General features: G+C 43.6%; 1 protein-coding gene across 1 annotated transcript; it reads left to right on the top strand.

Moving 5' to 3' along the window:
* Positions 1–47416: 47416 nt before the first annotated feature.
* On the top strand, positions 47417–115334 carry LOC141084891 (B-cell receptor CD22-like). The gene is made up of 9 exons (XM_073569845.1): positions 47417–47479; positions 47890–47998; positions 48984–49343; positions 51194–51484; positions 77182–77269; positions 80285–80321; positions 87648–87692; positions 113137–113193; positions 114478–115334. The coding sequence occupies exons 2-9, from the start codon at positions 47956–47958 to the stop codon at positions 114577–114579; spliced, it is 1023 nt and encodes a 340-aa protein (XP_073425946.1). The 5' UTR covers positions 47417–47479; positions 47890–47955; the 3' UTR covers positions 114580–115334.
* Positions 115335–144179: the final 28845 nt, after the last annotated feature.

Below are 144179 nucleotides of genomic sequence, written 5' to 3'. Positions count from 1 at the left end.
CACCTGCCAAAATCCAGTAGGCCCCAGCCTGCTCCTCGCCTAATCCTGGGCTCCAACAGGGTCAGTTGGTGTTCAGAAGTGTCGTCTCCACAGAGCCAAACACCTTCGTTAGAGTGTTAGTGGGGTTCAGCACTGCCAGCTGTTCCCCTGCTGTGGAGATGGCAAGTCTCCTGCTGCCTTCACCTGCCAAAATCCAGTAGGCCCCAGCCTGCTCCTCGCCTAATCCTGGGCTCCAACAGCGTCAGTTGGTGTTCAGAAGTGTCGTCTCCACAGAGCCAAACACATTCGTTAGAGTGTTAGTGGGGTTCAGCACTGCCAGCTGTTCCCCTGCTGTGGAGATAGCAAGTCTCCTGCTGCCTTCACCTGCCAAAATCCAGTAGGCCACAGCCTGCTCCTCGCCTAATCCTGGGCTCCAACAGCGTCAGTTGGTGTTCAGAAGTGTCGTCTCCACAGATCCATACACATTCGTTAGAGTGTTAGTGGGGTTCAGCACTGCCAGCTGTTCCCCTGCTGTGGAGATGACAAGTCTCCTGCTGCCTTCACCTGCCAAAATCCAGTAGGCCCCAGCCTGCTCCTCGCCTAATCCTGGGCTCCAACAGCGTCAGTTGGTGTTCAGAAGTGTCGTCTCCACAGAGCCAAACACATTCGTTCGAGTGTTAGTGGTGTTCAGCACTGCCAGCTGTTCCCCTGCTGTGGAGATGGCAAGTCTCCTGCTGCCTTCACCTGCCAAAATCCAGTAGGCCACAGCCTGCTCCTCGACTAATCCTGGGCTCCAACAGCGTCAGTTGGTGTTCAGAAGTGTCGTCTCCACAGAGCCAAACACATTCGTTAGAGTGTTAGTGGGGTTCAGCACTGCCAGCTGTTCCCCTGCTGTGGAGATGGCAAGTCTCCTGCTGCCTTCACCTGACAAAATCCAGTAGGCCCCAGCCTGCTCCTCGCCTAATCCTGGGCTCCAACAGCGTCAGTTGGTGTTCAGAAGTGTCGTCTCCACAGAGCCAAACACATTCGTTCGAGTGTTAGTGGGGTTCAGCACTGCCAGCTGTTCCCCTGCTGTGGAGATGGCAAGTCTCCTGCTGCCTTCACCTGCCAAAATCCAGTAGGCCCCAGCCTGCTCCTCGCCTAATCCTGGGCTCCAACAGCGTCAGTTGGTGTTCAGAAGTGTCGTCTCCACAGAGCCAAACACCTTCGTTAGAGTGTTAGTGGGGTTCAGCACTGCCAGCTGTTCCCCTGCTGTGGAGATGGCAAGTCTCCTGCTGCCTTCACCTGCCAAAATCCAGTAGGCCCCAGCCTGCTCCTCGCCTAATCCTGGGCTCCAACAGCGTCAGTTGGTGTTCAGAAGTGTCGTCTCCACAGAGCCAAACACATTCGTTCGAGTGTTAGTGGGGTTCAGCACTGCCAGCTGTTCCCCTGCTGTGGAGATGGCAAGTCTCCTGCTGCCTTCACCTGCCAAAATCCAGTAGGCCACAGCCTGCTCCTCGACTAATCCTGGGCTCCAACAGCGTCAGTTGGTGTTCAGAAGTGTCGTCTCCACAGAGCCAAACACATTCGTTAGAGTGTTAGTGGGGTTCAGCACTGCCAGCTGTTCCCCTGCTGTGGAGATGGCAAGTCTACTGCTGCCTTCACCTGCCAAAATCCAGTAGGCCACAGCCTGCTCCTCGCCTAATCCTGGGCTCCAACAGCGTCAGTTGGTGTTCAGAAGTGTCGTCTCCACAGAGCCAAACACATTCGTTCAAGTGTTAGTGGGGTTCATCATTGCCAGCTGATCCCCTGCTGTGGAGATGGCAGTCTCTCCTGCTGTCTCCGCATTACAAAGACAGTAGGCCTCTGCCTACACCCTCCTATTTCCTGGGCTTCAACACAGCCAGTTGTAGTTCGGAAGTGCCGTCCACACGGAAAGAGATACTTGCTCCCGTGTCTCAGTGGGGTTCAGTAACGTCAGCTGGTCCCCTGCTGTGTGGATGGCAGTCTCTCCTGCTGTCACCTCATTCAAAATACAGTAGGCCTCTGCCTACACCCTCCTATTTCCTGGGCTTCAACACAGCCAGTTGTAGTTCGGAAGTGCCGTCCACACGGAAAGAGATACTTGCTCCCGTGTCTCAGTGGGGTTCAGTAATGTCAGCTGATCCCCTGCTGTGTGGATGGCAGTCTCTTCTGCTGTCACCTCATTCAAAATACAGTAGGCCTCTGCCTATACCCTCCTATTTCCTGGGCTTCAACACAGCCAGTTGTAGTTCGGAAGTGCCATCCACACGGAAAGAGATACTTGCTCCCGTGTCTCAGTGGGGTTCAGTAACGTCAGCTGATCCCCTGCTGTGTGGATGGCAGTCTCTCCTGCTGTCACCTCATTCAAAATACAGTAGGCCTCTGCCTACACCCTCCTATTTCCTGGGCTTCAACACAGCCAGTTGTAGTTCGGAAGTGCCGTCCACACGGAAAGAGATACTTGCTCCCGTGTCTCAGTGGGGTTCAGTAACGTCAGCTGATCCCCTGCTGTGTGGATGGCAGTCTCTCCTGCTGTAACCTCATTCAAAATACAGTAGGCCTCTGCCTACACCCTCCTATTTCCTGGGCTTCAACACAGCCAGTTGTAGTTCGGAAGTGCCGTCCACACGGAAAGAGATACTTGCTCCCGTGTCTCAGTGGGGTTCAGTAATGTCAGCTGATCCCCTGCTGTGTGGATGGCAGTCTCTCCTGCTGTCGCCTCATTCAAAATACAGTAGGCCTCTGCCTACACCCTCCTATTTCCTGGGCTTCAACACAGCCAGTTGTAGTTCGGAAGTGCCGTCCACACGGAAAGAGATACTTGCTCCCGTGTCTCAGTGGGGTTCAGTAACGTCAGCTGATCCCCTGCTGTGTGGATGGCAGTCTCTCCTGCTGTAACCTCATTCAAAATACAGTAGGCCTCTGCCTACACCCTCCTATTTCCTGGGCTTCAACACAGCCAGTTGTAGTTCGGAAGTGCCGTCCACACGGAAAGAGATACTTGCTCCCGTGTCTCAGTGGGGTTCAGTAACGTCAGCTGATCCCCTGCTGTGTGGATGGCAGTCTCTCCTGCTGTAACCTCATTCAAAATACAGTAGGCCTCTGCCTACACCCTCCTATTTCCTGGGCTTCAACACAGCCAGTTGTAGTTCGGAAGTGCTGTCCACACGGAAAGAGATACTTGCTCCCGTGTCTCAGTGGGGTTCAGTAATGTCAGCTGATCCCCTGCTGTGTGGATGGCAAAGTCTCCTGCTGCCTACACAGTCGTACCACTACTGATTTTTAACCGTGCTCCAATTAGGCCTGTGGCTCCACTGTCTCTCGTATTTCCCCTGTCCTCCAACCCTGCCAGTTACAGCTCCGAAGTGGCGTCTGCACAATCCACACTTGTTCCTGTGTTACAGGTGTTCAGTCCGGTCAGTTAATCCCCTGATGTGTGTCCGGCAATGTCGCCTGCTCTGTCCACATTCCCATAATGGGAATGTGGACAGAGCAGGCGACATTCCCGGACACACATCAGGGGATTAACTGACCGGACTGAACACCTGTAACACAGGAACAAGTGTGGATTGTGCAGACGCCACTTCGGAGCTGTAACTGGCGGGGTTGGAGGACAGGGGGAATACGAAAATCAGTGAAGCCACAGGCCTAAGTGGAGCTTGGTTCAAATTAGTAGTCTACAACCGATCTTAAAATTTCTTCAATGCAGCCTCAGCCTGCTCCGTGCTTGTCCCTGGGCTTCAACACAGCCAGTTGTTGCTCGGAAGTGCCGTCTTCACAGAGTAAAACACTAGCTCCTGTGTTTGTGGGGTTCAGTAACATCAGCTGTTCCCCTGCTGTTTTGATGGCAATCTGTCCTGCTGCCTCCCAATTGACAGCACATCAGGCCTCAGCCTGCTAAGTGCTTGTCCTGGGCTCCAACATCGCCAGTTGCTGCTCATAACTGACTTTGGCACGGGTACTCCCTCCTGCCCAGCTTGGTTCCAGCCCTGCCTGCTGTTTCCGGGAAGTGTCAATGTCAGTTTGCCACCCCAAGTTGCCATGTCGTGTTGCGGTTGGGTTAGCCGAGGCTAGGGTGCCAGCAGTTTAGGTGCTTCCTATGTGGACTGCGGGTTCTGGTAAGAAAGGCTTGTTCCATAGTGCCAGTAGGACAAGCACCCCCTGTAGGACTGTGTGATTCGGTAACTGCGGCCAGCTTGCCGCATGCCAACTTTGCTTTTCAGGGGTAACTTCTGATACCCCTCCGGGTTCCAGCACCGTCAGCTGGTTCTCGTCAGAGCCTTTGGCCTAGGTGCCTCCATCTCGGTATCCGAGTTCCGGCAACGTCTGCTGGTCCTTGGTAGTGCTTTGTAGCACAGGTACCTCCTGCTTAGTAACCGGGTTCCAGCACCGTCAGCTGGTCCTCGGTTGTGCCATTGGCTCTTATTCCTTCTGCTGCCCCTCCGGGTGCCAGCACTGTCAGCTGGTCCTCGCTATTTCCATTTGCTCTTGCAGCTTATGCTACCCCTCCGGGTTCCAGCACCGTCAGCTGGTTCTCGTCAGAGCCTTTGGCCTAGGTGCCTCCATCTCGGTATCCGAGTTCCGGCAACGTCTGCTGGTCCTTGGTAGTGCTTTGTAGCACAGGTACCTCCTGCTTAGTAACCGGGTTCCAGCACCGTCAGCTGGTCCTCGGTAGTGCCATTGGCTCTTGTTCCTTCTGCTGCCCCTCCGGGTGCCAGTACCGTCAGCTGGTTCAAGAGGACAAAGAACAGGAAGACAACCACCAAGATGCAGAACAACAAGAGAGAGAAGACAAAGAAGCATAAAAAAAACAAAGCAGAAGAACATTAAGCATAAGACTAATACTCTGAGCAAATGATATTATCTTATTTATAAGCAGAAGAAGACTAAGCAGTGTATGGGGGTGAGTCCGTTCCTCCTCGTGGTGCCCCTGGAAAAGGCCTGCTGCTGCAGGCCAAACTGAACGCGGACAAATCCTGTTGTAAATCTTTTGTGACAGGCAGAACGGAAGGTGTAAACTTCTAACTTTTCTAGATAACAACTACAGGAATGCCTGACACAAACAAGAATATGATGAAGAAGAATAGGAAGAAGATGAAGAAGCTGAATATGTAGAATAATAATTGTTGAATAAGAATATGAAGAATGTAAGAAAAGGAAGAAGAAGAAGAAGAAGAAGAAGAAGAATGTAAAAAAAGGAAGTAGAAGAATTTAAAAAAGGAAGAAGAAGAATGTAAAAAAAGGAATAAGAAGAAGAATGTAAAAAAAGGAAGAAGAAGAAGAATGTAAAAAAAGGAAGTAGAAGAATGTAAAAAAAGGAAGAAGAAGAAGAAGAATGTAAAAAAAGGAATAAGAAGAAGAAGAAGGTAAAAAAAGGAAGAAGAATAAGAAAGAAGAAGAAAGAAGAAAGAAGAAGACATACATGTCTGGCAAAATATAAATGAGGCTAACATAGTCAATATCTTTGTAACTCCTAACATCTTTAAAAAAAAAGTTTAATTCCTGCTATTCCATTTGATTGGGCTAAACCTCTATGGCTTTAATGTCTCCTCCACCTCCCACAATACATTCTACATTATTCTTAGTTGTTTTTCTTCATGTAGAATTAACCTACAAGGAAAGAAAGGGTTTTTTTTTAATTCCGATATTTTGGCCCCATTGACTTGCATTGGTTCCCGGTATCGGAATCGGCGATACCGATACTTTTTTTTAAGATCGGCCGATCCATTCCGATCCGATATTTTCAAGTATCGGCTGGTATCGCTCAACTCTACTCATCAGAATTAAGCAAAGTGGATTCCACAGAAAAAGAAAGGGATGCCGCTGTGCAAGACGCCAAAGATAAAGTGGAGCTCCGTATCGCTTATGTGCAAGAAGCTGGATCTTACAGGTCAGGCTCATCCAGGCATTCTGCTCAGTCATACAAATCATCCTGCTCAAGAACTTCAGCCCTCAACGACAGAATCCTAGAGGCCCGTTTAAACGCAGAGCGATCCAAACTAAGACGTTCCTACACAGTAAAGAAAGCGGAGGCAGAAGCCAAGATAGCTGAAGCGGAGGCAGAAGTCAAGAAAGCTGAAGCGGAGGCAGAAGTCAAGAAAGCTGAAGCACAGGCAGAAGCCAAGAAAACCGAAGCACAGGCAGAAGCCAAGAAGGCAGAGGCTCAAGCAAAGATTCTTCAAACACAAATGGAGGAAGAAATCGTGCTAGCCGAAGTGAAAATACTCGAGCAAGCAATGTATCAAAACCTTGACCCGATTTGCCTACCACCACTTTAAGAAGAGGACCCAGCTGTCCGTACCAGTGATTACGTGCAGAAACAGATCTCTGCAGCACACACCTCCAGCGACGTTCAACCCAACAATGTGGATGCGTCCAAGTTAGCCCAACTTACGGTGCCAGTGTTACCCACAGCATCTGCAGAGACCCAAGACCAACACCATTATGTGTCCCCTCAGGTGCAGCAATCATCACAAGACAATCACAAGACGCATTCCAGTCCATCTCCACAGTTCAAGCCGCAGTCCTCAAAATCTCCAGAGGTTAAACCGCAGCTCAACCCTGCAGCAACATTATTCTACCAGGGAACAATTCACCCTTCCACGCAACACAGCTTATACACCCGACAGGTAACACAAGCTAACATGGTAACAAGGAGTGAAGGATTGGATATGCCCAAGTTAGCGAGGTTTATGGTGAGTAAAGATCTAATCAGCACCAGCCTCTCAAAGTTTGATGACTGTGCAGAGAGCTACAGAGCCTGGAAAGCAACCTTCAAGGCCACCATTGCTGACCTCAACCTATCTGCAGAAAGGGAGCTTATTATGCTACCTGGACACTGCCCATGGGGTGAACCCAATCGTCTCAAAGCTGCGCATAGTCTGCAAGAGAAGTGGGCAGTATGTGTTTCCAGGTACAAAAGGTCACATGATGTCACCTTTCCTCCGTTCAATCAGTTCTGCAAGTTTGTCGACGAACAGGCCCAAATGAGGAACGGCCCTAGCCTAGACTTCCTGGAGTCTAACACTACAGCTCCAGCAACACCGTCATCAAGGTATGAAAGCGTCTCATAGACGCAAGGACTTTAGGAGCAGTATAAGTGTCAGAAAGACTAACCTGCCACCACCTGCAGTAACTGCCAATAAACAGTACACTATTCCATCGAGAGATAAATCTTTTAATCGTGAGTGTCCCATTCACAAAAAACACACATTGAACAAATGTAGAGGCTTCAGGTCCAAAACCATGCAAGAGCGCAAGAAAATCTTCAGTGAACTTGGGGTGTGTTTCAAGTGCTGCACCTCATTAGGACACATGTCCAAGGACTGTAAATCTGCCATTAAGTGTGAAGAGTGTCATAGTGACAAACACCCATCAGCTTTGCATCCAACTTCAGCCACCAGTGATCCAGCAGTCGCAGTTACTTCTAGTCCGGCTACAAACCATGGTGGGGAGCCAGAGAATAACGCCAATTCTACCACGGCTGTCTCCTGCTCATGCTCAGAAGTATGTGGGGAGAGCCAAAGTGATAAATGCTGTGCCAGGATATGCCTAATCAGAGTTTATCCAGAAGGGCAACCAGAGAAGGCAGTAAAAATATATGCCATCATTGACGATTAGAGCAATTGATGCCTAGCTGGACCTAAGTTCTTTGAAGCCTTTGGAATCAAGGGACCAGCAACGCCCTATACTATGAACACTTGCTCAGGCCGCATAGAGACTAGTGGCAAAGGGCACAAGGTTTCATTGCTTCTCCTGTCAACGGAGGCGTAGAAATACCCTTACCTACGCTAATCAAATGCGATCAAATACCCAGGAAAAGGAATGAGATTCCTACCCCAGAAGCTGCGTTCCACCAACCACACCTAAGGCACCTAGTCAGCGTTATCCCACCTATGGACTCAGATGCTGAAATCCTACTTCTGCTCAGCAGAGACAATTTAAGGATACATAAGGTCTGCCAACAGTGCAATGGTCCTGACTATGCCCCCTACGCACAGAGACTCGACTTGGGGTGGGTAATCATAGGAAATGTGTGCTTGGACCGAACAAGAGTCGATGCCTTTAAGACTTATGTACGCAGAGACGGACGAGCTACTTTCTGCAAACCATGCCCTCATCACTATAATGTGAAAGAGAAGCCTCCAGATCCAGTCCAGCTACCTGATGTCATTCCTTCTCCCTATGCAGATGACTTGGGAAGATCGGTGTTTCATACAACTAAGGATGACAACAAAGTAGCCCTGTCAATGGAAGACAAGGAATTTGTCAGGATAATGGACAATGAGTTCCTTAAGGACGAGACCAATCACTGGGTTTTTCCCCTACCCTTCCGAGCTACCTGGGTAAGACTCCCGAACAATCGTGAACAAGCCTTGTCCAGATTCAACTGTCTCCAGCGCACACTTAGCAACAAACCAGAGATGAAAGAACACATTGTCACCTTTATGAGCAAGATATTCCGGAATAACCATGCTGAGCCAGCGCCTCCCTTAAAGGAAAACGAGGAGTGCTGGTACCTACCCTCATTCGGAGTATACCACCCATGGAAACCTAAGCAAATTAGAGTTGTCTTTGATTCAAACACCAAACATCAAGGTGTATCTCTCAACGATGTCCTCCTCACGGGTCCTAATCTTACAAACAACCTAGTAGGAGTGTTGATGAGGTTCCGGAAAGAGCCCATTGCCATCACCGCTGACATTGAACGGATGTTCCACTGTTTCATAGTCAGAGAGGACCATAGGAATTTCCTCAGGTTCCTGTGGTACAAGGACAATGACCCCAGCAAAGAGATGGTGGAGTATCGCATGAGGGTGCACGTATTCGGGAACAGCCCTTCCCCAGCAGTGGCAACCTATGGCCTGCGGAGAACCGCACAAGAAGGAGAGGCCGAATATGGAACAGACACCAGAGACTTTGTAGAGAAAGACTTCTATGTAAATGATGGACTATAATCTCTACCCACAGAAGAAGCGGCTATCGATCTACTCAAGAGGACCCAATGTATGCTGAACCAAGCTAAGCTTAGATTGCACAAAATTGCTTCAAACAGCCTGGCTGTCATGAGAGCCTTTGATTCTAGTGACCACGCACTGGGATTCAAGGACATAGACCTGGGACCAGACTGTCCGCCTGTGCAGAGAAGCTTAGGCTTGAGGTAGAACCTGTCAGTCGACACCTTCAGTTTCCAAATAAACTGTGCAGACAAACCATTCGCTAAACGTGGTGTCCTGTCAGTGGTGAATAGCTTATATGACCCACTGGGGTTCGAAGCACCAATTACCATACAAGGTAAATCCCTTCTGAGACAGCTTTCTGAAACCGTCAAGGACTGGGAAGCCCCACTCTTCCTGAGAAGGAATCAAAATGGGAAGCAGTCTTTGTGTGCCTTGGACAAGATCCACATACCGAGATGCTACACCAGAACCTCACTTGCTGCTAGCACTAGGAAGGAACTCCATGTGTTCTCGGACGCATCCACAGAAGCCATTGCAGCTGTCGCCTACTTGAAGGTGGCGAGTCCCGACGATCAAGATCACGTCGGGTTCGTTTTCGGCAAGGCTAAGTTGGCTCCCAAGCCCGATCACACTATTCCCAGGCTTGAACTCTTTGTAACCATGCTTGCAGTAGAACTCAGAGACTTTATACAGCACGAGATGGACACCAAGATAGATGATGTGCAATACTACAGTGACAGTAAGGTTGTCTTAGGTTACATGTACAACCAAACAAGGCGCTTCTACGTGTACGTCGGTAACTGCATCGAGAGAATAAGGAGGTCTTCCAAGCCTGAACAATGGCACTATATCCCATCTGAACTTAATCCAGCTGACCATGCCACTAGACCTATGTCTATAAGGTCCTTTGCTAACTCTTCCTGGCTTTCAGATCCTAAGTTTCTGTTGGAACAGAAGGGAAGTGAACGTGTCCAGGAAGTCTTCAGCATCCATGATCCTGATGGAGATCCAGAAGTCCGCTCCGAGGTCAGTGCTTTGGCGATGAACACTAAATCAACCTCCAGCCTTGGTTGCCAGCCCTTCAAATACTTCTCCAATGGGATGCAACTTCTTAAGACTGTAGCAAGGTAAGTCCACATTGCGAGATCTTATCTCAACTCACGTGGAGACAAAGACTGTCACGGTTGGCACGTTTGCCATAAATCACTACCAATTGAGGACCTTCCTGTAGGATGAACCACGAACAGAACATTGCCCTACTGCTTCATCCATTGGATTACCGTTGGGTCGGAGACAGTTTTGCCTAGTACGGCTTCTCCGATCCGAAGATGGGTACCTGTTATGAATGAGTCACCGTAGGAGGCAAAAGCAGAAATACAAGCTAAGTCCAGAAAACCAGAGAAGTTGGCAACTATCAGATTGCAGACCCCTGAACCTATCAACACAACTAGCAGTAGCCGTGGGGGGTTCCTACGATGCCCTAGACCCCTCGATCACAGCCGGAGAAATACATAGGCCTAAAGAAAGAAAGGGGAAATCTAAACTGCCCCAGAGCAGACCCCAAAGCAATAGGCAGCCCCCAACATATAATGACAGTGAAGCAAGATGAAAATACAAACACAGACAGAAAGATAGACTGAGCAAAGACGGGGCCCCAAAACTACCTAGATAGGAAAGGACAGGAAGGCTGCTGTCTGCAATCTGCCAAAACCCTATCAAAGACATAAGCCAACCAGCTGATATGAAAAAAGGCCCTGAAGCAGCTAGGCTTCAAAAACTGAATCAGCACTCAGGTATTTTCAGAAGACAGAGCTAAATGAATTCAGCACACCCCAGCAGGGAATGGCAGAAATCCAGAAAAACAAAGCAAAAACAAAGTCAAAGCACAAAAGCAAAAGGCCGAGCAGCAAACTTAGCTTTGGAGGAGCAGGAATTCAGACTGGTCTCCAAGGATCCCACAGAGAAATCACCCGCAGGGCAGAAGGGCGTCGGCAACCTTATATCCAGTCCGTAACTCCACTCAGCCAGTCCTCATCATCAGCCTCAGGTGTTTGACAATCAGGCTCACTACCTTTCTTAACCAGAAGAGGGAGTTCCTCGGGCCTCAGTAATGAAGGGCCTCAGAAAATGAACTCACAACAGTACCTCCCCCTTGAGGAGGGGTCACCGAACCCTCAACTACGCCACCAGGGCGATCAGGGTGAGCCCGATGAAAGGCATGCACCAATCGTTTGGCATGAATATCAGAGGCAGAGACCCAGGAATTATCCTCCTGACCATAACCCTTCCACTTAACCAAATACTGGAGTCTCCGTCTAGCCAGACCAATGGTCCTATGTCTGTTGGAAAACCGCTGGGCCTTCTCCTGGGAGAGAGATAACTTATCCACCACTTGGTCCCAGATCTGGTGCATTCTCTCCACCACAGTGTCAACACCTGGGCAGGCAGAGGGTTCCACGTGCCCTGAAGAAAATCGAGGATGAAACCCAAAGTTACAAAAAAAAGGTGACATCAAAGTGGCAGAACTAGCTCTATTATTCAAAGCAAATTCGGCCAAGGGCAAAAATGAAACCCAATCATCATGATCAGCAGAAATAAAACATCTTAAATATGACTCCAAGGTCTGGTTTGTTCTCTCTGTCTGCCCATTGGTATGAGGGTGAAAAGCAGAGGAGAAGGACAACTGAATTCCCAGTCTGGAACAGAAAGTTCTCCAAAATCTAGACACAAACTGGACTCCTCTGTCAGATACAATGCTCTCAGGAATCCCGTGCAAACGAACCACCTGTTGTAAAAACAGGGGCACCAACTCAGAGGAAGACGGCAACTTAGGGAGTGGTACAAGATGAACCATCTTAGAGAACCTATCACAAATCACCCAAATAACAGTCATCCTCTGAGAGACAGGCATATCAGAGATGAAATCCATTGAAATATCGGTCCATGGCCTCTTGGGGACAGGCAAAGGCATCAACAACCCACTAGAGCGAGAACACGATTTAGACCGGGAGCACGTCCCACAGGACTGCACAAAATTCCTGACATCACGAGACAAGGAGGGCCACCAAAAAAACCGACTCACCAGATCTCTAGTACCAAAAATACCTGGATGACCAGCCAAAGCAGAGCAATGAAGTTCAGACATCACTCTCTTCTTCCACTGGTCAGGAACATACAACTTTCCACTGGGACAACGCTCAGGTTTGTCCTCCTGGAACTCTTCCAAAGCACGTCTCAAATCGGACGAGATGGCAGAAAGAACTACCCCTTCGCCTAAGATGGTAGCAGGCTTGGTCACCACAGGAGAATCAGCAAGGAAGCTCCTAGAGAAGGCGTCTGCCTTGACATTCTTTGTTCCAGGAAGAAAAGAAACCACAAAATCAAAACGTGTAAAAAACAAGGCCCACCTAGCCTGTCTAGGGTTCAAGCGCTTAGCCGACTCTAGGTAAATCAAATTCTTGTGGTCAGTGAGGACCACGACTTGATGCTTAGCTCCCTCCAACCAATGTCTCCACTCCTCAAATGCCCATTTCATGGCCAACAGTTCCCTATTCCCCACATCATAGTTACGTTCAGATGGAGAGAACTTTCGGGAAAAGAAAGCACAGGGATTCATTTTAGATGTTACAGGATCCTTTTGGGACAAAACAGCTCCTGCACCAATCTCAGAAGCATCCACCTCTACCTGGAATGGAAGTGAGACATCAGGTTGCCGCAAAACCGGGGCGGAGGTGAATCTTCGCTTCAGCTCCTGAAAGGAAGAAACAGCCTCCGGAGACCAATTTAACACATCAGCACCCTTTTTAGTCAAATCAGTCAATGGCTTGGCAATACTAGAAAATTTTGCTATAAATTTCCGATAAAAATTAGCAAAACCCAAAAACTTCTGGAGGGCCTTCAAAGAAGTGGGCTGAACCCAATCGTGAATGGCCTGTACCTTGGCCGGGTCCATTTCAATAGTTGACGGTGACAAAATAAATCCCAAAAAAGAAATCCTCTGTACTCTGTAAGAAAAAGTTCTACTGAGAGCTGGAAGAGTCGGGAAGAAGTTCCACAGACGATCTCTTATCAAGCTGAGGTTGAAGGTTTATTCGGAGATACACGGCAAAACAGATACAGAATAACAGAGGAGTTGGAATATGCGGGCAAAAACAGGAATTCAGACAGCAGAGATTCGCTAGGAGGTCTAGCGGTGATAAGGCTCTGTGCCCTGGCCATGGTGAGGCACAGTGGCATGATGGTGATGGAATGGCCACGATCGACAGTAACAGGGGCTTCTTATACATTATCAGAACAAAGAAAGCTGCATTTTGCCGCAGAGGGCGTTAACATTATAATTCTAAGGAGTTTTCATGGTAATCTACAGAAACGTGGTTTAGAACAGAGAATATAATGACATAATACGAAGATATTAATTAACATTTCTCCAAGCAACACTAAAACCCATAAGTCATTGGTATCTATGGCTACTGTCTTAAAATCTTATCATTGTCTCCAGTCTAAGTCCCTAAATTCTTACATCCTGACATTTTAACTACTCTACACTTCGCTACCACACTATCACGTATAAGCATACTGTCCATATATTTGGTAACCTGTGACCCTATTGATCGATCCAATCTTCCTCTACGCACATCGGCTGAGGTTGCTAGGAGACATGATCTCATTTTGCCATCCTCCATCTATTAGTTCTTTTGTAGAAGTAGATTCCTTTACAACTTGTGTAATTCTGACAAAATGGCTGCCTCGCTCTATCATGGCTGTTCAGTACATCATGGCTAACCATTCTCTTACAAGTCCCCCTCTTGTACTCTGTCTAGAGTACAACATACAGTACTGTAATATTCATGGGTGAATTACTGAAAATAAGAATATTGAGGTAATTCAGCACTTTATGCACGTGTGTGTAAGGCAAAAGTCCCTAAAAATAGCACAAACACATAATAAAAAAAATTCAAATAGTCGCGAAAAAAATAAGTTGCACAATAGTCAAGTCTTTTGGTCTTTTTCTTCTCATTCTTTGTCTTCTGGATTTTCCTGATCTTCTCCCCCTCTCACACTATCAGAGTCCCACTGTATAGTGTGAAACAACTTCTCCTGATCATCCAATAGGTTCATGGTCCCAGGAGTCAAATATGAAAATCTTCAGCGGACCTGGAGGAAATAGAAAAAAAGAGTGGAGTATCAGTCCTTACCAGAAATCTCAGTAAAATAATTAAGAAGTCTACACTGATTGATATGAACCATTTTAATCACCTTTTTAGCGTGAAAATTTGAGCAAAGACTTAATCATTGTTGTTGGGATGTAAGGCACAAGTTTGTCATTAACCCGTTTGTAATACAAGCACTCCCCCTCAATGGACAGGGACTCAAGGGAATTGAACAGGGATGGGTCTCCATCCTTCTCCTGTGCCTTTACGAGATCTTGCAGAGGAGAAAAGACAAGGGGGGGCTCTCGGGGTTTCTCAGTGACTGCAGCGATGACTTCTTGAGGATATTTGTCATCGCCTGTGAGTGCAGCCTCCTTGGCCGCATGATCTACATATGCATTGCCAAGGATGTGGGGGTCAGGAATCAACCTCTGGTGTCCCTTGATTTTACAGAAGGACCATAATTTTGGGAATTCTTTACCCCATTGCTCAATTTGTTTAAGAATTTCTGCAGCAGAGTTTTTAAAGTGACATGCGTGGTTTGTAAACTTAAAGGAGCAAATCCCACTATATGTCTCACTTGATTCATAGTCCAGTGCACGCCCAGTAGGTGCTTCATGCACTGAGTGAATCCTTTTTCCACGGGAGTAAGCAACCTAGAGTAATAGGTGTCAGGCATACAACTGACTAGACACTTCTGGGCTTTCTTTGGGCCATTTTTGTAGGAGCACAGAAGAAATAGAGATATCACCGGTGTGAGTCTGAATGTAGAAAGGCTGGGAAGGGTCAGGGTTAACCAATGCAGTAGCTGCCGTAAGGGCGCGCTTCAATCCCTCAAAAGCCTGTATGGCGGTTCCCTCCACATTAACAGGGTCAAAGTCATTATCAACATTTTTCAATAAATCATACAGTGGTTTAGCCAAATAAGCAAAATCTTCAATAAATTCTCTGGAAAAATTGATAAGACCCAAAAATTTTCTGAGTTCAGTAATGTTAGTTGGTATAGGGACAGCCTGAATAGCTTTAACCCTATCATGCATGAGCTTCTTTCCTTCTGCTGAGACAGACACACCCAGAAATTTAACCTCTGATTTCATCAATTGTACTTTATCTAGACTCATTTTGAGTCCTGCATTTTGTAAAGCCTGACAAACATTTTCAAGGGTTTCTCTGTGTTCACATTCATCGACAGTTTGAATCAATAAATAATCCACATACTGTAAGACTTTGTCTCCATACCCGAGGGGTTCTAACATCTGAGCCAATGCCTGATGGAAATACACAGGAGAACTGTGAAATCCCATGGGCAGCCGCGTGAACAAGTATTGCACATTTTCAAAAGTGAATGCGAAGCGGAGGGCAGATTCAGGTGTTAGGGGTACTGAGAAAAAGCCATTTGCAATATCCAAACAAGAAAATACTTTACAATCACTCCTCAGCTGCGACATAACTTCAGGGACAGATACAACAAGGTGAGCAGCTGAGGGGGTGTACTTATTTACAAGTCTCAGGTCTACTACCATTCGAAAACTGCCATCTTCCTTTTTTACCATTCGAAAACTGCCATCTTCCTTTTTTACAGGTAGAATAGGACTGTTACATGGGGAATTACCTTTCACAACAACACCTTGCTTTTCTAATTCACTGACAGCAACCCTTATGTAAGGGATCGCGTCTTCAGGAATACGGTACTGACACTGGAAAGGTGGCAGTTTTTCACCATCAATTTTAACCTGAGTTTGCATTAACCCACAATCAGTTTTCTTTGAGATCCACAATTCAGGGAACTTTTGCTTCAATTCATTCTTTAAAGCATCATTGTCAGCATTTTCAACATTTTCACCAGTACATGCTCTGAAACTAGCAATGGGTAATTTATGACTCTCCTCTTCCTCCTCCACAGGAACAATTTCAGAACAGATAGTGGCTTCTTTGTTCCGCCACAAGACTTTGTTACATAAATCAACAACAATTCCCATTGCTCCCAAAACATCAGTTCCCAAAATAGTGTACCGTAACTGTGGGTTTACCCAAAAAGCGCATCGAAGACCCCTTTGCTTCGATCCCCCTGTGTCCTGAAATCTCAGGTTTACTGGACGACTTTTTACTGCGTGAATACAGGAGCCCCCAAATTCTACCAAAATTGGTAGTCTCAGGCAGTCCAGGGGGTGACTGCAATTTGTGTCTTGTTACTAAAACTGAGGCTCCTGTATCGATGAGGATGTCTTCCCAAGGCAGCCCCTCTATTCTCCCTCTGACATAAGGTCTACCGTCCTTGCCCAGGGAAAGGGGGGCAAGGAGGGTAAGGGGAACGGGGAGCACTCCATCAATCAGTGTTACCTGCCGTGGGAAGCCCGAAAAATCCATCATCCCCATCTGGACATGGCTTCCGTCCAACAGCTGCCACCTCCGCCCCAAAGAGATCCTTAGTCAGGGTCCGGTCCTCATGTTCCTGTAGCTCCTTGATCAGGGGAGAACAGGGACGAGGAGGAGTGACCCCTCCCTTAATAGCATGGACCTCCGGGTGCGGATGAGTGAAAGCCATTGGGGAAGGAGCAGGAGCAGAAGGCTCCTGTGAGACTGGGTTAACCATTTGAAGACCATTGTACTGCTGATACTGCCTAAGGTCATTCACTGCTGGATACGGAGGTCTAACTCCGAAAGGTAGTCTAGAGAACACCCGGGGCTGTTGGGGATTAAATGGTGCCCGGGGTTCTAGGGGTACAATCCCTGGCACAAGGTTGGGACAAAAACGTCTAACATGTCCCAGATGTCCACAAAAATAACACAAGAGAGGACCCCTCATGGGATCCCTTGGGGGCTCTGCCGAACGGGACCTGACCATTCTCGGTACCTGGCCGTACCCCCCCGGAACCCCTGGCCTCCCCGAATCAGCAGATACACCCCGAGGTGAATGGTATGCAAAAACATTAGACTCATCACCCCTCACCTCGGATTGCATCGTCCTAACAAAACACTCACTTACTTTCCTCCCAATTAGGCAAATTTTTAATAAATTTAAGATGGATCAGGAACATTTGGTCAGGGATATTTTTCTCGGGGTCGAAGCAGCATCACACCTAACCTAGGGTCTGCATGTGCTGGAGCTGTTGGGACAATATATCTTTCCTCAACTGTATCTGCATAAGCTGGAGCTGTTGGGACACTATATCTTGTTATGTACTACTTCATTCATTCTCCTAACTCTCTTCTCCAGTCTACAACTGTATTTACATCAGCACTGTGTCTTGAAGCTGCAGTGTCCATCTGTGACATAACTGCTCTCAGCTGCTGCTGCTGCTGCTCGCACCCCTCCTCTCTGTGCTTCCGTGCTAGCTCCAGCATCTCACTCAGCTTTTCTAATCTCTCCCTATACGCTGCCCCTCCCCGGGTGATCATGTTAGCATATTGTGGTGTAGACTATTTATCAAGAGCCTGATCAAAGGTTATGACTGTCTTACACAAAGCCACTACTTGGCTATTAGCTTAACCTAGCGAATTTTTCTATCTAGTTCCCTGTTCTCTGTGGTAAACCAACGCATACAATTTAACCACGTGGTTTCCACATTAACCCCCTCCAGCTGGGGTGTGCCAGCATATTTCTCTGCCTGCTTCCGTAACCACTCCATATTTACAGTGGTCTACAAGGACGAGTTTTACTCTGTTCTAGTATCAACAAATGCAATTTAAGCAAAGTTAGATACTCACACCTCTCTCAGATGGAAGACCTCGCTGCAGGCTGTTTGGGGGTCGACCAGATATCAAAAGAGGTGCAGCCGTGATTCCAGCCTCACTCGTTAGCTTGCCAGGCGTCTCCCCACGCCCTTTTAAAGCTTCTTGCTACCGGGCACACAAAAAAATTCTCACGTCCTTGTAGATAGCTTCTTCTTAGTTACTCATCTTTTTATAGTCTTTTTTTTGTCCGTGGTTTTCTTATAAAAAAATCGGGCAGGCGGTCTCGGAGCGATCATGAGAGGTTATCCTTCAGGCTGGCTTACTTTGATCGGTTTCACGTGTGGCCACACGCGTTTCTTTTATTTTTTCTCTTCTTCTTCCCACCTCCAAGCCCTCATCTGCAGCTTCTTCCGGTGGTTCTTCTAGAGGCAGCTCTCCGGAGCTGCTCCTCCTGGCTGGCAATCGCCACTTGTAAGAAAAAGTTCCATTGAGAGCTGGAAGAGTCGGGAAGAAGTTCCACAGACGATCTCTTATCAAGCTGAGGTTGAAGGTTTATTCGGAGATACACGGCAAAACAGATACAGAATAACAGAGGAGTTGGAATATGCGGGCAAAAACAGGAATACAGACAGGCAGAGATTTGCTAGGAAGTCTGGCGATGATAAGGCTCTGTGCCCTGGCCATGGTGAGGCACAGTGGCATGATGGCGATGGAATAGCCCCGATCGACAGTAACAGGGGCTTCTTATACATTATCAGAACAAAGAAAGCTGCATTTTGCCGCAGAGGGCGTTAACATTATAATTCTAAGGAGTTTTCATGGTAATCTACAGAAACGTGGTTTAGAACAGAGAATATAATGACATAATACGAAGATATTAATTAACATTTCTCCAAGCAACACTAAAACCCATAAGTCATTGGTATCTATGGCTACTGTCTTAAAATCTTATCATTGTCTCCAGTCTAAGTCCCTAAATTCTTACATCCTGACATTTTAACTACTCTACACTTCGCTACCACACTATCACGTATAAGCATACTGTCCATATATTTGGTAACCTGTGACCCTATTGATCGATCCAATCTTCCTCTACGCACATTGGCTGAGGTTGCTAGGAGACATGATCTCATTTTGCCATCCTCCATCTATTAGTTCTTTTGTAGAAGTAGATTCCTTTACAACTTGTGTAATTCTGACAAAATGGCTGCCTCGCTCTATCATGGCTGTTCAGTACATCATGGCTAACCATTCTCTTACAAGTCCCCCTCTTGTACTCTGTCTAGAGTACAACATACAGTACTGTAATATTCATGGGTGAATTACTGAAAATAAGAATATTGAGGTAATTCAGCACTTTATGCACGTGTGTGTAAGGCAAAAGTCCCTAAAAATAGCACAAACACATAATAAAAAAAATTCAAATAGTCGCGAAAAAAATAAGTTGCACAATAGTCAAGTCTTTTGGTCTTTTTCTTCTCATTCTTTGTCTTCTGGATTTTCCTGATCTTCTCCCCCTCTCACACTATTAGAGTCCCACTGTATAGTGTGAAACAACATCTCCTGATCATCCAATAGGTTCATGGTCCCAGGAGTCAAATATGAAAATCTTCAGCGGACCTGGAGGAAATAGAAAAAAAGAGTGCAGTATCAGTCCTTACCAGAAATCTCAGTAAAATAATTAAGAAGTCTACACTGATTGATATGAACCATTTTAATCACCTTTTTAGCGTGAAAATTTGAGCAAAGACTTAATCATTGTTGTTGGGATGTAAGGCACAAGTTTGTCATTAACCCGTTTGTAATACAAGCACTCCCCCTCAATGGACAGGGACTCAAGGGAATTGAACAGGGATGGGTCTCCATCCTTCTCCTGTGCCTTTACGAGATCTTGCAGAGGAGAAAAGACAAGGGGGGGCTCTCGGGGTTTCTCAGTGACTGCAGCGATGACTTCTTGAGGATATTTGTAATCGCCTGTGAGTGCAGCCTCCTTGGCCGCATGATCTACATATGCATTGCCAAGGATGTGGGGGTCAGGAATCAACCTCTGGTGTCCCTTGATTTTACAGAAGGACCATAATTTTGGGAATTCTTTACCCCATTGCTCAATTTGTTTAAGAATTTCTGCAGCAGAGTTTTTAAAGTGACATGCGTGGTTTGTAAACTTAAAGGAGCAAATCCCACTATATGTCTCACTTGATTCATAGTCCAGTGCACGCCCAGTAGGTGCTTCATGCACTGAGTGAATCCTTTTTCCACGGGAGTAAGCAACCTAGAGTAATAGGTGTCAGGCATACAACTGACTAGACACTTCTGGGCTTTCTTTGGGCCATTTTTGTAGGAGCACAGAAGAAATAGAGATATCACCGGTGTGAGTCTGAATGTAGAAAGGCTGGGAAGGGTCAGGGTTAACCAATGCAGTAGCTGCCGTAAGGGCGCGCTTCAATCCCTCAAAAGCCTGTATGGCGGTTCCCTCCACATTAACAGGGTCAAAGTCATTATCAACATTTTTCAATAAATCATACAGTGGTTTAGCCAAATAAGCAAAATCTTCAATAAATTCTCTGGAAAAATTGATAAGACCCAAAAATTTTCTGAGTTCAGTAATGTTAGTTGGTATAGGGACAGCCTGAATAGCTTTAACCCTATCATGCATGAGCTTCTTTCCTTCTGCTGAGACAGACACACCCAGAAATTTAACCTCTGATTTCATCAATTGTACTTTATCTAGACTCATTTTGAGTCCTGCATTTTGTAAAGCCTGACAAACATTTTCAAGGGTTTCTCTGTGTTCACATTCATCGACAGTTTGAATCAATAAATAATCCACATACTGTAAGACTTTGTCTCCATACCCGAGGGGTTCTAACATCTGAGCCAATGCCTGATGGAAATACACAGGAGAACTGTGAAATCCCATGGGCAGCCGCGTGAACAAGTATTGCACATTTTCAAAAGTGAATGCGAAGCGGAGGGCAGATTCAGGTGTTAGGGGTACTGAGAAAAAGCCATTTGCAATATCCAAACAAGAAAATACTTTACAATCACTCCTCAGCTGCGACATAACTTCAGGGACAGATACAACAAGGTGAGTAGCTGAGGGGGTGTACTTATTTACAAGTCTCAGGTCTACTACCATTCGAAAACTGCCATCTTCCTTTTTTACCATTCGAAAACTGCCATCTTCCTTTTTTACAGGTAGAATAGGACTGTTACATGGGGAATTACCTTTCACAACAACACCTTGCTTTTCTAATTCACTGACAGCAACCCTTATGTAAGGGATCGCGTCTTCAGGAATACGGTACTGACACTGGAAAGGTGGCAGTTTTTCACCATCAATTTTAACCTGAGTTTGCATTAACCCACAATCAGTTTTCTTTGAGATCCACAATTCAGGGAACTTTTGCTTCAATTCATTCTTTAAAGCATCATTGTCAGCATTTTCAACATTTTCACCAGTACATGCTCTGAAACTAGCAATGGGTAATTTATGACTCTCCTCTTCCTCCTCCACAGGAACAATTTCAGAACAGATAGTGGCTTCTTTGTTCCGCCACAAGACTTTGTTACATAAATCAACAACAATTCCCATTGCTCCCAAAACATCAGTTCCCAAAATAGTGTACCGTAACTGTGGGTTTACCCAAAAAGCGCATCGAAGACCCCTTTGCTTCGATCCCCCTGTGTCCTGAAATCTCAGGTTTACTGGACGACTTTTTACTGCGTGAATACAGGAGCCCCCAAATTCTACCAAAATTGGTAGTCTCAGGCAGTCCAGGGGGTGACTGCAATTTGTGTCTTGTTACTAAAACTGAGGCTCCTGTATCGATGAGGATGTCTTCCCAAGGCAGCCCCTCTATTCTCCCTCTGACATAAGGTCTACCGTCCTTGCCCAGGGAAAGGGGGGCAAGGAGGGTAAGGGGAACGGGGAGCACTCCATCAATCAGTGTTACCTGCCGTGGGAAGCCCGAAAAATCCATCATCCCCATCTGGACATGGCTTCCGTCCAACAGCTGCCACCTCCGCCCCAAAGAGATCCTTAGTCAGGGTCCGGTCCTCATGTTCCTGTAGCTCCTTGATCAGGGGAGCACAGGGACGAGGAGGAGTGACCCCTCCCTTAATAGCATGGACCTCCGGGTGCGGATGAGTGAAAGCCATTGGGGAAGGAGCAGGAGCAGAAGGCTCCTGTGAGACTGGGTTAACCATTTGAAGACCATTGTACTGCTGATACTGCCTAAGGTCATTCACTGCTGGATACGGAGGTCTAACTCCGAAAGGTAGTCTAGAGAACACCCGGGGCTGTTGGGGATTAAATGGTGCCCGGGGTTCTAGGGGTACAATCCCTGGCACAAGGTTGGGACAAAAACGTTTAACATGTCCCAGATGTCCACAAAAATAACACAAGAGAGGACCCCTCATGGGATCCCTTGGGGGCTCTGCCGAACGGGACCTGACCATTCTCGGTACCTGGCCGTACCCCCCCGGAACCCCTGGCCTCCCCGAATCAGCAGATACACCCCGAGGTGAATGGTATGCAAAAACATTAGACTCATCACCCCTCACCTCGGATTGCATCGTCCTAACAAAACACTCACTTACTTTCCTCCCAATTAGGCAAATTTTTAATAAATTTAAGATGGATCAGGAACATTTGGTCAGGGATATTTTTCTCGGGGTCGAAGCAGCATCACACCTAACCTAGGGTCTGCATGTGCTGGAGCTGTTGGGACAATATATCTTTCCTCAACTGTATCTGCATAAGCTGGAGCTGTTGGGACACTATATCTTGTTATGTACTACTTCATTCATTCTCCTAACTCTCTTCTCCAGTCTACAACTGTATTTACATCAGCACTGTGTCTTGAAGCTGCAGTGTCCATCTGTGACATAACTGCTCTCAGCTGCTGCTGCTGCTGCTCGCACCCCTCCTCTCTGTGCTTCCGTGCTAGCTCCAGCATCTCACTCAGCTTTTCTAATCTCTCCCTATACGCTGCCCCTCCCCGGGTGATCATGTTAGCATATTGTGGTGTAGACTATTTATCAAGAGCCTGATCAAAGGTTATGACTGTCTTACACAAAGCCACTACTTGGCTATTAGCTTAACCTAGCGAATTTTTCTATCTAGTTCCCTGTTCTCTGTGGTAAACCAACGCATACAATTTAACCACGTGGTTTCCACATTAACCCCCTCCAGCTGGGGTGTGCCAGCATATTTCTCTGCCTGCTTCCGTAACCACTCCATATTTACAGTGGTCTACAAGGACGAGTTTTACTCTGTTCTAGTATCAACAAATGCAATTTAAGCAAAGTTAGATACTCACACCTCTCTCAGATGGAAGACCTCGCTGCAGGCTGTTTGGGGGTCGACCAGATATCAAAAGAGGTGCAGCCGTGATTCCAGCCTCACTCGTTAGCTTGCCAGGCGTCTCCCCACGCCCTTTTAAAGCTTCTTGCTACCGGGCACACAAAAAAATTCTCACGTCCTTGTAGATAGCTTCTTCTTAGTTACTCATCTTTTTATAGTCTTTTTTTTGTCCGTGGTTTTCTTATAAAAAAATCGGGCAGGCGGTCTCGGAGCGATCATGAGAGGTTATCCTTCAGGCTGGCTTACTTTGATCGGTTTCACGTGTGGCCACACGCGTTTCTTTTATTTTTTCTCTTCTTCTTCCCACCTCCAAGCCCTCATCTGCAGCTTCTTCCGGTGGTTCTTCTAGAGGCAGCTCTCCGGAGCTGCTCCTCCTGGCTGGCAATCGCCACTTGTAAGAAAAAGTTCCATTGAGAGCTGGAAGAGTCGGGAAGAAGTTCCACAGACGATCTCTTATCAAGCTGAGGTTGAAGGTTTATTCGGAGATACACGGCAAAACAGATACAGAATAACAGAGGAGTTGGAATATGCGGGCAAAAACAGGAATACAGACAGGCAGAGATTTGCTAGGAAGTCTGGCGATGATAAGGCTCTGTGCCCTGGCCATGGTGAGGCACAGTGGCATGATGGCGATGGAATAGCCCCGATCGACAGTAACAGGGGCTTCTTATACATTATCAGAACAAAGAAAGCTGCATTTTGCCGCAGAGGGCGTTAACATTATAATTCTAAGGAGTTTTCATGGTAATCTACAGAAACGTGGTTTAGAACAGAGAATATAATGACATAATACGAAGATATTAATTAACATTTCTCCAAGCAACACTAAAACCCATAAGTCATTGGTATCTATGGCTACTGTCTTAAAATCTTATCATTGTCTCCAGTCTAAGTCCCTAAATTCTTACATCCTGACATTTTAACTACTCTACACTTCGCTACCACACTATCACGTATAAGCATACTGTCCATATATTTGGTAACCTGTGACCCTATTGATCGATCCAATCTTCCTCTACGCACATTGGCTGAGGTTGCTAGGAGACATGATCTCATTTTGCCATCCTCCATCTATTAGTTCTTTTGTAGAAGTAGATTCCTTTACAACTTGTGTAATTCTGACAAAATGGCTGCCTCGCTCTATCATGGCTGTTCAGTACATCATGGCTAACCATTCTCTTACATACTCCAAAAAGGCATTTAGATCCCTTGACATACAGGGAATTCTCCCTCAAGATCCGGAACACAGTCCGAATATGTTCCACATGAGAATCCCAATCCTTGGAGAAGATCAAAATATCATCCAGATAGATAATCAAAAATTTATCGACAAAATCTCAGAAAATATCGTTCATGAAGCACTGGAAGACAGAAGGGGCATTAGTGAGCCCAAAAGGCATCACCAGGTACTCAAAATGTCCCTCCGGAGTATTAAACGCCGTCTTCCATTCATCCCCATGCTTAATGCGAATAAGATTATACGCCCCCCTGAGGTCAAGCTTGGTAAACCAGCAAGCACCTTTAACTCTGGAGAATAGATCAGAAATCAGGGGTAACGGATACTGATATTTAACAGTAATTTTGTTGAGGGCACGATAATCAATACAAGGTCTTAATAATCCATCCTTTTTGGCTACAAAAAAAACCCGGCACCTAAGGGTGACGAGGATGGTCTAATATGACCCTTCTCCAACGCCTCCTTAATATAGGATCGCATAGCCTCGTGCTCGGGTACAGATAAATTGAAGAGCCGACCCTTGGGAAATTTACACCCCGGGCTCAGTTCAATTGCACAGTCATAACTCCTATGAGGAGGCAGAGACGCAGACTCATTCTCACTAAATACATCATAAAAGTCCGCCAAATAATCAGGAACATCATGCGACTGAGGAGAGGTGGAAAACACCGGAGCCTCACTAAGGGCACACCGACAACCCCAACTCACCACAGACAGATTTCCAATCCAAAACTGGATTATGAATCTGTAACCAGGGAAACCCCAGAACAATAGTATCATGCAGATTATGCAACACCAGAAATCTGCAATTTTCTTGATGGTCTGGGGCGACCCGCATTACCACCTGGGTCCAAAACTGGGGTCTATTTTTAGCCAAAGGAGTAGCATCAATTCCCCTCAAAGGGATAGGCGTCTGCAGAGGTGTCATCGGAAATCCACAACGTTTAGCAAAATCCAAGTCCATTAGGTTTAGGGCTGCTCCCGAATCCACAAAAGCCTTGGCGGAAAATGTGGACAGGGAGCAGATCAGAGTAATAGCCAGAAGAAACAGGTTGAACACCCCCAACAGAAAACGTGTGTGCAAAGCGTTTCTCTCATTTGGGACAGACAGAAATAATATGCGAGACATCTCCACAGAAAAAACATAACTTATTATGCCTTCTGAACTCCTGACGCTGCTCTCTGGAAAAAACTCTATCACATTGCATAGGTTCAGACATTTGTTCAACAGGTGGCAACACCTCTCGTGCAGCTTTGCGTTCGCGCAAACGCCGATCAACCTGAATGGCTAATGACATAGAATCGTCAAGACCAGAGGGAACAGGAAATCCCACCATAGTATCTTTTACGGCTTCTGACAACCCCTTCCGAAAGAGAGCAGCCAAGGCATTATCATTCCAGGTAGTAAGTACTGCCCACTTTCGGAATTTTTGACAGTACAATTCTGCAGAATCATGACCCTGGCTCAATGCCAGCAGGGTCTTTTCTGCCTGATCAATGGCATTAGGTTCGTCATACAACAACCCCAAAGCTTGAAAGAATGCGTTCACACTAGTCAGAATAGGATCATCAGGTTTCAAAGAAAACGCCCAATCCTGGGGATCGCCACGCAGCAAAGAGATGACAATTTTAACCTGCTGCGCGGAGCTCCCTGACGAGTTAGGCTTCAAGGCAAAAAATAATTTACAATTATTTTTGAAATTCAAAAATTTAGACAGATCCCCAAAAAATACATCAGGTGTAGGAATCTTTGGTTCAGCAGCATGTGAATGAGCAAGGTAGGCGGAAATTCCCCGCACTTCTGCAGCGAGCTGCTCCACACGATCAGACAATTGCTTTATCTCCATTGAGAGAAAAAAAAAAATTCCCCCTATGGCCTCAGAGATATAGAGGAAAAAATATACACTTTTTTTTTTTTTTACAATTCTTTCCTGCTATTGAGTACCCTAGAATCTGCGGTGAGGCGGGTGATTCTGTTATGAATGTGTCACCGTAGGAGGCAAAAGCAGAAATACAAGCTAAGTCCAGAAAACCAGAGAAGTTGGCAACTATCAGATTTCAGACCCCTGAACCTATCAACACAACTAGCAGTAGCCGTGAGGGGTTCCTACGATGCCCTAGACCCCTCGATCACAGCCGGAGAAATACATAGGCCTAAAGAAAGAAAGGGGAAATCTAAACTGCCCCAGAGCAGACCCCAAAGCAATAGGCAGCCCCCAACATATAATGACGGTGAAGCAAGATGAAAATACAAACACAGACAGAAAGATAGACTGAGCAAAGACGAGGCCCCAAAACTACCTAGATAGGAAAGGACAGGAAGGCTGCTGTCTGCAATCTGCCAAAACCCTATCAAAGACATAAGCCAACCAGCTGATATGAAAAAAGGCCCTGAAGCAGCTAGGCTTCAAAAACTGAATCAGCACTCAGGTATTTTCAGAAGACAGAGCTAAATGAATTCAGCACACCCCAGCAGGGAATGGCAGAAATCCAGAAAAACAAAGCAAAAACAAAGTCAAAGCACAAAAGCAAAAGGCCGAGCAGCAAACTTAGCTTTGGAGGAGCAGGAATTCAGACTGGTCTCCAAGGATCCCACAGAGAAATCACCCGCAGGGTAGAAGGGCATCGGCAACCTTATATCCAGTCCGTAACTCCACTCAGCCAGTCCTCATCATCAGCCTCAGGTGTTTGACAATCAGGCTCACTACCTTTCTTAACCAGAAGAGGGAGTTCCTCGGGCCTCTGTAATGAAGGGGAAAATGAACTCACAACAGGTACCACTGGATTGTCTCAGTAGCTGACTGTCATCTACCTCATTTTAAGTTGTTATTATTGCATGCATATTTGTGTTTCCTTTCTAGGCGATTGAACTTTATTTAAACAAAAACAATATAGTGAAATCCCTTACGGAATTTCAGACGGGGAGTGTGCTGTTCCATCTAAGGTTATGTTTGTATGCTTATATACACTCACTGGCCACTTTATTAGGTACACCTGTCCAACTGTGTGTTAAGACTTAATTTCTAATCAGCCAATCACATGGCGGCAACTCAGTGCATTTAGGCATGTAGACATGGTCAAGACAATCTCCTGCAGTTCAAACCGAGCATCAGTATGGGGAAGAAAGGTGATTTGAGTGCCTTTGAACGTGGCATGATTGTTGGTGCCAGAAGGGCTGGTCTGAGAATTTCAGAAACTGCTGATCTACTGGGATTTTCACGCACAACCATCTCTAGGGTTTACAGAGAATGGTCCGAAAAAGAAAAAAAATCCAGTGAGCGGCAGTTCTGTGGCCGGAAATGCCATGTTGATGCCAGAGGTCAGAGGAGAATGGGCAGACTGGTTCGAGCTGATAGAAAGGCAACAGTGACTCAAATTGCCACCCGTTACAACATAGGTAGGCAGAAGAGCATCTCTGAACGCACAGTGCGTCGAACTTTGAGGCAGATGGGCTACAGCAGCAGAAGACCACACTGGGTACCACTCCTCTCAGCTAAGAACAGGAAACTGAGGCTACAATTTGCACAAGCTCATCGAAATTGGACAGTAGAAGATTGGAAAAACGTTGCCTGGTCTGATGAGTCTCGATTTCTGCTGCGACATTCGGATGGTAGGGTCAGAATTTGGCGTAAACAACATGAAAGCATGGATCCATCCTGCCTTGTATCAACGGTTCAGGCTGGTGGTGGTGGTGTCATGGTGTGGGGAATTTTTTCTGGGCACTCTTTGGGCCCCTTGGTACCAATTGAGCATCGTTGCAACGCCACAGCCTACCTGAGTATTGTTGCTGACCATGTCCATCCCTTTATGACCACAATGTACCCAACATCTGATGGCTACTTTCAGCAGGATAATGCGCCATGTCATAAAGCTCGAATCATCTCAGATTGGTTTCTTGAACATGACAATGAGTTCACTGTACTCAAATGGCCTCCTCAGTCACCAGATCTCAATCCAATAGAGCATCTTTGGGATGTGGTGGAACGGGAGATTCGCATCAGGGATGTGCAGCCGACAAATCTGCGCCAACTGTGTGATGCCATCATGTCAATATGGTCCAAAATCTCTGAGGAATGCTTCCAGCACCTTGTTGAATCTCTGCCACGAAGAATTGAGGCAGTTCTGAAGGCAAAAGGGGGTCCAACCCCTTACTAGCATGGTGTACCTAATAAAGTGGCCAGTGAGTGTAATTGTGTTATGTTACCATTCTTTATGTTCAGTTTTGCGTTTGGTCTGCTGCCATCTGATGTTCTTTTTCTGTATAGCAGACTGCAGCTAATTATTTTTAGTACATGCCTTCAACTTCCTGGTCAGTGACTCCTTCTCTTCCTGCCGGTGGCCATTATTAGTTTCACTTTCTCCTGGGAGAGACAGGCTTACCGGGCTGTGTAAGGCATCAGTTTTTTGACCACTCATAATTTGCTGAATTCTTCTGAATCATCTTGCTATCAACTTGCTGCACACACATCGCTGTATCACTTGGGTTGTTACACCTGCATTTCAGGAGAAGTACTTCATTACCAATCATACGCTGTATGTCCAGATTTCCAATAAACAAGTCTGGACTTCACAATATCTGGTTTGTATTATCTCTCTCCGGACGCATGAACAGCAAAACAGCAACAATGGTCCTGTCCAGCGTCGGACTGGCCCACCGGGGAACTGGAGGATTCTCCGGTGGGCCCTGGCATCTGGTGGGCCCTGGCACCTGCTGGCATACAGGGCCAGCAGTTGCCTAGGGCCCCCGCTGCTCCAGGGGCCCCCAGCCAGTGGTGTGTCGCACACCATGCAGCTGCTATGGGGGCCCCTGCCAGCGGAGCAGCAGCGGGTGTCAGGAGGCAGGAGCCCCTGTCCCCGCTGCTAAAGAGAAATGAATATTCACTGCGAAGCAGTGAATATCATTTCAGGTCTCCACCCCCCAGAGGCCCCGCCCCCAGCCCAGTAAGCTGCTCTGCATCAGGGCCGGCGCCGCCCTCAGTCCTCTCTGCTCCTGGCTCACAGCCAGTGCGCGATGACGTCACTACATCGTGCACCCGCTGTGTGTCTGGCAGAGGGGGCAGCTCCTGACCCTGAAGCCGCCAGCCGGGATCAGCGTGGGAGCGAGGAGGAGAGGTGAGTATTGTGGTTTGTTTTTTTTTTTTTATATCTCTCTCGCTCTCTCTATCTGTCTCTCTCTATCTATCTATCTCTATTTCTCAATATATCTCTATATATCTCTCTATCTCTCTTATATCTATCTTTCTATCTCTATCTATTATCTATATCTATCTATCTCTATATCTATCTCTATTATCTATCTCTATCGCTCTATCTTTATATCTATCTTTCTATCTCTACATCTATCTCTATATCTATCTATCTATCTATCTATCTATCTATCTCTATATCTTTCTATATATATATATATCTCTATATCTATCTATTATGTCTATCTATCTATCTCTATGTCTATCTATCTTACTCTATCTATCTCTAGATCTATTATCTCTATATTTATTATCTATCTAGCTACCATCTATATTTATCTATCTTTATCTATATATATATCTCTATCTAATATCTATATCTATCTATCTCTATACCTATCTATTTATCTATCCGTTATCTATCTCTATATCTTTTCTCTGTATCTATCTATCTCTATATCTATATCTCTCGCTATCTATCGCTCTATCTCTATATCTATATCTATATCTATCTTTATATCTATATCTATATATCTATCTATCTCTATATCTATCTCTATTTCTCTCTATATCTATCTCTATATCTCTATAGCTATCTATCTATATATCTCTATCTATCTCTATATCTCTATATCTATCTTTCTATCTCTATATATCTATCTTTATCTATTTATCTCTATATCTTTTCTCTGTATCTATCTCTTTATATCTATATCTATTTCTCTCCATATCTCTCTCTATATCTATCTATCTATTTATCTCTATCTCTATATCTATCTCTCTGTATATCTATCTATCTTTCTATCTCTATATCTATCTCTATATCTATCTATCTTTCTCTATCTATCTATCTATCTATCTATCTCTATCTATTATCTATATCTATCTCTATCTATCGCTCTATCTCTATATCTATCTTTCTATCTCTACATATATCTCTATATCTATCTTTCTATCTATATCTATCTATATCTATATCTATCTATTATGTCTATCTAGCTATCTCTATTATCTATATCTACCTATCTCTATATCTTACTCTATCTCTATATCTATCTGTTATCTCTATATTTATTATCTATCTTTATCTATCTATCTCTATCTATTATCTATATCTATATCTATCTATCTATTTATCGATCTCTGTATTTATCTCTCTCTATCTATCTTTATATCAATATCTATCTATCTCTATATCTATTATCTCTATATCTATCTACCTATCTATCTCTATATCTATCTATATATATATCTGTTTCTCTCTATTCTATCTCTATATCTCTCTCTCTATAGCTATCTATATATTATCTCTATATCTATCTATCTATATATTATCTCTATATCAATTTATCTCTATATCTATCTATCTATCTCTATATCTATCTATCTATCTCTATATCTGTTATCTCTATATCCATATCTATCTCTATATCCATATCTATCTCTATATCTATCTATCTCTATATCTATCTTTCTATCTAACACTATATCTCTATATCTATCTCTATATCTCATTATCTATCAATCTCTATCTCTCTCTCTTTATCTATCTATCTATTGATCTATCCATCTATCTCTATATCTATCTATTATATCTATCTATTATCTCTATTATCTATATCTATCCATCTATCTAGCTATCTCTATCTATCTCTATATCTCTCTATATCTATCTTTCTAACTCTATATCTATCTATCTCTATACATATCTCTATATCTAGCTATTATCTCTATATCTATCTCTATATCTATCTTTCTATATCTATCTGTCTCTATATCTATCTCTATATCTATCTATCTATCTCTATATCTATCTATCTCTATATATCTCTATATCTATTTTTATTTATAGCCATCTATCTATATATATCTCTATATCTATCTATATATGTCTATATTATTATTATTATATCTGTATATCTCTATCTATTATCTATCTCTATCTATATATCTATCTATCTCTATATCTTTCTATCTATTGCTATCTATCTCTATATCTATCTATCTATCTATCTATCTATTTTCTATCTATCTCTATATCTATCTACCTATCGATCTGTCTATCTATCTATCTATCTATATTTCTTTCTATATCTATCTTTATATCTATCTATCTATCTCTATGAATCTTTCTATCTATATCTATCCATTATCTACTTTCTATCCATTATCTACTATCTATCTCTATATCTATCTATTTCTACATCTATCTTTCTATCTATTTCTATCTAACTCTATATCTATATATCTATATAGCATTATACCCTCTGAGGGGGTGCATTATTCCCTATGAGGGGGCAGCATTATACCCTATGAGGAGGGCAGCATTATTCCCTATGAGGGGATGCATTATTCCCTATGAGGGGGGCAGTATTATACCCTATGAGGGGGGCAGCATTATACCCTATGAGGGGGGCAGCATTATACCCTATGAGGGGGCAGCATTATTCCCTATGAGGGGATGCATTACACCCTATGAGGGGGTGCATTATTCCCTATGAGGGGGGCAGTATTATACCCTATGAGGGGGGCAGTATTATACCCTATGAGGGGGTGCATTATACCCTATGAGGGGGTGCATTATTCCCTATGAGGGGGGCAGTATTATACCCTATGAGGGGGGCAGTATTATATTCTATGAGATGGCTGCATTATATTCTATGAGATGGCTGCATTATACTATGTGAGGGGGCTGCTTTATATTCTATGAGGGGGCTACCCCAACTCCTGCTACATATTTAAGAAATGTACAACCTTATATTATACCCGGATATTAGTGTGTTTTATCGCATAATTGGTGGTCTGGTATTTAACTCTATGCAGCTACATAGTGGGCCCCAAGAATGATTTTCTCTGGTGGGCCCAAGGTGTTCCAGTCCGACGCTGGTCCTGTCTGCTCTGCATTGAGGAATTGGAAGGTAGGAATCTCTCCCAGCCCCAATCAACTACACCTCCATTTGCCTCACGTGGTGACAGAGCAAAGAGGTCCACTAGTACACCCCACATATTGTACGTTACATGATATACAGGTGATAAGATATACCAGACTACTGGTATTGCGTTTTATAAAACTATCAATATCATATTTTTTATTTGTTACAGATGACATAAAGGATTTTGAATTTACCATAAATTTACAGCAAGTGCAGACTGTATGGCCACATTTATATGATCCTTTCACTGAAAGCCAATTCTTTTCCCCACTACCCGTATCACTCAGAAATAAGCTTGGGGACAAAATATCGCCCAGAGTAGGGGCTCTTTTGGCTGTGAATCTAATGGGGTCCTTCAAGGCCACACTCAATTCTACTTTGAATAGTGGCTATAAAGAGGAAAAAAAGCCATTAGAAGTAGACTATCAAAACGAAAGTACAAAAAATGGATGCTTGATCGAGCGGAGGCGATTGCGGATGAGAAGGATAGAGATGACATGCTACATACAACGAAAAATGGTAGCAGTCAAGAAAATAATATAATTACTTTTGTCACCACTCGTAGTTCAGAAGTACAAAAGGTTAATCAGATCATTAAAAATAGACTACCAATGTTACAACAGCATAAAACATTGAGTGTGGCCTTGAAAGACACCATTAGATTCACAGCCAAGAGAGCCCCTACTCTGGGCAATATTTTGTCCCCAAGCTTATTTCTGAGTGATACGGGTAGTGGGGAAGAGAATTGGCTTTCAGTGAAAGGATCATATAAATGTGGCCATACAGTCTGCACTTGCTGTAAATTTATGGTAAACTCAAAATCCTTTATGTCATCTGTAACAAATAAAAGATATGATATTGATAGTTTTATAAACTGCAATACCTGTAATCTGGTATATCTTATCACCTGTATATCATGTAACGTACAATATGTGGGGTGTACTAGTGGACCTCTTAAAGTTAGAGTAATAAGACATTTATCTGATGCCACTAGTAAAATAATATCTAAAAGTTCTGCTATTAGCAAGCACTTTATACATACACATAATGGCGATACTAAGGATTTTAGAGTGGTTGGAATTGAAAGAGTTAAAAATTGGTTAGAGGTGGTAATATGAAACATAAACTGATGAACCATGAAACCTGGTGGATGTATGTCCTTAAGACAAGATTCCCTCTAGGGGTTAACATCCCTCAGGACCTCATTTATCATTATTGACTTTAAACCTTTTGAAGTTCCTTGGTATATTTCTACTATATAATGCGTTTCTCCCCTCCCTCTCTCCTTTATCCACTATTTTCTTAACCATAATGTGAACACTCATGTCTTTACACCCTTTAGTAGCTGAAACTTAAATAAGCTGTGCATGTGTATATTGTCTGCAGCTGCTTGCTTTGTAGGGGGATGTCAGATCTGGACTATATGAGACGCTCAGATTTTAAATGTATGTGTTCAATGACTAAGGCTGCTTGTTAGCTGAAACGCGTCTGAAGACGTTTTTAATGATTTTTCTCAAATAGCTGCAACTATCTAGATGTTTTTTATCCTGCTCTACTCACTGTGATCCAATAAAGATATTTCCTTGAAGGTTATGCGCTGGATTTTCTAGCTTATTTCAGTATTATAGTAGTTATATTCTTGTACACAGGAGCAGTATTATAGTAGTTATATTCTTGTATATAGGGGCAGTATTATAGCAGTTATATTCTTGTACAAAGCGAGCAGTATTATAGCAGTTATATTCTTGTACACAGGAGCAGTATTATAGTAGTCATATTCTTGTATATACAGGCAGTATTATAGTAGTTTTATTCTTGTACAAAGGATCAGTATTATAGTAGTTGTATTCTTGTACATAGGGGGCAGTATTATTGTAGTTATATAGAGATGGGCGAACCCGAACAGTAAAGTTCGACGTCTGTAGCAAACACATACTTTTCGGGCACAGCCACTGAACATGGACTTCACCAGGAAGTCTGTGTTACTGTTCGGGTTTGGCTGTCCGAACACCAGGTGTTCATTGCTTCTCATCAGTGGTGAAATCATCCCCGCCGCTCAGACAGCCGCAGTTCCTATGCTGTGAAAAGACAGCGAGAGCGCTCAGCTGTGATCAGCGGTATAAACTTTACATCCGGTCACGGGTGTTAGCGGATAGGACTACTGATCCCATTATCCGACACCTGCTGCCGTTAATAACAGTGAGAGCAGAAGCAGCATATGGGAGTATTTATTAGCCGCTCCTGCGCTGAAAAATAAATATTTTTAAAAAACCCACTTGGGTTCCCCTTATTTTTGCTAACCAACCAGACATAACTCACAGCTGGGGGCTGTAACCTTCAGCTGTCAGCATCAGCAAGACTCGCTATCAAAAATAGTGGCGTCCCCACGCTGTTGTTTTAATTATTTAAGTAAATAATTTAAAAAAACTGCGTGGGGTCCCCCCATTTTTGACAACCAGCCTTGCTAAAGCAGACAGCTGGGGGCTGATATTCTTAGGCTAGTAAGGGGCCATGGACATTGCCCCCCAGCCTAAAAATAGCAGCCCGCAGCTGCCCAGAAAAGGCATATCTATTAGATGCGCCAATTCTGGCACTTTGCCCGTCTCTCCCCACTTGCCCTGTAGCGGTGACAAGTGGGTTTCATATTTGTGGGATATTGTCTGGTGACATCAAGCCCACGGCTTAGTAATGGAGAGGGGTCTATAAGACACCCATCCATTACATAAAAAGGTAAAAAGGAATATATTAGGAAATATATTAGATTAGAAAATAGGAAAAAAGCTAATATATTAAACATCTTCTTCTCCACGGTATTCAAGGTGGAAAATGAAATGCTAGGTGAAATGCCAAGAGAAAAAGAAAACCCTATATTGAGGGTCACCAATCTAATCCAAGAAGAGGTGCGAAACTGGTCAAATAAGATTAAAATAGATAAATCTCCGGATCCGGGTGGCATACACCCACGAGTACTAAGAGAACTAAGTAATGTAATAGACAAGTCATTATTTCTTATATTTAGGGACTCTATAGCGACGGGGTCTGTTCCACAGGACTGGCGCATAGCAAATGTGGTACCAATGTTCAAAAAGGGCTCTAAAAGTGAACCTAGAAATTATAGGCAAGTAAGTCTAACCTCTATTGTTGGTCAAATATTTGAAGGGTTTCTGAGGGATGTTATTCTGGATTACATCAATGAGAATAACTGTTTAACTCCATATCAGCATGAGTTTATGAGGCATTGCTCCTGTCAAACCAATCAAATTAGTTTTTATGTGATTGGATGTGATATATCTTGATTTTTCCAAAGTGTTCGATACCGTGCCACACAAGATGTTGGAACACAAAATGAGAATGCTGGGTCAGGGGGAAAATGTGTATAAATGGGTAAGTAACTGGCTTAGTGATAGAAAGAAGAGGGTGGTTATAAATGGTATATTCTCTAACTGGGTCACTGTGACCAGTGGGGTACCGCAGGGTCGGTGTTGGGACCTATTCTCTTTAACATAGTTATTAACAAAATTTGTAGGTTTGCACAGTAAAATATCGGTATTTGCAGATGATACAAAACTATGTAAAGCAGTCAATACAAGAGAAGATAGTATTCTGCTACAGATGGATAAGTTGGAAGCTTGGGCCAAAAGGAGGCAGATGCAGTTTAACAATGATAAATGTAAGGTTATACACATGGGGAGAAGGAATCAATATCACCATTACACACTGAACTAGAAACCACTGGGTAAATCTGACATGGAGAAGGACTTGGGGATCCTAGTTAATGATAAACTTACCTGGAGCAGCCAGCGCCAGGCAGCAGCTGCCAAGGCAAACAGGATCATGGGGTGCATTAAAAGAGGTCGGGATACACATGATGAGAGCATTATACTGCCTCTGTACAAATCTCTGTGTTCTGTCTCCAACATAAGAAATGACTTTTAATCATCTGTTCTGATAACATATAACCATATTGCTGTATGTGCAGGATATTCAGTTTTTCCTTAGATAATGTTTCTTGTTTCCTTAGTTCCATCTAGTGGCCAAAAGATATTACTGCATAATGTTATGTATTGTACTTCCTGTATTATTTCCCTCCAATATCTAATGTATTCTGGGTAACTTTGCAAGGGATCATGGTCTATCCCGTCCCCCATCTTTCCTTAAGTCGGCCATTTCTTTCAAGCCTGCAGATTGGAAGCACCTCATTGCTTTCTTTCCCCTTGCGTTAGCATCGGTGGTATGTAATTATTCTCCCTGTATATTCTGTCTTATATTAGCTAGCTTAGTTACCAACCCTGCTCAGCTAGTAGCTCAAATTGTATGCTATGTATAATGTATATTTCCATGAATCCTATACTGATTCTATGTATCTGTTTCTAGTTGTAGTTTTACCATACACATCTACAGTATATCTACGTTCAATAAATCACAGATTCAACTACAGTCTCCCTTATTGGACCCCGGTATAGCGGTTTAGCTGCTTGTTAAGCTATATGAATCCCGTTCATTTAGTGAGGACATGACAGTAAAACACCAGCTCTCCAGCTAATGGGAATACAGAAAGAACAGCTTTCCATCCTGCAGAGGCCAGTTACACAGTGCTATTCAGCTAGTGCAATTCAGGGAAAGGTCACCCCTTCATCCAGCTTGCAGAAACTGGTGATGCTGCAGAAATCCATCTAGTGAGATTCAAGTCACTGGCTACACAGGGGCTAACACAGCTACAGCAATCTCTGCACAGCCAAGCGTCCTCCCAAGACACCATGTCCCACAAACCACACAGGACAAAATCTGCTACATCCGTCTCCTCAAAGACTGTATCCATCAGCAGCGCGGTCGCCATTGCCCGCGCAAATGCGGAAGCTGCCAAAATGCAAGCACGTTATGCTGAAGAAGAGATGCAACTTAAATTAAAGAAGCCACGTGTGGATGCAGCCTTAGAGAGCCTAGCAGTAAAAAGAGAGGCTGCTGCAGCATTGGCCGAGGCGGAAACACTGGAAGCAGCACACAACCCTGAGCTGCATAGTCTCAGCAGTTCATCAAGTCTGAAGTTGCCACTGCAAGATTCACCACAATGCACATCTCAATGTGTTAATGAACTCCCTGATTCAAACTATAACCAAAGGCAATAAACAACTTGGCACTCAAAATTGTGAAAAAAATTGATCCATTTTTATTGGCATCCAGATAAAATGTACTCTAAACGTTTTTGGTCCCACCATAGGACCTTCATCAGAGATTAAATCATGATCTGGATATTAGTAGAAGAAAAGCGCTATGGTATGGCGACTTATCGCTGTTGTGTAGCGTTGTGGTGCGGCCTCGGTTGGCATCCTCTGCTCTCAGCGAGTTATCTCGCATGCCGAACGAGGCCTCACCACAGCGCTACACAACAGCGATAAGTCGCCATACCATAGCGCTTTTCTTCTACAAATATCCAGATCACAATTTAATCTCTGATGAAGGTCCTATGGTGGGACCGAAAACATTTAGAGTACATGTTATCTGGATGCCAATAAAAATTTGAACAATTTTTTTCACAATTTTGAGTGCCAAGTTGTTTAATGCTTATGATATGGGCTGAAAACCCTACTTGTGCACCTTCTAAAGAAACCACTGACTTTTGAGTGCCTTGTTGTTTTTCTATAATCCAAACTATAACCAAGATCACGACACATCCAGTGAAACGAGTGAGAGTCATCGTGAGGCTCAGCTCCAGGAAAACGTGAAGCAAAGCAACTCTCCTGCCTTCTTTGCCCCTCACCAGGTAACCAACGTGAATCACCTTGCTGACACACCGCATGTCAGACCGAAGCAATATGACACTGGCTGGCGCCACCCTGAGCATACTAACAGGTATGAACGCACCTCACATCACTCTCAGGGTGACACATCACCAGTATACTCTGCTGACAACCGGTTCACATCAGAACTTGCTAGGATCTTCACACGATGTGATCTAGTTGCCAAGGGACTCATGAAGTTCACTGACCATGCTGAAGGTTACAGAGCTTGGAAAGCTTCCTTCCAAAATGTTACCAGAGACTTGGGGTTTAAAAACAGGGAAGAGATAGACCTCTTAGTCAAATACCTGGGAGAAGAGTCAGTCAAACACGCAGTAAGGATCAGAGACATTAATATAAACTACCCTCAAATAGGCCTTAAAGAGATCTGGAAGAGGCTAGATGAGTGTTACGGCTCTGCAGAGGTAATAGGGAGAGCCTTGTTCAAAAGAATCGATGAATTTTCTTAAAATATCTAACAAAGGTCTTCCAAAACTTAGAGAGCTAGGTGACCTGCTACAAGAAGTCCTAGTTGCCAAATGTGAAGGTGACCTACCAGGACTTGCATACCTCAACACAACCAAAGGTGTTAACCCTATAGTCCAAAAGTTGCCCTACAATCTACAGGAGAGGTGGCTCACACGTGGCTCCACGTACAAAGACATACACAGTGTTTCATTGCCTCCCTTCTCTGTTTTTGTAGACTTTATACACGAACAAGTGGCAATCAGAAATGATCCCAGCTTTGACTTTACAATGTCATATGCCACACCACCACCAGCTGCAAACCCATGCAGAACATCTGTGGCAGTGCACAAGACTAATGTTTCTTCTCCAAGTTCCAATTACAGGTCTGCTGGCTGCTCTCAATCAGAGACAAAGGTACGAGAACCTGACAAGCAGTGCCCGCTTCATCAGAGGCCTCATCCTCTCCTGAAATGCAGAGCCTTCAGAGGAAAATCTATGCCGGATTGCAGAAGCTTCATGAAAGACAACGGTATCTGCTACAAATGCTGCTCATCCACCACTCATCTCGCCAAGGATTGTAAGGTCAGTGTAAAATGCACAGAATGTTGTACCACGGATCATAACACTGCACTACACCCTGGCCCAGCTCCATGGGGTGCACAAAACACGCCAGCTGACAGTGAGCATGGCGGGGAGGAAAAGAGCACTGATACAGCTACGCCAGAGATCACTTCACAATGTACTGAAGTCTGTAAAGGGGCAATAGACAGTAGGTCTTGTTCAAAAATATGCCTTGTCAGAGTGTACCCAAAGGGCCATAGAGACAAAGCTGTGAGACTGTATGCTATCTTGGATGATCAAAGTAATCAATCCCTGGCTAGATCAACATTCTTCGACCTATTCAACATTAAAGGACCAAGCACTCCTTACTCATTAAAGACATGTGCAGGTACTGTGACAACAGCGGGTAGGAAAGCCACTGACTACCAAATTGAGTCCTTAGATGGACAATTCTGCCTGCCACTACCTACAATCATTGAGTGTAATCAGATCCCAGACAACAGGTCTGAAATCCCTACACCAGATGTGGCAATCCATCATACTCACTTAAAACGCATAGCACACCTCATACCGGAACTCGACCATCAGGCACAGATAATACTGCTGTTGGGAAGAGACATCCTGCAGGTTCATAAAGTGAGAAGTCATATCAATGGACTCAACAATGCTCCCTATGCGAAAAGGCTAGACCTAGGATGTGTCATAATAGGAAACATATGCTTGGGACACATGCACGCCCCATCTTCTGTGACAAGCATGCTAACAAATACACTGGAGAAAGGGCACCCATCTCTGTTTCAACCTTGCAACGAGTTCCATGTCAATGAACTACCATACAGCATCCAACTTCCCTATCACTTAATAGACTTTACTCATGACAGCAGTATGGTATCAGAAAGCTTAGAGGATCAGCTGGGGTGCACAGTCTTCCAGAGAACTAAGCGAGACAACCAAGTAGCAATGTCTGTAGAAGATAAGCTGTTCTTAGAGGTAATGGACAAAGGGCTCGTAAAAGATGAGACCAACAGCTGGGTCGCACCTCTTCCCTTCAGAACCCACAGACCACATCTACCAAACAACAGAGATCAGGCATTCAAACGTTTCTCCTCTCTCAAGCGCAATCTGCAAAAGAAGCCAGAGATGAGCGATCACTTCTTCTCTTTCATGTCAAAGATATTTGAGAACTGCCATACAAAACTAGCTCCCACTCTCAAAGACTCTGAAGAATGCTGGTTCCTACCCATGTTTGGAGTATACCATCCTAAGAAACCAGGCCAGATTAGAGTGTTGTTCGACTCCAGTGCTAAGTTTGATGATGTCTCCCTGAATGATGTTCTACTGACAGGACCAGATCTCAATAACAAACTGCTGGGAGTACGTACAGTATACGCTTCCGTAAGGATTCCATTGCCTTCATCGCTGACATCCAGCAAATGTTCCATTGCTTCCTTGTGAGAGAGACAGGAACTTCCTAAGATTCTTCTGGTACAGAGACAATGATGCTACTAAAGAAGTCACAGAGTACCGCATGAGAGTGCACATCTTTGGCAATAGCCCTTCTCCTGCAGTCGCCATCTACAGACTCAAAAGGTCAGCTCTAGAAGGAGAATCAGAATACGGGTCAGATGTCAGACAATTTATAGAAAAAGACTTTTATGTTGATGACTGTCTGAAAGCCATGACTTCAAATGAGACTGCCATCAGTCTTCTCAAAAGAGCCCAAGAGATGCTTGCTTGCTCTAACCTCAGGCTTCACAAAATAGCCTCAAGCAGCCAAGAACTCATGAAAGCATTCCCTTCACAAGACTTGTGTAATGGTCTCAGAGACCTGGACCTAGGGTCAGACCCCACACCAATGCAACGCAGCCTTGGGCTTCTCTGGAATCTACAGTCAGACACCTTTACCTTTCAGGTCAACCAGGAAGAAAAGCCTTTCACATGCAGAGGTGTCCTGTCTACCATCAACAGCCTGTACGATCCCTTAGGTTTCGCAGCTCCTGTTACTATACAAGGCAAAGCCATACTAAGAGACTTAACCAAGGAGACTTCTGACTGGGATGCATCTCTGCCACCTGAAAATAGAATCCAGTGGGAAGCATGGAAGAACTCTTTAGCAGCTCTCTCCAACCTAAATGTGCCAAGGCCATACACCCCTGTGCCGTCTACAGAGATACAGAGTCAAAGACTGTATGTATTTGCAGATGCTTCTGTCAAAGCAATTGCTGCTGTTGCCTATCTCAAAACTGTGGACTCCAAATGTCAGAGCCACATTGGATTCGTCATGGGGAAAGCCAAACTTGCTCCACAACCAGAGCACACCACACCAAGGTTAGAACTTTGTGCTGCAGTCTTAGCCATCGAGTTAGCAGAGTTCGTCACATCTGAGATGGATATCGACCTGATACAAGCCAAGTTCTACTCAGACAGCAAGGTAGTCCTGGGATACATTCACAATGAAACCAGGTGATTCTACGTTTATGTCAACAACAGTGTGCTACGAATTAGGAGATTAGTTCATCCAAAGCAGTGGCACTACATCCCCACGGATCAAAACCCTGCAGATCATGCAACTAGAGCAGTTGACGCAAGTCGACTAGAGAGCACAATATGGCTCTCAGGACCAAAACTATTGTACACGGAGGAGCGTTGTCCAGACACCTTTGAACTGATAGGAGAGGACTCAGATGCTGAAATCCGCCCTCAGGTGTCCACACTCCATACAATGACTTCTGGTTTTCACCTTGGATCCCACAGATTCAATAAATTTTCAAGTTGGAAGTCACTTACTCGAGCCATTACCTGCCTGACTCATATAACTCTCTCATTCAAGACCACCAGAGCTCGTGACACAGGAAAATGTAAAGGTTGGCATTTCTGTGAAGACACCTATGTTACCTCTGACTTGGAATCTTCCAGAAACCACATCATCTCTACAGTTCAGAGAGAAACCTACTCTGTGGAAATTCAATGTCTCATTAACACAGCTTCATTGCCTGCGGGCAGCTCATTGAGAAAACTCGACCCATTCATTGACAACAACAGCCTGCTGAGATAAGGAGGTCGACTTAAAGAAGCTAAAATAGAGTTTGAAGAGAAATTCCCTCTTATCATTTCTGGAAAATGTCATGTTGCTCACCTAATCATGCAACACTATCACAATCTGGTCAAACACCAAGGAGGACTATTTACAGAAGGAGCCATCAGAACTGCTGGCCTCTGGATTGTCGGTGCAAAGAAACTCATCTGTAGTGTCATCTACAAATGTATTACCTGCCGTATGCTTCGTGGTTCCACTCAAACCCGAAAGATGGCTAACCTACCAGCAGACAGACTCAGCCCAGACCCTCCTTTTACCAACGTTGGTCTTGATGTGTTTGGACCTTGGTCAGTTGTTACTCGTCACACGAGAGGCGGACAAGCCAATAGTAAACGTTGGGCCGTCATGTTTACCTGTCTGTCAATGAGAGCCGTCCACATAGAACTCATTGAGTCACTTGACACCTAAAGCTTCATCAATGCTTTAAGACATTTTATTGCCATCTGTGGTCCTATCAAACATATACATTCAGACAGAGGTACCAACTTCATTGGTGCACCCTCAAATCTACACCATAAGACTCTCGAGAAGTTCCTCAGTGACCAAAGTTGCACATGGTCATTCAACCCACCTCACTCCTCGCATATGGGTGGATCTTGGGAACGAATGATTGGTCTGGTACGAAAAATTCTTGACTCTACTCTTCTTCAGGAAGGAGCAGCGAGACTTACCAACGAAAGTCTAACCACCTTCATGGCAGAAGCCGCAGCTATAATCAAAGCAAGGCCCTTGGTTCCAGTTCCTAATGACCCTGAGGAGCCATTGTTAATGACTCCAGCTACTCTTCTAACCCAGAAAACAGGACTATCCAGTGTCCCTCCAGGAAGATTCGACGCTAAGGACCTCTACAAGTGCCAATGGAGGCAGGTACAAAGTATTGCCAATACATTCTGGGACCGGTGGCGCAAACAATATTTGTCTACCATGCAGCCATGGACAAAGTGGCATTCTACCAGGCCTAATCTTCGGATTGGTGACCTCGTCCTTGTTAAAGACTGCCAGGCCCATCGGAACCAGTGGCCACTTGGACTAGTGACTACTACATTTCCCAGTAAAGATGGCCATGTCCGCAAAGTTGAACTCAGGATGGCCAAAGGAGATGGACCTAAGACATTCTCCAGACCAGTGACTGAGCTGGTCCTATTGTTGTCTTCAGAGGATAGTAATGGTGGCATCCGTTCAATGCCAGATGGGGAGTGTTCTGTCTCCAACATAAGAAATGACTCTTAATCATCTGTTCTGATAACATATAACCATATATACAGGATATTCAGTTTTTCCTTAGATAATGTTTCTTGTTTCCTTAGTTCCATCTAGTGGCCAAAAGATATTGCTGCATAATGTTATGTATTGTACTTCCTGTATTTTTTCCCTCCAATACCTAATGTATTCTGGGTAACTTTGCAAGGGATCATGGTCTATACCATCCCCTATCTTTCCTTCAGTCGGTCATTTCTTTCAAGCCTGCAGATTGGAAGCACCTCATCGCTTTCTTTCCCCTTGCGTTAGCATCGGTGGTATGTAATTTTTCTCCCTGCATATTCTGTCTTATATTAGCTAGCTTAGTTACAACCCCTGCTAAGTTAGTAGCTCAAATTGTATGCTATGTATAATGTATATTTCCATGAATCCTATGCTAATTCTATGTATCTGTTTCTATTTGTAGTTTTACCATACACATCTATATCTACGTTCAATAAATCACAGATTCAACTATAGTCTCCCTTATTGGACCCCGGTATAGCGGTTTAGCTGCTTGTTAAGCTATATGAATCCCGTTCATTTAGTGAGGACATGACACTCTGGTTAGACCGCACATGGAGTACTGTGTACAGTTTTGGGCACTGATGCACAGGAAGGATATGATGGAACTGGAGTAAGTTCAAAGGAGGGTAACAAAATTAATAAAGGGGATGGAGGAACTAAAAAACCCGGAGAGATTAGCAAAATTAGGATTATTTATTCTAGATAAAAGATGACTGAGGGAATATAGACTGAACGGGAAGGACAAATTTCTTTTTTCGGCCTTGCCAACTATGTTACTTTGTTACTATGTATGGTAAATAAAGACACAGCAAGAATAAAGTCCTTTATTTGTAATAAGACTAAACCCAGTTTTCCATTTTTATTTAAATGCATAATTCCAGCCAAGCCCTCATTCTCCTGTAATAAAAGGCTGAAAACCACTGGTGACTGAACTGCTGCGAGCACAGCCTCAGAGACCGGTGATGACTTCATTGAGGTTACGTCTGGTCACTAAGGCTCCGTTCCCAGCCGGGATAAACTGCTGTGACCTCGGTGACATCCCTTCAAGCACTGTGAGAAAAACTCTCACAGTGCTAGCGGGGATGTCACCGAGGTGAACTGTCTTGTTCCCGGGTGTGATCCGAAGGATATCATGTGCTGTGTTGTTTGAGTTGAAGTATTAAAGAGCCGTTTTGTTTTGAACTTTGCTGGGTCCCTGCCTCATCACTGCACAGTGTGCTACCGCTGCACTACAATAGGAGCAGTATTATAGTAGTTATATTTCTTGTACATAGGAGCAGTATTTTAATAGTTATATTCTTGTATATAGGGGAACTATTATAGTAGTTATATTCTTATACATACGATCAGTATTATAGAAGTTATATTCTTGTACATAGGGGCAGTATTATAGTAGTTATATTCTTGTACATAGGGGGCAGTATTATAGTAGTTATATTCTTGTACATAGGTGCAGTATTATAGTAGTTATATTCTTGTACATAGGGGGCAGTATTATAGTAGTTATATTCTTGTACATAGGTGCAGTATTATAGTAGTTATATTCTTGTACATAGGTGCAGTATTATAGTAATTATATTCTTGTACATAGGAGCAGTATTTTAATAGTTATATTCTTGTATATAGGGGAACTATTATAGTAGTTATATTCTTATACATAGGATCAGTATTATAGAAGTTATATTCTTGTACATAGTGGACAGTACGTAATGGACAGTATTATAGTAGTTATATTCTTATACATAGGGGCAGTATTATAGTAGTTATATTGTTCATAGGGATTTTAACACAATCTTAAGCTTTTTTTGTGGGCCATTAATTCCACCAATCAGTATATATAACACACAACCTCAGTTAAATAACATGAGGAGGAGACAGTTAAATAGCAAATTATAATTAAAAAGCAATTTTTTTAATATAATTATTTTTAAAAAGGATCATAAAACTCAAGCTACAGAACAAAAAAGAGAAGTGCGCTGGAACTGGGATTACATTTCATGATGATGATATCATATGCACAGTTTGTAGTCTAATGGGATTAAAAATAAATAGTGTATAGATTTAATATGCTTATTACAAGTGCAATGAAAGTATTATCTTAAATTAGCAGTGCCTCTTTATGCATAAAGAGAGATATATTGTCTATATTAAATTAAATTAAAGTGCTAGTGCAACTATAACATGATAAATCTCTGTAATAAGAGATACAGGTATGTTTAGCAAGCACACAGGTCATTCTAATTTAAGCAGTATATCTATCTGTAATAAATATTGAACAGAGTATCTGCAGAGAAAGGCATTAGGTTTGTAAGAGGAGAGAATTAAGTTTCTTCAGAGCTCAGAGAAGGTACTCACAAAGTGGCATGCGCCTAGTTCCCATGTGTTGCACGCTCCTAACCCGACAGTGCCGTTTCACATATGTGCTTCATCCAAATTAATTTAAAAATACTACTTGGGGTTCCCCCCTATTTTTTATAACCAGCCAAGGTAAGGCATACAGCTGCAGGCTTATATTTTCAGGCTGGGAATGTCCATGGTTAATTGGCCAGTCCCAGCCTAAAACTATAATCTCACAGCCAGCCCAGAATTTGCACATCACATTAGATATGTCAATTTTGGCCCTTGGCCCTGCTCTTCCCTATTGCTCTGGTGCATTTGCAGTTGGGGTAATATGTTTTTGGTGTAGATGTCAGTTCTGTAGCGTTTGCTGGCATCAAGTCCAGAGGTTAGAAGTGGAGAGGCATCTTTCAGACATCTCCATTACTAATCCAGTAAGTGTAAAAAAAAATACACATACCCATAAATATTTTTTTATAAAAACACTCCCCTTTCTCCCTGATTCACTAATTTATGACTAAAAAAAAGTCATGTAGGTCTGCCGTAGTCCCGGGAATCTGATGTAGTCTACAAAAAGGAACCTCAAAGGAATAAAAAGAGAGAATTAAAGAAATAAATTAAGACACCGTCCCTTGGTCATCAACTTATTTGGTGTATAAAAAGCCCTGCAGTTCCTTTGTAATCCATGGTGTTCCCACAACAACCACTGATTCTGTAGTAAAACCTCTGGAGCCTTGTTCAGAGAAAGACACTTCATAGGTCACTCCCAGTCAGGCTGCTATCTGCAAGACCTGACGAGAGCGGTGAAAGTATCAGTAACATTACTGACATCACGGCTCTTGCTGGGTCACACAGAGGGTAGTCTGACTTGGAGCGACCTACGGAGCGAGAGCTGTGATGATGTCAGTAACACTACTATTAAACACTGCTTATATGCCTACTTTAATCTAAGCTCTCCCTCCTAAAACTACTCTCCCTGAACTCATACCAGAGGAGAGTGTGCCGAGCATCGCGTCATCGAGTCCTATATAAGATCCAATGAGGCAAAGTGGCCTGCCAGTCACAGTAAAGCCAGTAGCCAACATCGCAACAGTATTACCGCATATGGCAGGCAATCCCAGCATATTTATTGACTGTCTAAAAGTCACAAAACTTTCGGGGCAGGGACTCGAGCATGGTGCTCAAGCCCCCTCCATACTCGATCTAGTAACAAGCATATCTGAGCACCCCAATGCTTGTTCGAGTATAGAGCAGTGCCGAGCACTCTTGCTTATCAATACTCGTTATACTGTATTTATTTTAGCTACTTTAATTCCTACTTTTGCTTTGTGACAGTCTATTTTTTCTGCCTATTGTGCTGTGTAAGGGCCAATCCACAGTGCCATATTAGCACATAAGGGAAGTGAATCTTGAGCAAAAGAAAAAAGCAGATGTGTTTCATAAGGCTCAAAGGATCGACAGACTTAAACCCGGCAGAAAGGGGTAAGTGTATTCTATAAAAGTATTTGTATCTGCATCTAATTTACTTATATGTGATTGAATATTATATCCAAAGTAAATTGAATTTCAGTAGAATGAAGAACTGATATAAATCTATTATCTATATTTTATCTATCTGTCATAAATCCCCTGAATATCATGTCTCCCTATTTTATCTAAATATATATTTATTCATTATTTTAATGTTAATATTGCAGCAGCCTACATATATTTTTTCTCTTTTCCTTTATCTTTATCTATTTCATTCTTTCTTTTCTTTTTCTCTATCGCTTTCTTTCTTCTACATCTTTGCTCTTTGCTCTGTTGATGTTTTAATCACTTGTAACAATGTCTGAGACTTGGAACATGTTATATGTTCCATGGTATATTGTTGGTGTTTTTTTTAATTTTAGGTATTATACAGAGTCTTTAGATAATTAAAGCTGTGGAGCCTCAACGTTTCTCAAAAATCTTCTACCATGAGAGAAAAATGTGCATTTCTAGTTTCCATGATTTTACAAGGTAAACATTTTCTCTTTTTCTCCTTGTAATAGAGACATTAACAAATGAAACAGATTGTGACATTTACGGAATTTAACACTGATTCTAACATGTGGAAGGAATCCTATGATCTATAACATACAAATTGCTTCCGCTTTCTCCACATTTTCCATGTAATTATTATGTGAATAATACTCTGTATACAATATGAAAATTTAAAATCACAAGTCACCCTCTTTTGTAATGTTGTTTACTTGGAGAAGTGGAAGAAAAAGAAGTTTTAAAGTCGTATTTGCAGTGCGCATGTGATGATATGTGTAATCCTAAAAGTTATCCCATGACTATTAGCATTGTGCATGTGACAGTCCTTGCTATATTATATAAATTCCCCAGTCAACCCCTTTAAGTATCTCTCGTAGCTTGCTTCTTAATTATGGGTATTTTTTTCCGATCTCTACATTTCCAATTCCATAACATATTCTTTTATTACAGTGCTCATTATTTAGATTATTTGTTAAGGTGCCATATTCTAGTACAAAAATCTTATTTGATTCTTTGGGATGACAGATTAATTCTGCAATTTTTGTGCTTTTTGGTCTCCATAAACGACTTTAATCAGGAGGCCAAGGTCATTTAACATAAAACTAAATTACATAGTTTGTACCCTATTTTCAGAAGGATTTTCTAATTGTGCTGCTCTATTGAAAATCCAAATAAATTGTATTTTTTCTTTTCACAACATTAATCGAGGTCTTCTTTTTAGCGGGATAACGTGAAGCTCTTAGGAACATAATTTTGAGATACAGACAAGTTTTTGATTGCTTTTCTTTGTATTTTTGGGGAAAGGAGAAGTGAACAAAATCAGTTTTTTTTTACTTATCTGTCTATGTCTATTTCAGTGCTGTGCTAAAATGGAATCAGGGGAATTAATGCACATAGGGTAATAGCCTGCCTGTAGTATATTATAGGCACACTAATACATTAATTCTGTGATTCTATCAAACAGTGTGTATGGGTGAAGAAAATAAGTTTATCTTCACAAGAAACATTCAGGGATTACTTGGCTCTTGTGTGGAGATTCCCTGCTACAAGAGAACGTCACCCTCAGAAGGCCAAGCGAATAAGGTTATATGGTATGTGCAAGGAGCCCGACGTGGAGAGAGGATCATATATAGTACGGATGTGTCACAAATATCCTCAAAGTACAAAAACCGTGCTGCGCTCGTGGGAAGCACAACATTGAATTGTACTCTTCGAATTCACAATGTGAACAGTCAAGATGAACGCTCTTATTTTCCTCAAGACAAAGTACTTGTTTTTCAGAGTACTCAGAGTATCACCCCATATGTTCAACTAGAAATCACAGGTGAACAAGACCTTCTTACTCCTTGCACCTTCCTTCTGTTATTTTTTCCAACCTTCTTTCCTCCCTCTGTCATTAACCATTCTTCATCATGCTATCAAACTATCAAGATCTATTGCTCTTTTTTGATACCTTTTTACTTCCTTCACTCTTTCGTCCTTCTGTCCTTCCTCCTTTCATCTCTATTATTTTATAGAGATGAGAGAATCTGCCCAAATTTCAATTCAGCAGATTTTCTCAAATTTAGACAAGAAATTCATTTTGCATCAATTCACTTTAATTGCCCCTTATCAGGCCAGATGCACAGCAGCTTATATTCTCTCACCTAAGAGAATAGGGTCGATGATTTATGCAAATGAGACTCTGATCAAATTCTGACCAAAGAGTGATCAAAGTGTGATGACATTCTCTTGGATTAGGCGAAGGAAAGGAAAAAATCTCCATCTTCTCCATTCTGTCAGTCCGTGAAAATCAAACCACACTCAGATTTCATCCAAGAGCAGTCCGATGGCTTCCTTGGACTCATTGACTTGAATGGACAAGTGCGAGCCGAATATTCTAATTAAACTCAGATACTCAGCAATATTTTCCTCAGATTGCCTCAGTCCGAGGAAAGAATATGACATGTGAACAGCCCCATAGAATAATATTGGTCTGAGTAGAATCCTATGTTTTCTTGAAGTGCACCCTAATTGAAAATATGGCCATGTGCACAAGTCCTTTAGCTTTGAGGTTTCTAAACACCAAAGCATATCAAATGGTTTGGCAAGGTAGAAGCTAAAAAATGATAAATAAAACCAAACTTACTTAGTGGCTCACCTCTTCCTGCCACTACAACTGCCTGTAGGTCTTCCACTGGCTTCTTAGACCCATGCTCTTGCATTGGTCCTCTCTTTACTACAGTGCTAGCTAGATCTTATTACAGATTCTGATTTTATGGTGTCAGAATGTGCATGACTCCACTTGGTCACATGGGGAAGCACATGTCACGGCATTAGAACCTGTGCCAAGGTCTTGGTAGCACCAAAAGAATAATAAAAAGTGAAGAGGAGACGGGCACCAAGGCAAGGATTGGTTGAAACCAAGGCGAAGGTAGGAAGCCAGCAGATGATCAAAAAGTAGCTGTGATAGCAGAGAAAGATGAAGGTGATAGCTGATTATGCTTCATATTGATTTTAAACACCTTCTTGGATTGTAAAAATGCACCATTTTGCTGAATTGAAACTAATTGAATTTCTTAAAATTTGGGTTTGCTTGAATATCCAAAGTTTGGAAAATTCTAAATGTATTTGATTACTTTAGAATTTATTATCTCATCATTGTTACTTTCCCTTCTTTTTCCATTCCTTTCTTTTCCCATTCTCTGTCTCTATTGTATTTTTCTTTAGGGTGTGTTCATGCTGATTTATTTGTGGAGTTTTTGGAGCAGAAACTCTCGAATTCTCCTTTCAAAGCTCATGATTTTTTAATTGCTTGTGGTTTTAAACAGTTAATGCTCAATAAACTCTTGAAAAAATATCTGTTCGAACATACCCTTATTCTGTTTTCTTTCCTCTTCCTTTTTTGTTACTTTTCTCCCACTTCCTTTATTTTTTCTTATACTTTTTTCTGTGACTTTCATTTTTTTCCTCTACTGTCTTCTCTAGATTCCACCCTTCCTTCTTTTTTATTTACTTCTTTCCTGTTAGTGCCATGTCATCAGGTAGATACAAAGTCTTGTTTAAAAATGAAGGTTAATAATAATAATAATAATAACTGCAGATGTAGTGTAATAATAGTATATTAAAAAGTTTTCACATAGAACATCACAATTTTAAAAGAATAAATTTAGCATTCTTTAAATCTGCCCACAGCTCAACCACCGGAGCCGATATTATCTGTGCCCAATGAAATGGTTGTGGGTGAAAACACAGCTATCTCATGTACAGCAAATTACACTTGTGCCACCAGCCCACCTACCATTACCTGGAACCTAATCGGTCCTTATGTTACCGAAATGTCTGACCTTGGAGATGGGAAGTGGAGCGTTATATCCAAAGTGGTCTACAAACCCTCAGAAGCAGAAAACGGGTCTACAATTCAGTGCACAGTTACATATTTTGGTGGGCAAATAATAAAGATAGCAAATAAAATAAACATTAAAGGTAAGTAGTGCATCCAGACCATGCCAATTTTGTTTCGGTGCCATATTTGCTCTTGCCCTGATATAAAATTGAGACAATATTAATCACAAAAGTTAACCCCTATTTAAAGAGGCAACACACCAGGGATACTTAATAAAATAAAAGAGTATTTTATTGATAATCATTAAAAACAAGTAAAAGAAAATGGTACTGAATATACAAAAAAACAGAGACATAATACCATAGAGTACCAACAATGCAAAAGAGCTATTACAAACAGCAGGCCCATGAGCTGAAAATGGTAAAATACTGCAAAAAGACAATAGTAAAAAGGAGGTATAGTATACATAGGAACAATGGAGCCAACACTATAAATGTAGGGTTATGTGACATTGTTATAAAAAGGCCAAAAACATTACCTATGAATTGCATGTGGAAATCCTGGCGTCCCTGCTGCCCAGACACATGTTTCGCAATCCTTCTTAAGGACGCATGCCGAAGAAGGATTGCGAAACACACGTCGGGGCAGCAGGGACGCCAGGACTTCCACATGCAATTCATAGGTAATTTTTTTGGCCTTTTTATAACAATGTCACATGAATATTAACACTGCTATGCACTTTTATATGGGCCTTTTTTGTCCCTCATATAAGCACACTATTTGTGTTAGGCTTAGACACACGTTTCGCAATCCTTCTTCAGGAAATGTCCCGAAGAAGGATTGCGAAACGCACGTCGGGCCAGCAGGGACGCCAGGATTTCCACGTGCAATTCATAGGTAATTATTTTGGCCTTTTTATAACAATGTCACATGAATATTGACACTGCTATGCACTTTTATATGGGCCTTTTTTATCCCTCATATAAGCACACTATTTGTGCTAGGCTTAGATGCCATGTTTATTTTTAGGTTTACATAATGAGCACTTGAGCACTTTATTCAATAGTACAGACATTTGTTTACATAACCCTACATTTATAGTGTTGCTCCATTGTTCCTTTGTGTACTATACCTCCTTTGTGCTATTGTCTTTTTGCGGTATTTTACCATTTTCAGCTTGTGGGTCTACTGTTTGTAACAGCTCTTTTTGCATTGTTGGTACTCTATGGTATTATGTCTCTGATTTTTTGCATATTCATTACCATTTTCTTTTACTTGTTTTTTAATGATTATCAATAAAAAACTCTTTTATTAAGTATCCCTGGTGTGTTGCCTCTTTAAATAGGTGCTAACTTTTGTGATTAATATTGTGTTTTGAAGCGATATACCCCATTTGATTAGTGGTTTAATATTATTAAGGACTTTTTGCGTGATCATAAAATTGAGACAGTATCGGAAAAGTTGGTGGAATAGCACTAACCCCTTCACCACCTTGGGTTTTACCATTTATTAGCTTCAATTTTTTGCTCCCCTTCTTCCCATAGCCATAACTTTTTTATTTTCCCTTCAATATGGCCTTTTGAGGACTTGTTAATTTGTGGGATAAGTTGTACTTTTAAATGGTTTTACCATATAGTGTACTGGAAAACTGGGAAAAAATTTCAAAGTGTGGTGAAATTGCAAAAAAAGTGCAATTCCACAATGTTTTTTGATTTTTTAGGATGTTCACTAATTGCAAAAACTGACCTGCCATTATTATTATCCAAGTCATTACAAGATCATAGATAAAAAAACATGTATGGGTTCTTTTTTATTTAAATGGATAAAAGAATCCAAGTAACAGTGCAAATGGTAGCCACCACTCACATCTTTTAAAAGAATTGCCTTAATGATACAGTTGTATAAAAGGCACAAAATAGGGTTGAACGTAACAGCATAAAAATTAAAGAGGCAGAAAAGAAATATCCGCCGAGCTTTCAGGCAACATGTTTCAGACCTGCATGGTCCTTTGTCAAGCCAAAAAGTACCCTATTTTACTGACTATCCATTAATTTTGGATGGTTGCAAACCCCGATTCGGTAGAGAGCATATGCTAGCCCATTTGGTTTAGTAATACAGAAATATTATTATCTATATACATAAAAATGAATGTATGTTTGTATGTATGTATCAGCCACGCACTCTCCACACCCAATCACTAAGCATCTTTCATTTGCCCAGAGCTGTTTAAAAGAAGCTGAGCTGTGATTGGTTGCTATGAGCAACAGTTTTCCCACTCCACAACACCTGAGCAGACACTGACTGGGTGAGAGAAATCTAGCATCCCTGGGAACATAAGCTCCCAGCCATTGTCTGCCCCCCAGAAAGGAGCAGAGAGAACATGATAGAAATGAGTCACCCCCTCCCATGCCCATATACCCATCACACATCCTCCATCCCCTAGTCCCATAGGCACATCTTCCCTCTTAAAGGGATCTACGGTATGGAAGTGAGGACAAATCCCTCAGTGGTCTAGTTCTGACCCCAGGCCCCTCTTAAAGGGATCCCCGGTATGGAAGTCAGGGCAAATCCATTCAGCGCTCTGGTTCTGACACCAGGACTCTCTTAAAGGGATCCCTGTTATGGAAGCTAGGACCATTCCACTCAGCGCTCTGGTTCTGACCACAGACCTCTCTTAAAGGTATCCCCGGTATGGAAGTGAGGGCAAATCCACCCTGCGCTCTGGTTCTGACCCCAGACCCCTCTTAAAGGCATCTCCGGTATGGACGTCAGGGCAAATCCACTTCAGCGCTCTGGTTCTGACCTAAGACCTCTCTTAAAGGGATCCCCGGTATGGAAGCTAGGACCGTCCGTTCCACTCAGCGCTCAGGTACTGACCCCAGGCTCTCTTAAAGGGATCATTGGTATGGAAGTTAGGGCAATTACACTCAGCACCCTGGTTCTGACCTCAGGCCCCTCTGAAAGGGATCCAAGGTATGGAAGTGAGGACAAATCCACTCTGCGCTCTGCTTCTGACCCCAGGCCCCTCTTAAAGGGATCCCCGGTATTGAAGTGAGGGCAAATCCACTCTGCTCTCTGGTTCTGACTCCAGGCCCCCTCTAAAGGGATCACCAGTATGGAAATGAGGGCAAACCCACTCTGCGCTTTGGTACTGACCCCAGGCCTCTCTTAAAGGGATATTATGGGTAGTTGTCCAGTGGCTCTGAAGGGAGGATGCAGGATATTAGTGGCAATAGTCTGGTGGCTCTGACGGGATGATGTGGGATATTATTTCGTGTCATCTGCAAATATTGAAATTCTACTCTCTATGCCCCCTACAAGGTCATTAATAAATATGTTAAAAAGAAGCGGGCCCAAAACTGACCCCTGTGGTACCCCACAGCTAACCGTGACCCAGTCCGAGTGTGCTCCATTAATAACCACCCTTTGTTTCCTATCCCTGAGCCAGCTCTTAACCCACCTACACATATTTTCCCCTATCCCCATTGTTCTCATTTTATGTATCAACCTTTTGTGTGGCACCGTATCAAAAGCTTTTGAAAAGTCCATGTACACCACATCCACTGCATTCCCTTGGTCCATTCCGGAACTTACCTCTTCATAAAAGCTTATCAGATTAGTCTGACAGGACCGGTCCCTTGTAAACCCATGTTGATATTGGGTCATGAGGTTATTCTTCTCCAGATACTCCAGTAGAGTATCTCTTAGAAAACCCTCCAGGATTTTACCCCCAGTTGAGGTTAAACTTACTGGCCTATAATTTCCAAGTTCAGTTTTTGTCCCCTTTTTGAATATTGGCACCACATTTGCTATACGCCAGTCCTGTGGTACAGACCCTGTTATTATGGAATCTTTAAAGATTAAAAATAATGGTCTATCTATGACTGTGCTTAATTCCTGCAGTACTCGGGGGTGTATCCCAACCGGGCCCGGGGATTTGTCAATTTTAGTGATTTTTAGATGCCGCCGTACTTCCTGCTGGGTTAAGCAGGTGACATTTAATGGACATTTTTATCCCTGATCATGTTATCCGTCATGGGATTTTCTTGTGTAAATACTGTTGAAAAAAGTCATTTAGCATATTGGCTTTTTCCTCATCCTCATCCACCATTTCACCCAGACTATTTTTAAGGGGACTAACGCTATCATTTTTTAGTTTATTACTATTTATGTAGTTAAAGAATATTTTGGGATTATTTTTACTTTCTCTGGCAATGAGTCTCTCTGTCTCAATCTTTGCTGACTTGATTTGCTTTTTACAGAATTTATTTAATGCCTCATCACTACCTACTTGCTTTAATTCTCTAAATGCTTTATTTTTATCTCTTATTGCACCCCTTACAGCTCTATTTAGCCATAGTGGTTTCCTCCTATTTCTCGCATGTTTATTCCCATACGGTATATATTGTGCACAGGTCCTATTCAGGATGCTAATAAACGTCTCCCATTTTCTTTGTGTATTTTTATGTCTCAGGATATCATCCCAGTTAATTGCACCGAGATCATCTCTCATCCGTTGGAAATTTGCTTTCCTGAAGTTTAGAGTCCTTGTAACCCCTCTACTACACATCTTATTAAAGGATACATGAATACTTATTAATTTGTGATTACTATTACCCAAGTGACCCCTAACCCTTACACTTGATATGCGGTCTGGCCTGTTAGTTAATATTAGGTCTAGCAGTGCCCCCCTCTTGTTGGGCCCTGAACCAGTTGTGAAAGGTAATTGTCTCTCATAGTTGTCAAAAACCTATTACCTTTGCTGGAACTACAGGTTTCGGTTCCCCAATGTTTTTCAGGGTAGTTGAAGTCCCCCATAATAATGACTTCTCCTTGAGTCACTGCTTCATCTATTTGCTTTATGAGGATATTCTCTGTTGCTTCCATTATTTTTGGAGACTTATAACAAACCCCTATTAGTAATTTATTATTTTCCCCCCTCCCCTTATCTCTACCCACAGGGACTCTACATTTTCATTAGATTCATATATATTATCACGAAGGATGGGTTTTAAGGATGATTTTACATATAAACACACACCTCCCCCTTGTTTATTTGTACGGTCATTTCTGAACAGACTATAGCCCTGTAAATTAACCGCCCAGTCAAGGCTCTCGTCCAGACATGTCTCAGATATCCCCACCATGTCATAATTATGTTCCAACAACATTAACTCCAATTCCTCCATTTTGCTGGCGAGGCTTCTGGCATTATTAAACATGCACTTTAGGTATCTCTCTGTACCTCTATTCTTTCTTAAATTATTAACTGTTCTAACCCCACCCCCCTTGCCACCCCCACCTCCAATTTCATTATTTGTGCCCAGGTCTCTATCTGCACTATCTTCCCCTCCTATAAAAGGAATACCCTCCCCCGTCCCTAGTTTAAAAACTCCTCCAGCCTTCTAGCCATTTTCTCCCCCAGCACAGCTGCACCCTCCCCATTGAGGTGCAGCCCGTCCCTAGCGCAGAACCTGTAGCCAACTGAGAAGTCGGCCCCGTTCTGCAGGAACCCAAACCCCTCCTTCCTACACCAATTCCTGAGCCACTTATTAACCTCCCTAATCTCCCGTTGCCTCTCTGGCGTGGCACGTGGTACAGGAAGTATTTCCGAAAATACCACCTTGGAGGTCCTTGCTTTAAGCTTACAGCCTAATTCCCTGAAATCATAGTAGTCCGGTGGCTCTGATGGGATGATGAGGGATATTAGTGGTAATAGTCTGGTGGCTCTGATGGGATGATGTGGGAGATTAGGTGGTAGTAGTCCGGTGGCTCTGATGGGATGATGTGGGATATTAGTGGTAGTAGTCCGGGGGCTCTGATGGGATGATCTTAGGGGTAGTAATCTGGTGGCTCTGGCTGATGGGATAATGTGAGATATTAGGGGTAGTAGTACGGTTGCTCTGGCTGATGGAATGATGTGGGATATTAGGGGTAGTAGTCTGGTGACTCTGGCGGGATGATGTGGGATATTAGGGGTAGTAGGTCGGTGTTTCTGGCTGACCTTGATCATGTGGGATGATAGTAGGTGTAGTTGTCTGGTGGCTCTGGCTGACGGGATGATGGGGGATGTTAGGGGTAGTAGTCGGGTGGCTCGGATGGGATGATTTAGGATATTAGGGGTAGTAGTCCGGTGGTTCTGATGGGATGATGTGGGATATTAGGGGTAGTAGATCGGTGGATCTGGCTGACCTTGATCATGTGGGATATTAGGGGTAGTAGTCTGGTGGCTCTGGCTGACGGGATGCTGTGGGATATTAGAGGTAGTAGTCCGGTGGCTCTGGCTGATGGGATGATGTGGGATACTATAGTAAATGTGGCTATGCGGAGTGGGTGGGGATATACACTCAGATTTACATATATATAGATATAATCATGATAATTTGTTATAACTAACTGTAGCTAGTTACTATGCCAGGGCAATACCGGGGTCTTCAGCTAGTACTAATAATAATAATGCTGAAAATGGTTACATTGCAGACTGCTGTGTAGGCTCTGTGTACTGGAATACCAGTAAGAGTGCCAATATTTACAACATTCAACTAGATGTAGCATTGCAACTAAACCATTAAGTAATGTAAGATGGTAGACTAGTCTTATGAAATATGTGTTCTTTTACAATACATGGATGGCTTATGGATGCATTAAAAGAGGAATACAAGCTAGCACACACAGTGTTATGTTCTGGGAACTTGATCTTGTAAGAAACTTTGAATCCTGGCATTTATGTCAATATGACATAAACTACATACCTAAACAATCTACTGTCAAAATACACTCCCTTCATGACAGTGGTAATTTTTAGTAGCAATGGCCTTTTTCAGAAGAATAGTGCATCCAGCCAAACTGCAAATATTGTCGAGGAACGAATGTGAGGCGCATGAAAAAAGATCAAGACCTTGATGACTAGTCATTAAATTTTCAGACCTCAATTAGATTGAACATAAAGGATATGCCATTGTCTTGGTGTCAGATACCACAGGACACTAAGCAGTCTTATGAGGGCCATATCTCAACAGGAAAGGGCTGTTTTGGCAGCAAAATAAGGAACTGCACCATATTTATATAGATAGTATATTAGTTTTGCTTTTTGGTTGATCCATGTAATTCTGAATGCAAACTGCAGAGTTACAGTACCTAAAACCCAATTACCGTATATACTCGAATATAAGTCGAGTTTTTCAGCCCCCTTTTTGGGCTGAAAAAGACCCCCCTCGACTTATATTCGGGTCACGGTTCAAACTTACCTGGTCCCCGTCGTCTCCGCGTTCCCCGGTATGTGTCTGCGGTCCCCTGCAGCCTGTCAGTGTCCCGGCGGCGTTACAAGTCGCTGTTCGCCGCTCTCTCCCAGCGCGCTGCTCTCTCCCGTCCTCCGGCAGTGACGTGCAGGGGGCGCGATGACGTGGATAGCACGCGCCCTCTGCCTGAGTCACTGAAGAGCCGGTAATGCTCAGGAGCAGCTGTCAGCAACGGAGGTGAGTATATAGTGGGTTTTTTTTTTTTAATTCCAGCAGGGGCAGCAGCAACATGATAGGATTACGGTACCGGTAATCCTATCACTTGGCCAATAAATCATGGACTGTGCAGCATTTATGGGGGCATATGTTCTGCAGCATTACGGTATTTGGGCCACCATTACTCACTGTGCAGCATTTATGGGGGCATACCTGTTGTGCAGCATTACGGTATTTGGGCCACCATTACTCACTGTGCAGCATTTATGGGGGCATATGTTCTGCAGCATTACGGTATTCTTATCTTTTTTTATTTTTGAAATTTACCAGTATCTTCGGCAATTCCCACCCTAGACTTATACTTGAGTCAATAAGTTTTCCCAGGTTTTTGAGGCAAAATTAGGGGGGGTCGACTTATACTCGAGTATATACGGGTAATCTCTATTTTCCTTCTTTTTATTAAATCCTGCTCAGTTTTTGATATAGCACTGAAAATTATCATAACAGGAGTCTATCAGTGCAAAATGATTCTTTAAAGTAAGTAAATGTCATCATAGATGAGCTTTATCTGTGAAGGAGCATGTTAGGGTTGGCGGATTGCACTAAATAAAATATAAAATAAAGTGCAATCGCAACCCGGGGTCCACCGTGCAGAAGTGAAACCTGCTGCTAGTGTGAAAGATGACGGAACAAACCACCAAGCATTCACCTTACACACACTGTGTTAAACGTCACACAGTGGGATAGGAACACTGCGTACCAAGGTCTGTTACTTCACAGAGCAGTACTGCACTAAGTATGTTAAGTACTATACCCTGTTACTGTCACAGGAAAGTTAGCAACTGGACTGAGCTAGCTCTGCAACTAAACTGTGTTATCCGCACACACGAATGAAGCAGATACTGAGCCGATAGAAAGAACTCTTATGACTCTAGGAACAATACCCTGTTGCCTTCATAGAGAAGTATAGCATAAGGGATGAGATTGCTCTATAACTGAACTGTGCTAACCCCACACAGGAATGAAACAGATGCTAAGCCAAGTGGCAAGTTACCCTAGTCCTGATACTACTAAACCTGTGCCTGACCGGCACCCAAAGCATGCAGCAAACTAAAGACAGGGCACGAGCCCTGCGTACGAAGACACATACGTGTGCAATCTGCCTGCCGACATGTACACTCATTGAGCATAAAATGACACATGCAGACAGAGTGGTAGAGCAACCACTCACACACACCAAACATAAATGACACTAGAGCGCCCGCGTGCGCTGCCAAGAGCCTTTTAAATGCTAGGTTCAACTCCAAACACTAATGCCCAGTCGGTCAAGGCACTGCCCATGGGCCAATCTGTAGCTGCCACATCACCAGGGCAGCTAACGTCCGATGACCAATAAGAAGATGCCACATCACGGACATGCTCATTAAGGTGATCTCTGGACTTAGGCTACTTTCACACATCAGGTTTTCGGCATCAGGCGCGATCCGGCGTCGTCCCGGTATGCCGGATCCGGCAAATGTTTTGTAAAACCTGATGTGCCGGATCCGGTTTTCTGCCGGATCCGTCTTGTTCTTGACAGACAAAACCGGATCCGTCTCATCCGGTTCATCCGTTTTTCTATCCGTTTTTCGACGGATTACGCCGGATCCGGTTTTTAAAATTGACCCTTGTGGCCTTCCGAACGGGATTGGCTACTGGAAAACTATATATAGCATGTTCCTACAGCCCTTCTTTGACAGGTTGTAGAGGAGAAAGTGCAGGTTGGAGAGAAGAGCAAGTTACTGGTGAAGATGGATGTTGTCATTGGAAATATTTTGAAGAATTTGGCGGATTTTATAGCGGAGGCGAATCGTTTGAGGGTGATTGTTCTGGAGAAGGAGAGAGCGAGACAGCAGCGCATCAGGCATCGTAGACGACGTTTGTGGATCCACCCCATCACAGCCAAGAGAATGACGCGTGGGGTCTATTCTACACTCTGCATGGACCTTCGACGAAACCCGGATAAATTTTTTGGATATGTTCGGATGAAAATGGAGAATTTTGATTACTTGGTGGAGCGCATTGCACACCTCATAAGAAAAGTGGACACCTATTGCCGCTTCTCTGTTTCACCCGCAGAGCGTCTGATGGTGACTTTAAGGTAAGCCACATTTATTGGATGTGATCGCATCAGAGCAAACTTTCACTGCAATCTTGTTGGTGGTAGTTTGTATCTCCAAGTGTTATAGCTCAGTTTTGGTATGTAATGCTGTGATTTAAAACTATTTATTGTATTTTAATTCCCCACAGATTTCTTGCAACTGGAGAATCCCTTTCGTCACTGCATTTCCAGTACAGACTCAGGATTTCCACCATATCTGGAATTGTGAAGTACACATGCCGTGCACTGTGGGACTCCTTAGCTGAAGAGTTTTTACCAGAGCCCACAACAGAGAGGTGGATTGAAATTGCTGACAAGTTTCAACAGATATGTCAGTTTCCCAACTGCTTGGGCGCTGTGGACGGGAAACATATCCGCATTGTAAAGCCAGCCGGATCGGGATCGGAATATTTCAATTACAAGAAATATTTTTCAATTGTCCTCATGGCCATCGCTGACGCGGAATACAAATTTATTGCGGTTGATATTGGGGCCTATGGCCGCTCCAATGACTCTCAAGTTTTCAAACTGTCTGCCATGGGGCGTAAACTGTATGGAAACACCTTCCAGTTCCCACCACCTAGACCGCTGCCGCAAACATCTGGTCCACCTATGCCATTTGTCTGTGTAGGGGATGAAGCCTTCCAGCTGTCAGAACACCTTTTGAAACCGTACTCTAGCAGAGGATTGACAAGACCAAAACGCATTTTTAATTACCGCCTCACAAGAGCAAGAAGAATGGTTGAATGTACCTTTGGTATTCTGACAGCCAAATGGCGGGTCCTATTGACTGCGATCAACCTCAAGACAGAAACTGTGGACGAGGTGATCAAAGCTTGCGTGGTACTCCACAATTTTGTTATCTGCAAGGAACCAATTTCCATTGAGGACACCTCTGAAGAAACCACCTTGCAAGATTACCATGACATTACCACTAGAAGTTCTGTGACGGTTTCAGTAATGAGGGACAATTTTGCACTATACTTTATGTCACCTCAAGGCAGAGTACACTGGCAGGATGACAGAGTGTGAAAGATTTGTGCCCTAACCAAACTTGTGTACCTTCTGTACCAACAGTATATACCTTTGCCAACCAAAGTTGGCTATCTTGTCATGGTCTCTATTTTTAGCTTTAGGCCACAGGTGTGTACCTGGTTGTGTTTTATGCAAAGTATTTCACCTTTTAACAAAAGTTGTGTACATTGTTAGGAAATCACCAACAATAAACACAACTTTTCAGGTGAAATACTTTGCTTCAAACACAAACAGGAACACAACTGTGGCAAAAAGCTAAAATTTACCCACAGTTATATACCTGGTTTTGAATACCTTTTTACCTTTTAAATACCCTGTATTTAACCTTTTTTTTAAACATATTTCGCTGCAGAAAGAAATGACAGACAACCAGTGTAAACAATAATTTAACTTTTATTTAAAATATTTTTTTTTTGTAAACTGTTTTTAAAGTTAAAAAAACTTTTTTAATAAAGGTTTGAAACCAACCAAATGGGCATTTTTATTACAAAAAAAACATTATAACTCGGTGTAGTGTGGGGTGGAAATACTGCTGGAGGGGCTGCGGGACACTTCGACAATAGGAGTGTGGAGAGAGGACTGGGATCGTGGTGGGGAAGAAACAGTTAGAGGTGATGGTGTGGAAAAAGCTACAGAATGGGTGGACATGTGGGAGGCAGAAGAGGTGGTGGGTGGTGGAGTGGAGGGTTGGGCAGGGACTGTAGGAGCAGATGATGTTGATGGAAAGTTGTATGGGGAAGGAGTTTGGTACGGGGAAGGAGTTTGGTACGGGGAAGGAGTTTGGTACGGGGCCGGTTGCTGGAAGTGGGGAGATGTCTGGTACTGGGGAGGTTGCTGGTACTGGTGAGGTTGCTGGTATGTAATAGGAGGGGGAGGATGGAAAGTGGCTGGAGGGGGTGCAGATGTAATAGGAGGGGGAGGATGGAAAGTGGCTGGAGGGGGTGCAGATGGAGGAACTACAGTGGTGGGAGGTGGAGGTTGGGAGGTAACCTGCTGTAGAGCACCGTGGCACGAATGCATTACATGCATCTGCTGGGTAGGAGATAGTGTTGCCATGCGCTCCACAACAGACCTGAAAAAGTTGTGGTTTGGCGAAGATCTTGCTTCTGAATGCATGGTTTGCAGAAGTGTCTTCACCTCCAGAATGCTGGAGTTGATCTGCTGAAAGCCTGCGGAGATTTGCTCTGACAAGACTTTTAGACAGTTCTGGAAAGATGCATTCAGATGCAAGAACTCTGGCGCATAACTCTTTTCCTGACCCCTCTGCCGCTGCCGCCCAGTACCCGCAGGTGTACTAGAGGTGGCAGGGGCAGAAGGGTGGGGTAAAGGGAAAGTGATCTCCTCACCAGCAGCTTCATGTAATGTAGGCGGCCACGATGCTCCTGTGCTGGTGGATGGGACAGATGGGTCGAATGTGTGGGAAGGCTGGGAAGGTGCAGATGTACTGGGGCGGTCGAAGTATCCCTCGGTGCCGGTCTCCTCAGGGATCGCCTCAGAAGGGTCCAATTGTGCAGGCTCCCGAGTGCTGCTCACCGTGCTGTGGAATAAAGAGAAAAAAAAAACAATTAAAATAGTGACATGGTATGGCCCTGGCTGAAAAAAAAAAGTTACATCTAAACATTTTTTGTCACATGTGGTGTGTAATATTTACCTTCTGGTGAGCATTGTTTCCCGGAGGAACGACAGGGCTCGTGCATACTTGTACTTGCTCCTGCGTCCTCCAGATCCACTCGGGGGCCCGCATCTCTTTATTGAACTCCTTCTTGAAGCGATCCCTCACAGACCGCCACCGCTTCACAATTCTCTCCCCTGAAACGAGAAAGGACAAAGTGGTTAGTATACAACATCAGTGTTTCCCAAACTCCAGTCCTCATGGTCCCCAGGGGTCATGTTTTCAGGATTTCCAAAGTAAATAGAAATCCTGAACACATGATCCGTGGGGACCACGAGGACTGGAGTTCGGGAAACACTGGTTTAAATCAAGCAACTGGTACTGTATATACTTACGCTCTTTAATCTGGGCCCGAGCTTCGAGGTCCTCCCAGCGGTCCACAAGGAGCGAACAGATTTCCTCCCAGAGTCGTCGGGTAATGATAAGGTCAGCATGGCGGCGGTCAGCCATATTCCAGAGCGGCTCCCTTTCTCTGACGAGATCGATGAGGTGGTCCACATTGAGTCCTCCATCCTCACCGTCAGAGTCGGGAGCACGCTGTGAAGGCTGTTAAAGAAAAAGACAAAAATAACATAATTAGCCTCCACAAAAGAAATGAAATAAAAAGTGCAAAAAAACAAAGCAAAAATATTTATACTTACACGCTGGTGACCGCCGCGTTGCTGTCGCCGACGACCCTGGGAGGCACTGCGAGGACCTCTTGGCCGAGCACCAGATTGGGAACACTAGAGAAGAAAACAAAAAATGTTATGTCTTTGGATGTAGGCATTTGTTTGCTGTGTGTGGTCTGCAGAACATTGTTTTCTATGTGTTGTGTGTAGTGTGATGTTGTGTTTCTGCGTTTGATGCAAAAAACTTACCAATTGTGAGCCCACTCCAAGTGTCTGTCCACCCCTTCCTTCTTCTTCTGGGAGCTCCTCTTCATCTTGTGATTCCTGTTTTGAAATAAAAGGCAATGAATAGACATATATTACAGAGATGATGGATTTTGGAAATAAAAACTTACCGTCAAACGCTGACGATGCGAGGGAGGGCTCCCAGAAGATGATGTGCTGTCTTCCTGGTGGCCAGACTCCATGGCTGTGGGTGGTGTTCCAGCTGCTGCCATTGCTGCTGCTGCTGCTGCATCTATTGGGCGGCTGTTGAATAAAGAGAAACAAAGGGCCAATGAATATCTTGATATTCAATAGCCCTAGTTTGGAGGAATGGGGGATTTGATAATTACCGTCTCTCATCTGCTGCTGGACTCCCCTCCCGTTGTTCAGCATGCTGCTCCATTTGGGGTGGTGCTGATGGTGCTGCTGCAGATGTCTGCTGCCTTCTCCTGCTCCTGGTTCTTGGCTTGGGTGGCATGTTGGGTGTGTCTGAGGGTCCCACTGTCTTGCTTTTATATATGTCTTGTGGGCAGAGCTACTGAGCATGCTCAGACCAAAAAAAACGGATCCGGCCACCGGATCCGGCTGTCGCCGGATCAGGCGCATTGCGGCGCTCATAGGCTTTCATTGTATGAAAAAGCCGGACACGCCGGATCCGGCGTGTCCGGCTTTTTCGCCGGAGACAAAAAACGTTACAGTAGCCGTTTTTTCCAGACGCCGGATCGCGTCACATTGCCGGATCCGGCGAAAATCGGATGAAACGCATGGCCATCCGGCTCGATCCGGCTCTAATGCAAGTCAATGGGGGGGAAACCGGATCCGGCATTGCATTTCGCCGGTTCCGGTTTCTGTCAAAAGCGCCGGATCGCGCCTGACGGCGAAAACCTGATGTGTGAAAGAGGCCTTAGATTCCAGAGTGCAAGGCTGCTCCTGCATATCACTGGTTACCATAGACTTGACTGGAGAGCCAGCAGTAAGCAAACATACTGTATACCACAAGCCTGAGCAAAACACTGGGACCAACGTCTATGTTGAGCAGCAACTGCAGCAGCCAGACCTGAATGAGAGACCACAGTACCAGATAATGCTTGGAATCTATCCCACGCAGCAGGAGAGTCCCGATGCCTAACAATACCCACCCCTCTGCTGATGTTTGCCACGCTCGAAGGCTGCAATAAGTTAAGGGGCACAAATGCACTCAATAGGCTCCCAGGTCCTATCCTCTGGTTCATGATCCTTCCAGTCAACCAAAAAAAAATTTTTGACGAGCATCACCTTGGACTTAACAATAGCATTGACCTCAAAATCATCCGACGACATATCCGAACCCTCAGCAGGAGTCCCAGAAAACTGGGCCATATAGATAGGTTTTAAAACAGACACATCAAAAAATGTCAGTGATATTCAAGTGCGGTGGAAGACTGAGACAATAAACTACAGGATTCAACCTGCTCTAAAACCTTTAACCCCTTAACCCCCCGAGGGTGGTTTGCATGTTAATGACCTGGCCAATTTTTACAATTCTGACCACTGTCACTTTATGAGGTAATAACTCTGGAATGCTTCCATGGATCCCGGTGATTCTGACACTGCTTTTTCGTGATATATTGTACTTCACGTTAGTGGTAAAATTTCTTTGAAATTACTTGCGTTAATATGTGAAATAAAAACAGAAATTTGGCAAAATTTTTGAAAATTTCACAATTTTCCAACTTTGAATTTTCATTCTTTCCCACATGTCTACTTTACATCAGCACAATTTTGGAACCAAAATTTTTTTTTGTTAGGAAGTTATAATGGTTTAAAGTTGACCAGCGATTTCTCATTTTTACAACACCATTTTTTTAAGGGACCACATTACATTTGAATTCACTTTGAGGGGTTTATATGATAGAAAATACCCAAAAGTGACACCATTCTAAAAACTGCACCCCCCAAGGTGCTCAAAACCACATTCAAGAAGTTTATTAACCCTTCAGGTGCTTCACAGGAATTTTTGGAATGTTTAAACAAATGATCATTTAACTTTTTTTCACAAAAAATTTACTTCAGATCCAATTTTTTTTACTTTACCAAGGGTAATAGGAGAAATTGGACCCCAATACTTTTTGTGCAATTTGTCCTGAGTAGGCTGATACCACATATGTGGTGGTAAACTTCTGTTTGGGCACACGGCAGAGCTTGGAAGGGAAGCTGCACCGTTTGACTTTTTTAACGCAGAATTGTCTGGAATTGAGATCAGACAACATGTCGCATTTAGAGAGCCCCTGAAGTGGCAAACCAGTAGAAACCCCCCAATTTTAACTCAAGCCTTAACCCCAACACACCTCTAACCCTAATCCCAACCCTATCCATAACCCTAACCACAAACCTAACCCTAATCCCAACCCTAACGCTAACCCGAACTTTAGCCCCAATCCTAACCCTAGCTTTAACCCCAACCCTAATCCCAACCCTAACCCTAATCCCAACCCTAACATTAACTTTAGCCCCAACCCTAACCCCAACCCTAACACTAATTCAAAAATAGAACTAAATACTTTTTTAATTTTATTATTTTTTCTTAATTAAGGGGGTGTTAAAGGGGGGATTTGATTTACTATTTATAGCAGGTTTTTATGTTTGGCAGCTGTCACACACTAAAAGATGCTTTTTATTGCAAAAAATAGTTTTTGCATCACCACATTTTGAGAGCTATAATTTTTTCCATATTTTGGCCCACAGAGTCAAGTGAGGTCTTGTTTTTTGCGGGATGAGTTATCGTTTTATTGGTACCATTTTTATTCCGATTTTTGTGAGGCAGAATGAACAAAAACCAGCTATTCATGAATTTCTTTTGGGGGGGCGATTACACCGTTGTGGTAAAATTGATAAAGCAGTTTTACTATTCGGGTCAGTACAATTACAGCAATACCTCATTTATATCTTTTTTACGTTTCAACGTTTTTATACAATAAAAACTGTTTTATATAAAAATAATTATTTTTGCATCGCTTTATTCTGAGAGCTGCAACTTTTTATTTTTTTTGCTGATAATGCTGAATGGGGGCTTGCTTTTTGCATGACAAGATTATGTGTTCAGTGGTACTATGTTTATTTTTATCCATCTTTTTGATCGCACGTCATTCCACTTTTTGTTCGGCGGTATGATGATAAAGCATTGTTTTTTTTATTTTTTGTAATGGTTTTCCCTAAAGTGGTTAACTAGTGGAACAGTTTTATAGGTCGAATCGTTACGGACATGTCGATATTAAATATGTGTACTTTTATTGTTTAGATTTTTTTTCTATTCAAATATTTATTTATTGCTTGAATAAATATTGATTTTTTACTATTATTTAAAATATTTTTACATTTATTTAAAAAAATTTGTTTATTTAATTCTTACTTTTACACTTTGTCCCACTTTGGGACTCTCATTTTGGGCAGGCTGATTGCTTCTACAGCATGCAGATCTGCATGCTATAGAAACTGTCAGCGCTGTATGCATTTTACACTGACCTGTGAGACTTCCTGACATGCACCGCACATGACAGGAAGTCTCTCAGGCCTGGCAACTCGGATGTCATCTTCACAACATCAGATCTCCATGGCAGAATTCAGGACCCTGAGTCACGCGGCGGGGTCTCTGACCCAAAGGCAGAGGGGCTGTCAGAGCTGACAGCCCATCTGCCTGCTCCTAGATCATGTTTGATTGCAGTGTTCTGGGGGTTAAAGTGCCGGAAGCAGTCCGAGACCACTCCTGGCACTCAGAGCCAGGTGTCCTCTGTGAGAATCAGCAGACACCTCACTGCGATCAGCCGCGCTTCCCTCGTGAGTGCGGCTGATCGCCTATGACATACTATCCCATCCATGGGAGTTAGGTTCCAGGGCACATGGACGGGATAGTAAATCATCTGGCAGAAAGGGGTTAAAGGACCTAAGTAGCGGGGAGAAAATTCAGTGGACTCTACATGCAACTTGATGTTGCAAACTGACAGCCACTCTAAATCTCCCGGGGCAAAGACTGGAGTGGGACGATGATGTGCGTCATTGGAAGCCCTCATTCTCTCCTTTGACACTTTAATTGCATCCTGCATGAGGTCACAGATGTCACGAGCCTCCACTGCTCAGTCCACCACCCTAGGGTTGGAAGACTAGACGGTCATGGGCACAGGGACATGCGGATGTTGACTGTAGTTCAGGAGAAAAGGAGTCTGCCCCATGGAATCAGAGATGGCATTGTTTAGAGAAAACTATGCCCATGGACCAGTTGTCATGCCTGGTGGACACAAAATAGATAATTGATTTGAGGTAGATATATGAGGAAAAGGAACCAGGGTTACCATTTTGGAAAAATGACCAGTGACAACCCAAATTACCCTATTATTATGGGACTTAGGCAGGTCCACTATAAAGCCCATCCCGACCATCTCCCAGGGCCTATCTGCCACAGGCAAGGGATAAAAAAAAGCCTGCTGACACGAGACACAGGCTAGCACGTAATCATTGATATCGCGCACCATCCGAGGCCACCAATAAGACCTCTCTAGAAGTTCAGATGTCCTTTTGATGCCAAAATGACCACCCAATTTGGAGGTGTGTGCTCATGAGAACCTCCGACTGCAGATTAAGTAGTACAAAAGATTTACCTGGAAGTACCTGCTCCAGAGACATCGGTGTCACAATTAATAGGCTCTCCAAAGGGACTATTAGACGTGGCTCGTCCCCATCCTCGGACGAGACTACTGAACTAGACAGGGCATTGGCACGTAAATTCCTCTCCTCAGAAAAAAATGGATGGTAAAATTGAACCGGGAGAGGAATGGCGAGAATTCAGCCACTGAGCCATTGAGCAGTATGTAGGTGAGGGCTACCAATGGATCTGCTAATGTGGAGAAGTGGGGAATGAACTGGTGGTAATAATTAATGAAACCTATAAAGTGCTGCACCGGTTTAAGGGAATGAGGTTCCTGCCAGTTCAACACCGACTCCAGCTTGACAGGGTCCATAGCTAAACCCTTGCACCCAAGAAATGGTAAAGACTCCTGCTCAAACACGCACTTCTCCAGTTTGGCAAAAAGAGAATTGGCGCATAAGAGCTCAAAGACTCAACACACATCTTTATGATGAGTGTCAACATCTGGGGATTTGATGAGTATGTCATCCAGATATATTACCACAGATGTGGATAACAATTAAAAAAAGATGTAATTTACAAACTCTTGAAAGATTTGGGGGGGCATTACAGAGACCGAACGGCTTGACCAAGTACTGTGTATCACTGGTTCCCATAGACTTGACTGGAGAGCCAGCAGTAACCAAACGTATACCACAAGACTGAGCAAGACGCTAGGACCGACGTCTGTCCTGAGCAGCAACGGGAGTGGCCAGACCTGAATGAGAGACCACAGTGCCAGATAATGCTTGGGATCTATCCCACGCAGAGGGAGAATCCTGAAGCCAGCAGAGCTTATCTCTGATTCCAAAATCCTCTGGCTACTTTTTAAGAAAATGGTGATTCAAGTAATATGCAAATAAGTTGCTCAGTGCACAATAGGCAGTCTACAGCACCATCTCTCATTGAATCTGGATAACATGCTCTTCCCTCTGCTTTATTGCTTAACAGTGTTGGTTTAGGTAAAAATTAGATTATAATAAAAGGCTTGTTCACTAATATGATGTTGATGACCTTTCCTTGTATGAGATATCAATGTCAGATGGGTGGGGGTCCATAATCTGCAACCCCCATTAGTTATCTGTTACATACTCTGTTACTTACTCCACCAGTGGCTAGTAGTGATGAGCGAGTACACGCTTTTTTTTTTAAACATCTTTTTATTGAATTTTAAAAGCAGCAAGAAAAACGTAGAAAACTGTAAGGTATATGTAACAGAGCATTTGGTTACAAGGAAATCATTTGGTTATTAATCAGTTACAGGTTGTATGGCATTTGATTTCAATCAAAATCTCTTTTCGTGTACAGCTATTGTGTCCTAATAAAAAGAAAACAGATTTCCTTACAATATGGCTGTGCTGTTCTAATTCCAAAATTTTGTTCATTTCAAAGAATTAATGCCTGTACACATAAACCTATTTCTTTAAAGTTATAACGTAGTAGTGAAGAAGGTGAAGGGGGGAGAAAAGGATAGGGTGATAGGAGAGTCTTCCATCCAGGGGGTAAGGTGGAGATGGCATCTAATTCCAATTTAAAACAGAAGGCTTATAGGGATAGTAGTGTGAGTCACATATTAGATGTCTCACCCTTTAATCGAAATCTAAGATCCCCTTCCACAGTACTTCAGTTACTCGGTGCTCCTGAACTTCGAATATTCATCGTTTTCTCTATATGATACCCATGGGGCCCAAGTCTCCTTAAATTTAGCAGTCGAAAGCTGTGTAAATGCCACTATTTCTTCTATATAATAGAGCTGATCGACTTTTTGTAACCACGCTGAGAGACTCGGACTGTTTTGGGAGTGCCAATACGGAGGTATAAGTAATTTGGCAGCCGCTACCAAGAATAGCAATAAAGATTTTTACTTTGCTTGCGGGAAGTCACTAGGGACCAATTGAGGAAGATTAGCTTCGGCTGTAGTGGTTTTGTAAGACTGCATAGTTTAGTTGTAATTCTGATAACTTCCCCCCAAAATGGCCTTATTTTATCACAAGACCACCAGAGGTGGAGAAACTTCCCCCTCATCAAAGCGCATCTCCAGCAGGTTGGTGGGATGCTAGGGCACTATACAAGAGTAGCCACCGGAGTGGTATACCATCTTGTGATGACCTTGTATGAGTTTTCTTGAACTTTAACACAATTGGATGGGCCATATGAGTTTTTGCAAATACGTTCAACTTCCCAGTCCTGTAGCTCAATGCCTAATTCTTTCTCCGAGTATACTCTTTGCTTGAGTTTTCCGGAGAATGCTCGGGTGTCCTCCGAGTATTTTGGCGTGCTCAGAGATTTAGTTTGTGTCAATGCCGCTGCATGATTTGCGGCTGCAATACAGCCTGAATACATATGAGGATAGCCTGTTTATTAGCAGCAGCAGCAGCCGCAAATCATGCAACTGCGTCAACACAAACTAAATCTCCGAGCATGCCAAAATAATCGGAGGACACCCGAGCAATGAGTATACTCGCTCATCACTAGTGGCCAGGTAAAAATATCATATAGCGCTGAACACCACAGATCTGTAAATCTGTTAGTGGCTGCTCCCTAGTGCCCCAAGCCAATAAACAGTATGATGGAATAGTAATGTGTTTTGCACTGCACACTCTTTACATCCGGCTCCTGCCAGAACAGGTAATAGCTGATCAGTTAAGGTGTCAATTGTTAGACCCTGACAGATCTGATGGAAAAATATCTCCTACCTAGAGGTGCATGCTGACCTGATAGACATTCTCTCTAACCTAGTTAAAAAACTATCCCCTCCCTAGAGGTGCTTACTGATCTGATAGATATCAACTCTAACCTAGTTGAAAAATATCCCCTCCCTAGAGGAGCTTACTGATTTGATAGACATCCACTCCAAACTAGTTGAAAACTATTCCCTCCCTAGAGGTGCTTGCTGATCTGATAGACATCCACTCTAACCTAATTGAAAAATATCACCTCACTAGAGGAGTGTGCTGATCTAATAGAATTCCACTCTAACTTAGTTGAAAAATATAATCTCCCTAGAGGAGCTTGTTGATCTGATAGACGTCCACTCTAAGGCCTCTTTCACACATCAGTTTTTTGCCGTCAGGCGCGATCCGGCTTTTTTTTGTAAAACCGGATCCGGCAAAATGCAATGCCGGATCCAGTTTTTCCCCATTGACTTGCATTAGCGCCGGATCGCGCCGGATGGCATTGCGTTTCATCCGTTTTTTGCCGGATCCGGCTACTTGTCTCATTCCGGCGTCTGGAAAAAACGGCTACTGTAACGTTTTTTGTCTCCGGCGAAAAAGCCGGAAGCGCCGGATCCGGCGCTTCCAGCTTTTTGCTACAATGAAAGTCTATGGGCGCCGGAATGCGCCGGATCCAGAAAATAATAATAATAATAATAATAATCTTTATTTATATAGCGCCAACATATTCCGCAGCGCTTTACAGTTTAACAGTTTCAAAACACAAGTCATAAGTAACAACGCTAACAATACAATAATTAAAGCAAAATAAGACGAAATAAGACGACCCTGCTCGTGAGAGCGTACAATCTACAATGAGGTGAGGGAGATACAGAGTACAGGTGTGTATTTACAATGGTGTATTTACAATGAAGGTCCAGCCATCTTGCAGGAGTGAAGGATGGATGGAGATAGTGAATGGGCTACGCACGCACACTTACACAGAGAATGACTTTGATTAGTGAATGTGATAGGCCGCTCTGAACAGGTGTGTTTTGAGGGCGCGCCTAAAACTATGCAAATTGTGGATAGTCCTGATTTCTTGGGGGAGAGCATTCCAGAGGATAGGAGCAGCACGGGAGAAGTCTTGGAGTCGGGAGTGGGAGGTACGGATTAGTGCAGAGGTTAGTCGAAAGTCATTTGCAGAGCGCAGCGATCGGCTAGGCCGATAGACAGAAATGAGAGAAGAGATGTAAGGGGGTGCCGCACTGTGGAGAGCTTTGTGGGTGAGAACAAGTACTTTGAATTGGATCCTATAATGAATGGGCAGCCAATGTAAGGACTGGCGAAGAGCGGACGCGTCCGAGTACCGATTACCCAGATGGACGATCCTGGCTGCTGCATTGAGTATGGACTGGAGAGGGGATAGTCGAGTGACGGGGAGGCCAATTAATAGAGCGTTGCAGTAATCCAGGCGAGAGTGGATCAATGCAACAGTGAGGGTTTTTGTTGTTTCCATAGTGAGAAAAGGGCGGATTCTAGAGATGTTCTTTAGTTGTAAGCGGCAAGAGCGGGCAAGGGATTGTATATGGGATGTAAAGGAGAGATTGGTGTCAAACATAACACCCAGACACCGCACCTGCTGCCGGGGTGTTATTGTGGTACCACCTACGGAGAAGGAAATGTCAGATTTAGGGAGGTTAGTAGACGGCGGGAGCAGAAGAAGTTCAGTTTTGGAGAGGTTGAGTTTCAGATAGAGAGCGGACATGATATTGGAGACTGCGGACAGACAGTCACTGGCGTTCTGTAGTACAGTGGGGGTAAGGTTGGGGGAAGACGTGTATAGTTGTGTGTCATCAGCATAAAGATGGTACTGAAAGCCAAATCTGCTGATGGTCTGTCCAATTGGGGCCGTGTAGAGAGAGAAAAGAAGGGGGCCAAGGACTGAGCCCTGAGGTACCCCGACAGCAAGAGGAAGAGGAGATGACGTGGAGCCAGAGAACAAAACACTGAAGGAGCGGTCAGAGAGATAGGAAGAGAACCAGGAGAGTGCAGTGTCCTTAATGCCTAGTGACTGGAGCCTAGAGAGTAGGAGATGGTGGTCAACAGTATCGAAAGCTGCAGATAGGTCAAGAAGAATGAGCAGAGAGTGGTCACCGTTACGTTTTGCTGTCAGAAGGTCATTGGTCACTTTGATGAGTGCAGTTTCAGTCGAATGTAGGGGGCGGAAGCCGGACTGTGAAGGGTCTAGAAGGGACGTTTTGCTGTCAGAAGGTCATTGGTCACTTTGATGAGTGCAGTTTCAGTCGAATGAAGGGGGCGGAAGCCGGACTGTGAAGGGTCTAGAAGGGAGTGAATGGAGAGGTAACGGGTAAGGCGGGAGTAAACTAGGTGTTCCAAAAGTTTAGAGATGAAGGGGAGATTGGAGACTGGTCTGTAGTTGTTTGTGCAGGATGGGTCGAGAGCAGGTTTCTTTAGTAGTGGAGTAACGATGGCGTGTTTGAAGGAGGATGGGAAAATGCCCGAGGAGAGGGAGAGATTAAACATTGTAGTTAGGTGGGTTGTGACGACTGGAGAGAGAGACTGGAGGAGATGTGAGGGAATGGGGTCGGTAGTGCATGTAGTCGGACGAGAAGAAGAGAGGAGTCTGGAGACTTCTTCTTCTGTTATGGGATCAAATGTGGAGAGTGAGCCAGGGGAGGTGTAGGAAGGGATGGGAGTCACAGCACTTGGTGGTTGGGAGCAGATTTCTTGACGGATATTATCTATTTTTTCTGTAAAGTGGGAGGCCAGGTCATCAGCACAAATGTCTGTGATAGGGGCTTGTGCTTTTGGCCTGAGGAGGGAGTGAAAAGTGTCAAAAAGTTTCTTGGGGTTGTTGGCTAGTGAGGAGATCAGGGTGGTGAAGTAGGTCTGTTTGGCAAGGTGAAGGGCAGCGTTATAGGTTCTTAACATAAATTTGAAGTGGATGAAGTCTTCTGGTGTGCGGGTTTTTCTCCATAGGCGTTCAGCACTCCTGGAGCATCGCTGGAGAAGTTGAGTTTGCGATGTGAGCCAGGGCTCTTTTACTCTGTGTTTGGAGGTTCTGAGGGTGAGGGGAGCTACTTGGTCAAGGGTGCTTCTAAGAGTGTCATTGTAGTGATGAACAGCCAGATTAGGACAGGAAAGAGAGGAGATTGGGGACAGAGATGAGTGTAGGGAATCTGAAAGTGTCTGAGGGTTAATAGCTTGTAGATTTCTGACTGTGTGGTAGGTAGGAATGAGCTGGGGTGGGCGAGGATTTGTGAGCATGAAGGAGAGAATGTTGTGGTCAGAGAGTGGAAGCGGTGAGTTGTTTAGGTGGGAGATTGAACAGAGCCGGCAGAAGACCAGATCAAGGGTGTTACCGTCCTTATGTGTCTCAGAGGTTGAAAGCCGTGAGAGGCCTAGAGAGGTGGTTAGTGATAGAAGCTGGGATGCAGATGTGGAATTAGGGCTGTTAATGGGGATGTTGAAGTCTCCCAGGATGAGGGTTGGTAGTTCTGAGGACATGAAGTGTGGCAGCCAGGCTGAAAAGTGGTCAAGGAAGAGCCTGGGGGCCGGTATATGACCGCTACCCTGAGGGAGAGGGGACAGAAGAGCCTGATGGTGTGGACCTCAAAAGAAGGGAATAAGAGTGATGGGACTGGGGGGATGACCTGGAAAGTGCATTGTGGGGACAGGAGTATGCCAACTCCACCACCAGGTTTGTTTGTGGGTCTCGGGGAGTGAGAGAATTGTAAGCCACCGTAGGAAATGGCAGCAGGAGAGACAGTGTCAGAATCCTGAATCCAGGTTTCAGTGAGGGCCAACAGATTAAGAGAGTTGTTCAGAAAGTAGTTGTGTAGGAAAGGAAGCTTGTTACAAGCAGAGCGTGGATTCCAGAGGGCACAATTAAAAGATTGAGATGAGGGAGTGCAAGTAATGTTAATCAGATTATTGTGGTTTCGATATGAGGTAGGGTAGGGGTCGAGGTTGGGGGATGGTGGACCAGGGTTGGGGGAGATGTCCCCTGAAATCAGTAGGAGAAGGAAGATAAAGAGCCAATAGTTGTTGGAATTGTAAGTAGTTTTTTTCTGCGATGTGTTTGGGCAAGATGGGCTGAGGTTTCTCAGGAAGGTGAGGAGTGTGTGGGAGCTGTACATGGGAGAGGGAAGTATTGAGGGGCTGATGTGTATGAGTCGTGATGGAGGGGGGATAGGGTGATGAATGTGGATGGCAAGGGAACACAGGAGGATAAAAATGAAGCACATGGTTAAAGGGGAGAGCAAAGTGTGGGTTACCTGACTCCTGCCCTGACTAACTGCCATGTATAACTGCCGTTTTGCTGGATGCTTATCTTCTGTGATGCTTTGCTTATGGGATGATTGCGTGCTGTACCCCACACTGCGTGCTTCCCCTTAGCAACTACTACATATATAGGCCACACTACAGGGTCAGGAGAGAGGGAATGTGGGAGATGGAGAAAAAGACGGATCCAGCCACCGGATCCGTTTTTTTAAGTCTGCGCATGCTCAGATCCAATTGGCCAGCCCCCAGGAAACAGATATAACCTGCTAGACGGATCCAGCAAAAAAACGGATCTGTCTCTACAGTTCTCCAAAATTTATGCCGGATCCGTTTTTTCTAAAAATAGCCGGATCCTGCCTGACGGCAAAAAACTGATGTGTGAAAGTAGCCTAACTTAATTGAAAAATATCACCTCCCTAGAGGAGCTTGCTGATATGATAGCGACTCTAACCTAGTTGAAAAATATCACCTCCCTAGAGGAGCTTGCTTATTTGATAGACATCCACTCTAACCTAATTGAAAAATATCACCTCGCTAGAAGAGCTTGCAGATCTAATAGACATCCACTCTAACCTAATTGAAAAATATCTCCTCCCTAGAGGAGCTTGCTGATCTGATAGACATCCACTCTAACCTAGTAAAAAACTATCACCTCCCTAGAGGAGCTTACTGATCTGATAGATATCAACTATTACCTAGTTGAAAAACATTCCCTCCCTAGAGGAGCTTACTGATTTGATAGACATCCACTCTAACCTAGTTGAAAAATATCCCCTCCCTAGAGAAGCTTTTTGATCTGATAGCAGCCACTCTCACCTAGTTGAATAATATCTCCTCCCTAGATGAGCTCACTGTTTGGAAAAAAGATCACATGAGATAAAAATTATAATGATAATGGTAAGGATGAAAATACTGGTAACAATAAATAAAATGATGCCAATAATTGCAACAGTGGTGATGTTAATGTTTGTGTTAGTTATGCAAATGTAGATGGTGGTAAAATAAAGATAATTAGAAAAAGATGCATCTTATATTTTTACAGCTGATCAGAAGACAAATAATTTTATTGGACCAGTTATTGGAGTCATTTGTATCATTCTACTTTTGGCAATCATTTTCATCATCTGGAGGTATAGTACAATCAGGTTTCAAATACTAATAATGAGTAAAGCAAATCAGAGAATTATAATTTTTTTTGTATTTTATGAGAGTTTGTAACAGAAATTTGTAGTCAAGGATAATTACCATACTTTTTTTAAATTAATATTTCAAAAACCAATTGCAGCGTAAAGCTGGTCATAATATTATCAAACTGCTAAAATTCTTTTTTTCTTTCTTTGTTGTTTAAGTCTGACAACTAGGTCATTTAAGATATATTCCCTAAAATCCAAAGGTTGTGATACATTAAAAAAATAGGATTTTTTTTTCAAATATCATACAGTCCTTTCAATTATTTTTTTTACCCTTCTCGTTGTCTTTTTCACCTGTCTATTTGAAAGAAAGTATCTGCTTAATCATTTTTCTTAGCTTAGTGTAAACATTTTATTTATGGCATAACAGAACATTTAAGAGGAATTTAAGATATTTTGCAACATGAAAGCAACAAGTGAATACCAACTTTTTATCATTTCCTCATTAACTAAGCAAAAATCACTTGTTAACCTCTTGGAAAAAAAATGAACTTCTGCTTTTTACAACTTATTTGTAGGTCTTAATATGTTTCTATAACTAGTTAGTGTATGACCCTTCATACCACAACCTAAACAATAGTTGATTTATTCCAGAGATCATTTTTTTGTTACTTGGGCTTTTTTTAGCCATGTTTTCATCTGTTTAATTTTGTTCATAAATCAGTAAAAATAAAAACTATTTTACAAAGAGAAAGTTTCATTCCTTCTTCCTTCATGGAGCCCATAGTTACTTTTTCCTTGCCTATAGTTTAAATACAAAATTCTCAGAAACCTCCTTGGTTTTCAGAAAGCCACTTGATGTAAAACTGGAAATTTTTAATGTTGAAAAGTGATGTTCCTGAATTAAATCTTTATGGGCAGGGTTCCAACGTGTTTCTACTAAGAGAAAAAGACTTGTGGCAACATTCAAGATTTTTCTTTAAAGAGTAGCCATCATTTTCACTTTTATTTCATATTAATATTTATTTCAATAGTACACAGAAAAATACAAAACTTTGCAATATAACTTATCCAAAAAAATCTTTTTTTCCGCCTTTATTGCTATTTAATTCTCAATTTTTAGATAAAACCTCAACATTTGTATGCAGTGAATAAAGATTTTACCATTACTAGGATAAGAGATGACAGTTGGCACTTATGAGATTCAATGGAGATGTTAGAGGGGAGGAGCTAAAGGCAAAGGCAGAGGATAAAGAAGTGAATTTCTCTTATAAGATCTTTTACAATAATCATATGAACTATGATTTGCAGCGAGTGAAAAACGTATTGAACATATCATCAACTTTATAAATCTATTTCTAAAGCTGCTATTGACATGAAATTCTCATCAGATGTCGGTAACAACCCATCCAATCCACACTGGCAAAGAAATTACACCATAGATGTCGGTAAATTCAGTTAAGTATAAAAATGAGAAATGACGCAACGAAAAGTATTGAACACATGAAGAAAGAGATGTGCAAAAAGCCCTGGAAAGTCTGGACACCAACTTTAATTTATCAGTAATTAGAAAGCAATCCTGCCAGTTAGTGAAAAAAATGTCATCTGGTTCAGCTGATGACCTATAAAATGGGAAATAGTATTTAACACAGTAACTGAAATTTACTTAATACTTCCTGCAAGAGCCGTTGTTGGTGATGAAGCTTCAAGATGTCTCTTGTATGGAGAAACTAGCTTCTGTAGGCTCCTTCTTGAACTCAGAGATTTTGTTCCTTCCATACAATTTTTATTGGATTTGGGACCCGTGATTGGTTCTGCTATTGTAGCAGCTTTATTTTTTTTATGAGACCAGTTGAGAGTTTCCTTGGCTGTGTGTTTGGGATCATTGTCTTGCTGAAATGTCCAACCTCTTATAATCTTCATCATCTGGGTAGATTTCAGCATTTTTTTATCAAGAATATCTTGGTACATTTGTCTATTCACCTTTCCTTCAATTACATGAAGTTTACTACTGCGGTATGGTGGAAAACAGCCCCATGCCATGATGTTCCCACCTCCAAATGACACTGTTGGTATGGTGTTTTTGGGGTGATATGCAGCACCTTTTGGCCTCCAAACAAATGTATTATGGCATCCAAAGGCTTCACTTTTGGTCTCATCTGACCAAACTATATTCTCCCATTGTTTCACAGGCTTGTCTAAATGTTGTTGAGCAAAACAAATGCAGTTTAACATGCTTATTTTTTAGCAATTGAGTCTTACATGGGGAGCGTACATACTGTAGATGCCATGGAGGTTGAATACATAGCTTACAGCTTTCTTTTATGCTGTTCTTAGGTACTTTTAGTAGTTTAGAAATTCTTCTGTACCCAATGCCATCACTATGCTTTGCAACAATATGGTTGCAAAGGTATTGAGACAGCTCACTGGTTTTATCCATCATTAGATTTTTTTTGTGTGGCACCCTGGGAATGAGATACTTTTTTATAGGCCATCAGTTAAATCAGCTGATAGAGACAGGACTGATTTCTAATTACTGATAGATTTCAGCTGGTGCAGTTACCTTCCATGGGATTTTTCACATCTTTTACCTTATGTGTTCAATACTTTTTCCCTGTGTCATTTCTCAATATTACACATAACTTAATTTGTAGACATCTATAGATGATTTCTTTGTTTGAATTGGATGGTTTGCTACTAAACATCTGGTGAAAATTTCACGTCAATGGCACCTTTAGAAATAGATTTACTTAGAAAATGGGTGACGAGTTCAATACTTATTTCACTGGTATGAAAAAAATCAAATGAAGATTACTCTTTAATGAAGTAGTGTGGTTTGACCATTGAACTACCTGAGCCTGTGTTGCTAAATTTCAATATGCTGATTTAGTTTATCCAAAAACATGCCAACAGTCTTATACTGTCTTTGTAGTTGTGTACAGAGAGGGAGTGACATGTCATGATTGTGAAATATTACTATTTACTATATTTTAAAACTTTTTTGTATTGTATTAGAAAGCGAAACTCTTGTTTTTGGAGTAAGAAGACAGAGGTAAGACATTATATATTTACATTTGTTGATTGCTAATAAATAGTTACTGCAAAACAATACATTTGGTGTGATACTTGAATTATTTACAAAGTTATTTCCTAATGTATTTCCAAACAAACAGTTTCCACAGAGGCGAAAGTTTTTGTTATCATATTTCCCAACAGAAAATTGCACAGTGCTCATAAAAACAAAGCTACAAATTAGTTAAAAAATAATTAAATAAGTAATAATGATACAAAATTATATATATATATGTATAGATAGATAGATAGATAGATAGATAGATAGATAGATAGATAGATAGATAGATAGATACAGTAGATATTGAGAGGCAGTGAGGGGGATCTTATGCAAGGGTCCATATGTGTCCCCCAGAATGCAGACAGAGTCTTATTATATCCAGTGGAGCACCTTGTGTTCACAGCATAATGCCTGTGAATCTCAAGGCACAATACAAGGATGTGTGGATTGGGTACAAGTAGTTGACCCAGTCAGATATTTAGGAAAACCAGGTAAGGGCTTTTATTTTTAGAGGATTTGCAGGTTTTGTAGTGGGGTGAATCCCTCTCTCCACTCTGGGTTTTGGAAGTGGCTCTATGGCCACGATTCCATTTAAAGTCTGTCAGTTTTGTCTTTGGTGTGTGAGTTTGGAGTTTGCAAGCTGCAGAGCAGGAGTCTCTGTGCAACCCAGGTCTGTATGGAGCTAACACAGAGCCAGAAACTTCAAGGTGGTTGATGCAATGATGGTGCCATTTTCCATGGCAACATGTTTTGAACACTGACTGTACTTGTGGAAACCCGGCTACGATCCAAAGGATATCACACCTGTATGTGAGTCTGACAATCTGACAATAAAGACACCATTTATGTTGAACTTTCTGTGGTACCTGCCTATCTGTCACAATGCACCAACCCTGCTGCACTACTATATATAAATATATATAAATACGTATATATATATATATATATATATATATGTAGCTCTGGCAAAAATTAAGAGACCACTGCACAGTTTTATAAAAAACAGCTTCTCTTCATGTATGACAGCCATTCCATTCCAGTGTCAGTTGAATTCCAATCATAGTACACCTCATTCTACTTAATGTGCTTCTGCTTAGGTGACCACCTAAACCAAATGTTATTTAACAAAGGAAAGTATAAAATGAAACCCTGCTGTGGTGTTCACAATCTTCTTGCAATAGGACAAGCTGGATGGCAAAACAAGTGCTAGTAATTTCCCAAAACTAATAGAAATGAAAAAAATAAATTTTAACCATGCCAAAGGAGTTGAAAAGAAAAGTCTTGAGTGAGGAAAAGAAGGATTCAATGCTGGCTTTACTAGCAGAGGTGTTATGGTTGGGTCACCGAGGAGGAAAGCAAGACCAAGCTAAGGCTAGTTTCACACTTGCTTTTTTTTGCAGCGCGTTTTTCCCGCAAAAAAACGCATTGAAAAAACGCATACAAAAGCATACAACTGCTGCGTTTTTTTCAAGCATTTTTATGAGCATGCATGAAAAAAACGCAGCGTTTTTAAGCGTTTGTATGCGTTTTTAGTGCGTTTTTACCGCGTTTGCGTTTTTTTACAACATTTTTAGGTGGCCCCTCACACTACCCAAACCATGACTTTACTAACCCTAACCCTGACCCTAACCCTAACCCTAACCCTGACCCTTAACCAAATCATACTTAACCCTAACCCAAACCCTAAACCCTAACTAACCCTAACCCTAACCCTAACCCTGACCCTAACCCTAACCCTAACCCTGACCCTAACCCTAACCCTAACCCTAACCCTGACCCTAACCCTAACCCTAACCCTGACCCTAACCCTAACCCTAACCCTGACCATAACCCTTAACCAAACCATACTTAACCCTAATCCTGACCCTAACCCTGACCCTAACCCTAACCCTAACCCTAACCCTGACCCTAACCCTAACCCTAACCCTGACCATAACCCTTAACAAAACCATACTTAACCCTAATCCTGACCCTAACCCTGACCCTAACCCTTAACAAAACCATACTTAACCCTAACCCTGACCCTAACCCTAACCCTGACCCTAACCCTAACCCTAACCCTGACCCTAACCCTAACCCTAACCCTGACCCTAACCCTTAACCAAACCATACTTAACCCTAATCCTGACCCTAACCCTGACCCTAATCCTTAACAAAACCATACTTAACCCTAACCCTGACCCTAACCATAACCCTAACCCTAACCCTAACCCTGACCCTAACCCTAACCCTAACCCTAACCCTGACCATAACCCTTAACAAAACCATACTTAACCCTAATCCTGACCCTAACCCTGACCCTAACCCTTAACCAAACCATACTTAACCCTAACCCTGACCCAAAACCCAACCCTAACCCTGACCCTAACCCTAACCCTAAACCCCCTTAACTAACCCTAACTCTAACCCAAACCCCTAAATTCCATGGTTAAAAAAAAAAAACGCATATGCAAAAAAACGCATACATGAGCATGCCAGTGCGCACATATGCGCATCCATAGGCTATAATGGCCATTTTTAGCGCAAAACGTGCGCATATGTGCGCATGCGCTTTTTTGCAGGGCCAAAAAATGCAACATGCTGCGTCTGGAAAATCCAATCGCACACCCCAAAAAAACGCAGCGCATGAAAATCGCATACATGCGCTTACAAGCGCGCAGGTATGCGCACCCATGTTAAATATAGGGGAAAAAACGCATGCGCACATGTGCGTTTTTTTCCAGCGCTAAAAAACGCAAATGTGAAACCAGCCTAAGCCACAGAAAACCAGAGAGGTTGGTAACTAAGTGGATTTCGGACCCCTGATCCTATCCACACAACTAGCAGTAGCCGTGGAGCGTACCTACGATGATTCTAGACGCCTCGACACAGCCGGAGAACTAAATAGGCCTAAAGCAAGAAAGGGGAAATCTAAACTGCCCCAGAGCAGACCCCAAAGGAATAGATAGCCCCCAAACATATATTGTCGGGGAGACAAGATGAAAACAAAAATGCAGGTAAATCAAATAGGCTGAGCAAACGATGGGGCCAAACTAACTAGACAGGAAAGGAAAGACACTGTCTGCAATCACACAAAAAACCCTGCAAAAAATGCCCAACATGTCTGATAGAAACAACACTGAAGTCACTAGACTCTGCCCACTATATCAGCACTCTGGTATATTCTGAAAGCAGAGCAAAGAGAGGCCAATCTAATAAGGGACAGAAACAAACTGGCACAAACAGTAACATAAGGATGGAAATTCAGCACAGCCCCAGCCGGGGCTGGCTGACTACACAAAACTGAAATAGACAAAACCAAATCAAATGTGAACAATAGGAAAAGAACACTTAGCTTGAGCATGCAGGGACTGAGCTGGAAACTAAGACCTCAGGAGGCAGGAAAAAATCACCAGCAGGGTTAGAGGGAGTCGGCTGTCTTAAATCCAATCAGAAACTCCAGATATCTAATTATCCTCCTCATTATCAGGTGGCAGACCTCTGTTAATTAGATCAGCTCCATTACCTCCTGTAACCACCAGAGGGAGCCCGGAAAGAGAACTCGCGACCCCTCTGTCAATACAACCAGCTCCACTACCTTCACTAGTAACCAGAGGTAGGCCAGAAAGTGAATTCACAACACAGAGGGATACAAAGAGCATCATGTTGCCTCCATCCTTAAAATTTCTAAGACGGCAGTCCATTACAACAAGGTCAAACAGCAGACATTGGGGACAACAAAGCTACAGACTGGCAGAGGGTGAAAACAACTCTCCACTGACCGGGATGACCATCATTTTATTCAAATGTCACTCAGAAACCACAGGATGACATCCAGTGACCTAGAAAAGAAATGGCAAATGGCATCTGGGGTGAAGTGCACAGCAAGAACATTTCATAACAGGCTCCTAGAGCCAGGGCTCAATTCATGTAAAGCTAGAAAAAAGCCTTTCATCAATGAGAAGCAAAGGAGAGTCAGGCTGAATTTTGCCAAAGGCCATAAGGATTGGACCATAGAGGACTGGAGTAAGGTAATCTTCTCTGATGAGCTTTGCCCAATACCTGGTCGTCAAATGGTTAGACGGAGACCTGGAGAGGCGTACAAGCCACAGTGTCTTGCACCCACTGTGAAATTAGGTGGAGGATCGGTGATGATCTGGGGATGCTTCAGCAAACCTGGAATTGGGCAGGTTAATCTTTGCAAAGGACGTATGAATCAAGCCGCATACAAGGTTATCCTGGAAAAAGAGTTGAATCCTTCTGCTTGGCAATGTTCCCCAACTCTCAGGATGGGTTTTTTCAGAAGGACAATGCGCCATGCCACACAGCTAGGTCAATCCATGAGTGGTTGAAGGACCACCACATCAAATCTCTGTCATGGCCAGCCCAATCTCCAGACCTGAACCCCATTGAAAACCTCTGGAATGTAATCAAGAGGAAGATGGCTAGTCACAAGCCATCAAGCAAGGAGGAACTGCTTAATTTTTTTTTACCAGGAGTGGCATAAGGTCACCCAAAAGCAGGGTGAAAGACTGGTGGAAAGCATGCCAAGACGCATGAAAGCTGTGATTAAAAATCATGGTTATTCCACAAAATATTGATTTCTGAACTCTTCCTGAGTTAAAACATTAGTATTATTGTTTCTAAATGATTATGATTTTGTTTTCTTAGCATTATTTGAGGTCTGCAAGCACTGCATTTTTTTGTTATTTTGACCATTTCTCATTTTCTGAAAATAAAAACAAAATTTAGTGCTTGGAAATTTTAAGACATGTTGTCTGTAGTTTATAGAATAAAATAGCAATTTACTTTTAACTCAAAAAAATACCTATAAAGAGAAAAATCAGACAAAATGTTGCAGTGGTCTCTTAATTTTTGCCACAACTGTATATATATATATATATATATATATATACACCAAGAGAACCTGAACCAGCACCTCCTTAGTTTGAATAGGTGCAAGCTGCAAAAACTGCACAATATATCAAAAGAAAATGCAGAAGCACTCTATAAGAGCCAAAACATACAGAAACACTGGAAACATTAACTCCAAGCTGTATTGTAACTCACTAAGATATAATAACAAAAAAGCCAAAGGTTCTTAGTGCGTAAACTGGCCAATTCATGTGTACCCATCAGCCACAGCAAGGTGACACTTCTCTGATTGGTCCTATCACACATATAGTCTATACACTATATCCATATAATATAGTTTTTATATATATGTTATGTTTTAGATTGTAATTGCCTTTATTTCTTGTTTTTTGCTACAAATTTTTGAATTAATTAATTAAATGCGTTTTACAAAATAGAAATATGTCACATATGCACATAGGGGCTACATATAATCCCTCTAAAAGCAAATTATATTATTTATATTTCTAAAAAAAACACTAAAAAAACATTGTGTAGCCATAAGCTAATAGAAAAGTATTATAAATACAGTGTGGTGATCTCCTCTTTGATTCTTTATGCAATTTCAATAGGTTCTGTCATTCACATACAATTTATGAACCAGGAAAACCCAGGAACCTGTGATTCCCTAGTCAAGTATCTAACTGGTACTGCCTAGCCACGGAGATTGGCACTATTAAAACGATGTGGCACCCCTTCTCATCAGTGGCTCTCCCTAGCTTAGCATTCATTCAAATATAAAAAACTCCAAAAGTATAGGCAATGTAGTATAAAATACTGTTTATAGGACCTACTAGTTTTGACAATATGTCTTATAGACCATAACAGACCATGAGTAAGACAAATTGTCAAAACTAGTAGGTGCTGTTAACAGTTTTTATACTACATTGCCTGTATTTTTGAAGCTTTTTATGCTTGAATAAATGCTAAATTTTACTTTTTAAAGAAAGCCTCTATTCCCTCTGGATTGTTACTCTCTTCATGTTTATATTCAATCATAGCATTGAATAAGTTTAACCCTGCCATCTATAATAATAAATGCCCTAACCAGCTTCCGGTTGTAACAACTTCCGTCCAGTTGTAACCGGTGACGTCACCACACACACACACGCACATGTTAACCCTCAACACACCACACCGCCTCAACACACACTCCTCTCACCTTTCACCTCCACTCATGTCCACTCACTCTTTCACTCCACATACGTTCCTTTCTCTCACTCCGTTTCTCATACTCACACCGTCATCGTCGCTGCCCCGACATCTTCCTCCGCCGCCGCGATCCAGGATCCAGACGTTCTCCAGGCTGCCGACATGTTCTTGCGGGACGCCATCTTGGATGTCGTGAAGTCCCGCGAGATTCAAGATGGCGTCGCCGCAGCATCGGGCCATAATCTAGTAGTAATATAAGTTCACCAGATAGAAAATGAACAAAGGACTTATAATTGATCTCCTTTGTCTCAGTCTGGAAGTGTTTCCCCATCCATCAGGTTCATGACAAGGTGTGATATAAAAATAGAAGATGGTGCAAAGATAGAGGTTGATAGTCACTACATAAAATAAGTTTTCTTAAAGAAAGCTACCCCCTCAAGTGCTCTGAAGTCTTTCCCTACAGCTGAAATACTTTCACAACTCTGTATTAGTTGCTTCACAAGTCTTTACCTATATCATAGAGTGATAGAAGTAGTGGGATTCCAGTTGTATACTACACTTGTCATTCAGAAGAAGTGGGGATCAAATGGGGTTTTACAATGCAAAGAGCCGAAATTTTAGCCATGTGGGCCATCAGTTTATCACCTGCATGAGTAGCATGTAATTTACACATCTAGCACTATCAAGAGTTTCTCATGGTCAAAACTTCTGTGCAACCAATTTTGAAAGACAACATTTAGTTTTAAACGGTTACAACATTCCATTTAATGTGTTTGTTAAGACTTTGTCTTCTTGCTTATGTCAATTGAATTACATAACTTCCTTTTTTAATGACAACAGAGTTCAGTCACCTAACAATTACTAATTATTGGTCAAAGGGAGAAATAATGAACTGGGATGTAACAGAGCAGCAAGACTGCTTTATGAATATGGAAGCGTTTACGGAAAGTGGCCCCTAGTCTGTATCAGTTAGGCTTGAATGAGAAATGAAAGGTTAGAATGTAGAAAACCTGAAAAATCTAAAGGGTTCATTAGGTTGGTGAAATACATTTTTCACAGTGGGATTAGATGTTATTAATTAGTATAAATTACATTAAAATATCAATAATAAAGAAAAACAGTTCTGACAAAAGTAATGACAACTAATATTACCTATTTGGAAAATTTTAGATTTCTGCCACATTATTGTAGATGTGATATTGCTGTTTTACAAAACTTTTTGACATATTTCAGTTTCTGCAATTTCTTTTTTTTTTACAGAGTAACAAAATGTTCGACCCAATGCAAAGCACATTATCTAAAAACGTAAGTTACCTTTTTACAATTGAACGTTTTAATTCAAAGTAAAATTTTTGCTTCATGTGCTTTTTATTATTGATTACCCTGACAATATTTATCAATAATCTACTTACTATTTTGACCACTATTTTTTTGTACACCCTTTAGCACAGTCAGGGTAAAATTATCATGTAAAAAGTTAAAAATGTAGGAACAATACTTCATCCATACAAAAGGAGTAAATGCTACTTTTTATAATCTACAGATTAAGGATTATGACAACACTAGATGGTGGCCCGATTCTATCGCATCAGGTATTCTAGAGTCTCTGTTAAAATAAAAAATAGTGATATACTCACCTCCCGATGGCCCCCGGACTCTTTCTCTCCTCTCACCATGCTCCCGGCATCTTCCGGTCCCAGTAATGCTTAGCGCGACACACCGCTGATGACGTCGCGCTCTCGGGAGAGTGATGTCGTCTCCGGCCCTTCTCGCTAAGCATTACTGGGACCGGAAGATGCCGGGAGCGTGGTGAGAGGAGGGACAGAGTCCAGGGGTCGTCGGAAGGTGAGTATATAACTATTTTTTAATTTAACAGAGACTCTAGAATACCCGATGCGATAGAATCTGGCCACCATCTAGTCTATTATACTCCTGTCGCACTCGGAGCTGCTGTCACCTAATGTATTGTACTCCGGTGACAGCCAGAGCTGCAGTCACTGTTTTGCTGTTACCTAATGTATTGTACTCCAGTTACACCCAGAGCTGCTGTCACTGTTCTGCTGTTATCTAATAAATTGTACTCCAGTCAATCCCAGAGCTGCAGTCACTGTTCTGCTTTTAATCTCCATTCAATGTCAGCAAGCAGTTAATCCTGAATGCTATCTATGTGTTTTCAACTCTGTAAGCTTATATCTGGTATATAGTTTTTTTTCAACTTACTCTGCTTGTCCCCTTATGTTGTGAGGTCAAGAAACTTTTCAAAGTGCTTTATGATCCATGTAGTGCTGGACATGTGTTTATTTGACCACAACATTTGATTGGGTCCTGGTGTCTCAATTTAGTGTGATTGATTAACGAGCAGAGAGAGCCACAAAAAAAAAAAAAAAAAACTTAGCCTTAACCTCCTATATATTCAGACCTAGCTAGGGGGAGCATTTATGCACATGTAATCTAAGTACATGTATCAAAGTACTTCTGGCAGTTATAACATGGCAGTTAGACAGGGCAGGAGACAGGTAAGACATTTATATACATCTACTCTCTGTACATTTGGAATACAACAAATATATAACATATGCATTTGTGTAATTTATATCCTGGCCGCTGCATTCACACACATCCACCACCCTGGCATTAACTCTCCACACTCCATCCATATTGGCCCCTCGCTTCTTTCCTCTCCTATGTATAGCACTCACGCTCTTTTCACATTGTTAAATTGCACAGATCCAGCCAGTCCCACCATTCAACACCAGAGACGCTCTCACAAATCACTTAACCATCTGCTCACTCTTTCTATCCTCCTTCTCCTAGTTGCAGGAGACATTGCTCCCAACCCTGGTCCCCCATGTTATAGAAAGTCAAACCCCCCCACTGCTACACTCAGAAACCCCTCTAATCTTATTAATATTCCCTGCATGCCATCTGTCTCTCTTAATTGTGCACTTTGGAATTCTCGCTCAGTGTGTAACAAACTCTCCTTCATTCATGACTTCTTCCTTTCTAATTCTCTTAACCTCCTGGCTCTTACTGAAACCTGGATCCAGCAGTCAGATACTACCGCTGCTGCTGCTCTTTCATACGGGGAGCTACACTTCTCTCATACCCCAAGATCAGACAATAGAGCTGGTGGAGGCGTTGGTCTGCTCCTATCACCAAAATGTACCTTTCAGGTTATCCCTCAAGTACCCTCACTTGTCTTCCCTTCTTTTGAGGTCCATGCCGTCAGACTCTACACCCCCTTCTCCATGCGAGTGGCGGTGGTGTATCGCCCTCCCATCAGTTCCTGGATCATTTTGCCACTTGGCTTCCACATTTTCTCTCCTGTGACATCCCTACCCTCATCATGGGAGATTTCAACATCCCCATTGCTCTTCCCCTCTCCCCATCTGCTACTCACCTTTTATCTCTAACCTCCTCATTTGGCCTTTTGCAGCTTACTAATTCTCCAACGCATGAAGATGGAAACTCCCTCGACTTGGTCTTCTCTCGGCTTTGTGCAGTGGATGATTTTGCAAACTCCCCTCTCCCGCTCTCTGACCACAATCTTCTTTCATTCTCTATAAAGAACTGCCAGGCTGCTCAGGTCACCCCCACTGTCCAGACTTATAGAAACATACATGCCATTAACACCCAGAAACTTCTGAAGAACTTGCAGTCTTCATTGGCCCCTATCTCCTCCCTCTCATGTCCTGATTCTGCATTGAAGCATTACAATGAAACACTTCAAAGTGCCCTGGATGAATTTGCACCCCCTATAAATAGAACACCACAACGCAGACGGCGACAACCCTGGCACACGGTGCAAACACGTTTCCTGCAGCGGTGCTCCAGGTGCGCCGAACGTCTGTGGAGAAAATCCAATCTACACGAAGATTTCATCCATTTTAAGTTTATGCTTAGAACATACAACACTGCCCTTCACCTCTCCAAACAAACCTATTTCAACACCCTCATCATCTCACTGTCCAATAACCCGAAACGTCTCTTTGACACTTTTCATTCTCTACTCAATCCAAGAGTACAGGCCCCAACCACGGAGCTCCGAGCTGACGATCTGGCCAATTACTTCAAAGAAAAAATTGACCAGATCCGACAGGAAATTATCTCCAAATCCCCTCATACCATGCACTGTCCTCCCTCCCCCACTGCATCTAACTCACTCTCTGATTTTGAACCAGTCACAGAAGAAGAAGTAAGCAGGCTCCTTGCATCTTCTCGCCCAACTACTTGCACCAGTGACCCATTTCCGTCACATCTCCTCCAGTCCCTTTCCCCTGCTGTCACCCCTCACCTAACTAAAATATTTAACCTCTCTCTCTCTTCTGGTATTTTTCCCTCCTCATTTAAGCATGCCATCATACATCCACTACTTAAAAAACCATCCCTCGACCAAAACTGTGCCGCTAACTATAGACCTGTCTCTAATCTTCCCTTCATCTCTAAACTCCTGGAACGCCTGGTCCACTCCCGTCTTATCCGCTATCTCTCAGAAAACTCTGTTCTCGACCCTCTCCAATCCGGTTTTCGCTCTTTACACTCCACTGAAACTGCCCTCACTAAAGTCTCTAATGATCTGCTAACAGCTAAATCAAATGGTCATTACTCCATGCTAATTCTCTTGGATCTCTCTGCAGCATTCGACACTGTGGATCATCAGCTCCTCCTCACTATGCTCCATTCCATTGGCCTCAAGGACACCGTTCTCTCCTGGTTCTCCTCCTATCTCTCCGACCGCTCCTTTACTGTTTCTTTTGCCGGTTCCTCCTCCTCTCATCTTCCCCTTACTGTTGGGGTTCCTCAAGTATCGGTTCTAAGCCCCCTCCTCTTCTCCTTGTACACTGCCCCTATTGGTCAAACAATCAGTAGATTTGGTTTCCAGTACCATCTCTATGCTGATGACACCCAACTATACGCTTCTTCTCCTGACATCACGCCAGCCTTTCTAGAAAACACTGGCGATTGTCTAAACGCTGTGTCTAATATCATGTCCTCACTATATCTGAAACTGAACCTGTCAAAGACTGAACTCCTGGTGTTTCCTCCCGCTACTAATGTACCTACACCCGACATTGCCATTTCCGTGTGTGGTTCCACTATTACTCCCCAGCAACATGCCCGCTGTCTTGGGGTCATACTTGATTCCGAGCTTTCCTTTGCCCCCCACATTCGATCACTGGCTCGCTCTTGTCATCTGCACCTCAAAAACATTTCTAGAATTCAACCTTTTCTTACTTTTGACTCTGCAAAAACTCTTACTGTTTCTCTTATTCATTCTCGTCTCGACTATTGTAACTCTCTTCTAATCGGTCTCCCTCTTACCAAACTCTCCCCTCTCCAATCTGTCTTGAATGCTGCAGCCAGGATCATATTCCTCACCAATCGTTACACCGATGCCTCTACCTTGTGCCAGTCATTACACTGGCTACCCATCCACTCCAGAATTCAGTATAAACTTATTACCCTCACCCACAAAGCCCTCCATGGCTCAGCACCACCCTACATCTCCTCCCTTGTTTCAGTATACCACCCTACCCGCGCCCTCCGTTCTGCTGATGACCTGAGGTTAGTATCCTCAATAGTCAGAACCTCCCACTCCCGTCTCCAAGACTTTACACGTGCTGCGCCAATTCTTTGGAATGCACTTCCCAGGTCAATACAATTAGTCCCCAATCCCCACAATTTTAAGCGTGTCCTGAAAACGCATTTATTCAGACTGGCCTATCGCCTCAACACATTAACCTAACCTATCCCTGTGTGGCAGAGCCAAAAGTTTTACCATAACCAGGTTCCCAGCATCATGTTCCCACATGCATCATGTTCCCACATGCTTTATGCATCCATTAGCCCTCTGTGTCTGTACTGTTACACACTTAACATTATGGCTGGTCCATACAATCAGGGCAACTGTTACCACCCACCTTTCGTGTCTACCTCTTTCCTCATAGACTGTAAGCTTGCGAGCAGGGCCCTCACTCCTCTTGGTATTTGTTATAATCTACTGTATGTGATTATTGTTATGCTGTAATGTCTATTGTCTGTACAAATCCCCTCTGAAATGTAAAGTGCTGCGGAATATGTCGGCGCTATAAAAATAAAATTTATTATTATTATTATTATTTTACCTAATGTATTGTAGTCCAGTTACACCCAGAGCTGCAGTCACCGTTCTGCTCTTACCTAATGTATTATACTCCTGTTACAGCCAGAGCTGCAGTCACTGTTCAGATCTTACCAAATATATTGTACTCAATTTACACCCAGAGCTGCAGTCACTGTTCTGCTGTTGCTTAATGTATTGTGCTCCAGTTACACCCAGAGCTGCTGACACTGTTCTGCTGTTATCTAATGTATTGTACTCCAGTTAATCCCAGAGCTGCAGTCACTGTTCTGCTTTTACCTAATGTATTGTAGTCCAGTTGCACCCAGAGCTGCAGTCACCGTTCTGCTCTTACCTAATGTATTGTACTCCAGTTACACCCAGATCTGCAGTCACTGTTCTGCTGTTACCTAATGTAGTGTACTCCAATTACACCCAGATCTGCAGTCACTCTTTTGCTGCTATCTAATGTATTGTACTCCAGTTTCTCTCAGAGCTGCAGTCACTGTTCTGCTTTTGCCTAATGTATTGTAGTCCAGTTACAACCAGAGCTGCAGTCACCGTTCTGCTTTTACCTAAGGTATTATACTCCTGTTAAAGCCAGAGCTGCAGTCACTGTTCAGATCTTACCTAATGTATTGTACTCAGGTTACACCCAGAGCTGCATTCACTTTTCTGCTGTCACCTAATGTATTGTACGCAAGTTACACCCAGAGCAGCAGTCACTGTTCAACTGTTACTTAATTACCTAATGTCTTGTACTCCAGAATATGTACAGGACTGTGCCTGTGTAATGAGCAATGCAGCAGTGATGCCTTTAGCGGCTGTACTGTGCCTGTACAATAAGCAATGCGGCCATGTTGCCACGACGACTAAGCAACTGTCGCTGATTGGTCTAACTGCCGCGACCAATCAGCGAGGTGGGACTTCCATTACAGACAGACAGACAGAATTAGACAATTATATAGTAGATAAGATAATAGATTTTTGTTTACTTTGCAAATGTATATTATTATCATTTCAGATAATTATCTGAAAACAATAGTCAGTGACCCTACAAGAGCCAATGAAACGTGAACATGATAATTAGGCAATCGGTTTCACGTGTAATACCATACAAAACCACAAGGTGTGCTATTAAGACATGAGTTTGAGTTGCAATTAGTGTTGAGCGATACCTTCCGATATCGTGAAATATCGGATCGGATTGGATCGGACCGATACCCAAAAAGTATCTGATATCGCCGATTCCGATGCTGGAAACCAATGCAAGTCAATGGGACAGAAAAATCGGAATTAAAATAAACCCTTTCTTTCCTTGTAGGTTAATTCTACATGAAGAAAAACAACTAATAATATTGTAGAATGTATTGGGGGAGGTGGAGGAGACATTAAAGGCATAGAGGTTTAGCCCAATCAAATGGAATAGCAGGAATATTTTTTTTTTTAAGACGTTCGGAGTTACAAAGATATTGACTATGTTAACCTTTTTTATATTTTGTCAGATATGTATGTATGTTTCACTACTTCCATGCTCTTCACCTTCTTTTTTACTTCTCCCACACTTTCTCCTTCATGATCCTCAGCAGCAGCAGCATCTTTTTCATCAACTTCTTCACTTTATTCATCATCTTCTTCTTCACCTTCTTCCTTTTATTCTTTTTTTTTACATTCTTCATATTCTTCTTATTCAACTATTATTCTTCTTCATATTCTACTTCTTCATCTTCTTCCTATTCTTCTTCTTCATCATATTCTTATTTGTGACAGGCATTCCTGTAGTTGTTATCTATAAAAGTTTGAAGATTACAACAGCCGTTCTGCCTGTCACTAAAGATTTACAACAGGATTTGTCCGCGTTCAGTTTGGCCTGCAGCAGCAGGCATTTTCCAGGGGCACCACGAGGAGGAACGGACTCACCCCCACACACTGCTTAGTCTTCTTCTGCTTATAATTTAGAAAATATCTTTTGCTCTGATTTTTAGTCTTATGCTTAATGTTCTTCTGCTTTTTGCTCTTCTGCTTTTTGTTCTTCTGCTTCTTGGTCTTCTGTCTCTTGTTGTTCTGTATCTTGGTGGTTATCTTCATGTTCTTTGTCCTCTTGGACATTGTCTTTAGGGTCATCTTTTTGGTCTTCTTTGGGGTGGTCTTCAGGGTCGTCGTCAGGGAGATCCAGAGTGATTACCAAAAACCTTTTCAAAAAGTTTGAACTTGGAAATGTAACAGAAGGTACCAGAAGGCTGAGGAACTGCCGAGAACCAGCTGACGGTACTGGAACCCGGATGGGTAGCAGAAGGAACAAGAGCCGATGGAACTACCGAGGACCAGCTGATGATACTGGGACCCGGTTACTAAGCAGGAGGTACCTGTGCTAGAAAGCACAACCAAGACCAGCAGACGTTGCTGGAACTCGGATACTGAGAAGGAGGCACCTAAGCCAAAGGCACTGCCGAGAACCAGATGACGGTGCTGGAACCCGGATGGGTAGCAGAAGGTACCCATGAAAAACAAAGTTGCAAGGCCGCGAGCCGGCCGCAGTTACCGAAACCCACAGTCCTACAGGGGGTGCTTGTCCTATTGGCACTACGGAACCAGCCTTTATTGCCCGAATCCACAGCCCACATAGGAAGCACCTAAACTAGAGGCACCATAGAGTCGGCTAACCCGACCGCAACACGACAGGACTAAGTATTGGTGACAAAGTGATATTGACACTTCCTTGAAACAGCTGACGGTGCTGGAACCCGGAGGGGCAGCAGAAGGAACAAGAGCCAATGGCACTACCGAGGACCAGCTGACGTTACTGGAACCCGGTGACTAAGCAGGAGGTACCTGTGCTAGAAAGCACTACCAAGGACCAGCAGACGTTGCTGAAACTCGGATACCGAGATGGAGGCACCTAAGCCAAAGGCACTGCCGAAAACCAGCTGATGGTGCTGGAACCCGGATGGGTAGCAGAAGGAACAAGAGCCAATGGCACTACCGAGGACCAGCTGACGTTACTGGAACCCGGTGACTAAGCAGGAGGTACCTGTGCTAGAAAGCACTACCAAGGACCAGCAGACGTTGCTGGAAATCAGATACCGAGATGGAGGAACCTAACCCAAAGGCACTGCCGAGAACCAGCTGACGGTGCTGGAACCCAGAGGGGCAGCAGAAGGAACAAGAGGCAATGGAACTACCGAGGACCAGCTGACGGTGCTGGAACCCGGATGGGTAGCAGAAGGAACAAGAGCCAATGGCACTACTGAGGACCAGCTGACGTTACTGGAACCCGGTTACTAAGCAGGAGGTGCCTGTGCTAGAAAGCACTACCAAGGACCAACAGACGTTGCTGGAACTCGGATACCGAGATGGAGGCACCTAAGCCAAAGGCACTGCCGAGAACCAGCGGACGGTGCTGGAACCCGGAGTGGCAGCAGAAGGAACAAGAGGCAATGGAACTACCGAGGACCAGCTAGCGGTGCTAGAATCCGGATGGGTAGCAGGAGAAACAAGAGCCAATGGCATTACCGAGGACCAGCTGACGTTACTGGAACCCGGTGACTAAGCAGGAGGTACCTGTGCTAGAAAGCACTACCAAGGACCAGCAGACGTTGCTGGAACTCGTATGCCGAGATGGAGGCATCTAAGCCAAAGGCACTGCCTAGAACCAGCTGACGATGCTGGAAACCGGAGGGACAGCAGAAGGAACAAGAGGCAATGGAACTACCAAGGACCAGCTGACGGTGCTGGAACCCGGAGGGGCAGCAGAAGGAACAAGAGCCAATGGCACTACAGAGTACCAGCTGACGTTGCTGGAACTCGGATACCGAGAAGGAGGCACCTAAGCCAAAGGCACTGCCGAGAACCAGCTGACGGTACTGGAACCCGGATGGGTAGCAAAAGGTACCCATGAAAAACAAAGTTGCAAGGCCGCGAGCTGGCCGCAGTTACCGAAACCAACAGTCCTACAGGGGGTGCTTGTCCTATTGGCACTACGGAACCAGCCTTTATTGCCAGAACCCGCAGCCCACATAGGAAGCACCTAAACTGCAGGCACCATAGAGTCAGCTAACCCGACCGCAACACGACAGGACAATGTATTGGTGCCAAAGTGACGCTGACACTTCCCTGAAACAGCTGACGGTGCAGGAACCCGGAGGGGTAGCAGAAGGAACAAGAGCCAATGGCACTACAGAGGACCAGCTGACGTTACTGGAACCCAGTGACTAAGCAGGAGGTACCTGTGCTAGAAAGCACTACCAAGGACCAGCAGACGTTGCTGGAACTCGGATACCGAGATGGAGGCACCTAAGCCAAAGGCACTGCCGAGAACCAGCTGACGGTACTGGAACCCGGATGGGTAGCAGAAGGTACCCATGAAAAACAAAGTTGCAAGTCCGCGAGCCGGCCGCAGTTACCGAAACCCACAGTCCTACAGGGGGTGCTTGTCCTATTGGCACTTGGGAACCAGCCTTTATTGCCAGATCCCGCAGCCCACATAGGAAGCACCTAAACTGCAGGCACCATAGAGTCAGCTAACCCGACCGCAACGCGACAGGACAAAGATTTGGAAGCACAGCAATGTTGACACTACCCGGGCACAGTTGGCGTGCTGGAAGCAGGCTGGGCAGGAGGGAGTACCCGTGCCAAAGACACTGCCGGGAACCAGCTGGCGGTGCTGGAACCCACGGTAAATACTACAAACAGAGTGGAGACAGAGGCCTAAATGGAGCAAGTTTAAAATCTATAGTTGTGTGAGTGTGGACAGAGCAGGAGAAATTGCCGTACACACAGCTGGGGATCAGCTTACATTACTGAATCCCAATAACACTGGAGCATATGTTGACTGTGCAGACGGCACTTCTGAGCAGCAACTGGCGGTGTTGGAGCCCAGGGTTAATACTACAAACATAGTGGAGCCAGAGGCCTAATTGGATCAAGATTAATATCTGTTGTAGACTACAACTGATTTTAAACTTGCTCCAATTAGGCCTCTGGCTCCACTCTGTTTCTAGTATTTACCCTGGGCTACAACACCGCCAGTTGCTGCTCAGAAGTGCCGTCTGCACAGTCAACACTTGCTGCTGTGTTATTGGGGTTCAGTAACATCAGCTGATCCCCTGCAGTGTGTCCGGCAATCTCTCCTGCTCTGTCCACATTCTAGTGGATGGGGCTGAGGCCTACTTGGAGCAAGTTTAAAATCTGATGTAGTTTGAATGTGGAGGGAGCAGGAGATATTGCCGGACACATGGCAGGGGAGCAGCTGGCGTTACTGAACCCCACTAACACAGGAGCTAGTGTTTTTTTCTGTGCAGACGGCACTTCTGAGCAACAACTGGTGGTGTTGGAGCCCAGGGTCAATCATGGAGTAGGCTGAGGCCTAGTCGGAGCAAGTTTAATATCTGATGCGGGGTGAAGGTGGAGGGAGCAGGAGATATTGCCATACACACAGCAGGGGAGCAGCTGGCGTTATTGAACCCCACTAACACTGGAGCTAGTTTTTTTCTCTGTGCAGACGGCACTTCTGAGCAACATCTGGTGGTGTTGGAGCGCAGGATCAATCATGATGTAGACTGAGGCCTACTTGGAGCAAGATTAATATCTGATGTAGTTTGAATGTGGAGGGAGCAGGAGACATTGCCGGACACACAGCAGGGGAGCAGCTGGCATTACTGAACCCCACTAACACAGGAGCTAGTGTTTTTCTCTGTGCAGATGGCACTTCTGAGCAACAACTGGCGGTGTTGGAGCCCAGAAACAATCATGGTGTAGGCTGCTTGGCTGGCCCCCTATTTCCAAGCCAAGAGATTCAGAGAACAGAAGTAGAGATGGCTCCTGTCCAGGGCTCTCTGACTGCCTGGGCAATTTGGCAGGTGGTGAAGAGACAGATGGCTGCTCTTTAGTGCTCTGGCCCTGAGAGGATGTGGAAGTAATAGAAGTCGATGCGTTAGCTGCCATCCATCCGACAACGGCTTCAATTTGTTCGTCCCGCAGCAGTGGGGTACGGCGAGCTCCTACAAAGCTGCGCATAAAGGACTGTTCCCTGGGAAAACTGGGGGATGCTGAGTCACTGGTGCCCGCAGCAGGCACAGAATCCCCACGTCCTCTCCCTGCTGAAACTCCACGCCCAGGACCACGTGCCTTACTCCCTGCCTTCTTCATCTTGGTAGACTGATAAAGATAGGCAGAAAAGTACAAAGGGGGGGCTTAGTGTGCTTATTCCTGAACAGCTGCTAACAGGTATAAGAAACACTAATTTTACAAAGTGTGTGGACTACACTTTAATATGAGCTAATGTGGCCTACACAACTGTCAAGTGCAGTGTTTGGTGAACTTTATTTACATGGTTTTTTTTTAAAAAAAAACAAAAAGAATGTGACCAAAGATGTGAAAGTGATAGTTTCACAAACTTTTTGGAGCTATTACAATGCAGGAAGGTAACCTACAATGCAATAGATGAGGCTCCAAAAAATAGGCTAATACTAATCTGGCTGGGGCTGCAGGGCATAAGCCAGAAAAAAGGCTCCTCTATCTACTCCTATATAGTGTTTGCAACCAATGTAGATGGATACGGATGGATGCACACTAATAGGAGAATTAATTAAAAATGAGCAGCAATAAAACAAAAATAAATATGTATGAGGCAGTGACGCACGCTGAGCGGCCTACAACCAGAGGTGGCTGCAGCACACACTGCAGTGTGAGCTGCACTCACACAGACCTTGCAGACAGCTGTGAACAGCACTGCAAGGCAAAAGAAAGCTTCTCACAGGGGTTGCTAAACTAGCCTGGGTAAAGCACAATCTAGCAAATCGATATTTCTAACTGTCCCTCAGAGTCACAAGAGCTGCGTCCTGTCCCTAACTGAATTCACAGCAGAGTGAACCCAAAATGGTGGCGGCAGCTTTTATAGTGCATCATGACATCATTTCAGCAGGTAATCACAGCCATGCCATTAGTTAACATGCCTACATGCCTAACAGGATGTGCCCACACTTCTTAGGATTCCTCATTGGCTGAATCAAATGTGCAGACGGCACTTCTGAGCAGCAACTGGCGGTGATGGAGCCCAGGGTAAATACAAGAGACAGAGTGGAGCCAGAGGCCTAATTGGAGCAAGTTTAATATCAGTAGTAGTGTGAATGTGGACAGAGCAGGAGACATTGCCGGACACACAGCAGGGGAGCACCTGACGTTACTGAACCCCACTAACACAGGAGCTAGTGTTTTTCTCTGTGCAGATGGCACTTCTGAGCAATAACTGGCAGTGTTGGAGCCCAGGATCAATCATGGTGTAGGCTGAGGCCTACTTGGAGCAAGTTTAAAATCTGATGTAGTTTGAATGTGGAAGGAGCAGGAGATATTGCCGGACACATAGCAGGGGAGCAGCTGGCGTTACTGAACCCCACTAACACAGGAGCTAGTGTTTTTTTTCTGTGCAGACGGCACTTCTGAGCAACAACTGGTGGTGTTGGAGCCCAGGGTCAATCATGGAGTAGGCTGAGGCCTAGTTGGAGCAAGTTTAATATCTGATGCGGGGTGAAGGTGGAGGGAGCAGGAGATATTGCCATACACACAGCAGGGGAGCAGCTGGCGTTATTGAACCCCACTAACACTGGAGCTAGTTTTTTTCTCTGTGCAGATGGCACTTCTGAGCAACATCTGGTGGTGTTGGAGCGCAGGATCAATCATGGTGTAGACTGAGGCCTACTTGGAGCAAGATTAATATCTGATGTAGTTTGAATGTGGAGGGAGCAGGAGACATTGCCGGACACACAGCAGGGGAGCAGCTGGCATTACTGAACCCCACTAACACAGGAGCTAGTGTTTTTCTCTGTGCAGATGGCACTTCTGAGCAACAACTGGCGGTGTTGGAGCCCAGAAACAATCATGGTGTAGGCTGAGGCCTACTTGGAGCAAGTTTAAAATCTGATGTAGTTTGAATGTGGAGGGAGCAGGAGATATTGCCGGACACACAGCAGGGGAGCAGCTGGCGTTACTGCACCCCACTAACACAGGAGCTAGTGTTTTTCTCTGTGCAGATGGCATTTCTGAGCAACAGCTGGCGATGTTGGAGCCCAGGGTCAATCATGGAGTAGGCTGAGGCCTACTTGGAGCAAGTTTAAAATTTGATGTAGTTTGAATGTGGAGGGAGCAGGAGTCATTGCCGGACACACAGCAGGGGAGCAGCTGACTTTACTGAACCCCACTAACACAGGAGCTAGTGTTTTTTCTGTGCAGACGGCACTTCTGAGCAACAACTGGCGGTGTTGGAGCCCAGGGTCAACATGGAGTAGGCTGAGGCCTAGTTGGAGCAAGTTTAATATCTGATGCAGGGTGAATGTGGAGGGAGCAGGAGATATTGCCGTACACACAGCAGGGGAGCAGCTGGCGTTATTGAACCCCACTAACACAGGAGCTAGTTTTTTTTCTCTGTGCAGACAGCACATCTGAGCAAGATCTGGCGGTGTTGGAGTGCAGGATCAATCATGGTGTAGGCTGAGGCCTACTTGGAGCAAGTTTAATATCTGATGTAGTTTGAATGTGGAGGGAGCAGGAGACATTGCCGGACACACAGCAGGGGAGCAGCTGGCATTACTAAACCCCACTAACACAGGAGCTAGTGTTTTTCTCTGTGCAGATGGCACTTCTGAGCAACAACTGGCGGTGTTGGAGCCCAGAAGCAATCATGGTGTAGGCTGAGGCCTACTTGGAGCAAGTTTAATATCTGATGTCGTTTGAATGTGGAGGGAGCAAGAGACATTGCCGGATACACAGCAGGGGAGCAACTGGCGTTACTGAACCCCACTATCACAGGAGCTAGTGTTTTTTTCTGCGCAGAAGGCACTTCTGAGCAACAACTGGCGGTGTTGGAGCCCAGGGTCAATCAAGGAGTAGGCTGAGGCCTAATTGGAGCAAGTTTAATATCTGATATGGGGTGAATGTGGAGGGAGCAGGAGATGTTGCCGTACACACAGCAGGGGAGTAGCTGGCGTTGCTGAACCCCACTAACACAGGAGCTAGTGTTTTTTTCTGTGCAGACCGCACTTCTGAGCAACAACTGGCAGTGTTGGAGCCCACGGTCAACCATGGAGTAGGCTGAGGCCTAATTGGAGCAAGTTTAATATCTGATGTGGGGTGAATGTGGAGGGAGCAGGAGATATTGCCAGACACACAGCAGGGGAGCAGCTGGCGTTACTGAACACCACTAACACAGGAGCTATTCTTTTTTTCTGTGCAGACTGCACTTCTGAGCAGCAACTGGTCATGTTGGAGCCCAGGGATTACAGCTCAAGTGGTAGAAACATGAACACAACAGGAGACCTGGATACTGTTGCCAACCAATTATTTAATCTGGAAGAGGACTGGCAAATTCAGGCGAGATCCAGGCCTTGTTCATTTTCAGAAAAGTAAGCCGGTCAACGTAATCGGAGGATAGTCGCATGCGACGGTCTGTTAGTACACCACCAGCAGCACTAAAGACGCGTTCTGATAATATACTAGCAGCAGGGCAAGCCAGCACCTCCAGTGCATACTGGCTAAGCTCTGGCCAGGTATCCAGCTTAGAGACTCAAAACTTGAAGGGGGAAGAGCCGTCTGCGAGTACATTGAGAGGGCAAGACATAAAGTCTGTCACCATCTGACGGAAACGTTGCCTCCTGCTGACTGGAGCCATCTGTGATGGTGTAGACATTTGTGGTGCAGACAAAAAACTTTGCCACATTTGGGCCATACTGGTCTTGCCTTGTGCTGAGGTGCTGCTACTGCTCCCTCTTTGTGCAGAGCTTCGTCCACTGCCTCGACGCACAGAGCTGCTTTGTAAAGCACTAGCAGCACTGCTCTCGGGTGGACTGGAGAACATGATGGAATGCACCAGTGTGTCTTGGTACTCCCGCATTTTACGCTCCCGGTTCAGCAGTGTTATGAGGCTTTGTAAGTTGTCCCGGTAGCGAGGATCTAGGAGGGTGTACACCCAATAATCAGCCGTGTTGAGAATGTGGGCGATGCGGCGGTTGTTTCTCGGGCACTGCAGCATGAAATCAACCATGTGCTGCAGACTCCCAACAGCACAAGAAACGCTGTCCCCTGCTTGAGGCATAATAATAATAATAATAATAATAATAATAATAATAATAATTTTTAGCATATCAAATACTGGAATCGGAAGTTCCCATAATGCTATGAGCCAGTTTCATTTGATTCAGCCAATGAGGAATCCTAAGAAGTGTGGGCACATCCTGTTAGGCATGTAGGCATGTTAACTAATGGCATGGTGGGCCCCATCTATCATTCTCCAGAGTACAGTGCTCCCCAAAAATTGCTGTCCCAACATTGAAAACAATCAAATAAGTCTCCTCGCTAGGGAATCCCTGTACTAGTCTGGACTCCTTGTCGTCCCCATCTTCCATCTCACTGCACAGTATTTCAACCTTGCAAGTGCTGTGATCCTGAGCAAGCAGGGGGGGCCCACTCGTTGGCGACGGCACTGGCACAGGGCCTCTGATAGTACGGTGGTGTGTCTGATGGCGGGTGGGCCGAACCTGCACTTTCATCTGCAGCTTCCTCTTTGTCACCGTGTAAGATGGAACTGTATATGGGAAGGGTAATCTGAGTTTCATCAGGGTCAGATTCAGGCCGTGTAGCGTGCGAGGGGAATGTAGTGGTCTGGGTCAATGTACCAGCAGATTCATCGAGCAGTGGCTGGGCATCAGTGCACTTGTGTCGCCCCCAGGAGTACGGTCGCCACAGTGGCATTACCTTCTTCCTAGGGAGTGTGATGTCATGCTTGGGAGCAACGAACGATCTCTCTAGCAGGTTAACTGATTGGGCGGTGTTATTCCCACGAGTCATGACCCTCCAAACAGCGTTCATGAAGGCAAAGTGTTTGTTTTACGTGGGCAGTATAGTTGCAAAGCTGAACCTTAAAGGAATGTCCAGAAGGGCACCACCAGGAGTGGAGCCTACGGTTAAATTCGACTCCACCTGGGAAACCTCAACCATGCCAGCTACAGAACAGATGCACACATTGCAAGCTTAATTCCGTTAACGAACGAGACTCCGTCATGCCCCGCGGTCCGAGTCCGGCTTACTAGAGGGACACGTGAGGCTCTGGCACATGAGATTGGCCAATAACTGGTGTGTCATGCCCTTACATGTCCGTGGCTGCATGTGCGCTACACTGAAAAGGCCAGCGTTTGTCGCTTACAGGTGCAGATAACCCGCTGAACAACGTTAGTGATGGGGATCACTGATTACAATTATTACCCGCGAACAATGATTTCCCAGTAAGTGCAGGTCAACCGCAGTTCCGGAATTAGGCCTAACCGTCATTCCTGAAAAAATGAAAAACTTACGTATGCAAACCACAGGTGCTGTAGCTTGCTTAACAGCTCGCCAGCCGTTCTCACGCCCAGTATGGATTACACGTGATTGCACAAAGGTGAGAAAGGGTACCGTATCCCCAGATAACATGTATGGATAGCGTACACATTCAAAATATATGTCTATACATCAGGAGGCAGGCTCAGACGGTGTTAGGCCCAGTATGGATTGCACGTGATTGCACAAAGGTTAGAAAGGGTACCGTATCCCCAGATAACATGTATGGATAGTGTGCACATTCAAAATATATGTCTATACATCAGGAGGCAGGCTCAGACGGTGTTAGGCCCAGTATGGATTGCACGTGATTGCACAAAGGTTAGAAAGGGTACCGTATCCTCAGATAACATGTATGGATAGTGTACACATTCAAAATATATGTCTATACATCAGGAGGCAGGCTCAGACGGTGTTAGGCCCAGTATGGATTGCACGTGATTGCACAAAGGTTAGAAAGGGTACCGTATCCCCAGATAACATGTATGGATAGCGTACACATTCAAAATATATGTCTATACATCAGGAGACAGGCTCAGACGGTGTTAGGCACAGTATGGATTGCACGTGATTGCACAAAGGTGAGAAAGGGTACCGTATCCCCAGATAACATGTATGGATAGCGTACACATTCAAAATATATGTCTATACATCAGGAGGCAGGCTCAGACGGTCTTAGGCCCAGTATGGATTGCACGTGATTTCACAAAGATTAGAAAGGGTACCGTATCCCCAGATAACATGTATGGATAGCGTACACATTCAAAATATATGTCTATACATCAGGAGGCAGGCTCAGACGGTGTTAGGCCCAGTATGGATTGCACGTGATTGCACAAAGGTTAGAAAGGGTACCGTATCCCCAGATAACATGTATGGATAGTGTGCACATTCAAAATATATGTCTATACATCAGGAGGCAGGCTCAGACGGTGTTAGGCCCAGTATGGATTGCACGTGATTGCACAAAGGTTAGAAAGGGTACCGTATCCTCAGATAACATGTATGGATAGTGTACACATTCAAAATATATGTCTATACATCAGGAGGCAGGCTCAGACGGTGTTAGGCCCAGTATGGATTGCACGTGATTGCACAAAGGTTAGAAAGGGTACCGTATCCCCAGATAACATGTATGGATAGCGTACACATTCAAAATATATGTCTATACATCAGGAGACAGGCTCAGACGGTGTTAGGCACAGTATGGATTGCACGTGATTGCACAAAGGTGAGAAAGGGTACCGTATCCCCAGATAACATGTATGAATAGCGTACACATTCAAAATATATGTCTATACATCAGGAGGCAGGCTCAGACGGTCTTAGGCCCAGTATGGATTGCACGTGATTTCACAAAGATTAGAAAGGGTACCGTATCCCCAGATAACATGTATGGATAGCGTACACATTCAAAATATATGTCTATACATCAGGAGGCAGGCTCAGACGGTGTTAGGCCCAGTATGGATTGCACGTGATTGCACAAAGGTGAGAAAGGGTACCGTATCCCCAGATAACATGTATGGATAGCGTACACATTCAAAATATATGTCTATACATCAGGAGGCAGGCTCAAACGGTGTCAGGCACAGTTTGAATTTGACGGCCCAGACTACACAGCGGAGGAGCAGGGAGAGGTAAAGATTGCAAATGCTGGGGCCCTGTCCAAGCAAGGGGGGCCCACTCGTGGGCGTCGGTACTGGCACTGGGCCCCTCATAGTACGGCGGTGTGTCTGACAGCGGGTGTGCACCACCACCGTCAGAGACACTTGATTGCACTATGAGGGACCCTGTGCCAGTGCCCGCGCCCAAGAGTCGGCCTACCCACCTGTTCAGGGCAACGGCACTCGCACGGTGTCGTGCGCTAGGTGGTGACCCCGGCCATGGGGGGGGGAGGCAGCACAGTTAGGGAGTTTTAGAAAGTGGCATATGTTGATGTTGGACATTCAGCTGATGCAAAAGGTGAAATAGGTCAAGTCCCAGGAAGAGGTGGACCAAAGCAAGCCATTTTTCTGTCACCCTCTGTGTCATCAGGGGAAGGTGGGACAAAATCCTTGGAAACCCATGCATGGTTCATTTTAATGAAGGTTAGATCATCCACATTTTGGGTTGACAGACGGGTCCTTTTTTCTGTCAGGATTGATCCAGCTGCACTGAAGACTCTTTCCGATAGCACACTTGCAGCTGGGCATGCGAGCTCCTGTAAGGCATATTGTGCCAATTCAGGCCAGGTGTCCAGTTTAGCGGCCCAATAGTCAAAGGGGAATGACCTGTGTGGGAGAACATCGATATGGGAGGAAAAGTAGTTTGTAACCATAGTTGACAACTGCTGTCTCCTGTCACTTTCCATCGATGCAGTATTACCAGTTGTGTGAGCGGTACTTGAAAAATCAGTCCACAACATTGTCATGAAACCCCTGTCTCCAACGCCACTTCTGCTGTGTGCACCACGAACACCTCTGCCAAGCTGCCCCGGCCCGTACGGCTCGTGTGAGAACCATCACCGCTGCTGTGTGCTGGGAATGCCTCAAGCAACCGATTTACCAGAGTTGCTTGTTTATTAGCCAATATTAGGTCAAGGTTCTCCTGTGGCATGATGTTTTGTAATTTGCCTTTATAGCGTGGATCCAGGATGCTGGCCAACCAGTAGTCGTCATCGTTCATCATTTTGGCAATGCGGGGGTCCCTTTTTAGGATCTGCAAGGCATAATCTGACATGTGGGCCAATGTTCCCGGTGTCAATGATGCACTGCGAGTGCTGGTTGGAGGAGCACTTTCTGGCAAATCCACATCCCTCCAGTCACGCACAAACCCTGTACCAGACCTTGCCACGCCAACATTTTCACTTGCCCCACGAGATGCATCTTCCTCCCCTAAGTAATCATCCCCATCATCCTCCTCCTCCTCTTCTTCCTCCACCTCGTCCAGGAGAGGTCCCTGAGCAGACAATGGCTGAATGTCATCAAGGAATCCCTCCTCCTCTTCCTCCTCATCAACATTGGCTGCAGAAGCCTGCTCCTTAAGGTGCGTCAAAGTTTGCATGAGCAGACGCATAAGTGGGATGCTCATGCTTAGGATGGCGTCGTCTACGCTTACCAGCCGTGTGCATTCCTCAAACACTGAAGGACTTTACAGAGGTCTTTCAGCTTCGACCACTGCACACCTGTCAACTCCATGTCTGCTCTCAAAGTGCCTGGCCGTGTATCCTCCCACAAATGCATTATGGCCTGCCTCTGCTCGCACAGCCGCTCCACCATGTGCAGGGTGGAGTTCCACCTTGTTGCAATGTCGATAATGAGGCGGTGGTTGGGAAGGTGGAGCAATCGCTGCAGCTTCTGCATACGAACGGAGTGTACAGGCGACCGGCGGATGTGCGCGCACAGTCTTCGCACCTTCTGGAGCAGGGCTGTTAACTCTGGATAATTTTTGAGGAAGCACTGCACCACCAGGTTCAAGGTGTGAGCCAAGCAAGGTATGTGGCTGAGTTTTGAAAGGGCTATGGCTGCCACAAAATTACCGCCGTTATCACTATCTACCTTGCCTGCCTCAAGATGTACACTGCCCAGCCATGACTCAGTTTGTCGCTGAAAGTACTCGGCCAGCACCTCGGCGGTATGTCTGTCGCCCAAACACATCATCTGCAACACAGCCTGCTGACGCTTTCCACTAGCTGCTCGATAGGGGGACACATCGTGTGCAACAGTGGCAGCTGCAGATGGAGTGCTCGTACGACTGCGCTCTGTGGACGAACTTTCGATTCTGGAGGAGGAGGAGGAGGAGGGTGGAACGCCTACAGCCAACTGTTTCCTATACCGTGGGCTAGGCAGCACTGTCCCACCACCGCTGTCCCCTGTGGACCCTGCATCCACCACATTAACCCAGTGCGCAGTGATGGACATGTAACGGCCCTGGCCATGCCGACTGGACCATGCATCAGTTGTGAGGTGCACCTTTCCGCTCACTGACTGCTTGAGTGCATGGACAATGCGGTCTTTCACATGATGGTGGAGGGCTGGGATGGCTTTGCGAGAGAAGAAGTGGCGACTGGGTAGGTCATAGCGTGGTACTGCATAGGCCATGAGTTCGCGGAAAGCTGCGCTTTCCACCAACCGAAAGGGCATCATCTCAAACGAGATTAGTTTGGCAATGTGGGCGTTCAAACCCAGTGTACGCGGATGAGAGACTGAGTACTTTCTTGACCTACTCATAGTGTCTGGGAGGGTGAGCTGGACTTGAGAGCTGCATATGGTGGAAGTAGCGGTGGACAGGGCGGACTGAGAGAGGGTTGATGATGGTGATGGAGTTGTTGTTCTTTCTGATGGCCTAGAATCAGTCTTTCGTTGATATAACAGTGGGATTCCCTGACTGCTGTGGCATTGCAACAACACCTCAACATTTGCTGCTGTGCTAACCGGTGGGCTTACAGTGGGGGAAACAATGTAGCGTTGATGACTACCTTCGTTGTGATCAGTTGCACATGTGGCACTTGAGGTTTGGTGTTGTGTCCACGCTTGCAAGTGCATGCTGGTTAAATGTCTAAGCATGCAACTGGTATTCAAATTTTTCAGATTTTTCCCTCGGCTAAAGGTCTTTGCGCACTTCTTACAGATAACCTTGGCCTGATCATGAGGATTTTGTTCAAAAAAGTGCCACACTGCACTCTTCCTACTTTGGCAGACATTTTGCGGCCTAGCACGCTGTGATCTTTTGACCCTCTGGACAAGCTGTCCAGCAACTCTTTTGATGTTTGGAACCTGTCTTTGGAGTGCTCCGGGCCTGCCAGATAACAGCTGTTGCGATGTCGATGTCTGCTGTGGATGCTCCTCATCTAAGCTATTGGAAGCAGCGCCCTCTTCCCCCAATGGATGCCAATCTGGGTCAACAACTGGGTCATCCATCACCTCCTCTTCTATGTCATGTGCACCTTCCTCTGTGTCACCGTGTATGGTGGTATAGTGTGCGGGAAGGGGCACCTGAGTCTCATCAGGGTCAGAATCTGGCTCTGTACACTGCGAGGACAATGTAGTGCTCTGAGTGAATGTACCAGCAGAATCATCCATCAGCGGCTGTGCATCAGTGCACTCCATGTCAGATTCATCTTGGCCTGGGTAATTCACCATTTCACTTGATAATCCAGGCATGGTATGTGAAAACAGCTCCATGGAGTAATCAGTAGTATGGCCTGCGTCATCCTTCAATCTTGGTTGGGGTGAAGGACACAAGGAAAGGTGTGGTTCATGAACATGAGCCTCCAATGACGACTCAGTGCTTTTACTTTTTACAACTGAAGAAGAGGAGGCGATAGAGCTGGAGGCTGAGTCAGCAATGTAAGACAAAACTTTTTCCTGATGCTCTGGCTTTAAAAGCGGTTTGCCAACTCCTAGAAAACTAAGCGTTCGAGGCCTTATGTAGCCAGACGATGACGCAGGCTCAACACCTCCTGCATTCGGTCCTATTTTGCTCTTGCCACTACCATCAGATCCACCACCAACACCATCATTACCAGCTGCCAACCCCCGCCCAATTCCACGGCCTCTTCCACCAGCCTTCCTCATTTTTGGTAGAAATGTAGACAAAATCCAACAAACTATATAGTAATGTAAAACAAGGTACAAGGTGTCTATAGGACAGGGGAGATTTTGAATTTCTGCAGACACTTGTGGACACTGGACACTTTTGGATTGTGTGAGGCCCACTGAGTATCTGTCATGATCTGAAGTGATCTGACAGTTTTAAATCACTGGGTGAACTTTTTTTACTTTGGAAAGTTCCAAGGTGTCTTGACTGTCCCCGGTGGTGGTTTTGATATTGCACTTTAGGTTTTTGTGCACTTAATCAGGTATCAGGTGTTACACCCTATAAAGGTGTGCTAGAGGTGTGCAATCACGGCCTGTGATATTGTGAGTTTGTGTTCACTCTGTTTTTGGAGAGCCTGGAGGAAGGATGGAGCTGGTGAGGAGTCCTGCGCAGCTTAGCCAGGGGGGACGTGTTGCAGCTATGGTGTCTGGACGAAGGGCTGGCATGGCGTGGTGGGGTCGCAGTGATGGAGTCAGCGGGAAGTGTCTGCATGGTCTGGTGGAGTGGCTACTATGGAGAGTGGCACTCACCATGTGGGTCTTGGCCGCTGAGCTGGACTCAAGCATGCTTGACTTCGTGGCAGAAGCTGAACACTTCCTTGGGACTCTGGTACTAAGCAGCTGCAACTGGTGTTGGACTCCGCTCCAAGGCTGCACTAAGGTGAAGGATCCTGTTATGGTGATGGATCCAGGTGGAGGAGAAGATGCACTCAGGTGGAGGGCTCTGTTGCTAGGAGCGCACGCAACAGAGCAAAGCTAAGTGGTGTTTCCCCTGTATTGTCTCTTTCCTCATGTGTGTTATTAGTGCAGTGGTGGGATTAGTCTCCGCACCGACCCATTCCCTAGTGAGGGTTTAGGTTCAGGGTGAGCAAGGGCGTTGAGGTACGCGTGCGGCGCCCGGTGCGAAACCGGCATAGGGAACGTTAGGAGTGCAGGGACACTGGCTCAGGGGAGCTCAGGAGGTCTCCAATTCCCTTTTCCCTATTGCAGGGCCCACCATTGTTATAGTTACCCAGGTTCCCCCCTTTATTATTTAAATGCGCCTTACTGGAGGCGGTGTTTCCAGGTATTGTATGTATAACGTGTAATACCTAAAGTCGCTAGGTGGAGGCGGCGTATCCGCCTGCACGTTTTATTATTTAAATGCGCCCCACTGGAGGCGGTGTATCCAGGGTCACGTGTGTTATGGGTTCGCCTTGCGGTATCATCTGCGTCCAGACACACGTGACCATGACAGTATCTGAGCGCTCTGTCACAGGCTCGATGGCAGAGCTGTGACCAAAGTCACTAGAGGAAAAGGGAAATTTTTAATTTCTGCACACACTTGTGGACACTGGACACTTATGGATTGTGTGAGGCCCACTGAGTATCTGAGCGCTCTGTCACAGGCTCGATGGCAGAGCTGTGACCAAAGTGACTAGAGGATAAGGGAGATTTTTAATTTCTGCACACACTTGTGGACACTGGACACTTATGGATTGTGTGAGGCCCACTGAGTATCTGAGCGCTCTGTCACAGGCTCGTTGGCAGAGCTGTGACCAAAGTGACTAGAGGATAAGGGAGATTTTTAATTTCTGCAGACACTTGTGGACACTGGACACTTATGGATTGTGTGAGGCCCACTGAGTATCTGAGCGCTCTGTCACAGGCTCGATGGCAGAGCTGTGACCAAAGTGACTAGAGGATAAGGGAGATTTTTAATTTCTGCACACACTTGTGGACACTGGACACTTATGGATTGTGTGAGGCCCACTGAGAATCTGAGCGCTCTGTCACAGGCTCGATGGCAGAGCTGTGACCAAAGTGACTAGAGGATAAGGGAGATTTTTAATTTCTGCACACACTTGTGGACACTGGACACTTATGGATTGTGTGAGGCCCACTGAGTATCTGAGCGCTCTGTCACAGGCTCGATGGCAGAGCTGTGACCAAAGTCACTAGAGGATAAGGGAGATTTTTAATTTCTGCACACACTTGTGGACATTGGACACTTATGGATTGTGTGAGGCCCACTGAATATCTGAGCGCTATGTCACAGGCAGAAATTGGCTAGTGTATCACAAACTACAAGGTGTATGTAGAATTGGGCAGAATTGTAATCTCCCTAGAGTGCAGGTCTGTAAGAACGGAACATGTCCTCGACTTATTCTCACAGAGTGACTCACTGATAGCTTCACTGTGGCTGTGATAACAGCCGTTACACGGTACTGTGTGAGGAGCGTACACCGCTGTATGGTGTGAAAAAATGCACGCTCAGTACCTCAGCAGGACAAAAAAAAAAATTGTGATTGCTTTTAAAAAAGCAGTTTGCGGAGCAGTGGGTAAACAGCAATGCAGGAATGTCAGGAAGCCTTAGAAGGCAGCCCAACAACCAACACCACTGATACACCACTATATAGCCTCCCCTTGCACTGCACAGTGACTGGTTTGTTGTACAGGCAAAATCGCTAGCAGCAGAAGCAGTTTTTTTTTCTTCTTCTCAGCAGGACAAAAAAAAAAATTGTGATTGCTTTTAAAAAAGCAGTTTGCGGAGCAGTGGGTAAACAGCAATGCAGGAATGTCAGGAAGCCTTAGAAGGCAGCCCAACAACCAACACCACTGATACACCACTATATAGCCTCCCCTTGCACTGCACAGTGACTGGTGTGTTGTACAGGCAAAATCGCTAGCAGCAGAAGCAGTTTTTTTTTCTTCTTCTCAGCAGGACAAAAAAAAAATTGTGATTGCTTTTAAAAAAGCAGTTTGCGGAGCAGTGGGTAAACAGCAATGCAGGAATGTCAGGAAGCCTTAGAAGGCAGCCCAACAACCAACACCACTGATACACCACTATATAGCCTCCCCTTGCACTGCACAGTGACTGGTGTGTTGTACAGGCAAAATCGCTAGCAGCAGAAGCAGTTTTTTTTTCTTCTTCTCAGCAGGACAAAAAAAAAATTGTGATTGCTTTTAAAAAAGCAGTTTGCGGAGCAGTGGGTAAACAGCAATGCAGGAATGTCAGGAAGCCTTAGAAGGCAGCCCAACAACCAACACCACTGATACACCACTATATAGCCTCCCCTTGCACTGCACAGTGACTGGTGTGTTGTACAGGCAAAATCGCTAGCAGCAGAAGCAGTTTTTGGTGTCTTCTTCCCTGCCTAACGCTCTCCCTACAAAATCAGCAGCAGCAGCAGCTCTCTCTATTCTGAGATCAGCATGAGTAACATGGCGGTCGGCGTGCACGCCCTTTTATACCCCCTGTGACGCCCACCAAAGCAAGCCAATCACTTGCATGCCCTTCTGAAAGATGGTGGTGACCCGTGCCTATGTCATCACGTTGCCCACAGTGTCCGTGGATCCTGATTGGCTGAAAAAGAGCGCAAAACAAACTTTTGAAACGCGACTTTGGCGCTTAAGTCGCCGACCTCGTGGCCGACCTCATCCTAGGGTCGGGTTTCGTTTCATGAAACCCGACTTTGCCAAAAGTCGGCGACTTTTGAATTTTTTCGACCCGTTTCGTTCACCTCTACTCAACACTAGTTGCAATTTTTTCTCCAAACATCTGAATTTGGACAACCTGATGCCATCAAGCTGGTAGGAAGTATAAGATTTCTTAACATAATTCTAGGAAATAGTAAGTTCTGACTTTTCCTTCATAGATGCCCCATTCACAAAAGCAGTAAATGTTCTAAGTATATTTATTTGCTCATTTTGTTTATATTTTTAGAGTACCCGATACACGGATCTGATAGATAGACAAACAACATCTTATTACACACTAGAGGTAAGATTATCAATATGGTTATAGTCTTACCTAGTAATTACTTGTGATACCAAATATGAAATCGCTAATAGTATTGCACAACCAAACCAATGTAAATATTACGCATAACCTGTGGGCCAAAGAAAGCATCAAGACCATATGATTCCACGGCCCCCATAAAATATCAACAAATTGCAGCCTTGTGTATGTAAAAATTGCCATAATCCAATCTAAAATTGGAAATATTATTAATTTTTCATCTTACTTTGTTTTAGGACCCTAGTAATAAGGCCAACCCAAAATTGGAAATATTATTCATTTTCAATTTTACTTTGTTATAGGACCCTACTAAAAATGTTATACTTTTGTTTCTTTAAGTACATAAGGACCTCGATCCCCATTTGCCACGGCACTAAAAGAGATGACTAAGATTAGATTGATCATTTAAATTCCCAAAACAGTACCATGCCTGTAGACAGGTTTTGTCTAATATTACAACTCAGCTCCATTCCCATGAATACAAGACGCAATACCATCTAAAAACATGTAAAACCATGGAACCATATCCCGGAAAAAGTAGACCCACTTTGTAATCTTCGGAAACTGTTTTAAGCAATATTTTTTTACTAACAATATAATGTGAAAAAACAGTCATAAGATCTAATGGTCTACTGGCCAATATTTGAGCCAACAACTAAACTTTGAAGCACTGGATAACTAATTAATATTTAATTTAATTGAGTACTAGACATCATCTAGTGGATTTTTCTAAACATTTCTACCTTTGAAAATGAAAATTGAGGGTACACCAATCTCAATTGTGGCCTTTCCAAGGGAGGAAAATAATGTTATGTGAAAGAGGAAACTGCTCCCCTATCGGGGTTGCATTAACTCACAACAAAGGATTCGAGACAGATCAGCTGTTGCAGCACCCACTGTATGAAATTACCATTGTAATTATCAAGTTGTGGGAGAATGAGGGTGATGTTCCATGCTGCTGATGTGGATACCAAGAAACTAGGAAACAACAATATGGGTTAATGTGGATTACACTCTTATTCTATACATGCTTCGAAGTTGGACCAACTTCTTCCTCAGTCAGTACTGTGGTTCTCTAGAGGAAGAAGTTTGTCCAACTTTGAGATATGTAGAGAATAAGTGGTTAACAGCTTGAATCCATATTGTTGTTTCCTGGTTTCTTGGCATCAACATCGGCAGCGCGGAATACCACCTTCATTCTCCCACCACTAGTTTAACCTTGAAAATGGTCATATTTATAAACTTGTAACTATTTTTCTTTTACAGCCAACAGCTCATTGCCACTTAGCTAAAAAAGGACAAAATGGGATGCAATCCTATGAAAATGAACATGTATATGAAGACATGTCTATAAAGCGAACTAAGTAAAGAGAGAGATAAAGAGAAGGGCTGGAAAAAATGTGTTTAAATGTGAATTAAGGGAAAAAATATGTGAAAATTTAATGGGAAATGTGAAAAAAGTTTTCAAATTGTATTTTAAAAAATGTTCACATTTTTAATTAATATTCGTTTAACAACTGGAACATTTTGTTATAATGTATTGTTTTAACAAAAATAAAGATTTTTCCTAAGGGATCTCTCAAATTATATTGGGATGTAATATCGTCTGACAGATGATAGATTTTTATCTTTTAGAAAAATAAAAATCTCACATGTTAAATTTCAGCTGTGAGGTCCTTTTGCCAAAACCCTAACCATGACATACAAAGCCATCCACAACCTGTCTCCTCCATACATCTGTGACATGGTCTCTAGGTACCTACCCGCACGCAACCTTTGATCATCTCAAGATCTCCTTCTCTACTCCCCTCTTATCTCCTCTTCCCACAACCGCATACAAGACTTCTCCCGTGCTTCCCCCATACTCTGGAACTCTCTGCCGCAACACATTCAGACTCTCACCATCAACGGAAATCTTCAAGAAGAACCTGAAGACCCACCTGTTCCGACAAGCCTACAGCCTGCAATGATCCTCAGTCTACTGAACCACCACCGCACGACCTGCTCTACCCTCTCCTAGTGTATCCTCACCCACCCCTGTAGACTGTGAGCCCTCGCGGGAAGGGTCCCCTCTCCTTATGTACTTGTGCGTCCCTTGTCTTACACATGTTTATTATACTTGTCTATATTTCCCCTTTTCACATGTAAAGCGCCATGGAATAAATGGTGCTATATAAATGCATAATAATAATAATAATTATAATAATAATAATATATAATGTCACATTTGAGTGATCTTCAGACAATTTTGTCTAACTCTATACTACCTCTCAGATGGTTAACTTTAGAGTATTTTTTTACCCAAATTTTGTCACAATTTGATGTATCTTAAACCATACTTTCCACTCTTCCCCTACAAAGTCATGCTTTCCAAGGAATGTAGAAAAATAATAATAAATGTAGTACCAACTATATATGGCAGAATACACATGTGGGTCTCCTGAGGAAGGAGTCAAATTGACTTTAAAACTCGTTGACAATATAACATAATTCGTCTTACCCTGCCTTTGCATACTGTTTTAGAACCAGCAGCATATTTGAAGTATACATCCTGTGTTTTATGGTATAATTCACACATAATTGCGGATGACGCAGCAGCTGACGATTGAGCAATTTTAGAGGTTGAGCCACACGCAACTCTTTCAGGAGAGCTAATCAAAATGAGTTGGGCCTAGAAAAAATATGTCACTTCTTAACTATAACAGAATCAAAAGAGATACCAGAAGAAAGATGCCATAAATAAACTTTATTGTGACACATATTGAATTAAAAAATCATATTAAAAGAGATACACATCCATGAACTGCCCACCAGGTCTATATGCCCAAAATAAGTACCTAATATGCATATATCAAAGAGATGAGGTATTAAAGATAAAATGCCAAAAGTAATGAAATGAATGGCTGTGCCCACAATTATTTGACAAATTATATCAAATAAGAATATTATGTCTATTGATGTAAATGCCATCCAAATTATAAAATGTGTGGTCTCCACTGAGGCATCAATCACAGATACAAAAGAGATGACCATGAATACATAGTAACAATAAGTAAATAGAAAAGGGCATATGACCTTACTAAGGCAGTGCACATCCCCTATGCGCAATTCATGTGAGCCTCTTCCCCTGTGGGCATTACATAGTAACATAGTAACATAGTTAGTAAAGCCAAAAAAAGACATTAGTCCATCCAGTTCAGCCTATAAAATTCTGTCAGAATAAATCCCCAGATCTACGTCCTTCTAAAGAACCTAACAATAACTGTAAGATACAATATTGTTACGCTCCAGGAAGACATCCAGGCCTCTCTTGAAACCTTCGACTGAGTTCGCCATCATCACCTCCTCAGGCAGGGAATTCCAGATTCTCACTGCCCTAACTGTAAAGAATCCTCTTCTATGTTGGTGGAAAAACATTTTCTCCTCCAGATGCAGAGAATGCCCCCTTGTGACCGCCACCTTCTTTGGTATAAACAGATCCTCGGAGAGATATTTGTATTGTCCCCTTATATACTTATACATGGTTATTACATCGCCCCTCAGTCGTCTTTTTTCTAGACTAAATAATCCTAATTTTGCTAATCTTTCTGGGTATTGTAGTTCCCCCATCCCCTTTATTAATTTTGTTGCCCTCCTTTGTACCCGCTCTAGTTCCATTATATCCTTCCTGAGCACCGGTGCCCAAAACTGTACACAGTACTCCATGTGCGGTCTCATCAGAGATTTGTACAGAGGCAGTATAATGCTCTCATCATGTGTATCCAGACTTCTTTTAATGCACCCCATGATCCTGTTTGCCTTGGCAGCCGCTGCCTGGTACTGGCTGCTCCAGGTAAGTTTATCATTAACTAGGATCCCCAAATCCTTCTCCATGTCAGATTTACCCAGTGGTTTACCGTTCAGTGTGTAATGGTGATATTGATTCCTTCTTCCCATGTATATAACCCTACATTTATCATTGTTAAACTGCATTTGCCACCTATCGGCCCAAGTTCCCAACTTATCCAGATCCATCTGTAGCAGAATACTATCTTCTCTTGTATTGACTGCATTGATAGTATTTTAGCACTTATACATGCACTTTTGCACTTTACTTTATCAAATATCCTTGCAGTCAACACTGCTGCACCATAACAGGCATCTGTGAGGTATTTATTTGCTGCTGTGTTCCAGACTTTTACGGGGAGTAGCATGTTGTGATGCACTATTGCACTTAAAATATGTGGATTTAGACCACACACTTTATAATCTGAATGGCATTTACATCAATAGTCATAATATTCTTATTTGATACAATTTGTCAAATAATTGTGGGCACAGCATTTTATTTCATTACTCTTGGCATTTTATCTTTAATACCTCAGCTCTTTGATATATACACATTAGGTACTTATTTTGGGCATATAGGCCTGGTGGGCAGTTCATGGATGTGTATCTCTTTTAATATGATTTTTTAATTCAATATATGTCACAATAAAGTTTATTTATTTTATGGCATCTTGCTTCTGGTATCTCTTTCGATTCTCTTTCAGGAGAGCACAGAACCATTGTTCACCCTGTATACTACTAGGATAAGACCATATTGTGATTCGCATATTGTTTTTCAAGAAAAGAATAGAGACAGAAGGAGATAGACAGAAGCCACTGACATTGTGTTGGGCAGTGAGCAGCTGCTGTCAGTGGCACAGATACTAATAACTCTGTGATTTTGATAACATCTCTCTGTTGCCTCATATAGAAATGTCTGGTCAAAGAAAGTGTAAATGGATTAAGTAATGTAAAAGGAAATATCTGCACCACATTATCTGCTAATATAAAGGAAGGTGCATATAAACCTTAAAGTGAATATATCGGCAGGATTTTGCTAAGTAAACTACAGACACTGTCAGGTTGGCACTGTTATACTGATTAAAATGATAGGTGAAGAAATCTGTCTTGTAGTTCTTGTGTAATCAGTGTGAGAAGCTTTCAGTTAATAATATACCTGTGCTCCAGGGTGGGACTTTAGGCAGAGTCTTCCTGCTCTAAGCCAGAGAAACCAAGGAAAGATCTGCCCACAAGCCCCCCAAAGCACAAACATATTCCTCATCATCGGGACAGAAAGAGAGACAGCCTGTTTGTGCTTCAAAATAAAATAGTAAAGCAGCTGCAGGAGTGAGTAACAGGCTGTTAGAAAGAGCTGAGTTCCCCATAGAAGAAGAAGAGTTGGTTTATTATCACCTCTGCCTTCCCAAAAGTCTTATACACAGCTCTAATCAAGTGCTATACAGACAGTAACAGGAACCACTATGCTGGTGCTTCCTTCTACTGACTCAGTGGAAAGAGCAGAAGCTGCTGAGTCCTCAGCTCTGTTATGCTGTTAGGGGGCTATATTTCCACTTTAACTGGTGATAATATAGCAGGCCCTGTCATGGGGGAAATCAGATAAAAATGTATTTAAATTACTTTAAGGTTGGAATGCACCACAAAGATCTTTTATACCTTTACAGCGTATAAAATAAATTGAAAATGAACAAAAAATATTTTTAAAAAATGACACTGCCTGTCCAAATCAACATTACTATCCCTGCCCATATTGAAAAAAAAATCATGTCCAGTGGATGAAAATATTTGATAAAGAAAAGGAAACATATTTTAATGTGCATTTTAGGGGTTCTTCATAATCATTTACAAAAAAAATGTAACAAACAGATATTTTTTTCCATTATTACCAATGCCTGACATAAGTAAAAAGAAATGTATTAAAAAGAAAATATGACTATAACAGAAAACAGTGATGCACCATGCATAAAGAAAAAAGATGAAAACTTTTTTTTAAATATCAGAATGATAAAAATAGACAGCTCTTTAAAACACATGTATGAAAAAACAAAACAGAATGTGTCCGGTTAGGAACGAGGCAAGAGGGGGTAAATGGCATGGTACTGAACAGGGTTAAACTGCTAAATTCAGTATATTTTGTAGCCAAAAAAAAACATAATTAAAAACTACTTCTATGCTTTATGCTACGTGGGAACATGGACTTAACCCCTTAACGACCGCCAATATGCCTTTTAACGGTTGCAGTTAAGGGTAATTATGCCATAGCACCGATTTTAAATAGCGCTGAGGAATAATGGTAGAGTGCCCCCCAGAGTCAGAATTTATCTGGGGTCTTGGCTACTGGGGGTAGCTGATACCCAAGAGAACATGATTTGGCTCAATTTTACCAACCCCAGTGTTGTGAACACCGTTATTAACTGTATAACGCCGACCACAAAAAAGTCTGATTTTCCATTTAAAATCCTCCCAGTACCTCCGTTGTCCCTGGAACCCCCATGAAGTCCCCCAGATCACGGGAAAAAATGGCAGGCGCATGCGCAGTGCACCTGCTGAGATCTACCGGCCGGCACCCAGCAACAATAGGAAATTTCTCTTATTGGTTAATTTTGATCACTGTGATAACCCTATCACAGTGATCAAACTAAAAAAAATAATAAATCAACCCCCGCCTTATCGCACCCTAAGGCTGGTTTCAGATTTGCGCTTTTTACATGCAGCGCACGGTGCCGCTAAGCCCCACCCCCTGCCCGCTCCCTGCCCGCCCCATCCGGTCATCACCTCCTACTATCGCACATTGCTGCATGCGATCTGCGCACCCTATCTTTAGCATAGGGTGCGCAGACTGTGCGCTGGCCGTGCGCTAGTAGGATTTTGGCATGCGCTGCGCACTTTTGAAGGTGCACCGGTGTGCGCCGAATTAGGGGTGGAGTTTGAATTGAGGGGTTTCCACTGTTTAGGTACATCAGGGGGTCTCCAAACATGACATGGCGCTACCATTACCACTGATTCCAGCCAATTTTGCATTCAAAAAGTCAAATGGTGCTCCCACCCTTCTGACCCCTGCCATTATTAAGCTTCTTGAATGTGGTTTTGCGCACCTTGAGGGGTGCAGTTTTTAGAATGGTGTCACTTTTGTGTATTTTCTGTTACATTGTTCCCCCCAAACTCACTTCAAATGTGAGGTGGTCCCTAAAATAAATGGGTTGTAAATTTTGCTGGAAAAACAAGAAATCGCTGGTCAACTTTTAACCCTTATAACGTCCTAACCAAAAAAATTATGTTAACACAATTGTGCTGATGTAAAGTAGACTTGTGGAAATGTTATTTATTAACTATTATGTGTGACATCACTCTCTGGATTTAAGTGTACAAAAAATTAAATTTTTTGCCAAATTTCCATTTTTTTATAAATAAATGCAGATTACAGTACAGACCAAAAGTTTGGACACACCTTCTCATTCATAGAGTTTTCTTTATTTTCATGACTATGCAAATTGTAGATTCACTCTGAAGGCATCAAAACTATGAATTAACACATGTGGAACTATATAATTAACAAAAAGTGTGAAACAACTGAAAAGATGTCTTATATTCTAGGTTCTTCAAAGTATCCACCTTTTGCTTTGATTACTGCTTTGCACACTCTGGGCATTCTCTTGATGAGCTTCAAGAGGTAGTCGAGAGTTCCAGAGTTATATCCTCATAAACTGACAGCGGTCAGAATTGTAAAAATTGACTTGTTCAATAAATGCCAAATTAGTTCTGTCACAAAGGGGTTAAACAAGCTGTTGGTTACCACCGGTTATCAACCATTTACCAATAGTTATATGTAATGAGAGCCACTTTGATACTACTGTATCTGTGTGATTTGTGTTAAAAAGATTGAAAAAGAGATTACGAGACTTCACAGTGTTATAAATGTTTTTTCTTTTGTCCAAGTCCAAATTTTCGAATAAATTGGGCTATTCGAACTCAAAACAAAATTTGGGAGATTCACTCATCTCTAATTATGAAGTTCGGTAAGTGATTTGTTGCAAAATTTCATCCTGAGAAAAACACTTTCCAGGTTCCTGTTTTCTCAATAATCGGTTAAAATTTCCTCTTTACTGTAAAATGATGCGTAATACACTGATGAAATATATTTAACAAATAAAGAACCAATCAGTGAATCGTGTAAGAAATGATGTCCAGGGCTGGGATATGAGATGTAAGTTAAATAGATGTTACAAATATTTCTGCTAAAAGGTGTTTGGTGTTTTCTGTTACTATAACATATTATGGATTTACAAATTTTTCATATTTTTTAAAGCTTTTTTATTTTTACATTTAGAGCTGATTTATATATTTTTTAATTCGTCTTTAAGACCAACTTATTAGTTTTTCAGTTCATTCCTGTAGGCCACCGGTCTCCTGCAGCAGCGACAATACCGCCTGTGTCCATGCAGGAATTACCATATGCTTTGATATTAAACAGTGGCAATATGTTCTGTAGATTTGTACAGACATTTGCAGGTTCACATAATAATAGTAATAATAAGCTTACAAATTAGCCGGGTAGTAGGTTTTTATTATTTTCTAGTTCATTTTATCCTTCCTGAGAATAGAAATTATATCTTTGAGGTCAATGTAGATAATCATCTTACAATTTTAGGAAAAAAAGATAAAATATGTACCATCGCCCCACTCCTGCCGCCGACTGCCTCCTGTAGCAGCGACCTTGCCTCTTGCGACCTTGCTTCACCCGAGTCACCTTCCACCCCAGTAAGTTACATTCGACTTATAAGACACACACCCATTTTGCTCCTAAATTTTGGGCAAAAAGTGGGCTTCTTATAATCCAAAAAATACAGTAATTACTTATTACTGTGATTATAAAATAACAAATAAATGTTCATCATGATTGAAAAGAATGCTGAAAATAATGAAAGCTTCAATGAAAGTGATGTGTATAACTGTAATCATGATGTTGATTATTAGTGATCATAATATTATTCATGATTATTTTTACGAAGATGAAGTTGATCAATATGATCTCATTTTTTATGTTAATTAGTATTTTGAAGATCAAAATAATGTTTTGATATATATAAAGTTAAATACATTTCTATATGTTAAAACATTTAGGGGAAATAACTGTACGTGATTGTAATTTTTCTTCGGGCTTTCTGGAAATAAAATAATATATCTATATATAAATTTCACCAAGTTGGTTATCTTCAATGACGCATTCTGGAAAAAGCAGGCTATAGCACAGTTGGTGTTTAGAGGGATTTTTAATGGACTCGAATTTTGGGTTCTGATTTTAGGAACAGCCACTAGAGCTCGGTGGGACTGGATGCTCCCACATCTCGACCTCCAGGCCTTTGAAGGTCTTATTTAAGGCAGCTCAGCTGCTTTATTCATGGTCTGTGAGTAGAGGTAGAAAGACCCCTGATAAGAGGATCAGTGTCTGCCAGAGTCTGACTAAATGGTGACCTAATTTGTAAACGGGTGAGCCAGTATCTGCTATGGGAATTGTTTTTGTTTATTTTTGTCACACCTATTTTTTGCCAATGGAAGGCTATATTCAATTGTGTGTCTTGATCATTTGTTGAGTTTGTAATAAGCAGCATACTGTTTGACACCAGAACTGAATCCTTAAGGGCCTGTCACACTAAGCAATATCGCTAGCAATATCGCTATAATGTCACCGATTTTGTGACATTATAGCGATATTGCTAGCGATATCGCTATGTCTGATACTTACCTCCGACCGGCTCCCCCGCTGCTCATCGCTGATCGCGCGAGAACGTCCTGGGCCGTTTCTCGTCGTCAGCTTCCTGCTGGGCTTCCTGTGGCGCCAACGAGCGACGCGTGGACGCGGGTAGAGGAATCATAGAATCATAGAATCGTAGAGTTGGAAGGGACCTCCTGGGCCATCTGGTCCAACCCCCTGCTCAAAGCAGGATTTGCTAAATCATCCCAGTCAGATGTCTGTCCAGCCTCTGTTTGAAGACATCCATTGAAGGAGAACTCACCACTTCTCATGGCAGCTTGTTCCACTCATTGATTACTCTAACTGTCAAAAAGTTTTTTCTAATATCTAATCTGTGTCTTCTCCCGTTCAGTTTCATCCCATTGCTTCTAGTCTTTCCTTGTGCAAATGAGAATAAAGTTGATCCTTCTACAATGTGACAGCCCTTGAGATATTTGTAGACAGCTATTAAGTCTCCTCTCAGTCTTCTCTTTTGCAAACTAAACAATCCCAAATCTTGCAACCTTTCCTCATAAGACAGGGTTTGCAGACTGGTCACCATTCTGGTCGCTCTTTTCTGAACTTGCTCCAGTTTGTTGATGTCTTTTTTAAAATGTGGTGCCCAAAACTGGACACAATATTCCAGATGAGGTCTGACCAAAGAGGAGTAGAGGGAAATAATGACTTCACGTGATCTAGACTGTATGTTTCTGTTAATACATCCTAGAATTGCATTTGCTTTTTTTGCTGCTGCATCACACTGTTGACTCATATTCAGTTTGTGATCTATTAGTATACCAAAGTCTTTTTCACATGCGCTGTTGCTTAGGCCTATTCCTCCCATTCTGTATATGCTTTTTTCATTTTTATTGCCCAGATGTAGTACTTTGCATTTTTCCCTGTTAAAAACCATTCTGTTAGTTCCTGCCCACTTCTCCAGTTTATTTATATCTTTTTGAATCCTCTCTCTCTCTTCTCTAGTATTAGCTATCCCTCCTAGCTTTGTGTCATCAGCAAATTTAATCAGTTTACCCTCAATTCCTTCATCTAAATCGTTGATAAAGATGTTGAACAATACAGGGCCCAGGACAGAGCCCTGTGGTACCCCACTTGAGACATTCTTCCAACTGGATGTGCAGCCATTTACGACCACTCTTTGGGTCCAATCACTAAGCCAGTTATGAATCCACCTAACAGTTGCCTTGTCCATTCCATACTTAGTCATTTTTTCAATAAGGATTGTATGAGATACTTTGTCGAAGTCAAGATATACTATATCTACAGCATTTCCTTGATCCACCCAATCAGTGATTCCGTCATAGAAGGAAATTAAGTTAGTCTGACGTGACTTATTAGTTACAAACCCATGCTGACTCTGTTTAATCACTTCATTCTTATCCAGGTACTGACATACATGTTGTTTAATAATTTGTTCAAAGATCTTTCCTGGTATAGAAGTCAGACTCACCGGCCTATAGTTGCCTGGGTCCACCTTCTTCCCCTTTTTGAAGATAGGAACAACATTTGCTCTTCTCCAGTCTTCTGGGACTTCTCCTGTTCTCCAAGAATTTTCAAAGATTATGGAGAGGGGTTCAAAAATTTCTTCTGCTATCTCCTTCAGTACTCTGGGGTGTAATTCATATGGACCTGGAGACTTGAACTCATTAAGGTTAGCTAAATGTTTCCTCACTATCTTTCTGTTTATAGATATCCTGGATTCTTCTATTCCCTTAATAGGACAGTGAAGAACAGTTGATGTCACATTTCCTTTCTGAGAGAAAACAGATGCAAAATAGGAATTTAAAACTTCGGCCTTCTCAACATCCTGTCTTACCATTTCATAATTTTCATCCTGTAAAAATCCTATAGCATCTTTGACTTTTCTTTTACCTTTGACATATCCCCAAAATCCTTTATTATTGCTTTTGACATCTCTTGCAAGCCTCAATTCATTGTCAGCTTTAGATAATCTGATTTGTGCCCTGCAGGTTCTGCAGACAGCATTATATTCTTCTTTAGATATGCCTCCCTCTTTCCATTTTATAAACATTTTTTTCTTCCTTTTTAGCATGTGCTTATGTTCTGTGTTCATCCATCCTGGCTTCCTTAAATGCTTCCTATTCTTCCCTCTTTTCGGAATTGTTAACAATTGTGCTTTGAGAATTTCATTTTTCAAGATTTCCCATCCTTCCTGGACATTTTTGTCTTTAAGGATATCCAGCCATTGGATCCCTCCAATTCTCTTTCTGAATCCCTTAAAATCTGCCTTTCTGAAATCTAACCTTGACGTCTGAGTCTTCACAGGTCTTCCTCCTCTAGTTACCCAAAATTCTAAAATAGCATGGTCGCTACCTCCTAGGGTCCCAGCCACTTTTACCTCCTCAACCATTTCCTCCCTGTTTATAAGGATTAGATCCAAGGTAGCAGTTCCCCTTGTTTTCTCCCCTACCTTTTGGAAGATAAAGTTGTCAGCAAGAGAGGATAAGAATTTCCTTGACCTGTTAGTTTTACCTGAGAGAGATTCCCAACAAATGTCTGGATAGTTGAAATCTCCCATGACAACTATGTCATATTTTTGGGAGAACTTGGCCATTTGATGCATAAAGAGTTCATTCATATCTTCAGCTTGCACAGGTGGCCTGTAGTAAATGCCTACAATGGTGTCCTTTCCATTGTTCTGTCCTTGTATTCTTACCCAAACAGTTTCCACAGAACTCCCAGTCTCTGAAGCTTCAATCTCTGTGCAGATATACACGTTTCTAACATACAATGCAACACCTCCTCCTCGTTTATCAAGTCTGTTTCTTGCAAATAAGTTGTATCCTTCTAGTCTTGTATTCCAATCATGTGTATTGTCCCACCAAGTTTCAGTGATTCCAATGACATCAAATTTCTTCTCCTGCGTTAGTAGTTCCAATTCTCCTTGTTTGTTGCCCATGCTTTGTGCATTAGTATAGAAACATTTTAGTTTGTGATTGGTTTCTCTTTCTCCAATATTTTTATTAATTAGATTCTTTTGTCTTTGTTCTTCCTTTCCACTTCTAATAGCAGAGTTCTAAATAGCATTTGTCAGGTGTATGGCTTTTTCTAGTCTTTTGCTTCCCTTCCCATGTTGTTCTAGTTTAAAGCTCTCCTTACAAGTGTAGCAAGACGACTTCCAAATACATGTTTTCCAGTCTTCGTAAGGTGCACCCCATCTCTAGCAAGTAGTCCATCGTAAAGGTACCTCACTCCGTGATCCAGAAATCCAAATCGTTGCTGACGGCACCATCGACGTAGCCAGTTGTTCACCTGCAGAATCTTATTCCACCTCCTTGTTCCATGGCCATCCACTGGGAGGATGGAAGAGAAGACCACCTGCGCTCCCAGTTCTTTCACTTTCTTGCCTAAGTCTTCAAAGTCTCTGCAGATGGTTTCCAGGTCGTTTCTTGCGGTGTCATTTGTCCCCACATGTAGTAGCAGGAATGGGTAGTCATCTGTAGATCTGAAGAGTCCTGATATCCTGTCAGACACATCTTTAATTTTTGCACCTGGAAGACAGCACATTTCTCTTGAAGTTATATCCGGTCTGCAGATAGCGGCCTCTGTTCCTCTCAACAGGGAATCCCCCATGACCACCACTCTCCGTTTCTTCTTCACAACATTTTTCTTTCTCCATCCAGGAGGACTCTGAAGGCGTACAAGGTTGCTGTTTGTGGGCAAAGTCTTATCCTGATGTATTTCTTCATTGGTTTCCTGCATGAGAGCCTGGTACTGGTTCCTGAGGAGTATGGGACGTCAGGATCACCTTGTCTGACAGGTAAGTAGCGACCCCCGACCCCTGCTATGTCGCTGGTGAGGTCTGTCTGTGTGGCAGCTCACTAGCGACCACTTAGCGATGCACCAGCGATCCTGACCGCGTCATATCGCTGGTCGGGATCGCTGGTGCATTGCTAAGTGTGACAGTACCTTTATGTGTAAGCTATCAGCGGCTATCACTAAAACATATGTATACTGTATATATATATATATATATATGTATTATAACATATAATCAATTTTTTCTTACACTATATATCAATATACAGGGTGGGCCATTTTGTTCAACATCTTTATCAACGATTTAGATGAAGGAATTGAGGGTAAACTGATTAAATTTGCTGATGACACAAAGCTAGGAGGGATAGCTAATACTAGAGAAGAGAGAGAGAGGATTCAAAAAGATTTAAATAAACTGGAGAAGTGGGCAGCAACAAACAGAATGGTTTTTAACAGGGAGAAATGCAAAGTACTACATCTGGGCAATAAAAATGGAAAAAGCATATATAGAATGGGAGGAATAGGGCTAAGTGACAGCACATGTGAAAAAGACTTGGGTATACTAATAGATCACAGACTGAATATGAGTCAACAGTGTGATGCAGCAGCAAAAAAGGCAAATGCAATTCTAGGATGTATTAACAGAAGCATACAGTCTAGATCACGTGAAGTCATTATTTCCCTCTACTCCTCTTTGGTCAGACCTCATCTGGAATATTGTGTCCAGTTTTGGGCACCACATTTTAAAAAAGACATCAACAAACTGGAGCAAGTTCAGAAAAGAGCGACCAGAATGGTGACCGGTCTGCAAACCCTGTCTTATGAGGAAAGGTTGCAGGATTTGGGAATGTTTAGTTTGCAAAAGAGAAGACTGAGAGGAGACTTAATAGCTGTCTACAAATATCTAAAGGGCTGTCACATTGTAGAAGGATCAACTTTATTCTCATTTGCACAAGGAAAGACTAGAAGCAATGGGATGAAACTGAATGGGAGGAGACACAGATTAGATATTAGAAAAAACTTTTTGACAGTTAGAGTGATCAATGAGTGGAACAGGCTGCCACGAGAAGTGGTGAGTTCTTCTTCTATGGAAGTCTTCAAACAGAGGCTGGACAGACATCTGACTGGGATGATTTAGCGAATCCTGCTTTGAGCAGGGGGTTGGACCAGATGGCCCAGGAGGTCCCTTCCAACTCTACGATTCTATGATTCTATGGATACACCTGGGTGGGCCATTTATAAAGTTGAATACAAAATGGCCGACAACAATATGGCCACCATGGTCACCACCTTTGTTGAAAATTTTTCCCTCTCCCATGTACTAATGTGCCTCAAACAGGAAGTTGATTTCACCAGCCATTCCCATTTTACTTAGGTGTATCCATATAAATGGCCTACCTAGGTGTATCAATATAAATGGCACACCCTGTATATATATATATATATATATATATATATATATAATGAAACTGTCAGCTCTGTGCATTTTATTTACATTTTTTGTGCTGGTGTAGCCAATTTGGATAGGCCTTTAAGTGATGAACGTGCATTTGTCATAAGGCTTGTTCTATATTACTGCCATAAAGATGGTGGCATAAAAGTATTCATAGCATAATGCTCTATGGAGACAGAATAGTCGCATTAAAGAACATTCTTCCCCACTCAGTTTTTATCACCATGTTGAAATGGGCAAATAAACAAGCATACATTTACTTCTATGTAGTCGAATGGCACAAAATTGGCAAATCAAAGCTGGACTTTAATGTGGTTCATGTGATCACATTTCATTATTTTTATGTTGCTGAAACCACGTATCCCAAAAATCATTCACAGCTCTAAACAACATATAGTTTTCTGCACTACTCCCTGCTAAAGTCCTTCTCTTGTAGAGATCTATTCTCAGCCAGAGTCCAGCTTTGTCTGTTGACCTGCTCCCCCCTGTTGACTGTCATTTCCTGAATCATTGAATCTTTCCATCTGTCTCCATTTAGATGCTTTAAATGAAATAGTACATGAATGAAAGCAAGAGACAATAGAGTAGACTGCACAGGCTTGTTCCTTGCAAAATGACCCATACATGCATGAAGAATTGTATAGTGACTGTGATTTTCAGCTCCTTGAGTTTGTTATGGGCATTCTCGATGTCAAGAGGGAGGCTACAAAACATTAGGAACCACTAGGTAGCCCGAAGACTTGTCCTGTCTTTTGTGGCTACTTAGTTGATCCTGCCAGTAGCACATCCATGTCTCAAACCATGTGTAAGTAAACTCAGATGCTACAGTGAAATTTATATCAGTGGTCCGGTGAATCATGGTGGAATGTGGTAACTGGGCAATTTGCAAACCCTAAGGCAATTTTCTCCAATCCAACCTTCATGGTCCTAGAATGAACCATGATGTCCAGACTGAACTCGGGACTTTTGACTTTAAATCAAGAATCTCCTGTATGCCTATTAGGTTGTTGGATTTGGTCAGGGGACTGACAGCTGATCTAGACTTTGAGAAGTGTACTTGAGCAGTAAATACTGGATATATGATACCGACCTATGGGGAAGTGATCATGAGGGAACTTTACAAAGTTTTGCTTTTGGCTGGATGGTACATAGTTTATCAAAGTGTTGTTAAATATGGCACATCTTTTGCTTAGTGGTGTTTTTCCATTCTTGATACCATTACTTTGCTGGAGTGATAAATTTGAAAATGTTGTGAGTTTTTGAAAGAAGCCACAATTAGAGTTGAGCGAAACGGGTCGAAAAAATTCAAAAGTCGCCGACTTTTGGCAAAGTCGGGTTTCATGAAACGAAACCCGACCCTAGGATGAGGTCGGCCACGAGGTCGGCGACTTACGCGCCAAAGTCGCGTTTCAAAAGTTTGTTTTGCGCTCTTTTTCAGCCAATCAGGATCCACGGACACTGTGGGCAACGTGATGACATAGGCACGGGTCACCACCATCTTTCAGAAGGGCATGCAAGTGATTGGCTTGCTTTGGTGGGCGTCACAGGGGGTATAAAAGGGCGTGCACGCCGACCGCCATCTTACTTCTGCCGATCTCAGTATAGGGAGAGGTTGCTGATTCTGTAGGGAGAGCATTAGGCAGGGAAGAAGACAAAAAAACTGCTTCTGCTGCTAGCGATTTGGCCTGCACAACACACCAGTCACTGTGTGTGCAGTGCAAGGGGAGGCTATATAGTGGTGTATCAGTGGTGTTGGTTGTTGGGCTGCCTTCTAAGGCTTCCTGACAGGCTGGCATTGCTGTTTACCCACTGCTCCGCAAACTGCTTTTTTAAAAGCAATCCAATCTCCCTTATCCTCTAGTCACTTTGGTCACAGCTGTGCCATCGAGCCTGTCACATAGCGCTCAGATATTCATTGGGCCTCAAACTGCTTTTTTAAAAGCAATCCCAATTTTTTTTTTTTGTCCTGCTGAGAAGAAAAAAAAACTGCTTCTGCTGCTGATAGCAATTTGGCCTGCACAACACACCAGTCACTGTGTGTGCAGTGCAAGGGGAGGCTATATTGTGGTGTATCAGTGGTGTTGGTTGTTGGGCTGCCTTTTAAGGCTTCCTGACAGGCTGGCATTGCTGTTTACCCACTGCTCCGCAAACTGCTTTTTTAAAAGCAATCCAATCTCCCTTATCCTCTAGTCACTTAGGTCACAGCTGTGCCATCGAGCCTGTCACATAGCGCTCAGATATCAGTGGCCTCACACAATCCAAAAGTGTCCAGTGTCCAAAAGTGTGTGCAGAGATTCAAAATCTCACTTATCCTCTAGTCACTTAGGTCACAGCTGTGCCATCGAGCCTGTCACATAGCGCTCAGATATTCATTGGGCCTCACACAATCCAAAAGTGTCCAGTGTCCAAAAGTGTGTGCAGAGATTCAAAATCTCACTTATCCTCTAGTCACTTAGGTCACAGCTGTGCCATCAAGCCTGTCACATAGCGCTCAGATATCAGTGGGCCTCACACAATCCAAAAGTGTCCAGTGTCCAAAAGTGTGTGCAGAGATTCAAAATCTCACTTATCCTCTAGTCACTTAGGTCACAGCTGTGCCATCGAGCCTGTCACATAGCGCTCAGATATTCATTGGGCCTCACACAATCCAAAAGTGTCCAGTGTCCAAAAGTGTGTGCAGAGATTCAAAATCTCACTTATCCTCTAGTCACTTAGGTCACAGCTGTGCCATCAAGCCTGTCAGATAGCGCTCAGATATCAGTGGGCCTCACACAATCCAAAAGTGTCCAGTGTCCAAAAGTGTGTGCAGAGATTCAAAATCTCACTTATCCTCTAGTCACTTAGGTCACAGCTGTGCCATCGAGCCTGTCACATAGCGCTCAGATATTCATTGGGCCTCACACAATCCAAAAGTGTCCAGTGTCCAAAAGTGTGTGCAGAGATTCAAAATCTCACTTATCCTCTAGTCACTTAGGTCACAGCTGTGCCATTGAGCCTGTCACATAGCGCTCAGATATTCATTGGGCCTCACACAATCCAAAAGTGTCCAGTGTCCAAAAGTGTGTGCAGAGATTCAAAATCTCACTTATCCTCTAGTCACTTAGGTCACAGCTGTGCCATCAAGCCTGTCACATAGCGCTCAGATATTCATTGGGCCTCACACAATCCAAAAGTGTCCAGTGTCCAAAAGTGTGTGGAGAAATTCAAAATCTCCCCTGTCCTATAGACACCTTGTACCTTGTTTTACATACTATATAGTTTGTTGGATTTTGTCTACATTTCTACCAAAAATGAGGAAGGCTGGTGGAAGAGGCCGTGGAATTGGGCGGGGGTTGGCAGCTGGTAATGATGGTGTTGGTGGTGGATCTGATGGTAGTGGCAAGAGCAAAATAGGACCGAATGCAGGAGGTGTTGAGCCTGCGTCATCGTCTGGCTACATAAGGCCTCGAACGCTTAGTTTTCTAGGAGTTGGCAAACCGCTTTTAAAGCCAGAGCATCAGGAAAAAGTTTTGTCTTACATTGCTGACTCAGCCTCCAGCTCTATCGCCTCCTCTTCTTCAGTTGTAAAAAGTAAAAGCACTGAGTCGTCATTGGAGGCTCATGTTCATGAACCACACCTTTCCTTGTGTCCTTCACCCCAACCAAGATTGAAGGATGACGCAGGCCATACTACTGATTACTCCATGGAGCTGTTTTCACATACCATGCCTGGATTATCAAGTGAAATGGTGAATTACCCAGGCCAAGATGAATCTGACATGGAGTGCAGTGATGCACAGCCGCTGATGGATGATTCTGCTGGTACATTCACTCAGAGCACTACATTGTCCTCGCAGTGTACAGAGCCAGATTCTGACCCTGATGAGACTCAAGTGCCCCTTCCCGCACACTATACCACCATACACGGTGACACAGAGGAAGGTGCACATGACATAGAAGAGGAGGTGATGGATGATCCAGTTGTTGACCCAGATTGGCATCCATTGGGGGAAGAGGGTGTTGCTTCCAATAGCTCAGATGAGGAGCATCCACAGCAGACATCGACATCGCAACAGCTGTTATCTGGCAGGCCCGGAGCACTCCAAAGACAGGTTCCAAACATCAAAAGAGTTGCTGGACAGCTTGTCCAGAGGGTCAAAAGATCACAGCGTGCTAGGCCGCAAAATGTCTGCCAAAGTAGGAAGAGTGCAGTGTGGCACTTTTTTGAACAAAATCCTCATGATCAGGCCAAGGTTATCTGTAAGAAGTGCGCAAAGACCTTTAGCCGAGGGAAAAATCTGAAAAATTTGAATACCAGTTGCATACTTAGACATTTAACCAACATGCACTTGCAAGTGTGGACACAACACCAAACCTCAAGTGCCACATGTGCAACTGATCACAACGAAGGTAGTCATCAACGCTACATTGTTTCCCCCACTGTAAGCCCACCGGTTAGCACAGCAGCAAATGTTGAGGTGTCGTTGCAAGGCCACAGCAGTCAGGGAATCCCACTGTTATATCAACGAAAGACTGATTCTAGGCCATCAGAAAGAACACCAACTCCATCAGCATCATCAACCCTCTCTCAGTCCGCCCTGTCCACCGCTACTTCCACCATATGCAGCTCTCAAGTCCAGCTCACCCTCCCAGACACTATGAGTAGGTCAAGAAAGTACTCAGTCTCTCATCCGCGTACACTGGGTTTGAACGCCCACATTGCCAAACTAATCTCGTTTGAGATGATGCCCTTTCGGTTGGTGGAAAGCACAGCTTTCCGCGAACTCATGCCCTATGCAGTACCACGCTATGACCTACCCAGTCGCCACTTCTTCTCTCGCAAAGCCATCCCAGCCCTCCACCATCATGTGAAAGACCGCATTGTCCATGCACTCAAGCAGTCAGTGAGCGGAAAGGTGCACCTCACAACTGATGCATGGTCCAGTCGGCATGGCCAGGGCCGTTACATGTCCATCACTGCGCACTGGGTTAATGTGGTGGATGCAGGGTCAACAGGGGACAGCGGTGGTGGGACAGTGCTGCCTAGCCCAAGGTATAGGAAACAGTTGGCTGTAGGCGTTCCACCCTCCTCCTCCTCCTCCAGAAGCGAAAGCTCGTCCACAGAGCGCAGTCGTACGAGCACTCCATCTGCAGCTGCCACTGTTGCACACGATGTGTCCCCCTATCGAGCAGCTAGTGGAAAGCGTCAGCAGGCTGTGTTGCAGATGATGTGTTTTGGGCGACAGACATACCGCCGAGGTGCTGGCCGAGTACTTGAAGCGACAAACTGAGTCATGGCTGGGCAGTGTACATCTTGAGGCAGGCAAGGTAGTTAGTGATAACGGCCGTAATTTTGTGGCAGCCATAGCCCTTTCAAAACTCAGCCACAAACCTTGCTTGGCTCACACCTTGAACCTGGTGGTGCAGTGCTTCCTCAAAAATTATCCGGAGTTAACAGCCCTGCTCCAGAAGGTGCGAAGACTGTGCGCGCACATCCGCCGGTCGCCTGTACACTCTGTTCGTATGCAGAAGCTTCAGCGATTGCTCCACCTTCCCAACCACCGCCTCATTATCGACATTGCAACAAGGTGGAACTCCACCCTGCACATGGTGGAGCGGCTGTGCGAGCAGAGGCAGGCCATAATGCATTTGTGGGAGGATACACGGCCAGGCACTTTGAGAGCAGACATGGAGTTGACAGGTGTGCAGTGGTCAAAGCTGAAAGACCTCTGTAAAGTCCTTCAGTGTTTTGAGGAATGCACACGGCTGGTAAGCGCAGACGACGCCATCCTAAGCATGAGCATCCCACTTATGCGTCTGCTCATGCAAACTTTGACGCACCTTAAGGAGCAGGCGTCTGCAGCCAATGTTGATGAGGAGGAAGAGGAGGAGGAAATCCTTGATGACATTCAGCCATTGTCTGCTCAGGGACCTCTCCTAGACGAGGTGGAGGAAGAAGAGGAGGAGGAGGATGATGATGGGGATGATTACTTAGGGGAGGAGGATGCATCTCATGGGGAAAGTGAAAATGTTGGCGTGGCAAGGTCTGGTACAGGGTTTGTGCGTGACTGGAGGGATGTGGATTTGCCAGAAAGTGCTCCTCCAACCAGCACTCGCAGTGCATCATTGACACCGGGAACATTGGCCCACATGTCAGATTATGCCTTGCAGATCCTAAAAAGGGACCCACGCATTGCCAAAATGATGAACAATGATGACTACTAGTTGGCCAGCATCCTGGATCCACGCTATAAAGGCAAATTACAAAACATCATGCCACAGGAGAACCTTGACCTAATATTGGCTAATAAACAAGCAACTCTGGTAAATCGGTTGCTTGAGGCATTCCCAGCACACAGCAGTGGTGATAGTTCTCACACGAGCCGTACGGGCCGGGGGCAGCTTGGCAGAGGTGTTCGTGGTGCACACAGCAGAAGTGGCGTTGGAGACAGGGGTTTCATGACAATGTTGTGGACTGATTTTTCAAATACCGCTCACACAACTGGTAATACTGCATCGATGGAAAGTGACAGGAGACAGCAGTTGTCAACCATGGTTACAAACTACTTTTCCTCCCATATCGATGTTCTCCCACACAGGTCATTCCCCTTTGACTATTGGGCCGCTAAACTGGACACCTGGCCTGAATTAGCACAATATGCCTTACAGGAGCTCGCTTGCCCAGCTGCAAGTGTGCTATCGGAAAGAGTCTTCAGTGCAGCTGGATCAATCCTGACAGAAAAAAGGACCCGTCTGTCAACCCAAAATGTGGATGATCTAACCTTCATTAAAATGAACCATGCATGGGTTTCCAAGGATTTTGTCCCACCTTCCCCTGATGACACATAGGGTGACAGAAAAATGGCTTGCTTTGGTCCACCTCTTCCTGGGACTTGACCTATTTCGCCTTTTGCATCAGCTGAATGTCCAACATCAACATATGCCACTTTCTAAAACTCCCTAACTGTGCTGCCTCCCCCCCCATGGCCGGGGTCACCACCTAGCGCACGAAACCGTGCGAGTGCCGTTGCCCTGGACAGGTGGGTAGGCCGACTCTTGGGCGCGGGCACTGGCACAGGGTCCCTCATAGTGCAATCAAGTGTCTCTGACGGTGGTGGTGCACACCCGCCGTCAGACACACCGCTGTACTATGAGGGGCCCAGTGCCAGTACCGACGCCCACGAGTGGGCCCCCCTTGCTTGGGCAGGGCCCCAGCATTTGCAATCTTTACCTCTCCCTGCTCCTCCGCTGTGTAATCTGGGCCGTCAAATCCATACTGTGCCTGACACCGTCTGAGCCTGCCTCCTGAGACATATATTTTGAATATGTACGCTATCCATACATGTTATCCGGGGACACGGTAGCCTTTCTAACCTTTGTGCAATCACGTGCAATCCATACTGGGCCTAACACCGTCTGAGCCTGCCTCCTGAGACATATATTTTGAATGTGTACGCTATCCATACATGTTATCCGGGGATACGGTACCCTTTCTAACCTTTGTGCAATCACGTGCAATCCATACTGGGCCTAACACCGTCTGAGCCTGCCTCCTGAGACATATATTTTGAATGTGTACGCTATCCATACATGTTATCTGGGGATACGGTACCCTTTCTAACCTTTGTGCAATCACGTGTAATCCATACTGGGCGTGAGAACGGCTGGCGAGCTGTTAAGCAAGCTACAGCACCTGTGGTTTGCACACGTAAGTTTTTCATTTTTTTCAGGAATGATGGTTAGGCCTAATTCCGGAACTGCAGTTGACCTGCACTTACTGGGAAATCATTGTTCGCGGGTAATAATTGTAATCAGTGATCCCCATCACTAACGTTGTTCAGCGGGTTATCTGCACCTGTAAGCGACAAACGCTGGCCTTTTCAGTGTAGCGCACATGCAGCCACGGACATGTAAGGGCATGACACACCAGTTATTGGCCAATCTCATGTTCCAGAGCCTCACGTGTCCCTCTAGTAAGCCGGACTCGGACCGCGGGGCATGACGGAGTCTCGTTCGTTAACGGAATTAAGCTTGCAATGTGTGCATCTGTTCTGTAGCTGGCATGGTTGAGGTTTCCCAGGTGGAGTCGAATTTAACCGTAGGCTCCACTCCTGGTGGTGCCCTTCTGGACATTCCTTTAAGGTTCAGCTTTGCAACCATACTGCCCATGTAAAACAAACACTTTGCCTTCATGAACGCTGTTTGGAGGGTCATGACTCGTGGGAATAACGCCGCCCAATCAGTTAACCTGCTAGAGAGATCCTTCGTTGCTCCCAAGCATGACATCACACTCCCTAGGAAGAAGGTAATGCCACTGTGGCGACCGTACTCCTGGGGGCGACACAAGTGCACTGATGCCCAGCCACTGCTCGATGAATCTGCTGGTACATTGACCCAGACCACTACATTCCCCTCGCACGCTACACAGCCTGAATCTGACCCTGATGAAACTCAGGTTACCCTTCCCATATACAGTTCCATCTTACACGGTGACAAAGAGGAAGCTGCAGATGAAAGTGCAGGTTCGGCCCACCCGCCATCAGACACACCACCGTACTATCAGAGGCCCTGTGCCAGTGCCGTCGCCAACGAGTGTGCCCCCCCTGCTTGCTCAGGATCACAGCACTTGCAAGGTTGAAATACTGTGAGATGGAAGATGGGGACGACGAGGAGTCCAGACTAGTACAGGGATTCCCTAGCGAGGAGACTTATTTGATTGTTTTCAATGTTGGGACAGCATTTTTTGGGGAGCACTATACTCTGGAGAATGATAGATGGGGCCCACCATACACTGGAACATTCCAAAGGTGGACATCAGACACTGGAGCAGCATTTACAGGGCCCATTATACACTAGAGCATTAGAAATGGGGTCCATTATGTTTGGAGCATTATTTGGGCCCATAAGACAGTGGAGCTTCATCCATGGGGACCAACATATACTGTAGCATTATGTGGAGCTCATCATATACTGTTTCAAACATTATATGGGACCAATGATTCTGTATGGAGAAATAGATGGGCCTTGTCATGAGATGTAAAAAGTGAAGTATTTTTCATTGTACTATACCGCTATTTCTCTGCCGTATCGGAGCATGATGAGTTGTGGTATGTGTTAAAGGGGCGCTCTTTCGCCCAGGGCACATGAAAACCTGGAGCCAGCCCCCCCCCCACAACTTTAGCCAAATAACCCCCATTTTTCAGTGCGTAACTTGTATTATGAAGTTAATTAAGGTTGACAAGCTTAAGTAAGAAGAATTGATGCTTTTGGCATTCAAATGGGCACTGTAGGTGTGTTTCCTGTCCTCCTCTCACTGCCGACTTTTATTCCCCATTGACTTACATTAGGTTTCGTGTTTCGGGACGACCCCGACTTTTCCCTATAATCGGACGATCTTGCTCGACCCGACTTTTGGAAAAGTCGGGTTTCACGAAACGAAACGCGACCCTAAAAAACCAAAAGTCGCTCAACTCTAGCCACAATTCATAAATAAATCTTATGCTTGTTTACATTGCTAATCAGACCCTTTTTTATACCCATTTCATTTTATTTTTTTCAAAAGTGGCAAGTTCTATTAAACTTGCACAGTTTTATGCAAAAAAAAACTTTTTGGCACCAAATCTCTTAAAAAGTTAATCAAAAGATTGCTAATAATGCTAAATTTTTGTAGCTTCCTTATACTGTAAGTCCATACCTTTAGTAAACCTGTAAAGCTGTTTTCTCCTATTATCGGTGTATGGCAATGCTTGACTGGTTTGACTTTAGACCCCTGAAGAAGCTTTGTTAGAGGTGCTTCTTTTCATTAAAATCGAAATTAACCATTTGAAATCTCGGAATATTTTATGTTGAAAAGGTGTAACAAAGCTATGTTATGTACAAGTATGATCAAGTAGATTGTAGACTAATCAAACTTGTTTAGAATTTACCAAAAATTTTAACATTTCTGAATTTTTTGGACTCTGATCAGCATGAATCCAGTATTCACATAGGCCATGAAAGGTTTAATTAAAAAAAACCTAGCCTCTCCCCTGTCTCTGCCAGTTCAGCTCCCTCATGGTCCTCCACTGGCTTCCTAGCCCTCAAGTTGGACGCTAGTCTACTCTTTTGCCATTTTTACCTGCACTGACTTGACCTCACTGCACATTCTGACACCATAATATAATGACCTCCGCTTTCCCACCTGACCACATGGGGTGCGCACATCATGACATCACAACATTGTTTAAGCCACTTTTTTTTTGTCTTGTGTTATTTGTTGACAAGTTTTAGTGCCAAACTCTTAAGATGTTGCACATTGTTCAAAAAATTTGTGAAAATAATATATATTTTTTTCATTTTGTCTTTAACTGTTTTGTAACTTTTCATTTTTACTAAGTCAAAGACCCAGTTTCATCATTTGTGGCTTTTTTAAGTCCCCTCCAATTTTTTGTGTTTTTTGTATATATGACAGCAAATGAGATAAAATATAACTTTTAATATAGCAATTAAAAAGTACCAAAAATGATAATAATAGTGTCACCCACAAGTGAATTTAAAATAAGATGCAAGATAAATGGGTGATCCTCAGAGGATACTTGCAAGCACCCAAACTCATCACATAAGGGATATAAAATGTAACTGATAAAACAGATAACAATCTATATAATGGATACAGCATGAATGAAAGGTTAGCACAATGCTATAGCCAATTGCACATGTATGCACATGTATATTTCAAAGGCCAGACCAACAGGTTCATAGCCTTCCATAAACGAGATTTCAAAAAAAGGAACAATCTCACCGGTTTATGCAGACGGTCAGGAGTCACCAGGGATACTCTGTATAACAACAGGAAGGTAGCGATGGGAAGACAATACCCTGTCAGTTCCCTTACATGCTAACCATTAACTGATCCCCAGGCTCCTGCCCTTACAAGGGCAGTCCACAGCTAGCCCTATATTGCACATGCACTGCACTTTCCCTATAAGGAGCGTCCCAACGCGTTTCATCCAAGTAACTCTTCAGGGGACTAACTTGTTTAAAGTGCCATAGTGCTACAGCTAAGAAACATACATCCTTCCGCTCGCTATGCTATCTGCTGTCTGCAGAGAATGGAAGGAAGAGGGCATATATATATCATTATGTTAATCCACACATATTGCCGCAATTACTTAATTAATGCATATATGTTCGATCATACCTGGCATACCAGTCATCCCCCATTGCATGGTTTAACTCTCCCAGGGCGCGCGCCATAATCCGCGCTAAAAATGCCCCACAATGACATCACTGGAAAAGAAAATCCCATGTGTAATGGACGGATGAAGCCCCATTTCCGGTGCAATCATATAATGGTGGATGCCTCACTTCCGGTGACAAGCCACATACAAGGATGGCACATTTCCAGTTTTCAAGACACACTCATACTTGGCATGTCAAACATACAATGTAAGGCGACCTAACCCAAATAGGGCGTGTGCGTCATAATTCGCGCTAGACACCTCCTCAGCAGACTCCCCAGAACCGATGTCGCCCCACTTCCGGTGGGAGCAAGATGGTGGATGCCCCACTTCCGGTGACGTCCATCAGCCAAACGGCGCCACACTTCCGGTTAGCGGGGAACACATCCTACCACACTCCTAAGAGTGCGGCACCGCCCCCAGCATCGCCATCAAAGAAAACTAAAGAAATAACATTTCAAAATAGCCAATCATAAATGAGAGCACCGGAGAGGAACAATAATTCAACCCATATATTTATATAAAGGCGCAATATTATAGCTTATCCAAGTATCAAAAATGCAAATGGCGTCCGATTAGATGCCAGCATATGACAGACACTACCAAATAAAATGCGCAGAAAAAACATAAAATAAGCGGCAACATGAAATGCATATATAGGCATATAATATAAATGTATACACTTATGCCAATCCCCAATAATAGGTGACAGGAAGGTGATTCAGGCTTAAAGAAAAATCCAAACTGTAGATCAAAAATTGGAAAAATGGAGAAAGAAGGAATTCAAATAAAACAATTAAAATTAATCTGTTCATTGAGGCCTTTAGGTGTTACAGTATCCAAGTAGAATATCCACTTAGCCTCACGTTGCAACAGCAACTGATCCCAGTTGCCGCCTCTTTGTGGTTTAAGGACCCTATCAATGGCAGTAAAAGAAAGATATGAAATCTGCCCCTCATGCATACCATGAATATGCCTTGAGATTGGAGTGTCCCTCTTATGTGTTATGTCTCCCACATGTTCACCAATTCTCCTCTTAAATTCTCGAATCGTTTTTCCCACGTACTCCAATCCGCACTTACAGGTGACTTTATAAATAACGCCTTTAGTACTACAATTCATGAAGTGTCTAATTACATAATTTTACCCAGTCACATTGCTTACAAAAGTCTTACTCACACCAATATGTGAACATGCTACACAATGACCACATTTAAAACAGCCCATAACATCACTGTGGAGCCATGTTCTATTTACTGAAGGTGAAAAATGACTACACACCAGTCTATCCTTCAAAGAGCGTGCTTTCCTACATACAGTGGGGAAAAAAAGTATTTAGTCAGTCAGCAATAGTGCAAGTTCCACCACTTAAAAAGATGAGAGGCGTCTGTAATTTACATCATAGGTAGACCTCAACTATGGGAGACAAACTGAGAAAAAAAAATCCAGAAAATCACATTGTCTGTTTTTTTTTCATTTTATTTGCATATTATGGTGGAAAATAAGTATTTGGTCAGAAACAAAATTTCATCTCAATACTTTGTGATATATCCCACAATCGCATACAAGATTTCTCTCGCGCATCACCCCTACTCTGGAACTCTCTACCACAACATATCAGACTCTCACCTACCATCGAAACCTTCAAAAAGAGCCTGAAGACCCACCTCTTCCGACAAGCCTATAACCTGCAGTAACCACCGATCGACCAAACCGCTGCACGACCAGCTCTACCCTCGCCTACTGTATTATCACCCATCCCTTGAAGATTGTGAGCCCTCGCGGGCAGGGTCCTCTCTCCTCCTGTACCAGTTATGACTTGTATTGATTAAGATTATTGTACTTGTTTTTATGTATACCCCTCCTCACATATAAAGCGCCATGGAATAAATGGCGCTATAACAATAAATAATAATAATAATAATAATAATAATAATATCCTTTGTTGGCAATGACAGAGGTCAAACGTTTTCTGTAAGTCTTCACAAGGTTGCCACACACTGTTGTTGGTATGTTGGCCCATTCCTCCATGCAGATCTCCTCTAGAGCAGTGATGTTTTTGGCTTTTCGCTTGGCAACACGGACTTTCAACTCCCTCCAAAGGTTTTCTATAGGGTTGAGATCTGGAGACTGGCTAGGCCACTCCAGGACCTTGAAATGCTTCTTACGAAGCCACTCCTTCGTTGCCCTGGCGGTGTGCTTTGGATCATTGTCATGTTGAAAGACCCAGCCACGTTTCATCTTCAATGCCCTTGCTGATGGAAGGAGGTTTGCACTCAAAATCTCACGATACATGGCCCCATTCATTCTTTCATGTACCCGGATCAGTCGTCCTGGCCCCTTTGCAGAGAAACAGCCCCAAAGCATGATGTTTCCACCACCATGCTTTACAGTAGGTATGGTGTTTGATGGATGCAACTCAGTATTCTTTTTCCTCCAAACACGACAAGTTGTGTTTCTACCAAACAGTTCCAGTTTGGTTTCATCAAACCATAGGACATTCTCCCAAAACTCTTCTGGATCATCCAAATGCTCTCTAGCAAACTTCAGATGGGCCCGGACATGTACAGGCTTAAGCAGTGGGACACGTCTGGCACTGCAGGATCTGAGTCCATGGTGGCGTAGTGTGTTACTTATGGTAGGCCTTGTTACATTGGTCCCAGCTCTCTGCAGTTCATTCACTAGGTCCCCCCACGTGGTTCTGGGATTTTTGCTCACCGTTCTTGTGATCATTCTGACCCCACGGGGTGGGATTTTGCGTGGAGCACCAGATCGGGGGAGATTATCAGTGGTCTTGTATGTCTTCCATTTTCTAATTATTGCTCCCACAGTTGATTTCTTCACTCCAAGCTGGTTGGCTATTGCAGATTCAGTCTTCCCAGCCTGGTGCAGGGCTACAATTTTGTTTCTGGTGTCCTTTGACAGCTCTTTGGTCTTCACCATAGTGGAGTTTGGAGTCAGACTGTTTGAGGGTGTGCACAGGTGTCTTTTTATACTGATAACAAGTTTAAACAGGTGCCATTACTACAGGTAATGAGTGGAGGAAAGAGGAGACTCTTAAAGAAGAAGTTACAGGTCTGTGAGAGCCAGAAATCTTGATTGCTTGTTTCTGACCAAATACTTATTTTCCACCATAATATGCAAATAAAATGAAAAAAAAACAGACAATGTGATTTTCTGGATTTTTTTTTCTCAGTTTGTCTCCCATAGTTGAGGTCTACCTATGATGTAAATTACAGATGCCTCTCATCTTTTTAAGTGGTGGAACTTGCACTATTGCTGACTGACTAAATACTTTTTTTCCCCACTGTATAATCATAGGAAAATCACTCAAAAACGGAGAAATGTCATTATCCATCTGTAAAATAGACCAATACTTTTTTATGATGTTTCTCACAGGAATTGCACCATTGTCATATGTTGTGATGAATCTGAGGGTATCACTATCCGGGGGCTTCCTATTGTTGGTAGTCAATAAATCAGAACGTCTGCTTTCCTTAGCTCCTTGATAGGCCTGCTTCAACACATGCTTGGGGTAGCCCCTATTCAAAAATCTATCCCTCAAATCCCTGGCTTGTAACTCAAAACTAGATATCTCAGAGCAATTTCTCCGAATTCTGAGATATTGTCCCTTAGGGATTGCTTTCTTAAGGTGTTGAGGATGATGACTACCCCAATGTAATAGGGAATTGGTAGATGTAGGTTTCCTATAAGTAGAAGTCCCTATCTCCCCTTTCTCGTTCTTCTCAATCAATATATCCAGAAAGGGCAGTCTCCATGTCTCAATGACTGAAGTGAAAAACAGGCCTATATCATTGTGGTTAAGAGCCACAACAAATTCATTAAATTCCTCAATGGAGCCTCTCCAAACAATAAAAAAGTCGTCTATGTACCGCGTCCACAATTCAGGGACACGGCACACAGACGACCCCACATTCTCACCACCACCAAAAATCAAAATCTCCTCCCACCAGCCGAGGAGGAGATTCGCATATGCCGGGGCACAAGGGCTCCCCATAGCGGTCCCCCTCAGCTGGTGGTACACATTATGGTTAAAGACAAAAAAATTTCTGGTAAGACAAAATCGAAGGAGCTGCAGGACAAAAAGGTTACGTTCTCGATATTGGCATCCACTCGTATTCAAAAAATATGCCACTGCCTCCAAGCCATTTGTTTGCGGAATAGACGAGTATAATGCTTCAACATCAATACTTGCAAGATAGGCCTCAGGATCGATAGTTAGCCTATCCAATCGACAGAGGAGATCCGGTGTGTCCTTGATGAAGGACTGAAGTGAAGAGACAAAAGGGGACAAAATCCGATCCAAATAAATTCCCACATTCTGGCAAAGACCACCCACTCCTGAGACTATTGGCCTACCCTTAAGAGGACTAAGCCCCTTGTGTATCTTGGGTAGGCAATAGAAAGTTGCAGTAACCGGATGATTAGGAAGCAGGAACTCAAATTCAGTCTTATTAATGATCTTTTTGCTCAAAGCTTCTAATAAAATCTGCCGTAATTCCTCTCTATACATATTCATAGGATTATTAGTCAGAACCTCATAGGTGTCACTATCTGAAAGGATAGTATCGCACATCTGCTGATAAAGATCCACCCCCAGGACGACAACATTGCCACCCTTATCCGAGTTGCCGTTTTTTGTGCCAAATTTATCAAAATGGAGCAGGTGGTTAATGAATTTGGCCCAAAGTCAGAAATTTACTTTTTTAATGTCCTGAAATGCTTTTTCAAATTTTGGCACCAAAAGTCGCATTTTGGTGCCAAAAGTTACAGAGATGGCTTCAAAAATGTAGTAGACATACTCTAAAATAAAGCAGCCGAGGACTGGAGTGAAACTGAACCAAAATTTGAAAGAAAAGAAGTGAAAACATCAGGAATTTCTAAACTATTTAGTAAAAGAAAAACAAAGTTCACCAGAGCAAGCAATGATCCACAAGGGGTG

Source organism: Dendrobates tinctorius, unplaced genomic scaffold (genome assembly GCF_039654945.1).
Source record: "Dendrobates tinctorius isolate UK_male_01 unplaced genomic scaffold, ASM3965494v1 ptg000028l, whole genome shotgun sequence".
In the NCBI taxonomy this organism is placed as follows: domain Eukaryota; kingdom Metazoa; phylum Chordata; class Amphibia; order Anura; family Dendrobatidae; genus Dendrobates; species Dendrobates tinctorius.
This window is presented reverse-complemented; position numbering and strand designations above follow the sequence as displayed.

What these genes read in the sequence shown, in the direction of transcription:
- LOC141084891 (XM_073569845.1), top strand. Translation starts at nt 47,956, where the DNA reads ATGAGAGAAAAATGTGCATTTCTAGTTTCCATGATTTTACAAG. An exon ending in ATCATTTTCATCATCTGGAG is followed by an intron (nt 77,270 to 80,284) that starts GTATAGTACAAT and finishes GTATTGTATTAG; the next exon opens with AAAGCGAAACTCTTGTTTTT. An exon ending in CATCTTATTACACACTAGAG is followed by an intron (nt 113,194 to 114,477) that starts GTAAGATTATCA and finishes TTTCTTTTACAG; the next exon opens with CCAACAGCTCATTGCCACTT.